The sequence below is a fragment of the Rattus rattus genome, chromosome 1, assembly GCF_011064425.1.
Source record: "Rattus rattus isolate New Zealand chromosome 1, Rrattus_CSIRO_v1, whole genome shotgun sequence".
In the NCBI taxonomy this organism is placed as follows: domain Eukaryota; kingdom Metazoa; phylum Chordata; class Mammalia; order Rodentia; family Muridae; genus Rattus; species Rattus rattus.
The window spans coordinates 237054913-237199091 of NC_046154.1; the positions used below are offsets into that span (position 1 = coordinate 237054913).

The 144179-nt window shown below is 38.7% G+C and overlaps 1 long non-coding RNA gene across 1 annotated transcript; it reads right to left on the minus strand.

Annotated features, from left to right (window-relative positions):
* Positions 1-247: 247 nt before the first annotated feature.
* Positions 248-63468, minus strand: LOC116890115. Its single transcript, XR_004386529.1, has 6 exons — positions 63329-63468; positions 59889-59942; positions 20940-21049; positions 13992-14083; positions 6299-6414; positions 248-4816 (listed from the first exon to the last, which is right to left on the minus strand). It is a non-coding gene; the product is annotated as an uncharacterized LOC116890115 (long non-coding RNA).
* Between the last annotated feature and the right edge of the window lie 80711 nt (positions 63469-144179).

Genomic DNA, 144179 nt, shown 5'->3' on the forward strand with positions numbered 1-144179 from the left:
AGTAAACATACGAATGCGAATATATTAAATGAGTTACCCCAAAGAATTTTTCTGATACTGAGAATGTCTCTCCCTCCCTCCCTCCCTCCCCCCACCTCTCTCTCTCTCTCTCTCTCTCTCTCTCTCTCTCTTTTGTGTGTGTGTGTGTGTGTGTGTGTGTGTGTGTGTGTGTGTGTTTCCTTCATTTTCCAGAACACTGATTCTATATCCTTAGAAGGGTTGGCATATTTAGACAGTCAAACCTTGAGGAAGCACCAGTACTTTAAGCTAGGGAACAGCAGAGATTGAATCTGAAGTCAGCATCAGAGAGAGAGAAAGAACAGATTACAAAAGATGGGCAAGGTGCCTGGAACTTCATACCTGTGTCATCTCCTTTGTGTAAAAGGGGAAATCCAAAAATCCATGCCTACCTCTGATACACCAGTGCATCCTTGGCTTATTGGAGTAATACTAAGAGAACAATGACTGCATTATTTCACAAGCCACCCTTTGATCCAGTTTGGAACTAGTTGCCTACAGTTGTATTTGTTTTATTCCACTTTGTACTGCCTTAATGGAATGCCTGCAACTGGGCAATTGTAAGTGACAGAGAGTCACTTCTTATACTCCTGGAAGTAGGGAAGTCCAAGGTCAAGGAGCCATATCATATGGTGAGGGTCTGCTTGCTGTATCCTACCATGGCAGAAAATAGAAGCCTATGCAGAGGTACAAACATGTTAGGGAAGGAAAGGATCCAACCTCAGGCTTTCCATAGGAACCCCTCCCTGAATGACTAAGGCTCTCTTGCAATAAGGGCATTAATCCATTCACAAGGCAGGGTCCAATCACCTGTACACAAAGCCATTCTATCTCAACACAGAGGGAATGAACTTCTCACATACAAATCACCCAAGCTCAAGCAGTGCTTTTATTCTCTTGTATCTCTAGATAGTATCTTATGTCCTTAGAGCTTCTTTCGAATGCACAGGTCAGTGGTCAACAATACAGAAGAATCCTGGGGTTCTGGTCTGGAAGTGCTGTAAATAGCAATCAGGACAACATTTTTTCCACACCCAACATTGTATTCTTGGGGCAAGGACATAGATAGCTTAGAGGGCAGGAAGGAAGAGCACTAGAATGGGGTATTGTCTACTGTGTAGGAGCTGGTATGCTGGAGCTTTGCAGTGGATATCGCATTATACAGTTTTATAACTCTGCAGGGTGTGTGAAATGACTGCTACTTTATGACTGCACAGCAAAGCTTAGGGCCTAAATCAACTAAGAAAGGAAGAATTAAAAAATCCAAAGCATCTAGTCAGAGCCTGTTATGTAGCATAAAGGTAAACAATTTATTAAGACATGTCAGAGGGTTTTCTGCTCCCAAAAGAAGACCATCCATTCTTTCCATGTAAGGAAAATCTATATAGATACCCAAATCAGAATGTCACAGAAGAATCGGCAAAAGAATTTTAAGGGATGTTGTTAATGTGAGTGATTTAAAGAAGCGTCCCTGAGATTGTGGAGACAGTTCAGTGGTTAAGGCAGGTTTCAGAAACTGAATTCAAATCCTCCGAAACCATGTGGAGCTGAGAATGGAAACATGCTTTGTATAAAACTATTGATCCCACAATGAAATAAGAGATGGGGACAGCAAAATCACCATAGGATTGCAGGCTTCTAGTCTGGCAGGCCAGGGGTGAAATACAGGCAAACTGTCTCAAACCAAAAGGAAGAGAAGGGATAACATTTGAGGTTGTCCTCTAATCTCCAAAAGTATCCTGTAGCATGTGCAGCCACATGTCCACAAACATGAGTTTGTATGTACCCATACGTGCATATTAACATGCACACATAAACATACATCTACACAATAGACAAAATAATACATTTTTAAATATGTGAGAAGCATTTGGATAGATGATATTATTCCCTTTCATCCAACAGACAGCTGTAAATCCTAGTATTTGGTCACAAAGCACAGCCAAAACAGCCCCATGAAGAATTCTCCTAGGTGAAAATTTTTAATGTTATTATTTTCTGTAAACCCAGAAAACTAGGCATCCGATAAATTAAGGTAGCAGGGTTTTTTTAAGTTAAGTATTGGAAAAATGGAGCAATAATAAGTTAAAAATAGAAATTAAATTTTGGAATTAGTGGAAAGACAATTGTTATCACAATCTATTGGGTCCAAATGTATAACCAGAGAGAAACATATTGTGTGAATTTTCTATTGCTTTTTCTATGAATAAATATTGTTTGGATTTTTAATATTATAATACAATTTAACATTTCTCCTTTTTCCTCCTTCCATATCTCCCAAGTCTTTAAATTCACGACTTTTTTCATTAATTGTTGCATGCATATATACATGCATATATACACATACTTTTATTATGTACAGACATATACATATACAGACATAAACATACATATACACTCACATATATACAGAAATATTCCTAAATATACCCTGTTCAATATGTACAATATTACTTTTATATATGTTTTTAGGGTTGATCAGTTGGTGTCAGATAACCAATCAGTGTGCTCCTCCCTGGGGAAGAGCATCTCTTTCACTCCTAGTGTTCCTCACGTATCAATAGTTCCTTGTTTAGGGTAGAGACCTCATGGACTCCATCCACTTCGGAAGTTCATTGCTATCATCCTTGTTCATCCTTGTTCATTTCACATCAGACAGTCAGGTTGGTTAGACCTTTTGAATGTAGGTGCTGATGTCACTAGGAAAAACTGTCTCACAGCAACAAAGTGAGTGGTTCCAGTTAAGATGTGGGGAAGCAAACTCAGAAGCAAAGCAGGAGGGAACACAGAGGACAGATACACACAAAAGGTAAATATCCTGAATCAGAAAGTGGCATAAGAGAAATAACAGGAAGGTCCAACATATCTCTTCAAAAAGACTGTTAAATAAGTTAACTGTGGCACTCTTGCTGGAATTAGACAATGCTGTTCAACAGGAGCAGAGTGGAACACCTTTCATATGAGCACCATTTGTCTATGTCTCACATTCCATCCAGCACACAGCCAGTGTGAAATGGCAACCACCAAATCTATCCAGGACATTGATAGGTTAATGGATTAATATAAGCTATCTCAGATAGTACAGAAAACCTTTCCACATTCTGAGATACAGAAAAATTATAAGGAGGGGGATGTGCATACTTCCCTTCTCTGGCCACACAGTAGTTAATGTGTGGTTTGCTCTGAGGTCTCAGGTGTGAGCTCTGGGTGAGACAAGCTCATCTCTCCTGGTTCTAGAACAGTCCTGTGAGTTCTTCTCCAGTCTCAAATACCAGGGCAAAACGAAAACAAAACAAAGCAACAAACAGCAACAACAAAACCAAAAACCAAAACAAAGAAAATCAGTTTCTAGTCTTGCAGGAGAAGACTGAACTGGAGTCTATAGGGTTCGGTGAATCTGTGTATCAGACACAGTTAAAGATAAATTATATATTACTTTTTGTTATTTTCCTGATTTTGTCAATGGTGCGATAACTCCCAGCCATACTTCCCTATATTGCCAGAGTCACACAGCCAATAAACATCAGATCAGAAAAGGATATAACCCCAGCTCATCTAACTGAGCTGCCTACACATTTAAAGAGACTACCTCATCATTTCCTAGCACTGGACAAGTATGCTGCCTCTCTTGTGTGCCCCCTTTCTATGTCCTACCTTCACATTCTGGGTTGGCCCAGGAATTGTTGTATCGCATTATGAACAGCGAAGGCCAGGAAGGGTCATAGATCAGCGAAGAGCAACCCCCCACCTACTGCTTCCTACAGCTGCACTGTTTCTTTCCTCAGATGAAGTTCTTGCTGTTATGTAAAAGGAATGTTACACAAATGCCTCCAGCATGAGTTTCCTTTTAAAGAAGAAATAGAAGAATGAGGCGTTTGGGTTTCCTTTGTTTGCCTGTAGCACCTATGTTAAGAATTTGTGTTTAAACCATGACTCACTAATTCTTGGAGCAAAGTACAAGGAAGTGAACAGATATAATACTTCTATGAGATGTGGGCAGGAGCTTGTGTGGGAAAGATTGAACTGGAACCGTTAAGGCAAAGTTTCATTCAAAACCTAACAATCTACCCCGCCCTGCCCCTTCCCCAACAGTTCCCAACATGACTGGTGTTCCAGAAGCCCCATTTTCTGTCTTGCATGACTATCAAATATTCAGACATGTGATATCTAGTTTCTTTGTATGCGGTTACTTGTTGAATTGTTAAGGTTTATAATTATTAACTGAATCACTGGCTTGTTATTCAGTAGGCAGTTGGATTGGGAACAGTTATTTACAGAACAAAAACAGATGGTAGGGCAGGTAGTTTAGATTATAGTACAGGGCAAATAAGCTTGAAAAGTACTGAATTTTTGCAGACTGCCTGACATTAACACTTTCACCTAAAACCACTGCATTTTAATTCCCTTGCTCTATAAGCACATAAGCTACTGGTAGAAAAGATCCTGCTAGAATACTGACATACTAGTTCTCAGTATATCAAGAAACATTCTTAGAACTAGCTTTCTAGAAAGTTACCATTTGGGTAACCCTCTACTTCCCCACCTTTTCATCCCCAGCAATGTGGCTGCCTAGAATATTCTCAGTGTAATTCACTGGCCCCAGGGAGTTGCATGAATATAAGTGAGTCAGCCTGCTGGCTACTGTGATCCACAAGTGGGATGCCTAGGTGCTCAGGATGTTTGCTTTGGAAGGATCTCACCCAAAGAATGTCTTTCCTTTGCATGAGACAATGAAGAGTGGGAAGTCACTCTGGGTGTGATTGTTTATCTCTCTTCTTTCATATCCATTGCTTAATTCCTGTGAAAACATAAGTCCTGAAGCAAAGATAGCTTAAGAATAGCAGCTAGAAGGACGCTATAGACGAGGACAAAAATTACAGATGCCTCTGCTTATCCACTCATAAAGATGTAATGTTTATTTAAAAAAAGACTTTCTACAAACTCTTGTCTTGCATGGACTGGAAATCAGAAATCTGAGTTTTTACCCAGTAGTCCTTGGGTTATCAAAATGATACAACCCACAAATACTTCAGTACCTTTCCAATTCTGACTCAAGACTCAACAGTACCATTTCCAAAAGCACCACCATCAAGACCTCAGGATCACCATCAGTACTACCACCACCAAAACCTACCACCAAGGTCACATGTAAGTACTAAGTAACACAATAGCCAAAGGAAAGAAGTTAAGACAAAATCGTTTTATGTAGCAAGATGATTGGTGTGTCTTTCTCTGTGGCTCAAGACTATCAGGGCAGTAAGCCAACACTGATGTAATTCTCCTTCCTTTCATTGATGGCAACAGAATGGCCAATCTCCCATGGCCAACTGAACTCAAGCTCAGGAAACAAAGAGAGGCCCATGTAGACTGCATGCTCCTTTTACTCCTATCCATTTGACATGTAAAAAAAAAACATTCCCTTAAGGACTCTTAAAAATGGCCCTTCATAGTCTTGTCTGGAACTGAGTAAGACGGCTTTTTTCCATGGTTGAGGAAGGCTGCAGAATGAGAATCCAGAATCTGCAGAACTTTCTATGTAACATTGAGAAGGGCAGAAAGGCACAGTTGTAACCTGCCAGCTATTATGACAGCAAAGCTGCTTCTTAGCAGAGATGCAGAGTTGTCTCCAACCAACCAACCAACCAACCAACCAACCAACCAACCAACCAACCACACCTTAGGATGAGTTTTCCATTGCCTTCATAATACGCCATTGTCACTGTTCAACAAATTTTATGAGAAATCAAACAAAGGTTATGAAAAGCAAAACCTTGACTTTTTTTTTCTGAATACCTGTCTGCCACTGGATTTAAAGATGTAGAAGAATAGGGATAATGACTGTCATGTTCACTGTGGCACTTGGGCATCCAGCACAAGGTTGACATGAAGTATGTAATTCACCTCAATTAGATGTAGCAATATATGAGCAAAAACCATCTTTGAGGTTAACTAGAGTTTAAGAATGTTAGTCGCTGCCATGGAGAGGAGAGGGAGTTACTTTTTTTTTTTATATTTGTTTTGTTTTATGAGTGTATGTAAACACATATGAATTGGTTGTGCACAGCATATAAATGATTATCTTTTACAGTACTATTCGAGGCATGATTAAAGTTTCTCTGTTCTTTCCATTGCACTGCATCATTATACTTCAATGTTACATTTGTGCTTCTCATGTTCTGCTTTTGCAGATTGCATTTGAAGTGTTAGAGAGTGGAAAACTCCACAGTGCTTCAAGGTTTTCTTTCTCAATAAAAGTTTGAGAGGATGGTGAGAGCCATACCGTATTACTTCTAAGTGATCTCCTGTGCTTTCAATAATCTTCTTGCTCCTGCTGTTCCTCTTCTTCCTTCCCTCGTCCTTCCTACTTTTCCTCCTTTTCGTCCATCCGCTGTAATCCTAAAAAGTGCAGGATTTGTCTTTTGTCTCCATTTCAAGAATTATAAAATTATACTGTATTTTAATATGTAAATCCAAAATGCATAGCAAATTGCCAGCACTGTGTGGAATTTGGTTACACTGAAAAAAGTCTAGATTAACGGATGATCATCTGTTATTTTCTGTTTTAGGAGGAAAGGAGAAGAAAACAACAGAGAGAGAGAGAGAGAGAGAGAGAGAGAGAGAGAGAGAGAGAGAGAGAGAGACAGACAGACAGACAGACAGACAGACAGACTAGGGGCATCTGTGTGACTTTACTGAAGCTGCCTTAGATTATATGAGTGGGTATGCATATCTCAATAGGGTGGTTTTTAGGAAGCCTGAGATAGATTTTATTTTCCACAGATTGGTGTTGACAGTATCCCCCATTTCATAGACATTTTCCACTTTATCTCTGCTACATTCAACATATCTGATCCATGGATTTTGTTCTTGAATCTCAGCAATATGTAACTATATTCTGTGACCACGGAAATTACATTTTCCTTTATTTCTAAGACTAGGACAAAAATTATGTCATATCCTTCCTCCTTCTTGTTGTCTCAGAGAGCATGCTTATAAAATCTAGTCCTAAATTGTAAGACAGTTCACATCTCCCCTCCAGGGGACATAACTGACAGCAACAACTAGGATTATCCTGACCATTATCTGAATAATTTTCTTGGATGTGGATTGTCTAGTCCTGGTCCCTCCACCCACCACTCCAGCTGATGCCACATTATGTAAACATTCCTTGTGAAGCCTGCTTAAGTTGAAGTCTTATGAATAAAATATAAAATAAATAATTCTTGTTTTAAGTTACCAATTTTTGAATGGCTGTCATACAGTAGTAGGTAATTGGAACAAGTCCGTTGCCATGAGATACCTGTATCATGTCTTCTCAACCATGTATGTGTTTAATAGTGAAGTAGATATTTGTACTTTCAAATGCATTTTTAAAGTTCTTGTTTCATAAATCAGTCATTGTCAACCTCAACTCCAAGTGTAAAATATGGCTTGTACATGCACTGTAGACTGTTGGAATGGTGACTGGAAGCTCTTGTAGACGTCATTAGAGGAACAAAGTTGAAGTCTTGTAATAATGGTGATTCTTTTTCATTAAAGTAGACTTCAAAAGGGAAGCAAAGATCATTTGCAAGTATCTAGATAACATTATCATCAGTTTTGAAAGGATTTTTAATTCATGACTTACTCATCTCTCTGTCATTCATCTACCCTACCATACATCCATCTATCTGTTCTTAGCTCATTTATCTAAGAGTCAATTTGACTAATGATATTTTCATGCAAAGGAGGGAGGAGAAAATTTTTATTTTTAGAATTTTGACTAAGAGTTGACAATTGATCCACACCATACATTATCATTAAGAAAGGTCAAAGGTTCGGTAATGGGGGAAGGATGGGGAGGGGAACACCCATATAGAAGGGGAAGGGAAGGGGTTATGGGCATGTTGGCTTGGAAACCAGGAAAGGGAATAACAGTTGAAATGTAAATAAGAAATACCCAAGCTAATAAAGATGGAGAAAAAAAAAGAAAGGTCAAAGGTTTCTCAATTGAGGAGGCTGACAGAGAAGACTTTAAGAAGAGGATGAGACTATGGACATAAAGCCTAGTGAGTCAACATCCATGAAATAAATAAAAGAGGATCATGTAGTCAGATTGATAGCTGGAATATTACTCTAGGCTAATTAAATTACTAATTCTGCAATAATTTAGCATGTGCACAAGCATTAAGTTCTAACACTGTATTATAAACAGAGTGTTTCATAGGGCAAGAACCTGATTCCTTACCTTAGCAGAGTTTACATTCCATGGGGGAAACAGAAAATGTACCTATAAATTCATAAAAATTCATTTAAAAATGGAATAAGTGCTCTGAAGATAATAAGTCTAGGTTATAGATGAAATCTGTTTTTATCTTTATAGACAGTATTAAGGGTTGACCAGTGAGAATACATTTTGAAGAAAGGTTCACAAGGCAAGGAGACTGAGGGAGGTAGTGAATGGCGAATGGCATGCTTTGCAGGCACAGATGCCTGAGGTAAATTCCAGTGTTGCGCGAGCAGTACAGATTTATGAAAAAAGAGCAGAAGGAGCCAGCTTAGGGAGTTAATTGTTTTTCTATCCATTGCTCCTCTGATCCACCATCCAGAATTCCATCCACACATCCATTCATCTATCACTAGGGTTGATAGCTCCCTCATAACCAGACCTGTCCTAAAGATAAGAGTTACAAAAATGAAAAAAAAAAAAAAAAAAAAAACAACAACTCAGCAATCTCTGTACTGTGGGAGTCATTGTCAATTCTCCCAGACACTGTCTGTCTGTCATGTGATTAAACACTTACATTATCGGTAAGGAAGACGCAGCACAGAGTTTAAAGACCCAGCCTGACATCACCTGCACGCTCAGTCGCAGAGGCCCAGCACTTTATCTTCTCTCTTTAATCAGGAAAGCATTATGTATGACCCAGTTTTTCACACTCATTTCCTCAGTGGAGCAACAATTACAGTTTATCTATAGCAAATGCTCACAATTTTAGATTTCTTTAATTAGAGTATTTGAAATCGGTGTTATTTTAGTTGTAGTTATCTCGGGAGCTGTTACTTCTAGAGAATGAACACCAAATGAAATAATGCCCAAGAAAGCACTTCATACTGCATGCACTGCCACACAGATGTGAGTTATATATAGTCTTCTATTAGAGGGCATTGCTTCATGTGTTAACGGGAATTCAGAGCAACTTCTGGATTGATGCTTTAAAGACATTTTACATTGTCTTTAGAAATGGAATTAACCCATAGTTGTCAGTTAAGAATCATTCAAAGACTGAGATGGAATATGTAAGAGACCAAGACATACTCTAGTAATTTCTGAGTAGCAACAAATTGTGATGGCTCACGAACAGTTGGCCACCCTAAGGGAATTCTCTCAGTAATTTAAACATACTCAGAGAGAATTATTATTTTCCACCTTAGGAATGAGAAGCATATGGTTTAAGGAAAGAAGACTATTCTTTTGGGAAAAAGATGCAATATTATCTGAGGGTAGGTTATGTGATGAGTTTAAAGTATCATTGGCTATTTTTTAATGTAGTCTTTGGACATTTATGTTTAATGTCACTTGTTCACACAATGTCTTTAATTTTGTTCCTCCTGCTGAGCGGTTGACTCCAAATTGAAAAGCACAAATATCTGTGTTAGACTAGAGTCTATGAATGATAATTTGTACCTTGGAGCCAGGATAATCCATGTTAGAACTCTTAGACTATGGCTCTGTGATGACCTGTCTGTCTATGTATGTATGTATGTATGTATGTATGTATGTATGTATGTATGTATGTATGTACGTACGTACGTACCTATCTATCTATCTATCTATCTATCTATCTATCTATCTATCTATCTATCTATCTTCAAAGCAAATAATCAGTAGTGTCTAAATACAAGCAGATTGTTGGGACAAGTAAGCAAATTTCTCCATGTGAAGAACTTAGAAGAACACCTGACAAAGGTTCAGAATATGTAAGCTAATATATGTCTTCTTGTTTCAATCTATCACTGGCATGAAAAAGCAGGAGAAAGAAGGCTCTGACCTATTTAATTGCTGTTTCTCTTGTGCTGGCATCGTGGGTAGACTGAGTGAGTAACCTGTCTGGATACAGAACAGGAAAAGGGAGGTAAAAGATATAAAATGAAAGAAAAGGAAACAAACAAACCAAGACCAAACCAGGATAAGTAGTATGATCATAGGATATTTTAAAGGTTCAAAACTAGGGCAAATATTTCACGTCAAATATATGGTGTGCAATAAATAAAGGATCTGCAACCTAAGCTTCATTAATCATTGTATAAAATCATCACTTGCTAAAGACATATCATCAAGCATGATAATCCCTCTAATTTGTTCATCAGCAAAACCTGGAAATTATAGTGATAGTAAATTCAGATTGGAATACACATTAAATATTTAAAGGTAAGATAATGTTCATTTTTGTCAACTATATTTAGACTTCAACATTTTCCAGAGATTTTAGTATTCTGGGAAAATGTTAACTATTAAAATGTATACTAAAACATGTATATGGGGTACACACATTTATCATAGTATCTGGCTCCAACACAACTTAGTCTGACTTTAATATCTGTAGCTATTGAAATGAGACCTGGTGCACAGAGGGTCTTTGCTTCATTTGTGTGGAAGGGAATGTGAACCCTAGGAATCTAGAACCATTGTGCTTCTGCCTTCTGAACTCTGTCTCTTTACTATTTAATCAATAACCACATCCTAGATTTGGATTAGAAAATATTAGGACATTTAATAAATAAATAAAAAAATGTTAACCTCAATTGGAATCACATCTTAATTTATAGCATGCTACTAAGTTACTGAAGTGTTTGTGGAGGATTTTGGTGACAAGCTCCACAATATTGTAGTACGGCATCCACTAATATTGATGGGAATCATTGTGATGAATCTCTTCCATTTGAGAAACATGCTAATGAGAACCTCACCCATCCCAAAATAATAATTACAAAGCCAAGTCAACAAGAAGAGTGCCACGGACATCTCTGTCTGGTGCTTGCACACTTACTAAACAGATGGCTTGCAGAAGTTTCTCTCTTTGAACTTCATTGCTTATAGTTTGTACACCATGATACAATATATACCAATATTGCATATTATGTCATTGAAACAAGAGTGATCGATGCTTTACTCATACAGAATATATTACTTTGTATTTACTTTCTCTGTATTACTAAAAATACATTCATGAACTTCTGAGGGACATGGACCATATATAAACTTTGCATTATAGTAAGTTTTGTGAAGGAAAATCTTTGTATCTTTTCTGCCATCATAGCTCTTGTGGCTGGTGGTTCAACAACAGTTTATAGTAGTCTGTTTCCTTCAGGTTTTGATCAAAGTGTGTACGTTTAGAAGTAAATAATGGGTTTGAATCTCTGTTTTTTTTATTAAGTAGTCAGATGATTTGGGACAAGTGACTTTAAACCAAGAGACTATTCTTTATTTGTGACAGAAAGATGACAATAGTAACAGCCCAAAGTAAACCATGTTAAAGCTAACAGTGCTTGGAATGTGACCCAAGGATGTTGGTTATCTCATGGGGTCAGTATAAAAATACCTGTCATGTACGAATAGTTTAGGCATTACTTTGAGGGATGATCTGGGCCACGATTCTCACTGGGAATCCCAAGTGAGTTGCTTCCTCTTCTGGGTATCTGGCATGGTTGGATCTGGGGACGATCCAAGCCTTTGAAGGACTCAGTGAGAATGCCTCACCAACTGCATTCTCAAACACTCTTCTTCTGGCCCACTTGTAGCCCTTTGGTCTGCAGCGATAGCATTTGGGTCCAACTGGCCCCCATCCACATTCTAGCCTTTCTGTAGAGGACAGTGGTCTCATTGTTGAAGCTGGAGGCCCATGGGACACAGAGCTCCTGTCCTCAGGCTACCTGTGGTATTTCGTTCTCAGAATATTTTCCTGTTCTCCTTAATGCTCTCACCGACAAGCAGGACCAAAGGGAAGGGAGTATTGGCAAAGTGCCACAGGAGACAGATGAACTGTGTGAACCAATCCTCTTGGATGAGTTATTCCTTTTTTTTTTTTTTTTGTACAGAAGGAAGCATATGAAAAGTGGTTCTTTCCTTTCATCTACACTGGTCCTCCTAACTCATGTTGACTCAAGAATGTCACAGTCTTAGCATGTAACAAGACTTTTTTCTTGTTGGTGGTGCTTAGGAAAGAATGTAAAATAATATCAGTTCTAATGGAAATCCTTTCTGGATATGTCTATCATCCTTTAATTATACATAGTTGCCAATCACTAAAAATATATCTGATTTCACTTGCTTCTCAGTTTGTTTCAAATCTTTATAAGAACATTTTGAACAATGAGTTAACATTCCTGGCTTGCAATGTAAAAAACAAAAAACCAACAACATAGTATTAAGAGGAGTTAAGCAATTTCACTCAAAGCATCTAGCTCATAATGGTGGCTTTTCAATCAGGGCTTAAGTTTGTCTGTGTCTGAAGCCACGTTCTTTGTGTTTCCCACATTACCTGTTCACAAACCATGTCCTCATTAGTAATTATAGTGCATATTTCCCTTCCAGAATGTTTACTTTATCTTGCATTGTAAACACTCCACTTGTTGCGAGTATCACTTATGTGCAATTATATATGAGGAAGGCATATTGCTATTTCATTTTCTTACGTGCACTTAATGCATGTAAAGCGACTATATGAAGACAATATATTGCTGTCCTGTTTTCTGGAAGAGGATACTGGAAAACAGCTACTCTTTTCAAGGCTGTATACATTACCTTGTGGACTTGGTACTGGAGTCAAGGGATGCTGTTTCCTTTCCTAGTTACCTATGCTCTTTAAATTTCATTGCTTCTGAAATCAGTATCACTCATAAAATAGAAGAAGCACCATTACCACTGTATAACATTGTGTCTATTCACCTGCATTATGATGCCTATGTGTAGAATGAGATCTGGAACTGTGTATAGTAGATAGCAGCTCAGTGTTTGATATACTCTTTTAGGGCATGTGATGGAGACATGCGAGCTATGTTTTTCTCGTTCTGTACTTAGCACATGTGTGTATAACAGAGGCCAGAGGTGAAGAGATCATATGTCTTCATCTATATTCTGCTTTTGTTGTCATTGTGGCTTCTGTCTTGAATATATAGTTTAGCTCTCTGACTCGTCTTGATCTTCAGTGTTCACTTGGCTTCTCCTTTTGTCTCCTTGTTGTCCATCATGGATTCTCAAACATTTCTTGTGCTTTGGACATCTTTTCATTTATGTTCTAACATATCCTGATAAACTAGATACCTTACATCCAGTTCTTGCTGGTCATATTATATTAGTTTAAAATTTAGAGATAAATCAACAGCAGTTTAAAAATCCCCATCTTCTCTTTCTATTCTCTGCATGTAAAGTATGAAGAGTATAAGGAACATTCGTTCACATTCTCTTTTTGGAAGCACTGTGATCTACATTTCAGAACTTTTGGTCCCTTCAACAAAATCGTCCCTGAAATCAGGTCCAGTTTGTCTATTTATTCTGACTGGCACAAGGGGAACAGCATGTGGGTAGGTATATACCCTTAATAGAAGCAAGAAAAGCTGTGGAAGTGAAAAGCCTTAACTGTAAGACCTTGATTGTCAAGCACTTGATGGTATATCATCTTGCTTAATTCTGACTCCTTAAGATGTCACAGTCAAAATCATGTCCGTGTTTGGAAAAAAAAATGAAGCCACAGCTGACCTGTATGCAGCTAAACTGTATTCTACTCACAGTGGCGGAACCCATCAGAGTATATGTCTTCAAAATCAAAGACTGTAGCATAAAATCTCCATCTTTGGCAGTTCCAGATATTTATACATACATGTTTTGTCACACAACACTTCTTTCCAAAGGCTTAATGGCATAATTTTTCTTGACTGAGAAGTTTGTTGAAGGTCATCCAGTTATTTCTCATAATTATACTGTGCAAACTTACCAAATGGCCACATTTCCCATGTTGGTTGTGTCCCAAATGTCAGATAACTTCATTCTTTTCAAATATATGTACTTGGAACATGACAAAATGAACTGAGCCAAAAGAAAGGTAAGAGCAAAGAACGTCACACATGAACAGAAACTTCTATGACTGCTTGGCTTAGGATCCAGCTTGGGAGGTGGAGCTGAACTGTATACATGTATACACTAAGTGCTGTGAATCTCGAACACATTTCACATGACTAGCCACAGAGTTGCAGCTTTTCACAAAGTCAGTTACTTTTAATTACCACCATAAGGAAGTGTGCATTGATCATAAAGGAACAATATAAGAAGAGTCTGTATTTTTTCCCCAAAGCAAGTAGAGAATTGCTTGCTTCTTTGTCTTTTAACTTAATATATGGTACAGCTACTACATCTTCTTTTACCTTGTTTATAACCAAAGAAGAATATCAAATTGATAATGGTTTGGCTCCATGTACCCAATGTCATTTACACATTCTGTACTCCATTCAGTCGTCATAAAATTACACAAAGACACAGATATTTCTTTAGCTTAGCCTCAGATAACCTAATTACTAACTCAGACTCTGTATGCATACACTATATACTTAAAGAATAAAACCCATGTTTGAAATCTCCAATATTTCAATTAAAAAGATGACAAAGTAATAGCTCCCAGAATTAACATCTTTAAATTAAAAATAAAAGTTTCAATGATTTTCTATTTTATCTGAAAGTACAATACGTGTACCCTATCACCCAGAGTCCTCGAGTATTCTACGGGAAGAAATACTTACTACACATCTAGCCCCTTTCTGTGTTTTTAAAGTGCTCACTTTAGATTTATCCACCATAAAACAAAGATTATGTATCTTTTGTAGGCACTGCATCCCAAGGAGTTCTGTGGGGTACTTGGTAACTATAGAAAAAAGAATCCTCAACTTGAAATTCTTAGTTGGCTATACTGGGGAAGACATGATTTCACATAGATCAACTGACGAATATCGAATGACTGAGAAGCACCTAAAGAAATGTTCAACATCCTTAGTCATCAGGGAAATGTGAATCAAAACAACCCTGAGATTCCACCTCACACCAGTCAGAATGGCTAAGATCAAAAACTCAGGTGACAACAGATGCTGTCAAAGATGTGGAGAATGAGGAACACTCCTCCATTGTTGGTGAGATTGCAAGCTGGTATAACCAGTCTGGAAATCAGTCTAGAGTTTCCTCAGAAAATTGGACATAGTACTACCTAAGGACCCAACTATACCACTCCTGGGCATATACCTAAAAGATGCTCCAACATATAACAAGGACACATGCTCCATTATGTTCATAGTAGCCTTATTTATAATAGCCAGAAGCTAGAAAGAACCCACATGTCTCTCAATAGAGAAATCAATACAGAAAATGTGTTACATCTATATAATGGAGTACTACTCAGCCATTAAAAAGAATGACTTAATGAAATTCATAGGCAAATGGATGAAACTAGAAAATATTATCCTGAGGAGGTAACCCAATCTCTCTCTCACACACACACACACACACACACACACACACACACACACACACACACACACAAACCAACCAAAAAGCCATATGGTATGCACTCACTGATAAGTAGATATTAGCCCAAAAGCTCGGATTGCCCAAGATCAATCCATAGACCATATGAAGCTCAAGAAGAAGGATGAACAAAGTGCAGATGCTTCAGTCTTTCTTAGAAGGAGGATCAAAAATATTCATAGGAGGCAATGCAGAGATAAGTTTAGAGCAGAGACCGAAGGAAAGGCCATCCAGACACTGCCCCACCTGGGGATCCAGCCCATATACATACAGACACCAAACCCAGACAATATTGCTGATACCAAGAAGTGCATACTGACAGGAGCCTGATATATCTATCTCCTGAGAGGCTCTGCCAGAACATGACAAATACAGAGACAAATCCTAGCAGCAAACCATTGAACTGAGAACAGGGTCCTCAATTAAGAAGTTTGAGTCGAGATTGAAGGAGCTGAAAGAGTTTGCAACAATACCAACCAACTAGAGCTCCCAGGGACTAAACCACCATCCAAAGAGTACACATGGACAGACCCATGGCTCCATCTGCATTTGTAGCAGAGGATGGGTTTGTTGTGCACCAATTGGAGGAGAAGCCCTTGGTCCTGCCAAGGCTCATCGCCCCAGTATAGGGGAATGTCAGGGCGGTGAGGCAGGAAGGTGGGTGTGTGGATGGAGGAACACCCTCATAGGAGGAGGGGTATGGGGAATGGGATAGGGGGTTTTGGGACAGGCAACCAGAAAAGGGGATAACATTTGAAATGTAAATAAAAATATCCAATAAAAAAATTGGTTTAAACTCAGAATTCTAGAAGCAAGGATCCCAGAGTAATCACTTTCCTTTAAAAAAAAAAGTGGTCATCACAATTTCCAGAAAGTTACATGTTCTGGGAATTTGAAACTGGTACTTGATGGACAGAACATTAGAGAAGAGACAGACAGTGTTGGGTGACATGTGCCTCAGGAGATCTATGACTATGGCACAATGTAAAATCATAAATTTCAGATATCATGAGATCTTAAAGTATAAATACAACTGTGGTTCTCAAATGTAAAGCGGTAGGTGACAATGCCATGCTGCAGCGTTAAAAGGTTGGACACAGGTGCATGAGCAGTGGGAAGTGCTGAAAGATGGATTTATTTACATAAGTTTCAGGACATCAGGAAGGATCCTCTCATACAAGGATGAGGAAGTTGAAGTGGTCCACGCCTTCTTAATCAACCCCCTACATCATGGATCTGCTCCTTTATATATGAGGGCAGGTAAGTTGAATCACTCCCTTTAGCTTAGCGAGTGAAATCTATAAAATTTGGAGAATTATATTATGTCCATTTTAGTATTGTTGTGAGTGATTACATGGGACAATTAAACATTGATTCATCAGTTTGGCTGCTCAAATATTAGATTACTTTGGCAAACAATGCAGTATGATAATTGGAAGTCCTTGGGATTAGGAATCTACTGCTTACCATTTTACGCTTGAAAGGAATGCTTTTGATAAAAACAAGGTTTTTTTTTTTCATAAACATTTGTTAGTAATCAGGTCCCTGTCACAGTGCCTATGTATTCCCATAAGGCAAAAGCCACCCCATTTATACATTTATTTCTTCTTAAAACCCCTTGTACACACTCCTTAGTTTGATATGCATTTAATTTCAGTGAATCCTGCAGTGTGACAAGGTGACTGAGCCCTCTTTTGAGTTGGGAGTGGAGAGAGGACTGAGTAGATTTACAGACACAGCTAGACATGTCAAACATGTTAGGATTCTGGGTTTGTAACAGTTTTATGCCTTATTCATGAATGTGCAGTGTTACACTCTTGTTATCAGCCACACATCTTGAATATTATTCACTGCATCAATGAAACATTTCTGATATCATTTAAGCTGGGATCATTTTACCTGAGCTCTATGTATGCCTGGCCCCTCTGGTGTTTGTGGGGTTGGTGCTACAAAAATCTTGAAGTAAGTACAACATTTAGAGAATAGACTTCTAAATGATTTCCTTTCAATATGAACCAATTACGCTGTGAAGTTGCTTCCTAATTTTGTTTCCCAACTAAAATGTCTAGCCTATGATGTCATTTTCAATTTGTTTTATATTCTCCAGTTTTCAAAACTGAAAGAGCAAAGTCATGCACACGATGGGTATTATGAAAATACACTGTGATGAATAGACTTGGTGAACGAATTAACTTATCACCTTCAAGGTATAGATTAAGTTTAACACAATGTATTTATATGTGTGTAGTTGCTGATACTCTCTAGAGTAAACTCCAGGTAGTAGAGAACAGGAAGCACCTGAAATGCTCTATGCCTTTCTTTCTTTCAATATAAACTCATTAAACTTACTCTCAGCAAGTCTAGCAAAGGTCTGAACAAATCAGATGTCAGCTATTTTAAGTTAGATTCAATAAACAATTCTACACATTCATCTCTGCCATGAATAAATTGGAGATGATCTCTCCATCCTGTGTACTTTATGGAGCCAGGGGGACAACAAAATTTCAGTGACTAGAATGAAAATATTAAAAAGAGAAGTAATACTAGACAATGTTTGCAAAATGGGAGCCACCCAAAGCTCACATGAGAAGCATCTAGGTTGTCTTGAGATTAGTGAGTCCTGGGATTCACTCTATGATTTTTCCAATTCAGAACTGAGCGAATTTGACATTCACATTTGAACAAACTCTTTGGGTGAATCATTGTTATTCTTTTTAAACACCTGTGCATTTTTGTCATTGATGATGTTGTTGTTTGTTTTTTATCATTATTATTATTATTATTATTATTATTATTATTATTATTATTATTATTATTATTATTATTTCCAGGTTCCTTACCACCAAAGCTAAAATGTTTCCTGAAGAGATGTGGCAAGGAATAGTCATGGTGTGAAAAGGGCAGTGGCAAAGTAGACCCCAGCAATGACCGGACAAGAACTCCCACAAGAAGGTAAAAGCCATTGACTTTCTGCTTAGCACTGTACTGAGGCACCCAATGTAGTAACTATCCTTTTACCAATCATCAGAAAATGGCTTTTGAATGAATGATGTTGGTGAGGGCGATGATGTCTTTTGAACTCTCTGTGACATTCAGCCCAGAGGAAATGACCCTTCCTCCTTGAGTCAACAGTTACAGGTCAAGCCATGAATTTCTCTCTGAGTCTTGCCAAAAGGAAGAGGATTTCCTTCCTGTGCTTTCTTCCCCTCCCATTCAGTGTCCACAAACTGGGAGAAGGCACATAAACATATACATTGTGTTTGTATGCCAGGCGCTGGGTTAATGGCCACATTTCCTGCCCTATGAAACTGTCAGACTCTCTGCTATTAAATGTTTCTCTGCCACCGGAGTACAATTCCTTCACTGTCCCTAGAGAGGAGGGTGCTCTCAGGTCTCGTCTTGTTTGTTAGCCTTTAGTTATCTCCTTTCAACCTTTTCCCATCATAGTTCATCAGAAGCAATTCCATGATCTTGGAAAGATACAAAAAGCCTGAAGAGGTAGTTGGTGGCATAACTACAATATAGTTTTTTGTTTTGTTTTGTTTTGTTTTGTTTTGTTTTGTTTTGTTACCTCTCCTGTTGTGACAGAATCTAGGAAAATCTTAGCATGGTTTAGAAAAACACACAGAAACCTTTTTGAATAAATAGATTGTTACAACAGTTCAGGACCCACCTTAACATATGGTTACTTAGACACAGCTGTCAACTTCCAGTACTGAGCAGCTGAACACATCCTTGGGCTTGGCTTTAGGTAGAGTTTCATTCTAACTCACTACTCAAAGCTGTGATGCAACCTGCTGTCTTTTTTTAAATGCCTCCAATAATCTTCATTGGACCAGAGGGCAGAAAGGGATGGTAGAGAACGAACAGTATACATAGATAGAATTATTACATATTAGCCAGAAATTGTTTCCAAAGTGATATACATTTGGGGCTCTGAAGCTACTAATGGACTTGTTAGTTGTGGTTACTTAACCTGCTAACCTCACTGGTTTCTTATTAGTTCAGATTCTCTGCATCTGTTTTTCTTTTTATGACTTTGTCTGGGCAAAGCGGATGTCAATGTGCTTCAAATCAAAGGGAAGGTATATAGAGCATCCCTCAAATGAATGTCAGATATTCCTATCTCTTCTAGGAAATGAGTAGGCTTGGTCTCATGGGCTGGAAAGTCCAGTGCCATTTCTTGATTCTATTAATTTTGAGGTATGCATTATCTCTTTGTTACCTTTAATCTGACATTTCTCAATATTTTATCCTAAGTTAAAATGGCTTTAAGAGCTAGTCTTTATGCAAGTTTTAGTAAGATATGCCCCGAAAAATACATATATATATATGTGTGTGTATGTGTGTATGTGTGTGTCTATATATATATGTATATATATTATATATATATGTATATATATATTTAATTCAGTGAAGGTCACTGAACTTCCTGCCTGCCTTCTCTCACTCATTTGTCTCCCTGTTTCTTCTCTCCTGCCCAATCTACATTGCTTTCCATCCTTCTGCAACATCGAGTCTCATTGAGCCTCAACTGTCCATGGCTCCTACCACTGGAAAGGATATGGATCTCCAGGGCAGAGAGATTTGATTGTGAAGTCAGGAAGCTTCCTTTATCAATCACAATGTTATCATCATCACTATGATGCTTTTGTTTTCCAGCCTTTGTGTGTAGGGTAAATCCAAAGTGAGCTGAAGAAACAGAACCACAGAGGTGGAATTGTTTTTATTGATAAGTGGAAGAAACAGAACTGGAATCTGTGCCTGTGACACTGAAACCTATTTTCTTTATGTTCTTTCACAACACAGCCAGGCACAGTGCTGAGAAGGCTGGGGAGATTATTGAAATGGTTTTATCAATAGTAAAATCAGTGGATCTCATTCTTGGCAAAGCTCAGCACCATTGACTATAGATCCAGGAATGTGATCTGATCCCTGCAGAGAGGTGATGCCGGAGACAGCTCTACCCCCAGCATTTATGCTTAGTTTCACATTAATGCTATAATAAATGACCACAAGCTTAGTGAGTTGCAAAACCCAAAGTATTTTATCTTATAACTCTAAAGGTTAAACTTTCAAAATTGACTCAACTGGGCTAAAACGAAGACATTAGAAAGAACAAGAAAAAATTTATAACTCATAAAATAAAAAAGAATTATACTGAGTCTAATATATAATCATATTGAGAACAATTTAATTTTTACATCTTTGTCAGTTTCCATTATGGACTACAAGCCTGCTTTGAACATCTGTTATACATTGGCCACTGAAGGTACTAAGGGGACAAAGATAAGAAAATATTATCACTGTTTCCACAGATGTCATAAACCAGCATCAACAATCCTACAACAAGGTTATGCACGAGCATACAAACCTCTTTGATAAAGCTGTGTATGGATCCTTGATACAAGGTGACATGTTGGTGGTATCTGTGCGCTCTGGCCACTGGTTTGTTTGTCATACTTTCATACATTTGTCCAAGTCCTGTAAATGTAGACATGAGAAAAACAAAGTCTTCATCCTTTTAATGGTTCCTTTCACACAGCATCAAGCAAGCTGAGAATAGAGTTAACAGGCCACTACTGTACAAGACATAAATGGCGGTGTTAAAGCAACTTCAAGAGGAGGAGGAAAAGGAAGGTTGAGTGATTAGGGGTGATTCTATGCTTTCAATCAAAATGAAACCTAGCACTTGATAAGATTTTATTGAAAGAATTTTCCAGTAACTGTACTAAAACCTCAGAAACCTATAACCTGCCCACAGGAGACAGGTCCACACAAATAGTCATTGTCTGTGGATCCAACATTCCTTGAGTCATGTTCACCTTACAGGTGCACACAAGCAATACAATAGTGCTCTCCCCAGGGATTCGTTTCTCTAATGACAAGTAGGTGAGTAGCAAATTTAGATACTTAACAAGACATTAGGTTACTATTGTCTTATAGCAACCACACAAATGTGTTTGACACATGAGCTTTTTTTTTTTTTTTTTTTTTTTTTCCTTCAGTACTCCAGGTTGGGAGCTCTCAAAAAACTAACTAGATTCTGTGTTCAGTGGGTCCCAAAAGTTAAGTTGAGTATCACCTGGTCTACAATCTCCTCTGGGGACAGAATATTTTCTCAATAAGGAATGTAGTTACTTGCCAAGGAAGGATTGGGCCCCCATCCTGTTGCTGGCTGCAGGCCAGATTTACGCTCTATTTCTATATATTACTTCAGTTCCCTGCCAAGTGGCTTCCTCTGAAGGCTGTTCTCATGCTCAAATGTTCTGCTTATAGTCAGTGGGAAGCAATACTTAGAAGTCTGAACAGAAGATGGTAGAGTCATTGTATCTTAGAATTCTTCCCACTACAATCTCCCGCAAAAGGCATGACTATTAGACAGATGGCTTGCACGCGCATGTGTGTGTGTGTGTGTGTGTGTGTGTGTGTGTGTGTTCATTTTCTTTTAATAAAACCTTTCGTGATACGGAATGCCTAATTACATCAGTTCACTAGATGTGTTCATAAAGACTCTTGCTGAGTGTTTGTCCTAAGCCGGTAGTCATACTAAGAAATTTTAACATCTTCTTCATTTTTCTGGACATCAAATTCAAGACTGTACACACACACATACATGTTAAACATATGGTCTACCATGAAGTTTCACCCCCTCTCCTCTCTAATGTCTACAAAAATGCTGTGAAGGATCAAACTATCCCTCATTCACAGATGCTGAAATTAAGTCACCAGAGGAAAGATGTGCAATTGGTCCAACATTCTTAACTAATCAATGGCAGGGTGAGGCAGCAGCTCAGGCATGCCATCCTGGATGGGGAATCCAGAAGTATCTCTTTTCAGTCTCAGAAAAGTGATATTATTTCCCATTTTACCTAAATACACTCATTTCTCAAAGCTCTTGACTGCAGCATCAATGGCACCATCACCAACTTGAGATTGCCAAAACAAGAAGGCAATGCTTCAATGAAAAAAATTACACTTTCCACATGTGAAAAAAAGATATAATTTCTCATATTTATCAAAATACAACCATTGTGATTTCATAAAACAGACTCAGCTTTCAAAGTATTTTGCAAACATTTCAGGAACTTCATTTGGCATCAACAGCAAATGAAGTCCTTTTTCAGTGATATTTATTTATGTTGTGTTTATGCGAACACGTTTGTGCATGTGTGTGTACGCACATGTGGAAGCCAGAGGACAACGTTCAGAGTCAGTTTTCTCCTTCTACCACCTGAGTCCTTAGTACCAACCCAGGCTGTCAGGTTTGGTTGCAAGAAGCTTTTCTTGCTAATGCTCAATTTCAGCAGCTACAAGTAAGGTTCTCAAAGACCATCTTTTGTTCAAGAGTTTTAGTTGAAAGCAAAAACAAACAAAAAAACAACAAATACAAACCACTCAACACACATTCCTTTTGTGTGACCTATCACAAATATCGCTTCAATTCTATTAAACAGAAGAATGAATATGGGTCTTCATTGAGCTGCGTTTCAAGTTGTTAATCATATAGGTTCTTATAAAATGCTTCTTAAACTCTCAAAAGAACTCACACCATATGATTAATTTTTAGGTAAAATGGAAGAAAATAATATTCTTTCCTGTTTTTATTTCAATTCTGTTTATATAACCACCAGAGTGATCTGTTTGTTCAAGAAAGACAAGGAACACAGTTGGTTATTTGAAGATAACTATATTCAAACTAAGGCGACATGACTCACTTTGTGGTTTTCTAAAAACATGTGCATCCTACTTTCCCTTCTCAGCTAGCTATGGTCTTAAGGCCGTTTCCTATGGCACAATGGTCTATCATAGGCCTTTCATATACAGCCACCAAATCTTGATCCGAATAGTGAATTTTACTTTGTCACATGAGTAGAGCTTTGTCTTCATGAGTAAAGTAATGTCTGTCAAGGAGAAAACAGAGATTGTTCTGTAAGATGTCACAGCATAATGGGCTGTGTATCTACTGAAATAAAAGGTAACATGAATGTCATCATAAAAAGCCAACTTTCAAATAAAAGTGGCCCTTGACCAGAATGTGCCAGAAATTTCCTTGGTAAGTTTATAAACATAGCCCCGGTTATAAACAGGCTCACCCAAATCATAACACAGTTTTGAAGCGTAGCTATCTTCCTGTCCTTAGAACAATGGCAGCTCATGCTTTTTATAGGCATTTTGAGACGCTGCATGGAGGATTTCATCTGAGTCAAATTTTGCACAACTCTGGTTCCTTTATATACAAGTATTTCTACGTTTTTAGTTAGGAACTACTCGCTTAATCTAATTTTATGGAAATTGTTTTTTAACAATCAAACCTTGCTTTACTTTCTTCATATCTGTTGTTAATATTTTGGTATTGTGCTTTGGAATATGGTTTACTCTCTTGTAAAGTACAGGGATTATATGAGAGTGTCTTTCATATTGTGGACATTTAAAGAGTTCAGATTCCAGGCTTTACATTTGTGTACTGAGTTTAGTTTTTATCTATCTTATATATTAAGGTCTTGGACTCATCCAAAATTGCTTTAACTTTTTAAAATTTATTTATTTTTTGCTTACTCACTTAACATCGTGCTCATAGCACCCCTATTGGTAACCTCCACAATTTTCCCCACCCCTCCCCTTATCCTCTGGAGGGTCCCCCCTTCCACACCCCCCACTCCCGTATCCTCCCTACCCCTAGCACTTCTCATGAGGGGCTATGTACATGTTCTCCTCTACTGAGGCCAGACAAGGCAGCCCAGGTAGAAGAACATATTTCAAAATTGCTTTAATTTTAAAGAAAATGAAAATCCTACTCAAGTAGGGCTGGGCATAAAAGATTATTATTTATTTACATGACTAAGAACTCCAGAGACAATGGCTTTGGGTACAAGCTGAACCAGCAGGTTAATTATATTTACGTTAGAAGTTATTTCTTTACATTTCTCATGAATTCGTTCCATGTTCCAATATTGGCCTCAGGCTAGACCTGCTAACGACTTCGGCTCCAGGCCCACATCTCCTCCACTAAAAAGGTCAGTGTTAGCAGCCAACGCTTCCATTCTGGTTTCCAAAGATCAGTCTGATTGAGAGTGACAATTTGTTCACTCTAAACCAATCATGATGCCAGAAAAATATCACCCTCAAAATAATCAAACACACTTAGGGGACCAACACAAGGGCCCATCTCACACAATGTACCTGGAACAGGCATTTCCTCAGAGAACATTTGAGTATCAAGGAAGAGAATTGATGGAAGTAGCTGATGCCTATTTAAGAGTCAACTCAGGAGGACATGGTGACCAATCTTGATTTGGGCTCATTTAGGAAACATGTCTATGAGAATGTTTCTCGGGACATCCTGAGGAAGAAAGATATCACCCCCGAACTGTGGACTTGTTGCACCATCCCACAGGCTAGGAACCCATAGCAAATATCAAGGAGGAAAGTTCAATTTGGCTGACCACCAGCCTCAACTTGCCTTCTGTTTCTTGGATTAGAACACAATGAGTAGAGCTGCCCAGCAACGCTGTTTCTGAAGTTCAGTCTGCTCTGATCATCGAGCCTTCCCTGTCACAGTGGACTGAGACCAGTCAAAAGGAAACCCTCCATCCTGAAATTTTTTTCTCTTGTATTTTGTCACAACAAGGAGAAAGGTAAATAATGATACAGATGCTACTAGTAAAATATATCCTCATCATTAAACAAACAAACAAACAAAACCAAGCCTGAAAACACTAAAGGCGTGTCATCCTTAAAACTGTTCCACCTCTCCTTTAAAAAATATGATTTACCTTCCTTTTATTTGACTCAGGGTCAAACTCTCAGAAGGACTTAGGGCCATAGTTGATCTCCTTAAGGCTAAGAATGGGTTAATGACTGAAGGCACTGCATTTACTATAAATAATGTCTCATGTGTTCCCAGTAAAGTCATGGTAGTGCATTCCCTCAATTTGCATCCACCCAGAGGCCAATGTGTAATTATTTAAATGAGAATATTCTTTAAGAGGCCTGATTCCCCAAGGATTGACTCACAACCTATTGTCTTGTGGAGCCAGTAATAGCCTTAAGGGAAAGAAAATCTTCCACTTACTGTGGAAGACTTTACTAAGTGAAAAGAGAGTCTTCTGTCTCAAACAAAAGGGCTCTGTGAGGTTCCAGTGTGGTCCATCTGTGTAAGCCTCACTCATGAAATGAACTCCTTGCCTATAAGCTGAGAAGCATCCCTGTTACCATGGCATCGAGGGGGAATTCAGAGCTAACCTGGCATTTGGCATCTGGGAGACCCGCGAACAGGTGCAAACACTGTAAAGTCAAACACATAAATGGCAAACACAACCTGTAAGTATACACAGGGACCATCTCTGAGCAAGCACCTAGAAGGGGTCTTGGCCTAAGTGCCAGGAGGGCTACCATTAAAACTGGTGCCAAATTCCAGTGTTCTTTTCAGGCCGTGTGATTTCATGCTCTTTCTTGCTTCTGAAAATGTGTCTTCTTTTTTATTCATCTTCCAGTCCAAGTTCACATGCCATCCCTTCCATCAGGTAGAAGAGTTCACCCTACCTTCTGGAGATTTCCTACCTAATTCTCCCAGTATGCACCTAACATACACTCTTTTTTTTTTCTTCTTTTTTTTTAAAGTCATCTCCTTTCATCACAGGAGAACTGTTAAGCCTCACTTTTTTCACTTAAAAAAATATAAATATAATAACCCCTTTTTAGAGTACCTGTAAAGATAGGCATTTAGCACTTAACAAATATGCCTCAAATGAAATTCGAGTCCAAAAGGTTAAACTTGAAAGTTTAAAGTTAAATCTTTGTAACATCAACAAAAGGGAGGGCCATGTGCAGCCTTGGAAGGGACCACATATACAACATTTAATGAAGAAATAAATTTTTTAGCCCTCAGTAGACTGTGATCATGTCCCAGATGAGATTAGTGCTACTTTACAGAAAGATTCCAGTGGTCCAATGCCTGCCAAACATTTCTTTTGCTCATGTGGTATATTTTCTTTAAAATACAGATTCCCAATAAGAGGACAATATCTTGTCACCCTTGGATTTGTCCAAGAGCATCTAAGTGGTAATTCCCTGAGGGGGTTTTAGAGAGGTCCCCTGTGCTAACAGCAGCATTTGATGGAACATCTATCTAGCTCTTTGAGATCTACAACCAAGTTTTGCTCCTTAGGTGAGTTTCTTATATTATTCTTTTTTTTCATTCTATGTTTTTTACTACTTGAGACTAATTTTTTATTCATTTTTCTTCTGTGGGTAGAAAAGGTGAATTAGTGTCAACATTTTGTTTTTCCATTAAAAGATGATGGCACATGAATTAATGAGAAAATGTTTATGTTTTAAAATAGGTGGAAGCAAAATTGAAAATAATTCTTAGGCTTTTACCTTAGGATCTGAATGATTCATGTGTCTAAGCAACCCAAATATTCTGTGTGCCTTTGAGCCTCTCTCCCCCAAATATGGTATCCTCATATTGGATCATTTCAGCCTTTGGTGCAACAGAATTACAATTCAACACACTGAAAGGTGAAAAACATCTAAAATATCTTTTCCTTTCCTCTTTTTTGCAATGAAGGTGGAAGCTAGTAATTAGAAGGATATTTACGTAACACACTGGATGGTGTCTCTGGTACTCAGCTGTGCTGGATCCTCTCCAGCAGAAGCTCAGCTCTAAACAAGTTCCCACCTGCTCACTGAAGGGCTTATTTTACCTGTTTGAGCACCTTCGCTTTCCCTTGTTTCTAACCATGGTACCAAAGAGAAACACAGACTAATGACTCTGCTTGTTTCTTGGCAGCTTTATGGATGGGATTTAAAGGTAATAGGTTGTCTTCTTTTCTGGTTGGTCTGGAAAGCCAGAGTGCTAAAGCTGGTAATGCTTGGCTTCTGGGGAGAAAAACCTGTCTAGACCCTCTCTCATTATTGACAGGAGGGATGGTTATAACTGAGGGGTGAAGAAAGGCGTCCCTCTGTGAGCGCAAGCTGTGCGGACCATGCTTGTGTCTTCATTTTCCTTTTTGTAGATAGCAAATAATACAGACGTATAAGAGCATTAGTGAGCCTCAAGTAAGATGTTTGCTTAAGTGATTCTCATTCACTAGGTACTCAATGAGCACTGGCTTCCTTCCCTGATTATATGTTCATTCTAGGGAAAAGGATCAGCCTCAGCTGAATGCGAAAGATCGACTTTCCTATAGCATCGTAAGTGCAGAATCAACAATGGGAATGACTGGGGAGCCAAGACACTTTCAGATTGACCACAGGCATCTGTGTAGCCTCTACTCCCCTAATGCTATTTATTTACCAAGTATATGCAGACTTCCATTTTCAGAGCTGGTTGTTAGCATATGGAAGGCATGATTGAGTGAGACTTAATCACTTTTCTCAAAGGTCTCCTAGTATTGTGCGACACAGCTGTGTAAATACAATGACAAAAGCCAACAGTCACAGAACACTCACTATGTGCCAGGCACTGTCCTATGTGCTTTGCATACACTAATTCATTTACTCTGTTCAACAGCTATGTAACTTGGTTGTGTGCACCAAAATGTGCCATGAAACATTCATGAACCCCAAAAAGACCACCAAGAAGCCAAATCCAATGCAATCACAATAGGGTCTCTTTACTCAAGCTCAAGTTTGGGCTCCTTGCCAAGCCTGACACAGCAGGAACGTGGAGCCCTGAGCCTAGTTTTAGGCAAGCATTTATAGAAGCAAGAAGGGGGTATATAGCCTGGTACACATCTGATGGGGGGGCATCACAGCCTTTAACATAATTGGCTGATGCTGAGAGGCAAACTATAAACCTAACTACTGCTTTTTTCCTGATTGGTGGTTGTTAGGAAGTGAAGGGTCAGGGTTGGCCTTGTAACCTGGGAGTGTACATTTGTTTAGTGAATAACCTGGAAACTGGTACACACGGGTCTTAATGGGGGGCAGCCTGGAAACTGGTGCTAGGTCAGTTAATGAATTAGTTAGGTTAGAACTGTTAGTTAATTTGAGTTCAACCTCAGATCAGGTTCTCTAAGATGGAGTCTGAATCCAAAAGATTTGGCCTCTTAATATCAGCGACTGTATTGAGTCAATAATGGGCTCAGAGAGTGCTACCCAGTGGTCACATAGCTAGCCAATGAGATCTGGATCTACAACATTTTTCTCTTTACCACTATGCTTTATTACCATGCTACATACAAGATAGCATAAAGTCTTCTTGAAGATCCCAGTGTCAAGGACTGTGGACAGATTGCTTGACAAAACTAAAAGAATAGGAGACTTTAGATGTATCTTTCAATATTAGAATATTTACATTAAGTTGATTTTAGCTTCCTCAAGCATTGTCTTCTGTGATATGTCATTTTGATCCAAGGGCTTTGCTAGTCTCCAAAAAGTTTCAAGAATTGGGAGCCAACCCATCCTGCTGGCTACAGGTCTTTCTCTTTAATTCCTCCAAGTCCCATTTGAAAACTTGAGCAGCCAAGGAGCAAGTTCTCTTACTCCAAGATATAGTGCAAGAAAATCTTCCTTGTGAGCAAGGAAAAATCAGTACCTTTGGGCTTGCTGTTTGCCATCCATGGACCAAAAACTTTCTAGATCATCACAGTGCTAGAAGAGGAAAGGTCTCACTTAGGGCAAATGATGATAGTTACTGAGGATAGCTTATGGCTACCACTAATGTATCTCTTGGCAAAGAGAAGGGACTCTATTGGTCATTGTGTTTTCCATTTGCACAACTATCAGAAAGCAACTTAGAGACTAGATCCAGATCAGTCCACATGACCTCAGCTCCACTGTGCTTTGACTCGCTACTCCCTAGCCTGGGTTCCCAATTGCGTCTGTGTTCTGTGGCTGTTTTTCCTACCTGGAAGCTATAGCCTTTTGTTGGAGAAAACTGCATCCACTTCTGCCACTCCTTCAACTATCAGGAATTCACGATGGCATCTACATCAAAGGCGTAGGGAGTGTGCTCCAGAGAGTGTTTGCTTACATGCTGTTTCAGACTGTACCTGGGAGGGTAATCTTTTCATCCTCGCTGTGCCTTCCTTAGAAGCCTATCAAACCACTCCTGGCCTTTTCCTACTCCCTTTTATCACCCTCTGGAACAAAGTTGGGACTTGTGCAATGACGGGGTGCTTTTCTGTGGGAACAATAATCTCATTTCAATATGTGTGGGTGGGTAGATTATATATTACGGGCTTGGAGCTCAGTTGTAGGACGAGGGAGGGACTCGGTTAAATAGTTGTATGATTAACAAGCTGCGGGATTTTTATGGTTGCGGGGAAAAAAAGGCTACTGTGGGAATAACCGGATCAGATGGAGAATGATTCAGCCCAAGGCATTCTGTAGGTTATAAGGTGGGAGTGGAGCCAGGCAAGGAAGTGGGTCCCCCACGTGTTAGAAAACAAGTGAAGATTATCTCTTCAGAAGCACTTGAATACGCACTCTCCTTTCCTCTCCTCGTTTCTTCTTCCTCCCCTTCCTTCTTGTCTTTTTTAAACTTCTCTACCTCCTTGGGGGAAAAATAAATCTGGATTACAAAGGAAAAACGCCCTGCAGTAGGTGCTGCTTCCCTGTATCAGAGCATGCTGTTAATAGCCAGCTATTAGTTACACAGAATGGCTAGACAAGGAAGTGGACATTTGCTGCCTAGCTAGCATACTTTTTTTCATTAATCAGATCACCTGTCTTGATTTGACTCACCATGTTTGCAAGTGTAAACTGGACTCAGTAACTTTCCATGTTTCCTCTGAGCTGTCTACTCACTGACAGTTTGTGGGGACCTGACAAGTGTAGGGCTGCAGATATAGCAACAAACTCTTGGTCCCTGCCTGGGTATTAAGCCAAGGGAGAAAGGACACCAAAGTCAGGCAGATGGAGACAAGATTGTCACCACCTCTCTAGAAAAATACTGCTAAGGGTCAAGATCCCAGGGAACAGAAGTAATAACTTTCCAGAGGCCCCAAACGTCAAATAACAAGCAATTTGTTGACCCATTCTCCAATGCAGGTCAAACAAATGTGTTTTCCACCTGCTAATGGCGGTGGGGTCTTCTTCTCTGGGAGGCTTTCAGCACGGAAGCACAACTCATGAAATGTCTTTTGCTTTCAGAGCTACTCGAAAGACTCCCAAATGAACAGATTGTGTGATTACTGCTTCCAAATTCATTAGCAGCTAAGTCATCCCCTTCCCAATGAGAGGCTGTGCCACAGGGCAGAAACAAGGCATGTTGAGAGTAATTGCACTAAAGCCAATAGCCATCTTTCTAACAACTGTTGCCCATGCAAACATCTCAGTCTAGTTGGTTATTAGATCAAGACCATAAGGACTAATCTGGCCAATAGTCTTCCACGGAAGCCACATGCATGATTAATTAAAATTTTCTTCTGTCCCTCTCTAACTGCCATGGTGACTCTGAAGGATATATGTTGCAGATGGCATAATTACAAGACAGTGGAAGCATGTTGAAGCTGGAAAAAAATGTACTGTGTGAATGATAAATCAAATGTATGTCTTTAAACCATTGAAATTCAAAGTTTCTATTGTTGTTCTGGAAAAAGAACTTCTTCTCTCCTGACTAAAAATATTTGTCCTTCCTCAAATCAAGGACTTGGTCGACTATGAAAAGGACAATAGTTTTTGTGTTCAAGAACACTTAATTTAATGGGGAAGACAGAAAACACACAGAGAAGGATAATTATTATCTGTGTTAGGAACACTGAAGTGCAGAAAGCAGTTCTTAGAGGAATACCTTGAAATGTGTGTACAGAGTAAACACCACTTATGAAAGACATTGGAGCAAATGTAAAATGATGTGTTTAAGTAAATGGTAATAGATCTTTCACACAATGAAGAGAGAGTCTTCTCATGGGAGAGCTTTCCTCCTACGGGGTACATGTATAAGATCTAATTCATAAAGTGTTTCTTCTACGCTTTGCCATTAGCTAAGAAAGTTTATGGCTTTTCTCTTCCTGTTGTGGTTTCTTATAAAAAGTAAAGCTTTGATTTGGATTTGACAAATGGGTACCTACAATATTAAGTGTGAGATCCAGACTGCATGAAACCCCATCATCATTTAAATGTGTTCTCCCTCATCCCCACCCTGATTGACATGTCCTGCCTGGTTAAACATCATTGATTTGGAATGAACCTTTGAGCTCTCAGAATTGTAACCCCGTGACCAGTATTGATAGAGAATCAATAGTTCCATTCTTTAATCAGAAGAATGTGGATATTCCTTTTAAAGCAAATATATAGGGTTTTTTTTTTGTGATCTACATAGTACTGCGCTAATCAATTATTTGGGGGGGGATCTGTGAATGATCCATTGTCCTTTATTTTGGTGACATTATCTTGTTTTCCATTAGGTCATCTTCACATCCCTACTCTCCATCTTCCTGTAAGTTGTACATGAGTCACAGATCCATACTCTGGAGACAGTATTGCTCTCTTGACAATGAGTGATTCAAAACTGGGGCTGTGACCCAACCTAGTTCATTGAAGGTTAGGCTTTAATCCTTTAGGAGAATCTGGTGGCTTTAATTTTGAATGGAGAGGAAATAAAGTGTCTTTTCCATTGCCTATCAATCTAGGAGAACACAGACCTGCAGCTACTAGCTTCCGCGTGACTTGTCTGGGAATCCTAACATTAAAGAGAGCAGTGCTGCTTCAAGCCTTGATGAATCCATCACTCATGCCAACTTCCTTCTGGCCTCATGCCAACATGAGTTGGCTTTTCTATGGTTTGGAATGAAACGAAATCTAATTAATGTTGAGACAAAAATTCTCATGAGGAAAAGAAAAAAGCCAATGTACCTACCATCAATTATTTCACTGATTTGAAGCCATTCTCTACTTTCCTCAACTACCTGAGTGCTTCAGAGCAGTTGTAGAAATTGTCTTGCGAAGGAAATCATGATCTAATCTTTTTTTCTTAATGCAGAGCATATTTATTGAATGTAAGGAATAATTATTTTTATGTAATTAAATACTTCTAGTCAAAGTATGAAATGGGTAATGATAGAAACAATTTTTTTAAAACATATCTAAAAACCATATAAAGGCCAGGTAAATACAAAACTACACTGCAAATTTTTCTATTTGAAAGTCCTTTTCTCAATAAGAACTTATGCAAATGTTAACTGTTTTGTTCTTTGGGTAAACTTAATTTAGTCAACATGCATAGCTAATTTATTTGTTCTCTTCCTATGGTAATGCCATCTTGGGGAGTAGTTATGACTTTAGAAGGCCCAAGGGAGATTAAACAATCCAAAATGGAGAAATAGGTCAAGTTTACCTCAAATGGTTCATAGGTTTCTGTTAATATTTTCTCTCATCTCTAGAAAAAAGTGAAGAAGGAGGCAGGATAAAAAAGAGAAGGAAGGAAATGTGGGAGCAATAGAGAAATAAAAGAAGGATGGAAAAGAAGCAGAGAGGGAGAGAAAACAAGAAGAAAGGGAGAGAAAATGATTAAATGCATTATTAAAACCTAATTGTCACTATAATTAAGCTCCTGAGGTAAATGTTATTTCAAGTTTATGAATGGAACCAGAGGCCACAAGAGAGTGGTAATTAATCTTAATTTCAAATATTGAGGTACTTTCTATATGCCTGTTATGAATTGCTTGTTTCTCACAGCAACCCAGTGAAGTAGACAACCTGATCTTCCGTTCATAGGTGAGAAAATAGGAACCAAAAGCGGTAGAATAATGCATCTAAGCTCACACATTTGGGTAACCCTCCTCTTAAACCTATGTCCTAGACCATTAAACATTCTTGGCTCCATGGCCAATGGACTTATGCAGTTCATTTGCTTGAGCTTTCAAAACTCATTAGTAGTTATAACTGTCATGTTTCTCCACTGCAGATAATGTAATTACATTGTTATTTCCAGAAGAAAGGGATCCAGTGAAGAATGAAGACAATACTCCAAGCTGAAAAAGAGGTCTGATAGTATGTTAATAAACGTTTGCAAATGATTCCCAGAGCCATGCCTTGAAACTAATCTACCCAGAAAAGGGATGACCCTTGCATGGCCAGTGTAGTATTGAAACAGGGGAAATCATAGTTTCTGCTCAGGGCTCTTAGTCTATTAGAAGATAATTTAAGAACAGACCTAAAAGAAAATTAAAATACAACTTTATTATATTTTATTAAAAAAAAACCCACCTATAAATCTCGGCAGCTGCTGAAAGGAGAACAGGGGTGAAAAGGGGGGGAAAGGCTATGTTGTTTAAGCAGCCATGGAACCCAGATACACAGTAGGCAAGCAGTCAAGTGGTGTTCTTGGTGGGGGTGAATTGAGAAAAATAAAAGAGCAAAGAAGCATAATGTATCAGAAAAAGAACATGTGGATTCTGGCAGGCATCCAAAAGAAAGAGAATAAAGGAAAGGGAAGGGAGGTTTGGAAGACCCATTCCGACCTCATGGCTTCACAGCTCATGGACCTACAAATCTGGGTGTATTCCACCCAAAAATAAAAGAAAGACAAGAATAGAAAAAGCAATAGTCAGTATTTGAGCAAAAGAATAGTTATTCCACCCATCTCTTTAGCTTGGCCTAAGGTCAACTCGCCTTCCTAGAGGCAATCCCTTGGCCAGCTGAGGCTCAACTGAATTGTTCATTGCCCCTCCACCCACAATATATACCTCCTTGTGTAGACCTGATGAATTATTATAAGCCAAATGTTCTACTGAAACAAGAGAAATGGATTCTAAGGTAGCCAGATGTTCTACTGAAAATAGATTCTACATTAGAATGCAATGGTGAGATTCACAGTGTGGAGAATATTCAAAATGTAGACATGAAATTCACGAAGAATACACAGCTGATACCCCATGGTAGAACTGAAAATTAGTCTTAGATTAAACCAACACTGGGCTACTTGGAACTCAACATGTTATTCCATGCTACGACATGCCCAAGTTTTACAAAGAGGATAGGATCCCTAAAGTTATATAATATGTCACATGCTTCATTCAGTATTCAGGAAGGAAGAGCTCATTCTATACCCAAATTCATCATCCAGCAAATTATATTTGACTCTCGTGCACAGAATAATTTCAACCTGAACAATTGGAATGAATATTTGAGGTGGATCCTGAAAGACCCTTCTACCTATTCCTTTTAGGTTCTGAGCTGATCCGAGACTCAGTTTCTGGATTTGTTGTTGTAAGCCTTTGTATTTAAATTGAGAGCTTCAAGACTTGAGCTCTCCATCTTTTCATCTAAGGTAGGGCCTGGCTCATTGTACATACTCAATGGCAGATGAAAGTGTTCTTTTGATTCTACCTTGCTACTAAAGAGCTACATTCTTAGTCAGCTCTAGTGGGTAGTGTGTAGAATTATAAAGAAACCCAACAACCCAGTGAACCCCAATCCATCCCCAAACAGCCACTCTATATCCTATAGTAAAATTTCACCTCTTTCCTGCCACTATTGAAGTCATTACTCTGACCCAATCTCTACTTTGTTTTCCTCAGCAAGGCACTCAAGACCAACCCATAGTCCACAAATAACCACAATGCCCCCTCCTTCTGGAAATTCTCTAAGCTCTCCTCCTTGTAATACTTTATACCTTGTAGTAAAATTGTGACCAGCACAACCACTGGACGTTTTATGGTGATCTCAGTTGTCTATTTCTGCATCTCCTTATATTTCAAGAAACCCCACAGTTCTTCAACAACTACTCCACAAATCACAATAAATCCCAAACTACTGCTCTACAATTCCTGTTAGTTTGGAATAATTCAGTTGTCTCATCATGGCATTTACCTCATGTTCCTCAGTGTGTATACTATTTCCCTATCTGCCCCATATTCCATGAAAAATGCAGAAAAGTCCTTGACTATGCCACACTCCACAAAGTGCACCAATGCTTTCCCTCAGAGATGTTATTTTCATTTTCATAAAAAACTCCCAACCTCTCTCAATTGTAGATCCTCTTGCCACTTCAGATTCAACATCAACCAACAATCACTCTCCACAAAGCTTTCTCAGACTACCCAGGACACTACAATCTTCTTTCCTACCTTCCACAATCCACATTCCTTCTCTCCCTTACCATAACCACATCTTACTCCCCAGTAATTTCAAGTCTTTCCTCCAAAGGTGTCTTAGCCTCCACAGACAGTACCGTCCTTGGCTCCTCCATCTTCTTTGAATTCCATTTTATGCCTGCCTCTTCTCTCCAAGCCATTAACATTCCCAGGAGAACCTCAATTGAGTCATCTTCATCTTCCTTTTAGTAATCCTTCCACAGCAAGTGTAATTTTCCTTGGAGTCTCACAGTTACTCATTCCCTTTAAAAAGACATTCCATTCTACAAGAAGCCTCTGACCATAATGTGCACCATATACATTGTGTTTTTCCCTTTTGTGTCTCTGTGATAGAATACTATGCCCATAACAATGTGTGGAAGAGCAATCCTTTGGGCTGATGGTTCCAGACAAGTAAAAGTTCACTATGGTAGGGAGACATGGGAACAATCAGCAAGTATGGTGGTTACAGTAGAAAGGTAAGAGCTCAGTTCTTGAACCCAAAAACATAAAGCAGAGGGATGGCCCTGAGAATGGAGTGAAAGCCTTCAAACTTCAAAGCCTACCCCTCAATGCTTCCACTGGTATACTTGCTTCAGCAAGACCTCTCAAACGGCCTGACCAAAAGCAATCTAAGTGGTCAATTACATAAGTCTATGAAATACAGTATCATTCAAATAACAACAATACACTATACTCTAGAGTACAACCAATCTGCATGACAAATCATACCATCCTCCTCTTACAACCTAATACACTGAGCAGTAACAGCTAATCACAATTTCGGCAAGGCCTTACTATGCCACAGTAATTCTGCTAATTCAAAAGAAAAATCATCATCTTTACAGCTAATTCACATGTCATTGAAACTTCCAAGGAACCTGTCACCAAGCACATTCCAAACACATAATCATCTCTCACTCCACAATATTCTCCAATAATCCTCTAAATTCTCCAAAGAATGCTTGTATCTCAGATGATAGTTTGCAGTTAGTGCCAGAGAAGGATCACTAAAATCCAGACTGTAGTCCTAAGGACCTCTTTGTCAATTTACATGAGAAGAGACATCCGTTAGGGTGTACAAAAATACATTTTATCATGATGTGCACACTGCTGAATGCTGAACACAGCAGATGTCTATACCTTCAAAACAGGCCTTGAATAGTGTGCTACAGCAAGACAAAAATGTGCTCTGTAACATGGAATTTGTTCATCCCATTCACACTCAGAGTGCTAACACCATGCAGATTCTAGCTTTTCCAATGTCATTTGTTATTGTGAAGGAAGAAGAGGACATGGACAATGACATTGAGAGGGAATACTGAGTTAGAGATGGATTTCATGAAGATTTGTGTATACTAGAAATTATTAAGGAAATACAGTGGCTACTTCCAGTTTCCAGTCACCATCCTTACTGTCCTGAAACCTCCTATGAATCATGACAGAGAAGCTACATTAGAAGCTCAGAGAAGGGAAATAAACTGCATGACCCTAGTCTAGCAGGTTAACTGTGTGTTTAAGATGTTTACCTAAAGCCCATAGCTTTTAACTCACTTGCTACTTGCTTATGTTGATTTGGAGAAGAGTTGAAAAGTCATTGCTTTCAGCTCTTGACTCTAGTTCTTGTGCAATGAGCCACACTTCTTTTTTTGTCTTTGTGTTTTTCTAATTTTGATCCAAAGACCTCCTTGTCTCTCTTATTTATCAGAATAGCTCCATAGCCCCAGGGGCTCATGAAATTTCTCTCTCTCTCTCTCTCTCTCTCTCTCTCTCTCTCTCTCTCTCTCTCTTTCTTTGTGTGTGTGTGTTCCAAAATTCATCATTCACCCTTATATTAAATGGACTGAAAAATAGTTGTAAATGGTAGGAAAGTAAGTATACACAAAATAAATTAGAATCTCTGTAAGGATGTTTGAAATCTCAGGAGCAATATCAAAAATGTAAAAAATTAAGATCTTATTTCATTTTCTTTAAACTAAAGAAAGTATGGAAAATTAAATTAGGAGCTATGATCCAAAAGAATTTTATCATTATTGATAATATCTTTAGGCTAGAAATTTTCTATCTCATGACATCAGATAGGTAAGTGGGAACACCTGACATCGAGTGACTTTTGGGCCAAAAAGAGGCCATTCATGTAATTACCAATTAAAAGCTTCTTGTAGTCAGGCATTCAGTCCAGGTATCCAGGTTTGGCTATTTGGTGCTAGTTTCCTTTGAAATAAAAAGGGTAAGTGTGGATGCTGAAACGGTTATTGGTAAAACCAAACAGGTATATATCCTTTGTTTGAAGATATAGCCCATTCTAGAAAGATATTTTTCACATTGTAATAATTTTAGTTTAAAATTACTCTGTGGTAATGTGAATGAGCTTCATTACATCATAAACTGCTGGATTTACCACGCAGGAAAAAACCAAATTTCTGGTAAGAGGCAATGGTTATTTCTTGATTAGCTCATTTTTACTGGCTCTTGAAAACTTCCTCAGATCAGTTAAGGTACAGCAATGAAAACAGTTCAAATGCAGGATTCTAAATCTAAGTATCCTCTAAGACCAAAATAGCTAGCTTAAATGTGAAAATGTCCACAAATTCTGCTTTCACAAATTCTATACCTGGAGGAACTGAAGTAAAGGTTACACTGAACCTTGGTGAGACTAGGCTTGGGGATTTTCTCCATATTTGAAAGAATCTGAGAGAAACAGTGCCTAGATTTCTGTGAATACTTTATAAATACCCTCAATGCCAAGCAACTTCAAGCTACAGTTACTATCTTATTCTGTCAGTTGATCAGAAGTTTCAAATAGTAATTAGTATATAGTCAATTAAAATGGGGCTATCTAGGGCTAGAAAAATGGTCATCATTAATTTATGGATTACTTCTTGTAGAACACAGAAATATATTCTTGAGGAACAAACACAAAAATATTCTCTTTTAAAAGGACTGAATGGTAGCACCATTCTCTCTTGATCTCTTTAGGAAGTAAATGCTAAGGTAAAAACCAATGAATATCAAAATTGTAAGGATGGGAGGAGGGAGGAGGAAAGACAGCTCAAGTCCTAAAGTGCTTGTTATGCAAGCATGCGGATTTGAATTCAATTACTGGAACACACACAGCTGAGTGTGCTTCTCTGTACCTGAACCCAAGAGCTGGTCATGTGAAGATAGATAGATCAATATCTGGAGCTCGCTGGTCAGCTAACCCAGCCTAATTGAGGAGTCTCAGGCCAGTAAGAGACCTGTCTCAAAGCCAAGGTATAAGGTGCCCAAGGAACAAAAATCCAAGATGGATTTCTAGCATTCCTATCTACACACACCTTCACACATGTGTACTTGACACATGCATGTATGTACACACACCTCAGAATTTACAATTACTTCAGATCTATATATAAAATGCATACCATTCACATCCTGTGTATGTAAAGCCTCTTGTAACATTTAAATGATCTCTAGATCAAGTCTCATACCTAGGGCAACGCAATTGCTATGTAAATATCTATTGCATTACATTGTTGAAAACAATGCCAAGAAGAAGTATGTACATGTTCACAATAGGCCTTTATAAGAAACTTGTTGATCAGGGATGTTGATTGAATGCACAGACACGCAGGCCACAGACACATAAGAGCTAGTTTTGCCCGGGACCCTTTATCTATAAGTCACAAATACAGGAAGTTTATCCTCCAATTTGATAATTGGGCTGGTCCACTGCCTTGTCATTCCATGTGAATTCAGAAACAGAGCAGTCATCCTTCACTGTGCCTCAACCACAACCCCAACCCCTGCCCAGGGACTATTTAATGAATTTCATTGACTAGCATCTGATTCAACCTACTGTCCCCGGTAGCAATTTTTCCACTCTGTAAATATTAGTGTATCTGTATTTCTTGGCAATTTAAATCAACATAGACTAGTAGATGGAGGCATTTACTGACTGTAAGCCTATAACCTAACCAGAGCCTGGTCACTGGCCCCTAATGCCTCAGCAACAGCAATAGAAGCAGAAACACACAAAAGTGTAGCTTCCCATCCTATAGCATCAGGGAACTGTTGAAAACTTGTAGATGTGAAGTTTCAGAAGAATCCCTTTGGAAGCCTAGCAACATAAAGCTATCTTCAATCTGGGGAGTTCTGGTCAAAGGCGATAAAATATGACCCTATTGGGACATCACAGCGGCAATTCTCCAGTAGGGGTAGAAGAAACAAAAGCTGAGTCCCACAGTGGTGAGGTTCCCAAGGCTTATTGGAAGATAAGGGCGATGTCTACAAGTGATGAGCTCCGGGTATTTGTACTTTACTGGAAAGCCATGCAAATGAACAGAAACTTCCTGGCAAGATACCTCCACTTGTAGCCACTCTCTATCATATGAGGGTGGCGATCTGGAGGAGATTTGCTCCTATCCTACTCTTTTAGAGCCTAGAGGCAAGTTTTCTTTTTTACTTTGGAGGAGCTGAAGTTCATGATTGGAAGCAAGAGAGGTGGAGGGAGGCACAGAGAAAACAAGAGCGTCTCCTAAGCTACCTCCTAACATCTCCTAGTCACTCTTACAACTTTATTTCCTGGCTAGGCATTTTATTTTCTTTTTTCTTCTAGTTAATTTATTATTCACATTACATCCCAATAGAACACCCCCTTCCCTCTTCTCTTCCCAGTTCCACCCTCACAAACACCTCCTACACTTTTCTTCAGAGAAGAGGAAGCCCCCAGTGGGTACCAACCTGCCCTGGCACATCAAATCACAGCAGGAATAAGTGCATTCTTTCCCACTGAGGCAAGTCAGGGCAGCCCAACTGGGAGAAGGGGATCCAAAGGCAAGCAACAGAGACAGAGATAGTGCCTGCTCTAATCGTTAGGTGACCCACGTGAGGACCAAGCTATACATCTGCTACAAATATGTAGGGGGCTTAAGTCCATCCTAGCACACCATTTGGTTAGGGATTCAGTCTCTGTGAGAACTCAAGTAAGTTGAGTCTGTAGGTCTTTTTGTGGTATCCTTTACCCCTACTTCTCCCTCAATCTTAACCTTCAACTCTGCCAAAAGATTCCTGAACTCTGCCTGATGTTTGACTGTGAGGTCTCTGCATTGGTTTCCACCTGCTGTTGGGTGGATCCTCTCAGAGGACAGTTACGTTAGGCTCTGGTCTGCAAGCATAGCAGAAGACCATCAGGCATAGGCAGTTTCACCAGGAGTGTTACTCACAACCCCTGAAGCATCAAAATTCAGATAAGGTCAGTGTCCAATGATAAAATCACCTGCGTGCCCACTGTTGTTCTTGATGTTTTTATACTAATTTGTGAAACCATATTTAAAATTAATAGATTAAATAAAATAGCATCTGAAAGTTTCTGACACAAAGCAGAGTCTGAGTAAATTAGATTTGAATAACTATTGAGAGCCAATTATATGCTAGGAACTCTAATAGACCATTGTAGAGACTCATTGAGTAGGGCCTAGGTCTTGTCCTCAGTGGGGTCCTGGTGTGGTGAAGAAAAAGAAACAAAATATAGCAGGGTGATATGGTTTTTGGGAGTCCCTTCACTGCCTTCCGTGACTAAGATAAAGATTACTTAGAGGTCATAAAGCAGGGAAGAGGGAGTAGGAAAGATCTGGATCTATACAGCACCTTAAAATTGAAAAGCCAAACCTACTCCATCTTGGGACAGGCCTCCATTTTAAAGAAAATAAACAAAGCCTGAGAATTTGTCCTGCAGCAGAACCCAAGCTGCATCCACATACCAGGAAGGACCTAGCCACTTCCTAGCAACAGTTAGTCAAGGATTAGTCTTACTTGTTTCAGTTGTACTTTTGGATCATTCATGATGTATATAATCTTGCTTCAGAGCACCCACCTATCAGTGTACAATAGTTATTTAATTAGATACTTGACAGATGAAACTCCGCACCCTGTTTCTATAAAACTTTGTCCCTCTAAGAGCTCTGGGCTGCACCCTCCCATTCTGCTCTCAGAGATGGCAATGTGCCCCAAGCTTGAGCTTCTAAATAAAGACCCTAATGCAATTACATCAGAATCAGCTCCTTTGTGGTCTTTTGTGGTTCAAGAATGCTTCCTGACCCAACAGAATGTCCTATATAGTCATGTTTTTTACATGCAGTAAATACCCTGTAAACAATGTTGACAAAATTCAAGGTAAAAAAGGGTGGCTATTCATGACTTAAAGAGCCACTTACTGTTTGAAAGAAGGAGACAGACAAAGAGAAGGCATCAGTAGGATATTTGCTGCATATATGTAACACAGCGTATAATAAAAACCATAAAAGAGCTGGTTGAGGTGTTTTTTATGAGAAAAGTCAGAGGTTAGCATTTCAGAATATTCAGGCAGGATAGAGTGGATTGGGGTAGTAGGTGGGACCAAAACATGATACCAGTAACAAAATGTCCAATGACCCTGTGATCCTGAATAAACTTTCAACTGATAAAACAACCATGAAAGCTCAGAATTGTGATGATGTATAGACACTAACTGCTTTGGCTTGCTCAAATTTATACACTAAGGGGAGAAATAGAAAGCCATACCTAGGGTTACTTGGGGCCAAGGATTATGTTTCTCACTACATTACTATTTGTTAATTTGACATTTATTTATTTATTTATTTATTTATTTATTTATTTATTTATTTATTAATGTGTGTATATCACCTACCATAGTTTATGTGTGCAGGTCAGAAGACAATCTTACAGAGTCTGTGAGTGGACATGAGTGAGCAGGATGAATGTGGGAGATGAGCCAGAAACCCCTCATCCTGGGATAGACAGAGAAATGCAAACTTGCGAATTAATTGCTCTAACACCTTTAGTGTCACTCCGTGGAGTCCAACAAGAGTCTGATGTAAATGGAAAAGCTGCCAAAGGTGAGAAGTGTGGACTGACCACCCTACTGAAGTTTGAAGATAGGCTGCACAAATGAAAATCTCAGCAGACAGTTTGCCAGACACGTAATGTTGAAGACAGGAAGTGTCAAAGGTAGAGACAAACCATATAGCAAAAAACAGGCATTGAATTTACCTGCTCTACTTCCTCAGAAGGAAGAGTCATGGGCCACTTAACATCAAAGACTTTGTTCTCGGAAGCATGTTTTAGCTTATGCAAAACTTGTATTTGAACAGACAGGGAACATAGAACAAAGAACTAACTGTGAGGAACTTGATTAGTGAATTAAGTGCATTGCTAAGATTGGAGGAGAACAAGAGAACACCACATCAACAGTAGAGCTTGCAGCTTGTAGAACAAGAGGGATGCAAATAAACCCATGCGTTGGGTCAGTTCTAAACTGTCTTCTGCAGAGCACCAACCACATAGTTTTATAGAAATCTGTGTTCAGAATCTACTTCTGCTGAGGGACACAGATGTGCTGGTTCTTGAATAAAAGGGCTAGAATTCACCCCAGTTGCTGATGACGTTTTATAAGATATTAACAACATAAAATTTTTGTCTTCCTGTGCTAAATGCAATAATTATATACCAATTTTTATATAGAATCAAAAACCTTGGTACACAGGGCTCATGATGGCCTGCCGGATATTATGGTGTGATACACTGAATGAGAGTTGACATATATCATAACAACCTGAGCCCAAGCAAGAGAATTTCTTGGGTTCTTTTTGCATACCCAGCCACTAGCGTGGTCAGGAAATAGAAAGGAATATCTTGTCTGTTATCTCTTTTTCTTACGTTGGAGTTGGAGATCCCCAGTGTCTGGGGGAGACAAGAAGGTTTCTTCAGGTATGGTCTGAGATCAGGAATGTCAGGATCAATATTACCTAGGAAATTGTTTAAAATGTAATTGTGGGGCCACACCCTCCAGATACTGAATCAGAGATGCTGAGTTGGAAACAGCATCTGTTTTAACATGTTTCGTAACCACTGACCTAGAAAAAATGTGATAATCTGGCAGAAAACATGACCGAACAGTTATGCTACATAATAACAAATATTCTTGATGTAAAGAAAATGTCACTTTTTTGAAAAGCTCCAGTTAAGTAAGAGCTAAACCATATAGACAGTATGTGGTTTTAATGTGGATGAAAAATGATTTTGTTACAATTTCATCTTTTCAACACTTTGATGGATTGACTACTATCTTCCCTAAAGCAACATCCACCCTGAACCTGTGAATATGATTCTTTTTTTTTTCTTTTGCAAAAAGGGGTCTCTGCAGATATGATCTAGTTAATGTGTGGTCATGCTGCAGGACCAATGCCATCAGAAGAAGGCAGATTTTTTTTGACACAAAGAAATGAGGAAGAATGTCATGAAGATTAATGTAGAACTTTGGATGAAGCTTCTATAAGCCTAAGGTAGCCAGCCAGTCTGACAACTGGACAAGACATGAAGCAGATAAGCTCCCAGTTCTCTTAAAAAACTTGACTCTACGCACACTTGACATCACACTCTGGCTTCCCCATCTTTGGGAGAACATATACTATCTTTTAAGCTTCTTCACAACAACCATAGAAACGTAAGATGCATTTCATCAGGTGTGGTGATTTCAATGCTATTGGCCTCAGTAGGCTCTTATATTTCAGATGCTTGGTCTGAATTTGCTCGGACTGTTTAGGAAGGTTTTGGAAGTATATCGTTGTTGGGAGGAGGTATGTTACTAGGGGTGGCATTTGAAGTTTCCACAGGCCATGCTGTTCCCAGTTAGCGTTCTCTGTCTCTTGTATTTATACCAGAGACAAGTTCTCAGCTACTAACCCAGCACCATGTTTGTCTGCCTGATGCTCTATGGGTCTTGGACTTCCCCACTGAAACGGTAAGCAAGCCTCCAATAAAATGTTTTATTTTATAAGTTGGGCACCATGTCACTTCACAGCAAGAGCAAGTAACACAGCAAGGAACTAAGGCAGTAGGCAAACTTTTCTTGACATTCAGGACACACCCCTATTTCTCCCATTTCTCAGATTCTTGTTATATCTTCTTTCCATATGTTTCTTCTCTTTAGCCATCTTGCTTATGATTATGTCCCATGGATTTCAGATCTTTTCTCTAGTTTTAGATATTTACATTAAGGCAATCAAACTTCTCTTAGATGGAACATGTATTCCTTACTCCTCTGTTCCTATGACCTAAAGACCCCTTTGAAAGAAAACAGAGCTTATTTGCATCACTATTGCAGAGGTTAAAAGTTTGCATTGGGGGCATGGCAACCAGAACAGGAAGCTAAGAGCTCACAACCTCGAGTGCTAGCGTGAAATAGAGGAGGTGTACTAGAAGTAGAGTGCTGCTATATGATCTCAACGCCTATCCCCAGCAACATAATTCATCCCCCTAAACCTTCCTAAACAGCACCACCAACTGCAAACATACTCTAGTCCAGTGGTTTTCAATCTGTGGGTTATCACCTCTTTGGGGGTCAAATGACCCTTTCAAAGGGGTTGCGTAAGACCATTGGAAAACACAGCTTTTACAGTATGATTCATTAATAGTAGCAAAATTACAGTTATAAAGTAGGAACAAAAATAATTTTGTGGTTGGGGGTCACCGCAACCTGAGCAATTGTATTAACGGACTGCAGCATGCCTTTCTGTCTATACTAGGTCTTCCTTAGTGTGCACATTATCATTGGCATATCATGTATGTACACATCAGGTGGGGAGGGAGGGCAGGAGAGAGAGAGAGGCTGAGAGAGACCGAGAGGAGCCCTAGAGCCTCAGAGACCATGTATCCTAGCACCACAGCATTCTATCTCTATCCCTAATGCACCTTGATCCTCACCCCATCAGATATCGTGAGCCTTACATAGGCAATCATTTTTTTCTCCAGATTTCCATTCAGTCCAACTCCATATGCTACTTAACTGACATCATCCCCTTCTCCTCCTACGTGTGAAACCCTTCTTTTGAGTTTTGTGCACTTAAGGCAAATTTTGACAAAATTTCGTCTATTATAACTTTCCCTCTTATATAAATTTCTTCACACATTTTTGCTCTAACCCAGACTACACACTCTATTTCCCCATGAAGGCCTTGTAAGTTATATTTTCTTTCCCTCCTTCTACTATTTGCCTGGAGATGTGATAAATGGGCCCTGCCTCATCCTTATAGTGCCCAACCTATTCTTCCTTCTTCCTTAATCAAAATCCACTTTGAAGCTTATATCATTAATATATATCAACAAGTCTTCCTAATTCAGGCATTTATGAGTTCATGATTCATACCCCATTCTTCTTTACACCTTTTGCTCTTGTATTCCTCTTTTAATTATAATTACTATTCATATCATAAAGTGGTGACTTCTATCTTACTTAGGGTTTCTATTGCTCTGACAAAACACCATTACCAAAAGCAACTTGAGGAGAAAAAGTTCTATTCCATCTAAAGGCTCCCAGTTTACAACCCAAACCTGAGAGACTCCAGGACAGGAACTTAAGGTTGGAACTTGGAAATAGAATCTGAAGCAGAAGCCAGGAAGGAAGCCAGGAAGGAATTTTTCTTTAGTGTCGCTCTCTATGGTTTGATCAGCATGCCTTCTTATACATTATAGATTCTAGAACATGCTGCCCAAGGGTTGCACTATCCCCATGATAGGTAGGGCCTTCCCACATTAATCATTAATCAAGAAAGAGCCTTAGAGACCATGTATTCTACCAGCACAGCACTCTGTTGGCTGATGTTTTCTCAGTTAAGGTTCCATCTTCCCACATGACTCTAGTTGAGTCACCTTTACCACAAACTAATCAGTACCCACTTTCAAGGTGGCCAGTCCTATGGATAGCCTGGTCTCCTAGGCCATTTAACCCTTTTCTCTCCTTTCCGGACCCTCAATGAAAGCAACTATTTATCTGTTGCATGCATGCTACCTACTCTCTAACCACCATGCTACTCTTCCAAACTAATCTTGTTAATTGGTTATTAAATATCAGACTGCAGAGCAATCTGAAATCTCACTGTACTGCTCCACATTTTGCTTAGGGTGAAGAAAGGAGAAAGCAGAATATAATTTTCTGTTACTTCCTATGCCAATTCCACTTTACATGTATTTGTTCCATTCCATACACTCAACTTTCCCTCAGTTAGGATCAATCAAGCTCCATGTCTGTGGATAAGGCCCAACCTCTGCATATTTGCACCAGAGCCCAATCCTCTTGCCTACTAAAAGATGTTGCACCAGAAAGCAACCCTTATCTCCAACACAAATGTTTGTATTAGCAAATGGAGTGGGCACGTGATCCTTCTCATCTCCAAAACCACTTGCTTCGATGCCAATTATCTTTCCATCTGCCACCACCTTTTTGAGGTTCCCTGTTTAGAAGAACTTTTCCAAGGATATGCTTATTATTATTGTCATCATATGTCTTCTTCTTTCTCCTTCTGGAACTCACTTCAGTCTTCTTAGAAAGGTCTTTCCTAAGTCTCCAAAGAATTACATATTATAAATCTTGTTCCATATCTTAATTGACTAAAGGGCATCCCTTCTTCATGGAAAGATGTTCTCATTTCTTCCAGGATACCATCCCTGTACTCTATCTCAATTACTTCTTAACTCTGAACAGTAAATGTTGGCATGCTGAAGGATTTAGGACTAGAATTGATGACTTATAAATGGGCATGCCAAGTCTGTGTCTCCCTTGCAAATGCCACAGGGTTATATACAGCATTAGTTTGGCATTTCCTCCTGAATGTTTAAGATCCATTGTCACAGTCTTTCCCACCTTAACAAGCAATAACTTCACTTCTCTAATTGTCTAAAGCCTACAGATCTCTCATTTACTCATATCTAATTCACTGGAAAATTCTGTTGGTTTTACAGACAGACTATGTCCAGGACATTTTGTCTTCTAGAACTCCATCTCTATCATTGACACTGTAGTCTAAACACCGCTCTTTCTTATTGGGTTTCTTTATGTATCCTGGACATACAGATTCTGCATTTGGCTTTCTTACAGTCTGAGACTGCTGTGTCAAGATATTTTTACCTTCATGATTCTTCTGCTTAGAATATTCTCCCTTCAGATGTCTCTCATGTTCTCGAAGTCCCTGTCTAAATGTGACTAGTTGGTGATGCATTCCATCCTTTATTTTATTTTGTATACTTCAGCCCAAGATGAGCCTTTATCTCTTACCTGCTGCTATGTCTTAAATGTGTTCCTAAAGTTAATGTGTTAGAAACCAAATCCCCAATGTACCAGTGTTGAGAAGTGAGACCTATGTGAAATGAGGTGACTGAATGTACAGTTGAATGGCTTGATGTCATCATCCCAGGAATAATTTTATCATTTAGGAGGTCTGATTTGTTACAAATATGATTTTACCACTGTTTCTTCTTTTATGCTCTCTTGGGCCCCAACCTCTGCCTTAGAGTGATGCAGTTAAAAATTCCTCCCCAGAAGAACCATCTTGTTCTTGCATTTCAGAATTCTCATTGGTAAGCCCCCTCCTCTTTAGAAATTACCCATTCTGACTCTGTTATAGCAGCACAAAGTGGAGTAGGATGCCATTTTTAATTATGTCTATAGGCGATATCATTATCAAAACACTAGGTTGTTCTTTCATTTGGAAGAAATGCCATTTGGGCAGGGAAATTTGTCTGTCTGGGTTCTGAGTACATTCTAACTCTGTTGAAAAGTGTACATCACATGCTATCTGCCACGTTATCAGGTGAATGAATCTACAGGGTATTTTTACACGCTATGTCAGGGAACACACACAGAAAGAGAGTGAAGATCTCATTCAAATACAAGATGCTGTTTTGTTCTCTCTGCCACTCGTCTATTGGTTCTACCCGAGCTGCTCACAGACCTGCTCCAACCAAATGAGAGGGCATGGTGTTCTACTATTGACTCTCTGATCCTTCTTGTCTCTCAGATGCACTATATGTCACTCTACACATCTACAGTGAGAAGGGTTTTTATGATTTTTCTACACCAAATACTCAATTTAGTACTTAATGTTAGAGGCTTAATGTTCCAGATACTGATTATTGGTCCATTGTGGGTCTTACTTTTTCTTGTCTGTTCTTTTTCCTCTCCTCCCCTCTCCTCTCACTTTTACTACCATCAATTCTCTTCCTTTCTTTTGTCACTGAACTGAAGCATAAAAAACATCTCTTTTGTTACAAGAATTTTGATGATACAGAGAAAACAATCCAATACTATTAAGTGTTTCCACTCATGTCTCACCATGGTTGTCATGATGCTACTTGGCTCTTCTGTCATTTGACATGATGAGGGCCTTGAGAAATTTATTTAGCAACTGAAGTTTCAGTAATGTTTTACTACAGAATTTGAAATATTTTATATATAATGATCACATATCATGTTGAGTATACATTGCATATGTAGTAATACAGAAATCAAATCAATTCATGCATATGTTCCTCCTATACCTATTTTCTCTATTCCAAAGTCTATCAAGGATAGACAAAGAAAGGGATGTGGTTCTGTGGAAGTGGTGAGCATCTGACTCCTGTACTAGCTTATTCTTTAACATGTGGATGCTACGATTAGGTCTCCGCTGTTCAACTGTCAATATATGTGTTGGAAAAAGGATTCACTACCGTTGACTCATCTGGAAGCCATGATTCCTGAATTTCTTTTTTTACTTACCTGCCTCTCAAAAACAAAACCATGTCCATTTTCTTTAGTTATGAAGATAGCCAGTCTGGTGACAGAAAGATGAGTGATTTTAGTTCTAGAAAACATATTCCTTTTAAAATATACTGAGACAATGATGTGAAAGCGAATGCTTTTGATATGCTGAAAACGGACAGAGAGAAACCAGAATTCACTAAAAGGAGGCCATATGACTTCAATCAAAGTGGAACTGGTTGTTCACAGAGCTGATTATAGATAAGTGAGGACACTGGATCTGATAATGGGCAGCTTAGACATGGCTTTTAGAGTCAAGAGAATGCTGGGGAAGAACCAAAACTGCAGGCATCATGAGCATTATTGGTCTCTTACCCATTGGTGTTGAATGTTTTCTTACAAGGTCAGAGTCTAATTTGATTCAGAGAATTTAAGAATCAGAACGTGGCTGCCTGCATCCTTGGACAAAGCTTGGTCTATAAGTTTGTTTTACTCAAGCCCAAGGAGAATGAGTATAGACAGCTCCAAGGGAGAGAATTCACTGTGTAGCAAGAAACAGCATGGCACAAATGTGGCTAAGTCAGTCTTTTACCCACTGCTACCTACCTAGAGCATAGACAACTGTGTTGTGTTGTTACTGGCTCAGGAGAACAGGGAGATCTAGCAAAAGCTTAGAGGAAAGTTGCGTCCTCAGAAAAATGAAGAACTAAGGATTGGAGGTGAAAGCAGCAAGTGGATAAAGATATTGAGGTCTGAATAACATATCTGCATGTCAAGAAAATATGCAATAAACCATGGCATGGAAGCTAGATGCCCCTTGACTTTAAAGTGCTAAAGATGCTTTTCCCCCCTCAGTGCCAGAGAGCCTCCTGGATACCAGGGTATAGGGGAAAACTGATGAAAACCAAAGGTTACCTAAAAGAGACTGCTCTATCCCACAGCATCATCTAGAAGCCTACAGAATCTTCAAACTCAAAAGTTGGAGGGAGGTAATGTATATTTGTACCTGATTCAGATTCACAGTGCCTAGTCCTAAAAAAATGTCTCGGTAGAGGATCTTGAGATGATGAATAAGTATGCTAAATTACAGAATATTTACAGCCACATTCTATAAAGATAGGACCACACTTATAAGGGAAATGATAGAAGAACAAAGGCAGACACATAAGTGTTTTTTGTTGTTGTTTTTGGTTTTTTTTTAAAATTTGTTTTCTTTCTTTTTTGTCCCCTAAAACAAACATACTATTATGGACACGAATGCCATCCAAGTCCTTTACTGTGCACGACAAGCCAAGTTCAATCTAATGCAGTCATAAGGAAGTACAATTTCAAAGGGAAGAAGCAGAAACAAGACAGGCTTGGCTGTATTAACCGAAGCACAACATCTAGGTCACTGTAGCTACAGGAACGTTGACATTCACACTAGTGAGGCAGGTTTCCCAGTACACAAATGGCTTTGGATTGCAGTGATGGGAGGAACACTCACACTGTGTACACATACAATAAAGTGACCTTATATTGCTATCATCTGAGGAACACTTGGTTTAGAAAATAATACAAAATTCAAGACATTAACAAGTAATATGGGTTATAAAATGATTGGCACATAAAAGAAATTTTTTTCTATATTAGTTTGCTTCACAGCACATGAGAAATAACTGGGGGTGGATTTTGATCAGTAATAATCAGTAATAGAAAAACGATGTATCAGGCTGCCTCATAAAGGGGTTCTATGCCTGAACCTATGTGATATCTGGATGCTAACCTCTAGGGAACCTGGAAAAGTGGTCTTTGGGTTGGAGTTAATTTATTGTTTACTACAAATGCCCTTCATACTTGAAAGCTTGCCTACAGGCCTTTTGGGACTTGGTGTAACTTTCAGATCGTAGGTATAATGGAAGCAAGTTATGTTATATAAGTAACATATTTAAATAAGTAAGTAAGTAAATTATGGAGGTGTGCCCTTCTAAGGAATATCAGCACTTTAGTCTCTCTTCCTTCCCCTATTCTCTCCCTACTCCTCTTCCTCTCTCTTCTCTATTATGATGGGAGAAAATCTGTTTGCTTCCTGCAATGATGTATTGCCACCCAGAGGCCCAACGTACCAGAGCATGCTAACCATGGCCCCACACCGCTGAAACTGTGAGCTACACAATAAACATTTTCTCCTTGGATGGTATTTTGTCACAGTGTTGGAAAGATGAGTAACACTACTTGGAGGGCTGGAGAACGTCTCTTAGAATTGTTGGTACATGTATTCTGTCTCCAATCCATTGGTTGGGGAAAACAAAATCAAAGAGGACCTGCAGATCTTCTTTAAAGGGCAAGTGTTAGGATGAAAAAAAACATGTATAGAAATAAAAACATCCACAGTGGATTGATTGACATTCTGTACCTTTGCCAGGTGCATGTGTCATTTTAAATTCATTTATAAAATGAATTTATATAGTTCCTACATCAGGACACAGGACCCTGCCTGCCTCTAAAGTTCAAAGTGGACAGATAACTTCCTTTAGCCAATATATTGACATAGACAAATCAGTGGGGCTTAGCCTTCAAGTGACAGTTTTTCCTTCTTTCTTGAAAACATATCACTGCTGCAGAAACAAGCCTGGACTGGCTACCAATAGAATGAGACCAGTTGATTCACCCTAGGACAGCATAGGCCAACCAGTTGTCACATGGCCCTAAAATGTGAGTGAGTACAAAGAAGATTGACAGTGCTGTCTAGCCAATCTGGGACCGCCTACATATGCATTCATGAGCTCAGCCGATACCTGCAAAACTGCTGAAGTGCTCTACGGGCGAGCGAGAAACAGTGGTCCACTGTCCGTTGAGTTTTGGTGCATTTGTATCCAGTTGTTGCTCCCCACTGGAGCCAGAGAAGCTGCCTCTCAGAGTGATGTGAGGGCCGCTGAGCCTATTTACCCTCTTTTAGCTTGAATTACTTGATTCATAAAAATCTATGTGTACTGCTGTGATCACGTGATAACTGTGTGGGATACTACAGATCTTTCACCTGTTATTTTGACAACATACATGGGACCTGTTATATTTCTAGGGATAAGTCAATGCAATTATTTAAATGAAGTAGTTTGCACAGAACAGATCACATAATTAGTGCTTTACAAATTTTGTCCCTTTTGACTATTTTTCTGTGTGAGATGGGAGAAAAGAACCTAAGGGGACATAAAGACACTGCATGAGAACACATTCCACATGACATGCTTTCTTTCACACATCAAAGGATGAAATACTTACTTTCTTTATCTTTCTTGAGTGATGTGTTTATTTTGAGAGAAATCACTTCCTTTACACTTCTGTGTACTGGGCATGCGTCCAAACCGACACAAAGAACTTCAGATGACAGCACCCTCTCACCTACTTCTTCAGGGCAGCCATGTGCTGCTTTGCTTTATTAGGCTCTCTTGTGAAGGCTCTTTTTCTGCCTGGGTGGAGGGTAAGTGTTGACATTTACCCAGGTCCAAGGAGATAATACGCTTTTGTGACCTTGAGTCCTTCCCAAGCAGAGGAAGAACGGAACCAAAGGATTTCAATTTATATGATTGTATTACATCAAAAGCAAAGGTGAACAGTCACACATTCAAGGGCTAGAAAAATACCTTCTACAGAGAACTGTATTGTCTCTATATATTTCAGAATCTCAAGAAAGGGCCTAAAATTTCCCCCTTTTTACAGGGTACGTAGTTTTAAACTCAAACATGATAATTTGACTTAGAAATCAAAAAAATTCCAGGTTACACATGGATTCTTCAGTCTAGTCATCTTATTCCCAAAACTCCTCCAAAATTGTCCTTGCATTTTTAATTAAGTCTTCTAAAGACAGTGCAGCCTATTTCTCTTACTTTCCCTTCCTTGTTTCCTTCTTTCATTCCACCTCCCTCCTTCCCTCCTTCCTTCCTTCCTTCCCTCCTTCCCTCCTTCCTTCCTTCTTTCCTTCCTTCCTTCCTTCCTTCCTTCCTTCCTTCCTTCCTCCACTTTCCTTTCCTCCTTTCCTCCTTCCTTCTTCCTTTTTCTCCTTTCTCCTTTTTCCTTCCCTTCTGTCTGTTTCTGGTGTATGAAATAAAAGTTAAAGGCTTTCTAGTATATGAGATAGACACCCATAGAATTGTCACAGAGGATGAAAGGAAATAGATCCAGGCTCTATTTTTAAGTCAAATTATTGATTCAAATAACTGGAACCCAACTCTGCTGAAAACCAAAGTTCTTAGCACATAAACCTCAGAATTAACAAATTCAGGGTGTGTGTGAAGGACTTGAAATATGTATCCCCCAGCATATATAACCCAGGTTAAATCTGCTAACCGAGAAGAGTTTGTTCCCATACTAGAGGCAGGAAGGAATTGTTGACCTGAATTGTATGGGTAAACACATCGCAACTTTCTGGGAAAGGACTATGGTGCTAGGGGTTAGGCTTGAATCACAGGTATAACAACAGCCCAGGGGCATGTGTCCGGCTCCAAAAAAAAAAAATGTGCTCACAATATGAGAATCTATTATTTAATGAAAAAGATCGCCTGTCACTTTGCCCTTCTGGAATCCCTCTGCTTTTAATTAATCTTTTCAGGGAGGTAGCAGGGGTGGGGGAGGATTTTCTCTTTGTCTCCATATATACAGTTTGCAAGAAACTGGTTTGAATTGTGTGTAGCTTTCAATAAACACGTTACACAGTCCCGGTCAATACTACAAAACATCGTGTAGTGACTGGCTTGGAGGTGGGTCTATGATCAAAGTCAGTTCGCTCAGTTGCATTTCTGTTTTTTTTTTTTTAAACTATAACAAAAGAACAAATGTTTTCTCTGTTGGGATTGCTAAACTGACTCTTTGTAAGCCTAGGCTTCCTTGTTAGTGTCTTGCCATCTTTTTCAAACTCTCAGACTGAAGTCAGGAGAAGAAAATATTCCACCAATTTATGCTTCTGCCTCCAGCTTTCCTTGTACTTTCAACTTTGATTAGCTTGAATTTGCATTGTGTAGGGCACTTAGTTTAAGTCTCTATCAACTGTTTCGCAATATCCTCTAATCTAATCTAAGCCTACTCAATATAGATATATAGATCAAACGTTATCTCCTTCCGAATGCCATCCTATTAGTAGCATAGAAAGTTATGTAACACAGGCTACATATATTAGTGTGGTGAATTATAATGAGCAAGTAACTTATCTCTCCAAGAAGACATACATATGACCAAAGGGTATATTGCGAAGATTATCAAGGAAGTTAAAATAACAACCATGGTGAACTTATACTAGTAATGAGCTACAACACTGGTAGGAGAAACACAAAATAGTACAACACAGTGAGAAGCAGAGTGGGAAAGACCCAAAAATTGAGAATAAGGTCACCCACATCCACTCAAAAGAATTGAAATAAGGAATCCTGAAGACATATTAGCATTGCATTATTAACTACACACTGTTCTCACAAGCTAAGATGTAGATGTCTGTTGAAAGATGAATACATGAAGGATATGAGCAGCACATGCACACACATGAAAACATGGATACATGCACACACACACGCATCCAATGGTCTACAATGTAGCCATAATATTCAAGAAATTCTGTAATATGTGAGAGCATAGAGAAACCTTGAGGTCATTTCACTAAGGAAGATAATGGAACTAGAGAGTGACAATCATTATATTAGTTTGTTTATGGAGTTGTCTAAATCTTTAAAACCCTAGCATCAATCAAACATAGTGGTGGTAGATTTTAGTTTTTCAGGGACTGAGTTGGCAGAAAAAAGAGAACTAAAAATTGAGTTTATAACTATTTGTTCAAAATTATTGTGAGGATAGTGAGCTCCAAGTTCTGTGTGAGACCCTCAAGAGAATAAGGAGGAAAGTAGTAAAAGAGAAACCTAATGTATTTCTCTGGCTTCCACGTGTACATATATGCATGACCGAGCACACTTTCATACACATGTGCATACACATATATACCTGGTACATATAAATAAAATAATCTTTATAAAGTGGCAATAAAATTGTCCAAAGTAAACATCCATAATAAAATGAAAGTAAAAAATTAAATGAAGCCTATAGAACATTTTCAAATTATAAGAGACTGGCATTTGAAAATTTCTAAAATATTTATTTGCTGTGTGGGCAACAGTAAGGCACTTAAACATTGCAAACCGTAGATGCAGAGAAGGGGAATCTACTGAGCATGGCTTTTCAGGGTTAGACATTATGACTACAGGATAATCAATTGGTTAAATTTAAAGGAAAAACTGAGGGAAAGTGTGGTTCTGGTACATTGTTGACGGCTGACTACTCCATATCTTATAAACCATGATGAGTCTTCACATGTGTATACATTAAAGGAGTCATCATTATATTCAAGGAGGCACAATTTTGTATAAACTCCTCCATATATTCCTGGTAGAATCTGACTGTGTTGGTCATAAACTTCTTGTAGATTCTAATTATTTGTATTGTTCATAAGAACTCTCAATATGAATGAGGGGACATAAGAAGGTCTGCAACAAATGGAAACGGAGAGGGTGGGAGATAGAAAAAGTAAGAAGGAAAATAGTGTATATTTTAATTAAATTTTAATTACATATTTTATTTATATATTATTAAAATGTAATTATATCTTAATTAAAATAGATATTTAAAAATTCTCAAACTATGGTCTAGTCTCTAAAATTATGGTAACACACTACACATGTTCAGAGCTGTATGTACTATGTATTCCAGTGTCTCTAGAACTTGTTTCCATTCATGTTGGAAGTTGAATATCCCTTAGGCAACATAGGCTCACTCTGGAAGTATTTTTCAGGCCCAGTCTAACAGGTCCATAAAAGGAAATCACAATAAAACAAATCCTTTTTGTGATTTCGTTGCTACAGGAAAAGCATCTGTCTCAAAACCACTTCTACTTTAATATAATACCACCATGACTATAAAGATAAGGTTTGGCATTTGAAATGCCTTTACCAGAATAAAACTGGATGTATGTTGGATTTGTGCCTGTAGCATGATTTGAGTTTGGTCAAGTCATTGACTGCTAACATCTGAGAACCATTCAACTGGAATATACACTTAACTTAAATCTTATCCTCTATGCCAGTGTTTTACTCCATTGAGAAAGTGATCTTCATTTGTCTTAAAGTAGAAATTTCTACTAAGACCCCAATCTCATTAAAAGGGATAATTGGATTTATATGGATTCTGTGATTTATAGGGCTCTGCTTTCCTGACTCTGGGATGAACCTGAAAAGTTTGCCTGATGATACAATGAAGTACATGCAGAATTGAGGCTTAGGAAAGCTACAAATCCAGACCAAGTTACAGTGGACATATATAATGATGAAGCAAAAGATATGACTGGTCATCTCAAAGCAGATTACATTTCTAATCACATGACCTGTATTATTCATCAGAGAGATCCCATAAAGAAACTTACATCCCTTTAAAAACTATGTGTATTGTCATTAACTATGTGAAGTGGATACTTGCAAATTTGTATTTATTTAGTAATTTAGAGGCCAGTGTATGTATATTCTCTGATGCGTGATTGGGTTTCCTAAGGAAATCACTTAGTGGTAGAGATTTGCATGCAGGAGATCTATTTAACAGTTTTCTTATAAACAATGGCTACATGGGAAACAAGATTAGGCAGAGAAGAAGTTGAATTACCTGCAGTGCAGGTGTAGTTGAGGCTCAGTTCATCTCAAGGGGATTTCTAGAAAATAATTTCCTAAAGAACTTTCCTGATTTTAAGCACAGATGTCATTTTTCTATTTGTGTACTGACTCCTGCTTAGTTCACAGACCTGAAGCTGGGTCTACTATATCTTTGGGTACATAGCTGCCTTCTGAATAGGAGAAAGCTTATTAGCAGCCAAAGCTCTAGGCGACTTAGAAAATTAGTGCTCTGACTGTGAAAGGGGATGTGCTGTTTACTATAGTATCTTCACATCTTTGATCAAGGAAATTGGAAAACATATTTGGCGCTTGGTAGATTTAACTGTGAAAAGAAATCCAAAAACATGAGACAAGCTAGTCCTATGACCTAAAGCTGAGCAATGTAGCAAATGACAGGAAATGAGTTTTGGTGTCAGAGGAATGGGTGATTGGAATATCCCAGTTTCAACATGATATTGGAATTGTTTCTCTAGTTTCTTAGAGTATCACCTTTTGTACTTAAAAGTTATGATGTTGATAATAGTACTGTTTTGAGTATGATGAGGAAAGTTACTTTATTGGGCCAGCAAAGGACTATTAGAGTATATTGAAAACATTTATCCACTAGCGTGTGTCTAGCACTTCAAAGGTACTGAACACCTTGTACTTATGTCATTGCTGGTGGACTAGAGCAGAATATACCACAGTGTTTGAAGAGAATTGGTAGAATTTAAAGGTCTATAGGCAAGAAATGGGATACAGAGACAGAAGAACAGGGACAGTTAGAGGAACCAGGGAAAACTCACCAGGAGAGAGAGAGAGAGAGAGAGAGAGAGAGAGAGAGAGAGAGAGAGAGAGAGAGAGAGAGAGAGAGAATCTGACCTGTGCTCTAAAGCACAGGAAGGTAAGAGAACATTGAGGAGGAAAAATGAAAGAGGAAACTCTCATCTTCAAAAGTATGGGTGAAACACAGGATATTTGGGTATATGGGAAAGGAAAAGGCCTCCTAATTATTTTTCCATTTCTTTGAAGAGACATCATGACCAAGCAAAGCTATAAAAGAAAGCATTTAATTGGGAGTCTTGTTACAGTTACAAGTTATAACCATCATGGTGGGGAGTATGGCAAGCAGGCAGGCAGGTAGGCAGGCGGGCAGGCAGGCAGGCAGGCAGGCAGGCAGGCAGGCAGGCAGGCAGGCAGGCAGGCAGGCAGGCAGGCAGGCAGGCAAGCATGTTATCGGAGAAGTAACTGAATACTTAAATCTTACCCACAAGATATAAGAGCACAGACTTTGGAACTTCAAAACTCATTGCAAGTAACCTCAACCAAGGTCACACTTAATCCTTACCAAGATATTTCTACAACTAGGGACCAAGCAAAGCATTCAAATATATGAGCCTATATAAGCCATTCTCATTCAAACCACCACAGACAGCTTCCTAATAAAATGCTTGGAATTGAGGCTCCTAATCCATACCATGACTTCAGGCGCTTGTTTCAAATTTATGCAGAGCACTGAAAGGAAAAGATAGTAAAACGAGTTCACAGTGTGTTCAAATGGAATGTACCTGGGGTGGAGAATTAGCTGGCACATGGCCCACTTGCCCCACATTGTTAACAGCTCTGGACTTTAGGTTTGATGGTTCAGCTAATTAGAACAATTTTCTGAAGTAGCCCATGTTTCAGATAGTTGGAAAAATTTTCCATTCACTCTTTGCCATCAAATGTTACTAAGATTCTAGTCTTCTATACAGGACAGATCTCAGTATAGTAAGCAGGGACCCTCAGGGAAAGTGAGGTCATTCTACCTAAGCAGGCTGTTCTCCATGGCCACGTCCAACACTCCTCGAACTCTAGTATGCAGAATAGGAAGCAATGAGACTCCTTCCCTCTCCTGACATGTGGCTTCTGAAAGCTTTGCTTTGGATCTGCATAAAGGAGTACTTTATGCTCTAAACTTGGTAGAAGTAAAAAAAAAATTAGATGAATATTTTTAAATTTGTATTCAGCCCAAGAAAGATTAAAAATTGATCAGTGGAAATAAAATGTCGCACAAGATTTTAGAATTCACAGCACTCACTAAAAAAGTAAAATTATAACTTCATATGGTTCTTGGCTGTAAGATTCAATGAAGACACTGAATATGCTCACACTTACTGGTTGGGATCCATTTTTCATGTCTCTTGAGAATAATAATGATAACAAACATAACCACTATCATCACCATGTGGACATATAGATGAAATAATGCTTTTAAATTTCTTCTTGATTAATCCACACTTTTATGAAAGTATCACTGTGCCATAAGGCTAATCAAGAAATGAAGAAATTAAGCCATGAAGAGTTAAATTGACCTCTGTGGTTTACTGTGAATGCTAAGCATATAGTGTTTGGGTGCAAGGCACACATAAGAGTTCATGTATGGGGCAGCTATGCATAGCACATTTTATTATTTACAAATTCTGAGCCTTCATTTATTCAGTCATATAATCGAATTAAATAAAAGACCATTATACTGAGTACTATGCAGAGCAAACAAGATGTTAGTAAAACAGTCTCTATAAGTTAGGCTCTTCCTTAAATGCTATATATTATATACATGGAATAAAGACACCCAGTTAAGAATATAAATGTGGATTCTTTCTATCTGAGTCCTGAGTCAGCATGACTATTGCAAACAATCAATATTAAACTTAAGTCACTATTGACAAGGAACTAATAAGTCTAGTACATCTTCTCTATATAATGGGAATTTGAAAATCTATGTGGGAGTTCCTGAAGATCCCCTCAGCTACTTTTGCCCCACACTATATGAGCTTGAAAATGACTGATGTGAAGTGTGCCATTTTCTCTTCATACTGACTACCTTTGCTTCCTGTATGATGGGTTCTTATATAAGTTTGAGTGACACTGTTGAATGTTCATGAATTGTACTGTGATTAGTTGAAGAACATGACCTACAGAAAGACACCATCCCAGCCCTGAAGGCCTCTCTGTTCTCAAAGACATCAAAAGCCAGGCACGCCTACCACTCTAAGCATCTGCCAAATCATGTATGCTATAAAAACTCTAACAAATGTAAAACCAACCAAATATCGAAGACGTGACAATGCCCAAAAGATTCACGAGTTTCCAGATACTCCCTGTCAAGGAACAGAGTACATAAATACCATGAGCACTCTCCTATAAATATATTTTAATTATTTTTCATCGGCCTCCATTGCACATATTTATAAAATGAAGTGCTACATTGTGTGACAATATTTCCTATTTTACACATAAGCCATGGAAACTTGGACAGTGCCATAGTATGGTTATATCCCCCAAATGCTTGGGTGACATGAAAGAATGTATTTATTGGGAACTGATTGGTGTTAGGATTTATATAAGATTCTTTACAATAAAATGTTATTTATTCTTTAGATAATCTTTCAATGATAGGTCTTAGCTTCTCTTTCCATTAACAGGTTTGAAATGGATAAAATAACTTGGTGGTGGAAACACATTTGTTGGTAGACACACAATTCTTATTAATGTATACTATTAAACTGTTAAATATATTATGTTCATGACCAATAACTAATTGGTGGCGATGTTTCTCAAGAAAAGGCTGAAAATAATAACCTACTAGCATGAATAAGAGAATATAGGAGTAACAACACACTTATTCCATATTTCCTATACTCATGTGCACATACAAAAAGAAGCACAGATCTCAGATTAGTGTGAGAGAGAGCTAAAGGTCACATACACTGGAGTTTTCACTGAAATGTCCAGACCCAAGCATTTGTATTCCATCACCAGAAACCCTTCTCCTCTGTCTATGAGAGACATGATGGTTGGTTACTTTAAGCATATTACAATGCTGCCATTCTCTCAAAGGCAAATGCCAGAAACCTTATGTATCAGTTACTTTCTGCTGTGAAAAAAGGCCATGACCAAAATCATTTAATAGAAGAAAGGGTTCATCTTGGCTTATGATTGTTACCAATATGTAGCTCGAATGAAAAATAAATATCAGGTGTGATGGCAGAATTAATCTGCACAACCTGCATAGAGATATATGAAGCATTCTTTTATGCCATCTCATTTCCATCAACATCAGGAGCACAAAAAGCATTTGTTGATTAATTTATACCAAATATCATATGGTTTAGCGGGACTTGCAGAGGAATGATTTGCACTAGCACGCATTCTTTTACTACACTTACTCTGTTCTTGCCATTTCTCGCTTTCCCCTTCTCTTCTTCTGAGAGTAGAACTTGTCTTTTATGGCCTAGGTTTAAAACTTTGTGCTTTGGGGAGCCTTGCAAATCACAGAGACCTCTGTCAGATTAAAACAAGAGACCCCATTTACATTACCTCCCTCCATCTTGTGCATCCCTCCAGTTTTGTTACAGCCATTTGAACATTGAGCTCCCAAGGGCCTTGGTGTGGGATCTTGCCCTCTTCAGTCATCTACATTTGTTCCTTCATACAGCTGGCATGTAGGCTTGTCCTCAAGAGACTACTCACATATCTGGGTGTGGAAATATCAAATCAACCCTTCTCCACAAAGCCCCTCTCCTCCTTTTCTTCTCAACCTGGCTGCTACTACCGTCTACTGACAGCTTCTATCGTCTCTTAAATCATCACTGACCTTGAATACTCAGTACGTTTTTCCTCATTGTTCCAAATGCTGAGAATGCAAGACTGAGTAGCCACACCAGCCACCTTTTAGATGGCTGTATATTTTTTCAATCCTTTACTTCTCAGATTAGAAGCTTGCTCTTGAGACATCCAGAACCATCTTCTAAGATAAGACACTCTATACCCTATATATTTTTTTGTGTTGCGTTATTGTACTGTTTTTTTTTTTACTTCTTATTCTGTGATGTTCACAGTACATCCATAATGGCTGGTAACATTTGTGGAATGTGTTGGCCAATGGGTGACTGTGTTCTCCACTAGACATGGGCTCCATGATGATAAGGAAAAAGACAGGCTTGTGCTTTTACTGTTTCATTGGGTCTTTGTTATTAGAACACTGAATCCTCAAGGCTAAGCACACAGGAAACTTGTGAGAAATGGACTCAGAGAAAAATACAAGAGGATACAGACACGTTTGTATGGTGGGGACCCAGGATATACTTGATCAAAGGTCCTCATTTCACATGAGAGAAAACCAGTATCTAGGACTTGTAAGGAAGTCTCCTAATGTCCCATAGTGAACACCTGCCATTAACATTCCAATGTTGATTATATGGTTCTATTGTCAAAGATATCTAAAAACTGTTCTATCAAATATTACTGAGATGACATGTCAGGAAAACAAAATGCACCAATTTTCACTGAGAAATGAAAACAAAGCTTAAGGAAATGTCATCTGACTAATTTCTAACCAGCACATACATTCTCTCTTCATCACCCGTGAGAGAAGCAAGGTGTCAGTTGTCTACAAGTATGGTCACAGCTGCCAAGGCCAGGGCAGCTGCCTACATTGTGTCAATGAAAAGAGGTTTTAGATGCATTATATAATGGGGAAACCCAGGCTTGTACTTATTTCTTGGCAAGCCCCCTAAACAAGTTCCCCATTATTCTATGGGATGAAGGTTCTGTTACCAGTATATCTGTAGCTGTTCATACATTTGCTGCCTTTGTTCACATTTGCCTTCTTGGTTTTCATCTTTTTTTTCATTTCTAAAATAAAATGATATCAAACATCTACCAGTCAATCATCTGAGGTAGTGACTCGCAGATATAGCTTTTATTCTGAGATTTCCATGACAGTTATTCAATGAGCTTGGAGCTAAGCATGGTACTGAGTACTATGTAGAGAAATAGATTATGCTGAGGACAGTGATATTCTAGAGACTGCAGTCTTCCCACCTTCTGATACTCTTATAGCTAGACTCCTGGCTTGCCTCCAGGAATGTGTGGTTGATTCTCAGTGGCCATTCGTCTCTGACAGTATCTGTTTTCTTCATTAGTCACTTAGAGAAGACTATACCTGCCTTTGCATTTGGTTCCATCAGTGCCTAGAGTAATTTGGCTCCACTCCCAAAAAACAGGCTAAACACAGCTGTTCTCTACCATGTAACAACACATGCAAAGAATCAGAGCAGGGTAAAATTTGGGCTCCTGGAAGATTGGTTACAGTTGTAGCTAAAGTCATGAAATTCTCTCTTCCCTAGGTTGGCAGCTTATAGGAAGGCCCTGACTCAGCATAAGTGGTTCCTAAAGTTCTCACTTGTCTACCCTTGTCTTTGATGATTGATTTCCCTGTTGGCTTCTTTTCACTACTTGAATGTGGGATCTTTGGAGCGCCTAATTTCTTACAAGTTCCACTGCGGGGTGGAAGAGGTGGAACATGCACTGACTGGTAGGCAGGCTAATGACTCAGAAGCTTAAGTATTTAACTAATACTAAAGAAAAATTATGTGTCCTAGATTTGCACTTAAGACTGAAGGAAGAGTCACTTGGGCCTGAATTATGCAAGGTTCTATTTCCTTTTTGGACTTCATCAGAACTTCAAGAGAAGAAAGCTTACCTTTTACCTTTGAGGAATTTCTTCAAAGCATTCTTTCTGTCGGTGCCGGTGTGTATGGACAAAGAGACTAGTTTCAACATTCAGGAAAAAAAAAATGCCTCATCATTTCCTCTTGTGTAATCTCAGTAAGGACTGTAGATCTTCATCAATGAAGGTCAATGTCCAATTTCATTTGTGACCAAAGGCTGCTACCAAGTGGTGTGTCAGTGAAGAAAGAGCAGAGAACATGCTTTTCCCAGGTAGTGCGTGACTGATGTGAGTCCTGAGAAGGTAGGACCATGTGGTAATTAACAGGCTAGCTTTTGGTGAGTTTACAGAAAGTTACTCTTCAAGCTTTGATGTTCTTGTTTCTAAGGTGGGGCTAATATGAAAGACAGAGAGAGAGAGAGAGAGAGAGAGAGAGAGAGAGAGAGAGAGAGAGAGAGGAAAGGGAGGGAGGGAGGGAGGGAGACAGACAGACAGAGACAGAGACAGAGACAGACAGAGACAGAGAAACAGAGACAGAAACAGAGACAGAGAGACAGAACCCCCAAGCAAGTGAAAATGAAGTATGAGCCTATTCCTCCTTTATGAGATAGTTCTCACTTTAAAGACCTGATCTCAAACTTGTGATCTTCCTGCATTAACTTCAACAGTCCAAGTACTAGAACTATAGGCATGTATCATAAAGTCTGGAAGACCTCATGGATTTCTACATTAATATTCCAAGACATAGGAGAGCCCTAGATACTTGCCAAAATTCTAATCTTTTCACCCAGCAAAATGTTATACAGACTTACAGGTAAACCAACAGCTAGTATTTGTTCTCGATGATGAATGCTTTTCCCCCTTCCTATTTATCATCTCTTTTCTGGGCAATGTTAAATTAATGACTGGGTATGTGCTGACCTCTCTCATCTATCAGGGGAGGCTTAAAAGTCAAGTGTAAGGACCTTTCCCTATGTTAAAGAAGTTTGAACCAAATCTATCTGCAGATTTAGCTTTCCTCCTTTGTTCTCCTTTTCTTTCCTTTTCTTTCTTTTCCTCTTTCCACTATTTTATGTCTGTCCTAAAAATAAATACTAGGAAGCCATCTATAGAAGGCACAGTCTCTACATGCTTCTACTCTAGCTTTTCACAACACCTGACTTGTCCCTGAAATGGGAAAAATGATATTAAAAGCCAACTACCTCCTAAGCAAATATGAGATTGGAAGTATGACTACCTACTGCCCAAGCTCACATACTTGAATTTCATACTTCTTCATGTACATAGTAGAGAAGTTACTAATGCATTTGCTGTGTGCATACACCAACATATATATGTCAGGTGGTATTTTTGTGTCCTTGAAAAATTCCAAATATTCCACTGTCTGCAGAAACAATAGACTAACTTTTTGGCTATGATTATATTTTTTTGTTCCAAACACTATCATAATCAAAGTTCTTTCATTTGGAAATACTAAAGAACCTTTAATATCTATTATGTTTTACTTTTATGCCCTTGTACCTATGATTTGGGAATAACATTTATATCCTTCCTATAGTTATTACCTTGTAATCTACTTGGATCACAGACATCTTTCTGATTCTTTACCAAGTATGAACCCCAACACTATTTCTGATGACTCACACATGTGTTATGATGAATTAATGACGGAGTTGTCATCAGGTATCTATATCTTGACTTTTGTTTCTCTTTCAGGATTTGTGATATTTGCATGTTACCCAAATTGCAATCCCTAAATTTTAATCTCTTGGTTTGCTAATTTTCACTGAGGAGAAGGATTGACTTAGGCATTTAAATTTTAGGATGCTACTTGGTTCCAGAGATGTAGAGCCATGAGGATTTAGCTAGTTCTTTTTGGGTAAATATGTATATTACCTTCAAAATAGTCCCATGGTCAGACAGAAGCTTAGGTATAAAGAAAGATTGCTGCTCATTTAGAGTATTTGAATTCTCAACACCTATGTCTCATGTCTTGCCCTACCTGTAATTTAGCTCCACAGAATCTATTACCCTCTTCTTCTGATATTGCCTTCTGGTCTTTAAGAGCAATCACTTCTCTGGGGAGTAAAAGAAATTTCAACTGGTAGTCATGTCTGTTTTACTGGAGTTCTAAAAGAGAGATTGGTGTCAAGAATTCAAATGATCTCCTCTATTCTTTGGCACATGACAAGAAGATGTTTCATTTTCCTGTCTGAGAATCCCAGCAATCTGTAATAGCTTCCAAATCCCAATAACCCTCAAGAGGGACCTCTTTTTTAAATGAATTCCTTAATTTTCTATGTGGTCATTTTGGGATATTTAGGACAACCACCCCTATAAACAAAATCCTAATATTGTCTATGATGAGATGGCACTATGATTTCATCTTTCAGGTTTCATGGAGGAAGCATTAAGGCACTGATCCTATTGACTGGATGGTTTTGTTTTCAAAATTGGTTTATTAATAAATAATCTTTATCTTGACTGCCTTCTTAGAAGGGAATCTTAGTTTCCAGTATATTTATTATTAAATATTTGCACAGACACCTTGGCCTGAAGAACATTCTAACTAGAGAACTCAGGTCGTCTTCTTCATGCTTTCCTTGTGTAGTTCCTGGAAATTGATGATTAACCGAATAAATTTAGTATAGACTTAAAACTGAATCCCTTGCTTTATAAATCTATCACCCACCCCAAAAGAAAGAAATACAGTGTAGAACTATTTTTCTAGTACATAGATAAAAGTCTTGGTTGTAGAAGGAATCATTTACATAGTAGATTCTCTGTAATTTTTGTTTTCTTTTAGTTGACAATTTTAGTTCCTCACCTTTGAGTAAGTGAAAAAAGTGAATTCCCATTCTGCTCATGTTACCTGGATGAGTGAAAGTCTATCTAGACTAAAGTATACATTCTAAATGCCAAGGGAAAAAAACCTATTCAACATGATGTCTAGCCTATTTTGAGAGCAGCTTCAATCTGTGGTCATCAGTGTTCTGGTAAACAGTTTTATATTCTTATAGGAGCTAAAAAATCCTATTCAGAATGGCTCCCATCACCTAAATATCTTGTAACAATAGCACTGCTGATTCAGCCATTAATCTTAAATCTCTAGGGACCACTAAAGGATTGTAACCCACTAAGACCATGGTAATAGCTGTGTAAATCCCCTCTATAATCTGGCCCATTTTATGGCCAGCCATCCAAGACTTGCTTTTAAATCATCTCAACTGAACAGAACCATGTAGAAGCACTATCACGTATACATACCCCAGATTCTTTGTAAGGCCCGCTCTCTGTTTTACAAATGGAGTTACTAATCTGTCCCCTTCTAGATTAGCAATGTCCTGTTAAGTAAACAAGTAGGGCATTTCAAAGGGAAAAAAAAACCAGGAATCATAATCATTACCAGCTGCCGTGTTAAGTGCTGTTCACAGAGAACGCCCTTTTCTGTACTTTGAAGGCATTGATGCCTTTATAGCTGGATAAATGTATAACTCCCTGGCCAGACACCACCCTGCCCTAACAATAAGACCTGCACTGGGCAAAGTGCTGAGAGATGGACTTTGGCCTTGTCCACAATTTATCTGGAGCAGGCACTGACTTTGAAGTTAGACTTACCAGGCTGACTCTACTTCTTGTTTTGGGTAAATTATTCATTTATTTTTCCACTTATTTTCCTTACAACTATTTTGTGGCATAAATAGCTATACACTGTGTATAAAAATGTAGTGGGAACTCAGAGAAAACATCATTAGGGAGGGCCAGAGAGGACATCTTAAGCAAACAAAGATGGGATATCAGGCCTAAGATTTTCCTTTCTTTAGAAATGGTCATGATGGTTCCTGTCTTCAAAAATGATTGCTGTGTTAAATGAGATGCTATTTCCTAAGTGGGTAAGTGTATCAGACTGAGATTTGGAATTGATACATCTTCCCATGCTTTTGTCTGATTACTAGAGTTATGTTTTTTATGTAATATAATTACATAATGGCATAATGTAAAGAAAGGAGAAAAGTGACTTATGTTTTATATGTGAAAGATGTTTACATTCTGTTAAGAATCTTATCATGTCTTCCTAAGCTTGTAGATTGTTTCAGAAATTTATATTTTGTAGTCATCATATATTAGTCCATGCATTTAGTTCCTTGCATAATGCTATGTATCAGAAGCTTCATTTATCTTATAGTGATCACTGTAAATATTATCTTCAGTGACCTCATATTGGATAATATGGAATTAGTACAGTTTGATATGACAGTCAACCATTTCTAGTCCTTTGGAATGATTTCTATTCATAGTCATTATAACCCAATTTTGACCATTGTAAATCAAGTTAAAATGAACATCTCTGCACCTATTTTTTTTTATTATTATTACTATTGTTTCCTTAGGCTAGCTGCTCAGAGTTGGAATGACTGGGTTCTAGGCTATGAATATTTTTAAGGCTCTGTGGTTGTACTGCCAAATTGTCTTCTGAAGGGGTCATAACAATTTACATTCTGCCTGGGAGTGAGTGAGGAAGTGTGTCTCCCCTTATGCTTGCCAGCTAAACAGAAGTTTCCACTACTGTTCTTATTACCATGTGCCCTTCAATCCTTAAGAGCATGAGGTTTTAAAAATTCAACTTAGATTCATTTTCTGCTTCTGAATATAAAAGTGCTGCCTATACATTGAAATTGCTGGGCAAATAAAGAAAAAAAAATTAAACACATAAAGCAAACCAAAAGTAAATGCACTGACCTTCTAACTACTCATATATTCAGGCAATTCCAATTCATATATGTATTCTTTTTCATAATCATTTAGTACTGCATGTCTCTAAGTTTATATTTCTACAGGCCATTAATAATCATTTTATTCTCTTTTAAAAATATTTAGGTTGACTCACAAGATAAATTATTTTATTTTGGGATTTTCATTCATAGCTAACATTAATTTTTTAGCCTTCATTTCTTCTTCCCCAACCCCAAATCCTATTGCTGCTATCTTTCTTTGAAACTCTTATGTGAAATACAACTGCTTATTCAATTCTTATTCGGCTAGGTCAATTTCAAATTTTCCCCATGGCTCTGAATATGTGCAGAATTAAACATTTTTATCAAAGTCTTCAGAATTTCTCAACTTTGACATATTTTGTCCTGAATAGTAATTCGTTAGTGAAAAAAAATGTCGTATGTGTCATAGTAGTTCTTAGATCTCTGGTCTCTGAGAACTGTGAAAACCAAAAATACTTGCAGACATTACCAGATGTCCTCTGGGTAACACAAGTCCCAGGATGACACCCACCACGTTGTGCTGCTTGAGTCACTTGTCAGCTTGTAGACAAGCATCCTGCCAAGGGCATGTCTCACCAGCTGGTAAGGCCCATTCAAACGTTCTACAGTACTGTCTATAAAGGCCATTCGTACACAGAGTTGAGAATTCCCAATCCAGGAATTTTCCCGACTCTCACCACTACTATGGCTTTCACCTAAACATATACAAAATATTTTATCTTTGTCACTTACAGTTTAAATATCAAAGACACTCATCATTTCTAAGGTAAAGAGTCCCTTTACCTTTTCTCTATTAGTCATAAACCTTTTCCTACTTTGGTATCTGTATACATAGTGAGTATGTGGACATCTCTTTACTCTTTAATTTTTCAGATAGGGAACAACAAATTGAACAATTGATTAAAAATATAAGGTGAACTGAGTTTAGCATAGCAAAACAGAGAATAGCCTAGTCTATTTCTCTTTCAATAACAGATCTTATTAAACTGCCTTTATTTAACTCTCTCTCTCTCCCTCTCTGTCTCTCTCCTCTTCTCTCTCTGTCTCTCTCTGTCTCTCTGTCTCTGTCTCTCTCTCTCTCTCTCTCTCTCTCTCTCTCTCTCTCTCTGTCTCTCTCTCTCTCTGTGGTGTCTTTTATGAAGGTACATATATACGCATGTGCTTGCCTGTGGAGATAAGAGGTTTCTTCTCTATAAATCTTTACTTTCTTTTCTGATATGACCTCTTCTTGAACCTGTTTTGCTTAGACTGCCTGGCCAGTAAGCCCTCGAAGCCTCTTCTCTCCATCTCTCCCAAGCCCCTTAGCCAGTTTAGAGATGCATGCTTCTATGACCAGCTTCCTATGGGTGCAGGGTATCCAATCTCATGTCCTCATCCTTGTGTAACAAGTACATTATCCTCAGAACTATTTTGCTAGCTCCACAATGATGTTTGATTCATGAGAATAAAGGCTTCACATTTCTATAACCTGATGTAATATTATGCATTCGAACCCCAACTTTAGTCCTTCGGAAACTACGTTGCATCAAGGATTCTTATTTCATCTTCTCTCAACTAAAGAGTCTTAAAACTTTGTTCACATTACCCCTAATTTAGGCTTATCATATTGGCAGGGGAGCTGTCTTGGCCATTAGTTATGACAGCATACCCTATAGAAGCTAAATAGAGTACTGATTAAATGTAGAATGATGGATAGCATAGAACCACAGACAACAGTTGTTTTAAGTTCTCTTTTTATAAGTGCAAAATCAGAAGCACAGAGGAAAAGTATTTATCCAATTATAATAGCTACCTTCTCACCAGGAACCACAATTAGAAGCCTGTTCTCCAGAAAAATATGAGGAGGAATAAGGACACAGCTTAAGAAACACACAGCCACACACAGACATACAGATACAGACACACAGACAGACACACACACACACACACACACACACACACACACACACACACACACATACACACATGCACCCCTGTTAACTGTTATAACAGGTATCTAGAGAAAGGAAATGATTTGAATCTCAGGCACAACTTATAACAAGGCCATCTGTAAAGACCCAGAATTAGTGAAATCTTCAGGCAATTAGTTCTGTCTTGATGACAATGATGGAAGATAAAGTGTATTTGCTTGGCTGAATGTGAATAAGGAAAGAAATGAACCATACACATTGATACAGTTGAGGGCTTGGCTTCTCCTTTTTAAGACTGTCACTCTCATCTCAGGAACTGACTGTCTTGGTAGGACGTCAGTTAATTCTACTCCAGATCTCTGAGCAAATGAACTCTACCCAGTAGAGTTTCCTTTAGTTTTCTACCTCTCTTACTTCTGTCTACATCTGAGAACTAGACAAAGCTCTTCTCTACGAGGCAGAGGGAAAAAAAACTAATTGCTAAAATGAGCAGTTCATGAATTAAATCAAAATGTTCCAGCATCACATTTTAAAAGTAATGATGTGAATTTTGTTTAATCCTCACTATTTGGGCTAGTTTCAGTTTCTCGAGCGAGCACCCAGTCCTCAATAAATGAACAATGTAAACAATGCCTCTATTTCGCAAGACACCAGTGATTACCCAGGGGACCTTATCTTTCCCTCGTTGCAGCCTTTTCCCTGTCAACTCATAAACTTCTTATTTGCTCTGTGACTCAGCATACCTGTGACAATAACTATATAGCAATTCATAGATATCAACAGGATGTTTGGTTTGGGTTAGCCATGAATAAATACTGATATCCCTAATCCTAAAAATCACCAGTACGATAAAAATAAATATTCTGACCTTGCGGCGAGTGAGTAATTGGACATGAATTACATTTGTCTTTCTGATAATGATGCAAAGCAGAATGGGGGAGCAAAGGGACATCCTGTATTTATGTGCTTCTACTACAATGGGTAATTAAGTGGAGTTGAATAGTTTAAGGTCATACTGTGCTCCTTGCCCTTGCCTTGTGCAGTTGAAGTCAAGGTGGTAAACATCAATGCCCTCTAATAGTAAGGGCCAGGAACACAGTGTTAGTTACTACACTGGGCTGTGCTCTGACTAGTGTAGCTGCTTATCTTGAGCTCAAATGAGGTGAATTATGGGCATGTCACAAATAGTAAGAGACTTGTAATAGATACGTTAATATTATTGCTTCTCTATAAATAATTTATGTTCCTAATCCCATTTCAAGCCAATGGCTCTTAACCCTGTGTACAGTGATGAACTTCTTAACAATAAATGCTACAGGGTCTTTTGTCAGAGGAGGAATACAGCCCTAAACACACTTATGCACATACATAGAATGCTGTCTTTATTAAATTCCAGAGGGTTCTTAGAACTTGAGCAAACAGATTTTCAGGGCCCCGTGTGGCCTAGATCACAATCTCTTGATTCAAAGTATTTTCATGTGTGTGAACAAACAAACAAACAAACAAACAAACAAACCAAACACTCCTTAACAAGCATTTCTGAGTTCCTTTCCACTTGAAAACTGAGGCAGAGTTAAAATGTTAAATAACTTGTTCAAGATCAGAACTGGCCTCCAGAACAAAAGACTTCTGTTGAATCACAAGGCCTCACTACTGAAAGAAATCTTGATTTGCTGAGTTCTCTGTTATGGTCAACTCAGAAGTTTGATCCTGCATGTTTGTCTCAATGGAGTCACTAAGCAGACTCAGTGCTTTTAAAAAACAGTACAAGAAGATAGAGGTAAGTGATGGGAAGGTATTGGGAGGGGTAGGGAGTGGCTCTCATAGAAGCACATGATATTCAGGCATTAAATTCTCAAATAATATAAGAGGACATTATGTACAGATATGAAAAATTTCAAAGAATACATAATGAAATATAGTGAACAAATGACCAGATATTTTGTTGTGGCATATACCTTAATGCCAGCAGCAGAGAGTTGGAAGCAAGTAGATGCTGTGGTCCAGGACAGTCTAGGCTATCAACTCGGTCTCAGACCAAAATATCAACAAGTCATCATTTTTTCATTGTCTCTCACAAGTAATAATCTTGCCTATGACCACACAGTTTGTTCTCTAAAGGATGTATGTGATCCTTTACCATCCCTTCTCAGCCTGCTCCTTCTCCACCATGTCCCTCTACTACCTTTACATTCATTCATGTAGCACTTGCTTATCTTTATCCTTCAGTAGGACCCCAATTCCATGAAGGCAGGGACTTGATCCCTAACATATCCCTTCTTTGATATAATGCTTGATATGTGACCAGTCTACATAAATATTGGTCAATGAAAAAAAGTCTCACACAGGTGCTGTTAACATCTTTAAGTATCATCTCCCAGTCCCTCATTATTGCAGAAGATTGGACACAGAAATGTCAGAATTCTTGGAGGTAATCCAATAGTTATGCCACTCTTGACATAAGGAACTATTTTAACTGGAAGGAAAGTAGACACTGGAATTAAAGAAGAAGGCCACTGTTGCTATCCCACTAGATTCTTGGGAGAATTATGGAACAAGAAGATCTTCTTTTCCATCCCTAATTAAGTACTATGGTCTTGGTACTAACATATACTTTACCTCACTTAATTTAGCTGTCCCTCAACACTAAGTGTGGCTTTCTTCTCTCTTCTACTGGAAAGGAAACTGAGATTTAGAGGTGGTCACTGTCCTGACCAAGGCTTCCTTACCGAACAGGTATTGAATATGTGAATAGGGTATCTGGATTGGTGGTTATTATTAATTATGGTTTAAAAGCCAATTTTAGTGACTTGTGACCTCAGTTCTTTCAGAAAATAGAAGAGAATATTCCTCATTCATGGTGATATTCAAGTTGTTTGAGAAGAATGGCAGGTTTTGTTTGCTCCAGGTTGTTCTCAAGTGTCTAAGACAGCTCCTAATTCAAGTAAGCCAACCCATTAAGCATTTACCAAGGAGTTAAGCCAGTCAGCTTTCTTTAGTGTGAAATATATCAAAGAAAACTGTTTTGCCAAAAGGAATCATGTATTTTAGTTCACAATCTCAGAGGGTTCTGTTCATGGTTTTTGGCCTGCCTGCTTGGAGTGGAACAGTACATCATGGTGGTTTCAGTGTGACTTGAAGGAAAGCTGCTCTTTTGCTTTTGGTTTTTTTTTTTTTTTTTACTGAGAAATGAAATATAGAGCGGAAGGAATGAGAGCACAATGTCCACATTAAGGACTGCCTCTATGATCTAGTGTTTTCTACTAGACTCCACCTCTCAAAGGTGATGCCATCTCATTAGCTGTATGCACTGTCCACCAGGCGTTGGTGAGATTCTTGAGATGTAAATTGTTCTGAGAACCGATGAACCCCAAGGGAATGACAGGGAAATGTGTGTTCACAGGACAGTGTTAGAATGGTATTGGTAGAAAGGCAAGGTTGCAGAGAGGATTCTGGGACCCTCATGATTAGAAATATAGGAGAGAAAAGGACAACTGAGAAACATCTGAAGACCTTGGTAAGAACTAGAAGCGATGGGATGCCTGTATAGGCAACCAGATTAGAAGACACAGGAGGGGAATGACCCTCACAGTTGGCAGAGGGAGGAAGCAGTGAAGATTTTGAAAGACATGCTGTGAAGTCCTGGGGTATCTGTCAGCAGAGGTCTGCACCAATAGACTTGCAATAAAATAGTTTCAGTCAGAGCTAAGTCTGTGGCAGTGACAGGGGAAGAGAAAGGGAAGTGGCATTTATAATCAGCATTCAGAGTCCTATTTCTCAGATCTCAGTCCAATTTCCCATGATTAGTTCCATTTTACAGAGGAGATTGAGGTTTATAGGGGACAATGACTTTCCTAGGTCTTATACTTAATCAGGTACATGGCTATAGGTTGTACCTATTCTGTCTGATCCTATATCTTGGAAAATAAAAATAACACACTGGGATGAAGAAATAAGTTAACTAAATGCAGAATTGCAATGGAAAGATACTAAGTAATTTCTATGGACCTGTTACTACACTTCTTTGGCTAATACGTTGTTGGAAATCTGTGCATTTGCTTGTCTGCACCATAGTCTCCATTGGTCCCTATCACACACAAGGTTCCTGTCTTTGTTATATATTCCTGCAAACTGCTTGCCTCTGACCAGGTAATTTGATAGAGAGCCCAGGATGAGAAGTCTTAAGTAAGCAGAGCTCATTACAACTCATGTTTACCTAATAAAATGTTATCAGTCAAAGGTTTGAAATAAAAGTGAGGGGGGGGAAAAAAAAGCAAAGTGAGGGTTAAGCTGAAACTGACACTAAGGACCTTCTGAGAGCAGAGAAACAGGAAATCAGAGGATTCACATTCCATCCAGATGAGAGGAGCACAGGAAGTGGAAACAGGCAGTGGGAAAGATAATGGGTTCCACTTCAGCCTTCTGCTTGGAGCTGGGCCTGAACTGGGAATGGTGAGAAGAGCCATTTGTCCTGAGTAAGTGAAGGATAAGAGGGCACAGAGCCTTGAGCATCCTGTGCTCAGCTTCCCAAACCCTAAAACATCCCCATCCTTATCAAATTAACCCTGTAGATCAAAGTGGAGGCAATTCAGTGTCCTTGTTTGGATGGAGAAAAGAACATTTTCCCATATGGGAGCCAGGAATAAACTGGTAAAGAACAGATATGTATAACGTGAAGGTAAAAGAGGCATAGTGTACTATTGCACATCTGATATTATATATATAGAAAATAATTTTAATTCTTTCTGTTGGTTAATGGAATAGTGGCTCACAGGCCAGCTTCACTTTTGTCATCTGCTTCTGTAGACTCAGACAGTCTCTCTCTCTTTCATGTACCAGTTATGGAGCCTTTCTTGCTGGAAGAACAGGATTGAAAAATATCATGGGAGACAACAGATCTCAGAGACTAAGACATTTGTCGTCTGGCTTATTAGAGACCAAGAAAATCTGCTGATCTGGCTGTAATGGCAAAATACTGATGATGATTTTTCTAATTGCAGAATCATATTTTTAAAATGTTATCTTTATCATTTATTTTCTTCCTAGCTATGTCTCATTTTAGTTTCGGGTCAAGAGGAGGGTATTTAAAAATATCTGGCCACAGATGAAAATGGGTGCAGTGTTCTGTTCTGGGTTCAGCTATGCAAAGTGAGTCGTTTTTGCAAGCAGTTCTCTGAATTAGGAAGTCCCAAAGTGAAGTCACGGGGGTAATGATCTGCTGCAGCTTTGTTGTAGGCTCTTTGAAGGTGGCTGTGTAGCTGGGGAATCCCTGTGATTTCCATAGCTTCTGGGGGGCTTGGCCAAAGTACACATGACATGTCCTTTACACATGAGTGGAGGGGACATGTGAGACAATGGAAAAAAATACTCATTTTCATAGGCGGTGATCTGAAGTTTACCACTAGAAGTACCTTTTGAGTGCTGGGAGGGTGCATAATCCATTGGAACCATAGTTTCCTAGCCAGGGCTATCTCAGATTTCCTCCTGACTTTCATTCCAGCTCCCTATTCTGTAATCTGATAGTTTATGCATGAGGAACCTTGCTCAGTTCCTCACTGCCTGAAAGACCGTGCGTGGTTCTCATAAAATCAGCCCTGCAGTTCACGGTTACCTGTGTTTTTTCCAAACTCACTTCTAGACCTTACAAGCCATGGAGAAGGGGGCTCCTCTCTCCTTCATGGGCTTCTTAGGCCGCCTGATAACCCATGAGAACTCTATCTCCAACGGAGATGCTACACCTGCCTCTCCCATCCCAGCAACTGTTATTCCCTGTAGTGGTTTTAATGTTTTGCAGTACATGCCCTGTAACATGCACCATTTCACAGGTTGTTCGAAGACATTTGGTCTCTATGGGAAAGAAACACAAAATCTGTTTGCTACGCTTCAGCTACCGAGAAAATGTCCTAAAATAGCTGAAAAAAAATCAGTTCACCAGAAGAAAAATTCAAATAGATATTTTTCTTTTTAGTTCAGTTTTCTAGTTTCTGTTTTCAGTGGGGATTTTATGGTGGGAAATATTGAACCCCCAAGAGCTGAACATCTCGAGACAACAGACGTAGGGACACCTACAGATCTTTTCATGTAATAATTTTCCAGCCAGGTACAGACAGCATCCTCTGTATGATTAACATTGTTTTTCCATGTCATGGAACAAGTCATTTCTCTAGAAGAACACAATGTGGCAGGTAAGAAAGCTGAAGCTACATAACCTTCAGAGAGAAAATGAAAAAGAAAATAATCTCAAATTGACTTAAATCTCAAATGACTGCATTTTTTCTTCAAACATGTTTGGTATCCATAAGCTGACTTCCTGAAACTTGCTTCTGAAGACCCTTTGACACCTGGAACCCAAAGACATTTTGTTAGGAGGGTCTAAGAAGCTGACCCTTGTGATATGAGCACTTGAGAGGCCGAGGCCAGTTCATTACCCAGAATTCAAAGCCACCTTGGGATGCGTAGTGTTCCAGGACACCAGAGGTTGACCTTGTTTTAAAACCCACAAAAATAAAACAAAGCAAAACAAAACAAGATGTTATCTCCATCTTCACTCCACAGATTATGACAAGTTGGTGAAGATGACTGCATTTCCTGTGAAGTATCAGGAGCCCAGCAAAGGTTATCTGTATGTTCCTGTCCTTGCTTCCTTACATTCGCACTTCCCTGAATCCCCTGGTATCATAGGAGTTCTGGCCAACTCTGATGCTCTGGCTGAAAACACACCAGACTGACTGGAGTTGTAAAGTTGTAGTGCAGCTCAACAGGGAAACCCTTTGAGGTACTCTGGGGACACTGAGCTGATAGAATCTTGTTATGGCATTTGGAGTTTTGCTTTAAAGTCAGTAGCTGGTTTGAAATTGAAAACATACGTGAAGACTGCATCTGTCTTTACTATCAAAGAGAATCAAACAAGCAGAGCGAGGTGCTCATGCCTGCTGTCCTAGTACTTGGGAGATGGAGGCAGCAAGATCAGAAGTTTCTGGTTACCCTCAGATGTGTAGAGTCTGAGGCTTACAAATCGGCGACCCTATTTCAAAACACCTGTATTAAACAAACAGTTTCAAATTCATCACACGTTTAGCAATTGAGGTCTTATGGCTACCAAATCTGGGATGAGAGGATAAGACGACCTTGCCTCACTAGTAGTCTGGTTTTCTCACAACAATGTCATCAAGGTGATAGGAGGGGTACCCCCTGTTTGTTACTAAAGGGACTACTGTTTGCCATAGGTCATAAAAATAGAGGTAGGGTGGGGCCGAGATGCAGAAAATGTAGTGGTGTAGTTGTCCTCTACAACAATTGTTCTCTGTCTTGCTTCTGGCCTCCCAACTCCCACCCACTCCATCCGGTGGCTTTTCTTCACCCTTCCTCAGAATCTGTATGGAATGCACATGAAAGAAATATCTCCTGATCTATTTCCCTTTTATCACCAAATAGTTTATATTACCATTTAAAATATTTACTTTGAAGTTTCCTCCTTTTTTATGTGTTTGTTCACTAAACAATATTTTGGGCAGCAAGCATGCTGTGTCACATAAAGGAAAAGCCACAATTAAGGGGTCTTTCCTATTTCCACACAACTCAGAGCTTTTTCATGTCCTGTCAGCTCATGGCCATTGGACATTCATAGCTGCTTTAGGAGAGCAGTCAGTATACCCATTCGACAGAAGAGGCAATTGACTTTATGAGGAGAAATGGACAAGGGCCAGGATTAAAGGTTACTTCTTTCTGGTGAACCAAGCACTGGGCCACACTAAAGGAGAAGGCACAAAAGAAACAAGAGTAAAGTGGTCAGAGAGTGAAACACGGTAGAAATCCGTAAGCTTCCTGCAAAGACCAGTGAGCATCTCGAACTTGGATGGTGGAGGGAACAGACCAGAGGAGGAGAAAAGCAAATGGATTGATGCCCTTGACTCTACCCCTGCCCTCACTCTCTTCTTAATGCTTGCTCATTTTTTTGGCCTGCTTTCAAACTCTAGGAAACACTCTGGAATTTTAGAGCTAGGAGGGGTTTCCTTTGCAGGTTGGGCTATTGTAACTTTACGAGAAATTGTTCAAAACTTCCTCTCACCAGTTACAAACCAGTCTTTTGAATGAATTCTTTATTCATAAAGTGGTTAACCCTCCCCTTTCTGACTCATCCTTTGATACTACTTAGCTCTTAGAGTAATATATAGCCCAAGATACCTTCATATATAAACACATATACATATCTGCAGTCTTATGTGTCAAACACATTCATGCATTCAGAAACACATCTATGCATCAACCTATATGCATAAAATGAAATAGAAACCTATGTAACTACACACACTCACTGTCATGATCTTTCTCTTGTGGATGGGGAATAGATTCAAATACCCAGACTTCCATATATTCATAAGGAGATTTTTCTTTCCTTTTTAAAAACAAACAGGAAGTCTTGCTGACTGTAGCTGTTGTGGCCTCTTTTTTTAAAATCTCTTTTTATTACCAGGGTATGGATATGCTTCGTCCATCAAGTGAGTGGCAATGTGGAAATGCACTTGCATTCCTATACTTGGTATAGCATAGGTGGTTTCCAGAAAGAATGATCTATATGAAAGAATGAAGGAAGACTCATTGGATGGCATTAGGAGAGGACAAAGTGACTATAAGAACACTCCCCAGCTATTTCTTGTCTCTGTCAAGGCTCAGAGATCCCCAGAGCGAGAGGCTCAACCTAGAATCTGGTCTAAGCAGAATGAAACCACAACTGTAGCCTAGATGCTTCGAAGCCATCACTGTTGTCATATTCTTTCCTGCTGCAGCTCTCTCTCACATTCAAACCCAAACCAGCAAGGCAACCTGTTTAAACAGGCCAAGAGTATTTGTCCTTTTCAAGTTTATAAATATTTGAATGGCTTTCAGTTAAGATTTTTCTAAATAAAGCTAGTCATGAATATTTTGTTCACGACCTTGGCTACATTTATTATCAATATATGCCTAGAAATGGAGTTTCAAAGTCATAACATGGGCAAATATTTAACTTCAATAGGCCTTTGTAGGTGTTTTTAAAGGAATGAAATTAATTCATACACAATGCACAATTAGTTATGAGTCCTAGGTACCATCATATTTATCAGTACTTGTTTTACCAACTACTTTAAAATTTTAGCCAATCTAATAAATACATAGTAAAAAGAAAACTACTTCTTTTACTTTTAGAAATTTTATTATAAGTACATCATTTGTTCCTTTCCCCTCCAAACCCTTTTATATACTCCTCCTTGCTCTTTTCAAAACTAATGTCCTGTTTTTTATTAACTGTTTTCATATAAAATATTTTTTCCTAAATACATGAGTACAACCTTCTCAGTCTGTATAATGTTACTTGTATGTAGGTTTTCAGGGTACTTTTTTTCTGACCATTTGGTATTGGACAACATCTGGCATGCTCTTCGCAGATGAAGAGCACTGTCTACATCTGCCTGTAGTTCTTTGTGTAGAGCTGAAGTCTCATGGTCCTTTCCTTGTCCGCTTGAGGCATGTTTATTGTTCAACTCATGATTATGTAATCATGGTGGTGGGACTTTAAGAATGTGGCTCCTGACAGTACTGGGAATGAAAGCCTCATTATAAGCATCATGGTCCTCTGGCTCCCTGAATCCTACCTTCTCATCTGAAGTGTTTATTGGGCCTTGATGCAAGACTGCAGTGTGAGAATTGTGTTATCAAGGTATCCATTGAGACCAGGCTCCACAACTCTGCCTTTTGCATGTATTTTATTGCTGTGGTTTCAGTCTGTTGCAAAGGGAAATTTCCTTGAAACAGGGACAGGGCTACACATATATGGACTAATATTCAGACTGTACTTAGGGATTATTCTCATTTAGTAAAGTGATGGCTATAGGATCTCCTCTAAGACCCATGACTTCATTAGCCCTGGGTAGTTGGCTATATTTCTGACACCAGGCATGGTTTTAATTTAGTTTTTGAGGCAAGACTTCACTCTGAAATCTTGGCTGGCCTTTACCTCAAAGCAATCTTAAAGCTTGAGCCTCCTGAGTGCTGGGATTATAGGAGCAAGCTACCACACCCAGCAATCACTACAGTTTTATAACCCATTTTCAGGAGCAGAGATGTACATATAATGTCAACTTTTGTTGCCATATTTAAAGTGGTTGTTTATCCTTTTGTTATTAATTTGTAAGAGTTCTTAATGCATTCTTGGTATGAATCTTTTATCCAACAAGTGCATGCAGGATTGCAAAAGCCTCCTCTAGAGCTATGACTTGCCTTTTTATTGTTTGTTTCTTGTTTAGGAAATACCTTGTGTCTTCAGGCAGGACAGACAGCTCAGCAGTTGAGTGCATGGATTACTCTTAGAAAAGACCAGAGCTTGATTCTGAGCACATACAACAGGTAGCTCATAATTGCTTGCAAACACAGGGGGAATCTCTCACTTCTGGCCTGTACTGAGACCTCCACTTACATTATCAGACTCTCTCCCACATACATATATATTATCAGAACAAAAATAGATTTTAAACAAAAAGAAAAGGAGCGTCATATCTCAATGTATGGAAATGTCATCTTTATTTTCCCTAGAAGCTATTTTTTTAACCACACATACTTTCTATATTTTCACCTATGCTTATTTTCTATATAGTGTATGAAATAAAGTTGAGGGTTATTTTTTCTCATTCAGCTAACCAATTTCAGTAAGCAAGAAGAAGATTAATATCCCATTATGAATTATTTTGGTCTTATTGTAGTAAATAAAATGACATTGTATATGTGATTTTGTTTCTGCATTCTTCAGTTCTCTTAGATTGTTTATTCTTGTACCATTGTACACTACATTAATGATTATATTATTCATTACTTTTTAATAAAAACTTACATGCAATGAGTTTGCTAAACTTGCTTTTGTTTTCTGATACTTTATAAATTCTTTGGTTTTTTAAAAATATGATAATATAATAGCTGAATAAGAGAATTTTACCACTTTAAAACTACCTGACTTTTATTTTGCTTATCTTACTGCATTAGCAGAATTTGTATAAAATTCTTGACAAATGATGATGAGGAAAAAATAGAGCTTATATGAAAGGTAAGTGTAATTCAAAATCTAAAAAGTGAAGGGATTAAACTCACTTTCTGATTTTATAATTGAGCTAAAGAGAAAGGAATCTTTCTCTGGGAAGGACATTTCCTTTGTTTTCAGATTCTGTGGTGGCATTAACAAGTCTCCATTAACCTGGGGCTGAGTGAGTTATTCTGTCAAGGTTTTTCCCAGTGCCCTAGAATTCATGGTCAGACCATCAGGTATCTTTTTCTGATACTTTTCTGCAAATAACGCAGTTCCATCAGCTATGGTTCCCTTACTGTGTGACCATGTATGATAGTCTTCCAGAGGACCAGGGTTCATTCTGCAGCCCTCAGATCCAGTGGTCACAACCTCCTGTACCTGCATCTCTAGAGGAATCAGGGGCCTCTGGGCTTTGAAGAAACCTGCACTCCTCTGTACATACCCACATATACACACTCTTACATGCACATATATACATAATTTTTTAAAGTGTATATGTTTCTTATTTAAGTAGGAGTGTGTAGATATTTATTATGAATTGGCAGCAGAAAACGTCATTGAAGACCTGTTTTTCTATCTTTCTTGTCAATCACTCTCAGGATATTGACTGCTGCTCATCTTAACACCCTTGCTATGCTTACAAACATTGTAAGTCCCCTCCCTCAAAGCATATTTCAGAATGTAAGCACAATAGCATTCTATCCACCTCTTTTAATATAAAAATCATTCCTTGAGATCCCCCTGAATACTTTCTCTACCAATTTGTGACAAGAATTGCACCATCCAGTTGTATGACTCTGTCCTAGAAAATTCTATCTGTCTGGAATGCACCTTATGCCTATCTTATGTGATAAATTCCATCACAAATTTAAATTCCACTTTAATATTTCCACCTCCTCCCAAGGACACAGAGCTTATCACATTTTCTCTGATGTCACTCCACATGTTCCAAATATATGTGCATGTATATATATATATATATATACATATATATTAACTTACATGTATTTTTTACATTTTGCTAAATTTATTAATCATGCACACAATTTTCTCTTTCACAAGACTATTATTTGATGGTATGACTTCATAGCAATCTTTTTCTGTTCTCATATTCTCATGTCTTGAGTAGCCCATGATCTATTTGGCGGGTATTTGTTGTCAGCTGTTCAACGAATGTAACAGATAGGTGACACATGGTGACCTTTTGGCACACAAGAACACTGAACCTTAAAGAGCAAGCAATTGGTCTGAAGACACGTCAGGATCTGCCTGATTCTAGGTACCGTCTGAAGAACCTAACTATTCTTTTAGAATGTCCCTTAGCAATGCTCTGTAGCACTTACTCCTAAGGAAAACATGGCTATTCTGCAAAGGAGTAGTGCCTCCCTAAGGTACCCACATTAGCAATATTTGCCATCTCCCCTAGATGTGTATCTGTGTACAGCAATCTGCTGGTTCATCTTCTAAACTGTGTGGGTGTCGTCTGCTGATAGTACTTCAACAGCACTGAAGTCAGCCTTGGAGCGGAAGAGGGCATCTTCTAGTTCTGAGTATTTATACGCATCAGTATCTTTCCCTGTCTCACAGTAGTGACCCCAAAGTTCCAGTACAGGAGATAAAAGAACAAAGCACATGTGAAAAGTTAGAATAAATAAACCTTGCTCTTCTCAGGACCTTGTTTCCCTCATGTGGAAACTCAGGCTTCTAATCAGACATTCATTAACATGTTTCATTCCTTCGCTCTTAGATACTGGATTACCTCAGATGCTCAGGCAGCTTTAGACCTTTCCCCTTCCCACTACTAACACCAGTTTCCAAAGTCAGAAATGGCCTTCTATGGGTTAGAAATGTAGAAATCATTTCAGATTGTCGCCATGCTAACATAGCAATGGTGTCTGGTTATTTAAAGAGTGCTTTGACATCATTTTCCCTTTTTTGACATAATTACTTTATCCTATCCCTTTGTCCACTTGGATATCTGGGATTGAGAATTTTAAAATACATATGTGATTTCATAGGCAAACATCTGTTATTTAATATTCACTTTCAATGTACATGTTATTTATTATGTACTGATTCATAATAAGTGTTATTGTGAATGAAAATTCAGTGGTCTGGGAGGCCTGAAAGGCATCACTGAGAAAGGCCTGGGGTTGGCAGTGCTATACACATAGTATGTGGCTAAGTTCAGACTAGAACTCAAGCCAAATTGAGAAAAACTAATGATTTTTTAAAAATAACTTTATTTATTTATATTTCAAATGTCATCCCTCTTTCCCATCTCCCTTCCATGAACCGCTACACCCTTCCCGCTCCACTTTGTCTCTCAGAGGGTGCTTCCCCAACCCCTCACCCACTCCCACCTCACCCCTCTTCCATCCCCTTTCTCTGGGGCATCAAACCTCCATAGGAACAAGCACCTCCCCTCCCACAGATGGCAGATGAGCCGGTCCTCTGTTACATATGTAGCCGTGGACAGAGCCATACATATTCTTCAGTTGGTGGTTAATTGATAGTGTTAGTCTTCCTATGGGGTTACAATTCCCTTCAGCTCCTCCAGCCCTTCCCCTAACTCATGCATTGGGGACCCCAGGTTCAATCCAATGGTTGGTTATAAGTGTCTGTATCTGTCTCAGTAAGGTGCTGGCAGAGTCTCTCAGAGAACAGCCATACCAGCCTCCTGACTGCAAGTATACCTTGGCACCAGCCATAATATTAGGGTTTGATGTCTGTGGATTGGATAGATTTCAGGGTGGGGCAGACTCTAGATGGCCTTTCCTTCAGCCTCTACTCCATTTTTGTCCCTGCATTTCCTTTAGACAGGGATAATTCTGGGTTAAAAAGTTTTAAATGGGTGCGTGGCGCCATCCCTCCACTCGGGGCCATATCTATCCACGGAAGGTGGTCTCTTCAGTTCTTTCTCCCCACTGTTGGGGTTTTGGCTGATGTCATCCCCATTGGGTCCTGAGAGCCTCTTGCATCCCGAGCATCTGGGACTTTTTGGTAGATCCCTACGTTCCCTACCCAACACTGCTACTTATTTCTATTTGTTCTCCTGGACCTCTGGACTTCTCTCTTGTCTCTTCCCATACCTGGTCCTGTGGCCACACACATTTTTCCTCTCCTTCCCCTCTCCCACTCAGGGCCCTCCCTCTTTGTGCTTCCTGGCATTATTTTGTTTCCCCTTCTAAGTTGGTTTGAAGCATTCACACTTTGCCATACTTTGGCTTTCCTTCTTGTTAAGCCTCATATGATCATATGAGTTGTACTATGGGTATTCTGAGCTTTTGGGCTAATAGTCACTTATCTATGAGGACATACCATGTATGTTCTTTTGGGTGTGGGTTTCCTCACTGAGGATGATATTTTTAGTTCCTCTCATTTGCCTTCCCAGTTTATGAAGTCGTCTTTTTTAATATGTTTCTTCCTTTGGTCCCAGATCATTAAAGTTATACTTTATCCAGACCCAACTGCAATTGACATAGTATAACGAAGGGGTCCTTGGCTTCAGATGCCCAGTGCATCTGATAGTGGAAGACAGTGGCCAATTGCCAGAACCTTCTTGATACATCTGGTAGATGATGTAAAGTAAAGCAACCCAGACTGTTACAAGCAGTAGGTTCAATACAACATAAGTACAAGATAATTTGTTTCCTTAGAACAGAGTAAATGATTTATACACCAAAAGCCTATGATGCAAACGAGTGGAGGAAGCAGGTAAGGCTTCAGTGTTGAAGCCTCCTGTATCCAGGGATGCAGTTGCTGAAACTCAGAGAAATATGTGTCACTGATACACATCAGTGACATTCAGATGATCAAATCAGAATTGGAAACGGGTTTTCCTGACTCATATTTCAGGGAGGAAACACAAAAGAGTCCCCAAGCAGGCTGAGGATTTGACCAGGCACTAGGCTTATAATGTTCCATTCACTACTGTGTGATCTTAAGCTTCAGAGACTAGAAGAAATCTTTCTGAGATTTCTGTCCTGTCCCTAGGACTTTCTCCTCTTGTTCTTTGATTTTGTATCACATGTTCATTTGAAAATGCTCCAAAATGTTTTACTTATTGCTTTTATGTCCTGGGCACACAGTTTTTGCCAGCGAATTAAGAGAAAAATATTGACATGTCTTAATATGCATTTCACTCACTTGTACTTCCTGTTAGACATCAGGACAATCCAGTGTTTCTCCATCTCCAGCCTCTTACAGCCTTCTCTGGCCAGTAGAAATTAAGGAAACAAAGACCAGAAACTGAGCTATATGATGATAAGCTCTAAAGAACTCCCAGATACCTCACACATCACTTTCTTCTACACTCCCAAGGTGATAGAAAACACAAGGCAAAACAAAACAGTAGAGGTGTCTTAGCTTCATTCAGCCTTTTAAGCAGGGCAGTTTTGATATAGTTTTATTTGACTTAAAATTATTTATTCTTCCTGACCGCTCCTTGATGACAGTGGTGTTCTACAGACACTGAGGTGGGCCAAGTACTACCTAAAATCTGCAAATATTTTGGGTATTTCTCAAGTCACTAGATTTCGCAAAGATAGTACAATAACGCATAGGAGAGCATTCTCCTTCTGGTTTCAAAGCTTAACTGACTTATGACAGAGCAGAGTGATCAGAGGCCACCCGTCTCAGCATTTCTGTGCTCCAGTTTCCTCCTCACCATGTGTAGGCATAACATTGCCTTTGTTCCAGGGTTGTAAATATTAAATTAAATGATTGGTGTGAGTTTTAGAACTCAAGCTATATTAGTTGAAAATGTATGGTCTTGGTTTCAGTTTGATTTTTAAACCCTTAAACCCATGGATTCAGTAAAGACAGGTTGGACAGTGTCATGCATCAATAACTCTATTAATGGTGACGAGGGCTAAGAGAGTTTGAGTAGTCTGACTGTGACCTGAACAATAGACTTACTGTTTAAAATGGAAAGGAACATTGAAGAACTAAAAATCAACAAGTGCTAATGAGAGGTCTCCAATGTGGAGTATCAAGGAGATCTCAATCCTTAACTGTTGTGTGAAAATATAATAAAGGTTCCTTCATAAGAATATGTGGGGGGAATTGACATCATTTTCCCTTATTCACCATTCCTTGGGTGTTGAGAATAATCACCTTTCTTTTTTTTTTCTTTTTTTCGGAACTGGGGACCGAACCCAGGGCCTTGCGCTTGCTAGGCAAGCGCCCTACCACTGAGCTAAATCCCCAACCCCAATAATCACCTTTCTAGACAAGACCAATTACTTCTATGTCCAAGACAGTAAGCTACTACTTATTGTTCAGTAGTCAAGATAATTCCTCATCACTCTACTACGTTCTTGTTTTACTATTTCCATGAAAGAGTCCATTTACACTTTGAGTAGTATCATACATTTGCTCAGATCCTTCCAGTGGCTTCTGTCTCTTTCAGGGAAACTCCAAGTGCCCACTGACTTAAAATTCACCCATACTTTACTATTCCCTAAACTTAATTCCTATCATTCTTTTCTTGGATGATGATTCTTGTCCAGCTGCACTGTCCTTCTGGACTCTCTTAAATATGCCTCACTCCTCTCATTTGCACAGACTGGTCCCTGAGTCTGGAATGCTTTTCTGTTGAACCAACTCCCATCTCTCCTTCAAAAGTCTATTTAAGCATTATACTCTAAACAAAATCTTTGGGAATATACAATGAATGTCTCAATCACTTCAAATGCCTCTGCTCTGGTATATTGCTGCATGGTACAGCATGCTGAGCTAAAATATTATTCACCTATTTTCTTCATTAATATCCAAAGGGGAGTTCTTTGTTTAATGATAGATACTTGACATCTAAGAAAGAGGACATAGTAGTTACTCAATAAATATATTACATAAATGTATCAATTTGATTGATTCATTTGACTTAGTTATATTTTATTAAGGTCAATATGATATCAGATACTGCTTACAAATGCAGGCACTTCATCAAGTGTTTTCAGAGTTGTACAAAGTCTAGAAAGTAAAAAATTTTCTATTTTCTTACCTATATTTTTTGTTTTTATTTTTTTTAAATTTTCATTAGATATATTTCTTTACTTACATTTCAAATGTTATTCTCCTTCTGGTTTCCTGTCCATAAGCCCCCATCCCCCCTCCCCGATACAGGTATTCTCCCCCATATCCCCCCATTACTGTCCCCTATATATTTTTAATATGCTGTTTGAAATCAGTTTATTTGTGACTCTGAGTAAGGCAATCCTATATACTTCATTGTTTTCACTTCTGTACTCTCTATCTAATGTTTTGTTATTCAATAATTTTGCCAACTGTAATTTTCCTATGTCTCTAGCTTACTCCATGTTGCTTTGTCATTTTTTTTCATACTTTCTCTTTTCTATGACATACTGTCCTACTTTTCTTTATGCTGTACATTTCTTATACTTCTAACTCAAAGATGTCCATAGATAGCTTCAATTGGTCCTCTTGTGTTTTAATAACCCTTGTTCTTGTTTCTTCACAATCATTCATGTATCACTACGACTTTCTATTGACCATCTGGAATAAGCAACATTTTGTTGAATTGCCAATTCTGCTCATAGGCTTTAAATTTCTAAAGAAACCAAAAATGAACTGGAACAACAAAAACCAAACCTCTGCATATAAAGGAGAGAGCCATGATGGGTAGTCCAAGAACCAACTTTCTACCATCCATATTATTTACTTACAAAAGATCAGGGATGTAGACTCAAGCTGACATAGTTTTGATTTCTGGCTTCTGGCTTACTAAACATTAATTCTTGAGTAAGTCTTAAGGCCTGGTGTCCCCATCTGCCTATTGGGAATAACATCATTGCACAATACATTCAAGGCAACCAGTGTGTGACATTGTATAATATATCCAATGATTTCATCCTTGGGAAAGAACAGGAAACAATTTCCTGTTGTTGCCCATTCATCCGCTTTCAGTTAGAACATGTAAGAGCCAAGAGTGGAACTGTTAGGGGGAGGGCTGAGAGCAGTAGGTCAGGGAGAGCTCTAAGCAGGAGGTGTTGTTAAGATGTGGTGGGAGATAGTTAACTTCCTCCTAAGGGGCCCAGTTAGCAACTGCCATAGTCCATGATACTTGACTTCAGCTTTCAATTCTAAAACTCAGAGAGTTGACAAAAAGTTCAGCACAGATTCTTTTAGAACACATCTTTCCCACATTCCTTCCTATTCACTCAGGGAAACATTCAGTCATCTACTTGTGCCCTTGTTCCTCTCGCTGCATCTGTGATAGGCAAGGAAACACAGAACTACAATAATGCATGCTGCTGTGGGCCAGAAGCTTTGCCAAAGACTTCAGTGAAATGGAATTTGGTGCAATCATAATGACAATCCCATGAAAATTATGATATACGTCATGAGGAGGCTCTGTGGCTCAAGTCAGCTCTCATCTCGGTCCTTCCAATAAAGTTCATAGATGCACTATGCATCTTACAGGGGTTCGCTGTCATGGCTTCACGTGCAGGAACAAGTTTCTTCAAACTTTTCTGTTTGTTCTTTATTTTCTTAACAATTCAGTTTCCTTATGAATGTTGCCACAATAAACTGATGAGGAGAGTATTATAGAATGGACTTGGCCAATTCAATTCTAGTGACCCAGAGTGAACTGTTCATTTTCCTCCTAAGGTTAGAGAGGCAAGGTATTATTGTACACATTTGTACACTCTAGAGTCAACTTTTCTGCATTCATTTTCCTTGCTTCCACATGTTGATTTCTGTGAAATACATTAGCATGGTACATCTCAGCATCTTTTCCCAGAAATTGCAACTACTCAAGAATACATATCTGCATTTGTGATTTCTTTGTGTTTCTTAATTCATTATGGTACCTTCCATTGAATATATCCTTAGTATAGTTTCATAATGGAACACCAATGCTTAATTTGTTTTTATTCATCCCATAGCTTCGTGCTACAGTAATACTGAATTGTTGCTGCTTGGAAACTTTAGTCTCCAGTATGCCAGAATAGCATATATTTTATCTTTCCTTTTATTCCATGTCTTCCCACAAATCTTCTATTCCTCTTATATTTCTTTAACTATTAAAATCTCATAGAAATATCTTTCCAACTCATATCTCCTATGACTATATGTATATTTCCTGGTTCAATCCTTCACATTTTGCCTATGTAGAGACTGTGTAGTTTATATTTCTTGTTCTATCTTTATCTCCACTCTCAGACCAAAATATTCAAATGCCTCAGTGCCTTCTGTTCCTCTCATGTACTTCTTATATATTACATATACACTGGCTTTTCCTGTGTTCCAAATGAAAATTTAGGGTCATTTTGTATTCTATATTTGATTATTCCTCTGTGCTCAATTTTCTTGCCCTATGACTTCTTTTAATCAAATGTGTGTGGGAGCCCTTCCTCTTATAAATTTCCTTTTTGTCTATGTATCTGTGACCATTATCATCTTTTGTAAGGTCTTTGGGAATAACTTATCAGTCAACTCAACTCATAACACTCTATTTTCCATAAGAAAGTGATTCTATATCAGACATGTTGATGCAGACACTCATACTGGTCATACATATCTAACTTGATATATACAGGTAGTTAACGAATTGCATGGCATTAGTTCTGGCAATATAATTTGGAACATGTTAGAGGCACACAATGATTCACACACAGGAATTTCAGAATTAGTGGTATTAGTAACAGCAAAAACATAAAAGCAACACAAAAATTCATCTGTAGTGTCGTTCAAATGTATGATGTCATGCTCATTAAAGGCAAAACAATGTTCCAAACAAAATGAGTGATACAAATATTATAAAAAAACTTGAATACTGATTTGAAAAATGCAAGCTTCAGAAAAAGAGTTATTTGATATCATTTAATGTAAGGTTAAAACCGTGAACATTACTAACATTTACTTAAATTCAGAAATAGTATTAAAGCATGAATGCATGGGAGGGATAATTGTACAATGTGAGAAAGAGGCCACATTTGGAAAGAGTAGAGTATGTGAAACATAGAACACACAGGGTATTTCATCCATATCTATATAATTTTCTTACTTTGAAGAAAACTTGAATTGTGCATGACATTAGATTAAGCATGGTAGGGAGTAGATGTCTGTTATTTTACTATTCTCTATAACTTTCTCTATGTGCAAACATTTTATAGTTGAAAAAAGTATGACAGAGTTACTCTCTTGCTTAAAATATGCCAGCAACCTTCAATTTGCCTATAAAATATCATCCAAATTCCTTGATACAATGTTCTTTCTGACTCAGAGCTTGCCAATGGTGTGGACGTCTGCAGTTGCCATTCTAAGACCTATTTTTCTCTTCCATGACAACAGTGCTTGGTGTCTGCATGGTTACCTGTGTGGTTGTAGGGAAGCAGAACACCAAGAGCAGCATAGATTTTATAGCACGTTCTTCTTTTACTGCAATAAACTCTAGGGTTTAATTTTGAACACAAGAAGAAGCATATATGTAGTGAGACTGAAGGGAAGTCTTCACCTTTTAACACATTCTCTTCACTTTTGACAAGTAAGGGAAGCCAGAAGGTACAATTGATTTCCTCATTTTCTAGAATGAACTATGCTAGTTTAAATGGACCAAATCCCAAAGCCTGCTATGCATTAATTTGGTACAACATTTTTTTTTTATTAACTTGAGTATTTCTTATTTACATTTCGAATGTTATTCCCTTTCCCAGTTTCTGGGCCAACATCCCCTAACCCTTCCCCCCCCTTCTTTATGGGTGTTCCCTTCCCATCCTCCCCCATTGCCGCCTCCCCCAACAGTCTAGTTCACTGGGGGTTCAGTCTTAGCAGGACCCAGGGCTTCCCTTCCACTGGTGATCTTACTAGGCTATTCATTGCTACCTATGAGGTTGGAGCCCAGGGTCAGTCCATGTATAGTCTTTAGGTAGTGGCTTAGTCCCTGGAAGATCTGGTTGCTTGGCATTATTGTTCATAAGGGGTCTTGAGCCCCTTCGAGCTCTTCCAGTTCTTTCTCTGATTCCTTCAACGGGGGTCCTGTTCTCAGTTCAGTGGTTTACTGCTGGCATTTGCCTCTGTATTTGCTGTATTCTGGCTGTGTCTCTCAGGAGAGATCTACATCCGGCTCCTGTCTGCCTGCACTTCTTTGCTTCATCCATCTTGTCTAATTGGGTGGCTGTATATGTATGGGCCACATGTGGGGCAGGCTCTGAATGGGTGTTCCTTCTGTCTCTGTTTTAATCTTTTGCCTCTCTATTCCCTGCCAAGGGTATTCTTGTTCCCCTTTTAAAGAAGGAGTGAAGCATTCACATTTTGATCATCCGTCTTGAGTTTCATGTGTTCTATGCATCTAGGGTAATTCAAGCATTTGGGCTAATAGCCACTTATCAATGAGTGCATACCATGTGTGTTTTTCTGTGATTGGGTTACCTCACTCAGGATGATATTTTCCAGTTCCAACCATTTTCCTATGAATTTCATGAAGTCATTGTTTTTAATAGCTGAGTAATATTCTATTGTGTAGATGTACCACATTTTCTGTATCCATTCCTCTGTTGAAGGGCATCTGGGTTCTTTCCAGCTTCTGGCTATTATAAATAAGGCTGCTATGAACATAGTGGAGCACGTGTCTTTTTTATATTTTGGGGCATCTTTTGGGCATATGCCCAAGAGGGGTATAGCTGGGTCCTTGGGTAGTTCAATGTCCAATTTTCTGAGGAAACTCCAGACTGATTTCCAGAATGGTTGATGGTACAACATTTCTAATATATAAGTTTCCATCCGATTTCTGAGTTTCTACTGCTATCTTTTTAGTAGATAGGATAAAGTAAGTTGCCACTTCAGTAGAAACAATGACAACAAACCCAACAAAACCACAACATTCCCAGTAACACAAATGCAGAACTTCTGCTAAGAGAAAGCATTAGCTACCAAGAATGCTGCATTCACTGGTATCAAGTCGTTCAAGGGAAAAGCATAGGGAATATGTGAAAGCCCTCGTGTGCCAGGTATGTAGGATATCACTATTGTGCATATCTACAAGCTATAATGCAGTGCACAGCTACCTAATCGTAAGAGACTGGAAATACAGATTTTCTCAGCGCCATTGAGAAATCCAAAAGTGGTTTAGAGAAAAGATAGCTAGTCTCACAGTTGCGAGAAAGAAAATGTTTAGTTAAACAAAAACTAATAACTAAACTAATAACAAAACTAATAGTCATTCTATACCCCTGAGAAAAGTCAGAGTAATGAACTGGAAACCCAAAGGGAACCAGTTACAAAGTATCTTGAAGATCGTCTACATTTTATATGGATTTAATTCTGACATACCCAAATGTATGCAGGTGTTAAGCATCAAGAGAACAGGATTAACAAATGGACATTGCTATGTCTACTTGGAGCTCTTGCAATGGAGGTGCTAAGGCCACTAGTTCAAGCCTAATCAGAACTATTCCGTGCCTCTGGGCATTTTAGGAAAGTTAAGTTTAGCTCCTTTATCATTGTGTTTGTCCTACTCCTTGTTGCTTTAAGCAAACAGCATCCCTACCTACACTCTTTTCTCTCCTCATCTTTAGAAAAATAATGAGGATGATAATGGTGATGGTAGTGTTGGTGATGATGATGATCATGATAATGATGATAAAACCTTGTTCCATGCACGTATTTCTTATGAGTTCTTCCAGATATTTGCCATCTTTGAGAGGCCTTCTGATACATGCTCAGGGTCACACAAATAGACATTTTTGCTACTCAAATAGTTGGAGAAGTATCTCTCCAATGATGTCTCTGAAAGCATACTTTCCCTTTTTTCTTTTGGAGTGTATTTTCTTTCTCGTTATTTGAATCAATATATATATATATATATATATATATATGTATGTATATATATATATGTAATTGTGAAACAACTTCCAAGCATCCATAAATATTATAAAAAAGCTAGAGTTCTAGAAGACCATTTAAAATTTTTTGAGATACTATTCAAATACAATTTTTAAACCTGAATCATCAGATACACTGGTGGTTTGTTTAAACTAAAAGTTTTTAGATTATTTCTAAGCTATTCTGAATCACTTTCTGAGATGGAGCTCAAACAATTTGTATTTTAGCAACTTTCGCTGATGTTTATTTTTCTTCAAGTTTGAGAACAACTCTTTACTAAGACCTTACTTAACCCTTAAACACAAAATGCCTTCTGGTTTTTATTTTTTATGTTTTTTTGTTTCCTGAGACTCTGTAACTTAGGCTGGCCTTAAATTTACCATTCTCCTGCTCTTGCCCTGTTCTAAATTGCAGGGACTATTGGTGTGTACCATTTGATGTCAGGATATTCTTTACAAACTTCCACGATGAAATATGAAAGAGACCAGATCCTCAAAACTATAACACTTGGGGGTTTTGCAATAATTTTAGACGGGATGAAGTATTATATGGTGTGGCTTCTGAACAAGGGATGGTGCTGTCTGTATAGAATTCCTTCCTACCACAGAGCACTCTTCTTCCAACTTGTACAGATAAAGTAGCCACACACCCAGAAGTACTAAGAAAGTAGCTGAAATGTTAGAAAATGTTGAACTAAATTAGTCATGACTAATTTCCATATACTATTATTTTATCATTAGATTCATGTTCACCACTTTAACTTTATTATATTTTTTATCCCTATAATTAGAGGCAAGGCTTTATATTTCACATCTAATTCTGGCTTAATGTCTGGTTTCACAATGTGCCCAATATATATTTTTGATCAGACACTTTGTTTTATAAATAGATGAGCCTAGCCATAAATCTTTTTTTTTTTTTTATTATTAACTTGAGTATTTCTTATATACATTTCAATGTTATTCCTTTCCCGGTTTCGGGCAAACATCCCCTCCCCCCCCCCCTTCCTTATGGGTGTTTCCTCCCAACCCTCCCCCATTGCTGCCCTCTCCCCAACAGTCTAGTTCACTAGGGGTTCAGTCTTAGCAGGACCCAGGGCTTCCCCTTCCACTGGTGCTCTTACTAGGATATTCACTGCAACCTACGAGGTCAGAGTCCAGGGTCAGTCCATGTATAGTCTTTGGGTAGTGGCTTAGTCCCTGGAAGCTCTGGTTGGTTGGCATTGCTGTACATATGGGGTCTCGAGCTCCTTCAAGCTCTTCCAGTTCTTTCTCTGATTCCTTCAACAGGGGTCCCGTTCTAAGTTCAGTGGTTTCCTGCTGGCATACGCCTCTGTATTTGCTGTATTCTGGCTGTGTCTCTCATGAGCGATCTGCACTCACATTTTGATCATCCGTCTTGAGTTTCATTTGTTCTAGGCATCTAGGGTAACTCAAGCATTTGGGCTAATAGCCACTTATCAATGAGTACATACCATGTATGTCTTTCTGTGATTGGGTTAGCTCACTCAGGATGATATTTTCCAGTTCCAACCATTTGCCTACGAATTTCACAAAGTCATTGTTTTTTGATAGCTGAGTAATATTCCATTGTGTAGATGTACCACATTTTCTGTATCCATTCCTCTGTTGAAGGGCATCTGGGTTCTTTCCAGCTTCTGGCTATTATAAATAAGGCTGTGATGAACATAGTGGAGCACGTGTCTTTTTTTATATGTTGGGGCATCTTTTGGGTATATGCCCAGGAGAGGTATAGCTGGATCCTCAGGCAGTTCAATGTCCAATTTTCTGAGGAACCTCCAGACTGATTTCCAGAATGGTTGTACCAGTCTGCAACCCCACCAACAATGGAGGAGTGTTCCTCTTTCTCCACATCCTCGCCAGCATTTGCTGTCACCTGAGTTTTTGATCTTAGCCATTCTCACTGGTGTGAGGTGAAATCTCAGGGTTGTTTTGATTTGCATTTCCCTTATGACTAACGATGTTGAACATTTCTTTAGGTGTTTCTCAGCCATTCGGCATTCCTCAGCTGTGAATTCTCTGTTTAGCTCTGAACCCCATTTTTTAATAGGGTTATTTGTCTCCTTGCTGTCTAACTTCTTCAGTTCTTTGTATATTTTGGATATAAGCCCTCTATCTGTTGTAGGATTGGTAAAGATCTTTTCCCAATCTGTTGGTTGCCATTTTGTCCTAACCACAGTGTCCTTTGCCTTACAGAAGCTTTGTAGTTTTATGAGATCCCATTTGTCCATTCTTGATCTTAGAGCATAAGCCATTGGTGTTTTGTTCAGGAAATTTTTCCAGTGCCCATGTGTTCCAGATGCTTCCCTAGTTTTTTCTTCTATTAGTTTGAGTGTGTCTGGTTTGATGTGGAGGTCCTTGATCCACTTGGACTTAAGCTTTGTACAGGGTGATAAGCATGGATCGATCTGCATTCTTCTACATGTTGACCTCCAGTTGAACCAGCACCATTTGCTGAAAATGCTATCTTTTTTTTCCATTGGATGGATTTGGCTCCTTTGTCATAAATCAAGTGCCCATAGGTGTGTGGATTCATTTCTGGGTCTTCAATTCTGTTCCATTGGTCTATCTGTCTGTCTCTGTACCAATACCATGCAGTTTTTATCACTATTGCTCTGTAATACTGCTTGAGTTCAGGGATAGTGATTCCCCCTGAAGTCCTTTTATTGTTGAGGATAGTTTTAGCTATCCTGGGTTTTTGTTATTCCAGATGAATTTGCAAATTGTTCTGTCTAACTCTTTTTGAAGAATTGGATTGGTATTTTGATGGGGATTGCATTGAATCTGTAGATCGCTTTTGGTAAAATGGCCATTTTTACTATATTAATCCTGCCAATCCATGAGCATGGGAGATCTTTCCACCTTCTGAGGTCTTCTTCAATTTCTTTCTTCAGTGTCTTGAAGTTCTTATTGTACAGATCTTTTACTTGCTTGGTTAAAGTCACACCGAGGTATTTTATATTATTTGGGTCTATTATGAAGGGTGTCGTTTCCCTAATTTCTTTCTCGGCTTGTTTCTCTTTTGTGTAGAGGAAGGCTACTGATTTATTTGAGTTAATTTTATACCCAGCCACTTTGCTGAAGTTGTTTATCAGCTTTAGTAGTTCTCTGGTGGAACTTTGGGCATCACTTAAATATACTATCATATCATCTGCAAATAGTGATATTTTGACTTCATCTTTTCCGATCTGTATCCCCTTGATCTCCTTTTGTTGTCTGATTGCTCTGGCTAGAACTTCAAGAACTATATTGAATAAGTAGGGAGAGAGTGGGCAGCCTTGTCTAGTCCCTGATTTTAGTAGGATTGCTTCAAGTTTCTTCCATTTAGTTTAATGTTAGCCACTGGTTTGCTGTATATGGCTTTTACTATGTTTAGGTATGGGCCTTGGATTCCTATTCTTTCCAGGACTTTTTTATCATGAAGGATGTTGAATTTTGTCAAATGCTTTTCAGCATCTAATGAAATGATCATGTGGTTTTGTTCTTTCAGTTTGTTTATATAATGGATCCCATTGATGGTTTTCCGTATATTAAACCATCCCTGCATGCCTGGGATGAAGCCTACTTGATCATGGTGGATGACTGTTTTGATGTGCTCTTGGATTCGGTTTGCCAGAATTTTGTTGAGTATTTTTGCGTCAATGTTCATAAGGGAAATTGGTCTGAAGTTTCTTTCTTTGTTGGGTCTTTTGTGGTTTAGGTATAAGAGTAATTGTGGCTTCCATAGAAGGAATTCGGGTAGTGCTCCATCTGTTTCAATTTTGTGGAATAGTTTGGATAATATTGGTATGAGGTCTTCTATGAAGGTCTGATAGAATTCTGCACTAAACCCGTCTGGACCTGGGCTCTTTTTGGTTGGGAGACCTTTAATGACTGCTTCTATTTCCTTAGAGTTATGGGGTTGTTTAACTGGTTTATCTGTTCCTGATTTAACTTCAGTACCTGGTATCTGTCTAGGAAATTGTCCATTTCCTGAAGATTTTCAAGTTTTGTTGAATATAGGCTTTTATAGTAAGATCTGATGATTTTTTGAATTTCCTCTGAATCTGTAGTTATGTCTCCCTTTTCATTTCTGATTTTGTTAATTTGGACACACTCTCTGTGTCCTCTCGTTAGTCTGGCTAGGGGTTTATCTATCTTGTTGATTTTCTCAAAGAACCAACTTTTGGTTCTGTTGATTCTTTCTATGGTCCTTTTTGTTTCTACATGGTTGATTTCAGCTCTGAGTTTGATTATTTCCTGCCTTCTACCTCCTGGGTGTATTTGCTTCTTTTTTGTTCTAGAGCTTTTAGGTGTGCTGTCAAGCTGCTGACATATGCTCTTTTCCTGTTTCTTTCTGCAGGCACTCAGCGCTTATGAGTTTTCCTCTTAGCACAGCTTTCATTGTGTCCCATAAGTTTGGGTATGTTGTACCTTCATTTTCATTAAATTCTAAAAAGTTTTTAATTTCTTTCTTTATTTCTTCCTTGACCAGGTTATCATTGAGTGGAGCATTGTTCAGTTTCCACGATATGTGGGCATTCTTCCCTTTATTGTTATTGAAGACCAGCTTTAGGCCGTGGTGGTCCGATAGCACGATGGGATTATTTCTATCTTTCTGTATCTGTTGAGGCCTGTTTTTTTGACCAATTATATGGTCAATTTTGGAGAAAGTACCATGAGGAGCTGAGAAGAAGTATATCCTTTTTTGCTTTAGGGTAGAACGCTCTATAAATATCCATTAAGTCCATTTGGCTCATGACTTTCTTAGTCTGTTCACGCCTCTGTTTAATTTCTGTTTCCATGATCTGTCCATTGATGAGAGTGGGGTGTTGAAATCTCCTACTATTATTGTGTGAGGTGCAATGTGTTTTGAGCTTTAGTAAGGTTTCTTTTTTATGTATGTAGGTGCCCTTGTATTTGGGGCATAGATATTTAGGATTGAGAGTTCATCTTGGTGGATTTTTTCCTTTGATAAATATAAAGTGTCCTTCCTTATCTTTTTTTGATGACTTTAGTTGGAAATTGATTTTATTTGATATTAGAATGGCTACTCCAGCTTGCTTTTTCTGACCATTTGCTTGGAAAGTTGTTTTCCAGCCTTTCACTCTGAGGTAGTGTCTGTCTTTGTCTCTGAGGTGTGTTTCCTGTAGGCAGCAGAATGCAGGGTCCTCATTGTGTATCTAGTTTGTTAATCTATGTCTTTTATTGGGGAGTTGAGGCCATTGATGTTGAGAGATATTAAGGAATAGTGATTATTGCTTCCTGTTATATTCATATTTGGATGAGGTTGTGTTTGTGTGCTTTTCTTCTCTTTGTTTTGTTGCCAAGACGATTAGTTTCTTGCCTCTTCTTGGGTATAGCTTGCCTCCTTATGTTGGGCTTTACCATTTATTATCCTTTGTAGTGCTGGATTTGTAGAAAGATATTGTGTAAATTTGGTTTTGTCATGGAATATCTTGGTTTCTCCATCTATGTTAATTGAGAGTTTTGCAGGATACAGTAGCCTGGGCTGGCATTCGTGTTCTCTTAGGGTCTGTATGACATCAGTCCAGGATCTTCTGGCCTTCATAGTTTCTGGCGAGAAGTCTGGTGTGATTCTGATAGGTCTGCCTTTATATGTTACTTGACCTTTTTCCCTTACTGCTTTTAATATTCTTTCTTTATTTTGAGCGTTTAGTGTTTTGACTATTATGTGACGGGAGGTGTTTCTTTTCTGGTCCAATCTATTTGGAGTTCTGTAGGCTTCTTGTATGCCTATGGGTATTCTCTTTTTTAGGTTAGGGAAGTTTTCTTCTATGATTTTGTTGAAGATATTTACTGGTCCTTTGAGCTGGGAGTCTTCACTCTCTTCTATACCTATTATCCTTAGGTTTGATCTTCTCATTGAGTCCTGGATTTCCTGTATGTTTTGGACCAGTAGCTTTTTACGCTTTACATTATCTTTGACAGTTGAGTCAATGATTTCTATGGAATCTTCTGCTCCTGAGATTCTCTCTTCCATCTCTTGTATTCTGTTGTTGAAGCTTGTATCTACAGCTCCTTGTCTCTTCTTTTGGTTTTCTATATCCAGGGTTATTTCCATGTGTTCTTTCTTGATTGCTTCTATTTCCATTTTTAATTCCTTCAACTGTTTGTTTGTGTTTTCCTGGAATTCTTTAAGGGATTTTTGCGATTCCTCTCTGTAGGCTTCTACTTGTTCTCTAAGGGAGTTCTTCATGTCTTTCTTGAAGTCCTCCAGCATCATGATCAAATCTGATTTTGAAACTAGATCTTGCTTTTCTGGTGTGTTTGGATATTCCATGTTTGTTTTGGTGGGAGAATTGGGCTCCGATGATGCCATGTAGTCTTGGTTTCTGTTGCTTGTGTTCCTGCGCTTGCCTCTCGCCATCAGATTATCTCTAGTGTTACTTTGTTCTGCTAATTCTGACAGTGGCTAGACTGTCCTATAAGCCTGTGTGTCAGGAGTGTTGTAGACCTGTTTTACTGTTTTCTTTCAGCCAGTTATGGGGACAGAGTGTTCTGCTTTGCAGTGTGTAGTTTTGTCCTCTACAGGTCTTCAGCTGTTCCTGTGGGCCTGTGTCTTGAGTTCACCAGGCAGGTCACTTGCAGCAGAAAAGTTGGTCTTACCTGTGGTCCCGAGGCTCAAGTTCGTCAAGGGGTGCTGCCCACGGGATCTCTGCGGTGGCAGCAACCGGGAAGATCTGGCGCGCTGCCTCTTCCGGGAGCCTCCGGCACCAGGGTTCCAGATGGCCTCCCGTGTTTTCCTCTGAATCAGCAATGTGTGTAGAGAGCAGTCTCTTCTGGTTTCGCAGGGCAGTGTCTGCCTCTCTGAAGGTTTAGCCTCCTTCCCACGGGGATTTGGGGTGCAGAGAACTGTTTATCCGGTCTGTTTCCTTCAGGTTCCGGGTGTCTCAGGCAGGGCTCCTGCCTCACCTGGGCCCTCTCCCAAGGGAGCCCAGAGGCCTTTTACAGTTTCCTCTTGGGCCAGGGATGTGGGCAGGGGTGGGCAGTGTTGGTGGTCTCTTCTGCTCTGCAGCCTCAGGAGTGCCCACCTGACCAGGAGGTAAGGTATCTCTCCCACGGGTTCTGGGAGCAGAGAGCTGCTGCGGGCCGGGATCCGTGGGTGTGGGACCTCCGGCAAACACCGCCATAAATCTTTAGACTTCATATGTGGACATTAATTTCTCTATTGGTAAGCTATAATTAATCTTTTTGCATTATCTCTTATTTAACATTTTTGTAATTAACATTAAATGCACTTTATGTACTAATGTCTATTTAAAAATTGGAGATGTTAAAGGTGTAGAAGGAAGATGGCATCGCTTCTTATTTTCAGTCAATCTCTGAGGTTGAGTGGAGCAACGGCATCAGTTAGTCCACAAACCCAACCATAATCTGAGAGTTTTCCTCCAGCAGCTAATGTGAAGAGATGCAGAGATCCACAGCCAAACATTAGGTGGACCTCAGGAAGGCCTGGGGAAGAGGAGCAAAGATTGTAGGATCCAGAGGTTTGCAGGACAGCAGGAGGATACAACCCACAGAATCAACTAAGCAGGGCTCATATGGACTCCCAGAGATGGAGGTGGCACTCATGGAACCTGGGTATTCATGATGTCCTCGGCATATATGTTGTGCTTGTTTAGCTTGTGATTTCAAGAGACTCCTGATGATGGGAGTAAAAATGATCTGCAACTTTTTGCCTGCTCTGCAGTCCCTTTTCCTCCTACTGGGTAGCCTCATCCAGCCTTGGTAGGAGGGTTTGTGCCTAGTCTCACTGCATCATATTCTGCTGTATTTGGTCGATGTTCCTAGAATGTCTGTTCCTTTCTGAAAGGCGACGGAGGAGCAGTGGATCTGGGGGAGAGGGAATGGGGAGGTTGGGAGGAGTGGAAAAAGAGAAGGTTGTGGTAGGAATATATTGTATAAGAGAGGAATAAATAAATTAATAAATAAATAAACAAATAATAAATAAATAATAAATATAAGGAAGGAGAAATAAAAAGAAATCTGTGTGCTTCATCTGAGGACTCTCCCACTTGCTTACCTTATCTTCTCTGCTCATTGCTATACTGCAAACCTTTGTGGCACTTAATGTTGAGAGGGAAATAAATCTGAATGAAGAATCACAGCAGAGCCTTTGATGAATTAGCTTGGAGGAGCTCTTCAAGGTGTAGTTTTTAAAGCTTCTTGAGTGATTGCTTTTCAATGATTCCTTCTAAGAATTTTAATTTTGAGTGCTGCACAGACAAATGTGAGCACACACACAAATCACTTGGCACTTACCTCTGAGGAAGAAGAAAAGTGCTTATGAAGTGAAACTTCACTTTTCAACTTCCCCAGTTTCCTGTTTGAACTGAGGGTTTCTTTCATCCTTCCTTCAAAGTCTAGCAAAGTCTAATATTCTAGACTTTGTATGGGCCTACGTCTGAAGAAAGTGGGCCGGAACCATTTTCTCACCATATGTGAGTATGTAATATGCTTTTAGCTCAAGAATTATTCATGATTTCTTTCCAGTAATGGAAAAACAGAAAAATCACCACTTTAATTGGAGGGACACACATGCGTGTGTGCACACAGACACACATTTTGTAATAATAAGTGTTTGTTAGAACCACAAACAGGTAAATGTTTATGCACTAATTTCATTCGATGGTCTATATAATCCTTTTAGGCTCAACATTTTGTAGATGAAGATATGGGCCTTGAAAGGTTTAGTAGGTGAAGCAACCTCATCCCCCACCCCCCACACACATCCAGAAGCCACTTAAGGAGCAGGCATGACTCCTGAGTCTCACACTCACGGATTGACGTTAGTCAACATGTTTGGGCTATCACCATCTGTTTCTTCAACAATGAAGGAGTGATTCAGCTTCATTCAAAGGGGAGACAGTGCATGTGAAAGAAACAGCATCTACTGTAAGAGCTTTCAGTGTTTGCACTTTTACGTTTCCTTCAGGCTGCTCATATATATATATATATATCTGCCATTTTGGATGATGAGTGTGGGCCTAGATCAGAATTCCTGAGTTAAAGTCTTCGCAATCCCAACTGCTTTATTTCTCGTTTTGGTCAAAGCACTTCATTCTCTGTGCTTCACTTCTACCATTTATATTTTATTCTTCTCACTTCTCAATTAGATCCATACCTTCCCAATCAGCAAATCCCAATAATTCTAGTCATGAAGGCAATTATGAATTGGTGGAGTCCTGGCAATGTTTATTATTGAAGTTTTAAAGTAGAAATTATTGCATCATTGGCTATTAGCATCTCCCTTCCAGCTACAGAAAGAGTAGTCCTGAGAAACCTACACAGAATACCATCTTGTGCATTTACTTCTGCATACCTTCTGAAATTGCTGCCCGTGGGTATGCTGTGGAACATCTCAGGACAATCTCAAATCCTTTATTGTCTTAAATTTGCATTTTTCCTGAGTTTGCATATTTCAGTCACATCCCCTTTGTCACTAATGTACCAAATCCTTCTGCATTGGCTGCAGTTTGGAATGGTTTCTTAGATAAGTGACATTAAAATTCAAGGTGGGATAGGTGATATAAGGCAAGCTTCCTCCTTCATTTCTTCAGGCATGTTGAGCATTAGTCTACAAAATCACCTCCCCATCCCCACGTTTTTCAGTTACTGGCTTTAAAGGATTTGATAGTTATGTGTAATCATTCATAAAAAGTAGTGATTTGACTGTTAGAAATCCAAGCTGGTAGTGAGGAAAGACCTAAAATGATCTACTCTGTAGAAATGACTATGTGAATGTTTTACTGAATGCCATCTGTATACCAGATATGGCATCAAATATTTTCTATCTCTTGTAGCATATGATTTAGTTTAAGGTGATACATTAATGTAATCCTTATAACAATTTTGTCCAGTGGTAATTGTCAGTATTTTATAAATAAGAATTCTAAGAAAGTACAGAGGTTAATTAAGACATGAGCTTCCCCAAGTCTTGCATCTCTCTCTCTCTCTCTCTCTCTCTCTCTCTCTCTCTCTCTCTCTCTCTTCTCTCTCTCCTCTCCCTTGAGTGCTTCAGTCTGTGCTTTGACTAAGTCTTTTGTCTAAAATGAATCCTAGTTCATTCTTTCTGTGTCTGTCTCTGTCTGTCTGTCTGTCTGTCTGTTTCTATCTATCTATCTATCTATCTATCTATCTATCTATCTATCTATCTATCTATCTCTTCCTCTCTCTCTCTTTTCTCTTCTCTTCTCTCTCTCTCCCTCCCTCCCTCTCTCCCTCTCTTTCTCCCTCTCCCTCTCCCTCTCCCTCCCGCCTCTGTAACAACTTAAATGGCTTAAGGTAATACATACAGGTTCTGGCACATAAGACTTGCTTTTTACATGGCTGTTTACCTTGTGGATGCTTCTACTGTTTTTGGCACTATGGAGCTGAACAAAGATGCATCTTGTAGAGTCATAGATGATAAGTTTTCAGAAACACAACACTCCAGATGAGTGTTTTCTAAGTGCTTTACATCTACAAACTGCCCTAAATTTCACATCTTAATGAAATAGATATTAGTATTATCATTGTATAAATAAGAGAAAAATTGAAAGGTATTTAATTCTTTCTCCATTTAGATGATCAGTAACTGAAAAACAAAAACAAAAGTTCTAACCCAGGCTCTCTGATTGTAGAGCTACCTAAGATCTACTTCATAGAGCATGAGGATTGGAAGGAGTTTATACATTGGCTGTCATACTGCTTTACTGGAGGATTAACATAGTGATTCAAGAATGTCAATAGAATTGTTCTGGCCATCACACAACCAAATATGAAACATATGGCAGAGAGTAGAGTCAGGAAGAGCAGAAGACAGTGAGAGAATGGTCTTAGAAGGAAGGTGAAACCTACACTACAAATGACAGACTATAATCTGGAAGAATGATGCTCTCTTATGGAAATCTGTGCTCTCCTGACTTTAGAACTTCTTTATTTCTTTTCATCTTTATCTTCTTCCTTTCTTACAGACATGGCACGTCCCAGATCTTCTTCCTATTAACTGTGGCCATGAGACTGGACCAATAGGCTGTTATGGTTGTGCTGAGCCACTCCCACATGGACTTCTCTACATCATTCTCCCTTCAATGGGACTGATGCCATTTCCAACATGGTACAGAAACTACTTGTTTCAGATGATGCCACCATTATCAGCTCAGATCCCATAGTTCCTATACAGCACCCCTCCACCCAGTCCAACACAAACATTATTGTCAGTCTCCTTGGGATAATGCATAGTGATACAATGAAACTTTTGTGTTGACTATTCATAAATTTGAGTGTAGTTTATTTCTAATCATGCTGAAATTAAGAATATTTACACCAGAGCTATTATAAAACCTTTATTGTGTAATATTCTCTTTGATATAACACTCATAATCTTTGAAGCATTTTTTTGGCCATACAGGGTATTTTGAGAAGTTCTTTTGGCCATACCTTGGCATGAAGTAATTATGAAGGGGGACAGATCAGGAGAGGGGGGTGAGAGAGAGAGAGAGAGAGAGAGAGAGAGAGAGAGAGAACACAAGAGGAAAAAAGGTGGTTATTATCTCAGGATTTTCGTTTCTTTCCTATTGGGAATACATGATCTTCAGTCATATTTAACAGTACACTGAATTTATAAACTTCTAGTAGTTTGCATTTATGAAGGCAAACTCTGCTTATGAGGTTAGCCTGATGAGTAACTCACATATGTAAAAAATTGTATGTCAAACACAACAGCAGGAAATGGGTAGGTATATTTTTGACTCCCAAAGAGTACAAAGTAAAGAGGGCCCCAGGAGATGGCAAGAAACAAGTTTGATTCTTTTTTTAACAGAGACGTTGACCAAAAAAGGGTTAGACAATGCTTTGTTTTGTATCAGTTTACCCCAATGGTTTGGTTTCTTATAGTCTAGAAAACATGAGCCCCTTATAGTCATATTGACCAAAAGGTCATTTTGACTGATTTTTTCCAGTACTAAAAATGTCTGGGACTTAACTGATAAATCATGAGTGTCTTTGAAGAGATAGAAAGTTAGTCTTGGGAAATTCTCTACTTGATGTAAAAAAAAAAGACCATTTTTATTGAAGAGTTTGCCAGTGATTCTTCTGGTCTCATCTTCTTAGTCAAATGTAGATGACATAAGATTATAGAAGTGTTTTTAAATGTATTCATGTTAATCAACGAAGAGTTTCCTTTGAAAGGAAAATTACTGGCTCAGAAAACCCCTAGACCAAATTCTTAGCACAAAGGAGACTTATTTATCCCAGAGGGACAAAGGACAGGGAATAAGACATAGACAGAAGATAGGGTAAAAAGAAGAGGATGGGAAGAGCAGAGAGGGGACAGGACATTTGTCTAGGAGGAAAATGAACTGCCTCTGGATAGAGAGGAGACAGATTTGGCACATAGGAAAACATGTTTATGAAAGTACAAAGGAAAATGCCATGTTTAGATGAGGCATTTAGTTGATATGTTAATTAGAGTAGCCAAAAAGACTTTTGTTATTTATTTATTTATTTATTTATTTATTTACTTACTTATTTATTTATTTATTTATTTATCTATTCGCTTTACATCCTGGTGTCAGCTCCGCTCCCTCCTCTTCTCCCAGTACTCCCCACACAAATTCCCTTCTCTATTACTTCCCCACCTTCTTATTTGAGAAAGGGAAGCTCCACTTGGATACCATCCTGCCCTGCTGAAGCATCTACTTGGATACCATCAGGCCTCTCCCACTGAGGCCCAACTAGGCAGTCCAGCTAGAGGAAGGGGATACAACAGCAGGAAATAAAATTAGAGAACCCCAAAGGGGGCTTTTGGTTGCTAGACCTCAATACTTTGACAGATGAACCATGTTATCAACCTCAGGGGGAAGAAGTGGCCAAATACATGAATAGGCCTTGGTGACTAGCTTTAGGAATAAAATCTTACAGTATTTAGTAAGGCATAGTATCTTAGGTTTTACCTGTGAACAGACACCATGACCAAGACAAGTCTTATAAAAGACAACATTTAATTCATGCTGGCTTACAGGTTCAGAGGTTCAGTCCATTATCATCAAGGTGGGATCAGGACAACATCTAGCCAGGCATGGTGCAGGCAGAGCTGAGAGTTTTACATGAAGGCTGTTAGTGGAAGAGTAGCTTCCAGGCAGCTAGGATGAGGGTCTTAAAGCCCACACCCACAGGGACACGCTTACTCAATAAGGCCACAACTTTGAATATTGCTACTCCCTGGAACAAGCATATACAAACCATGACACAGAGGGAGTGAGGGGTAGGCAGGTAGGTGTGCCAGAGCCATGCTTGCTATGTGCTCAAGCTTGCCAGAGTTTCTTCAACCTTTTTACATTCTTGTGATTATTTTTCCTCCACACTAAAAAGTATGAGGAAGAAATGTATGTAGTATAAATATGTATTGCTTTGGAGAACATTTATTGGCATCTATAATATATGTACAACCAGTTTTCTATTGTGGAAATTTGATGTAGGGAAAGCGATGATATAGCTTGATGTCTGTCTCAGAGCAAGAAAGTGATCTGGAAGGTCCAATTTGTAAACCATTCTTTTGCTGTCATTTTCACAAGAAAATGCCCAGTATATTAAATGGTGCTCTTGGTCAAGCTGTATAACAATCACCAAATACAGAAAGCTATAGACTAGGTCCCTGCTTCCTGGAACTCATAGTTCAGAAAGAAGGACACCCCCCAGCCCCTTGTTAGAGTTTCACTGTATAGCCTAGAAAAGTCTTGAACTTGAAATCCTTTCACTTTAACCTTCCTGGTATGGGACTAGAGATGTGTCCCACCATATCCTCTGAAAGCCATGGTTAATGACATACCAACATGAACAAACACTTGCTTATAAAACAGGATCAGTTCTGCAAAAACTGATCAAGTGTTGTGGTAAGAAGACAGCATGAGAACCAACATTAGGAATGGGATTATCAATCAGCTAGGTACAGAAGATAAAGCACCACCCGTTGAAACAGTAAGAAAGAAGTCAGTTTCTCCATTCATTGAGTCTGGCCCCTCTTTGAGTCCAATGTAGAATGCTTGAGCAGGAAAGGCTTCTGTATTACTCAAAGAATGTTTTACTTTCAGGCAAAGAAGTGTAGTCAATGCTTCCCAGCAGATGAGAGATTAATGCTCTTGAAAGGGCAATTCTAGATGTTCCGCTGAGTCCCACCAGTTGAGAGATCATACCAATGAAGAGCAGGCCCATTGTCACTTTGGTATATCCAGTCCAGAAGTCAGATCCCTGGCACTATGAAAGTGACCACAAATGCTAACAAAATACCCACTTGGATGATTATAACTGATACTGCTCACCACAGAATCTGGACATAATGAGTACTCTAATGGAAAGAGTCTACTAGTGACCTATTACATAAAAAGTATTTGTTGATAGGTCAAGGGATATATAGGAGCTAAGACTGACAATGAGGAACTCATTAGAATATAAGAACGTAAGGAAGATAATGGGGTGCAATCGTTAAGAGACAGCCCTGAAGCAGGTGAGATCTAAGGACTCTAATTTCTAATCTGAAAAAGTTAGAAACATTGGTGGAAAACTAGCCTGGAAAGTGACTTGGCTTAACTTTTCTGTATGCATAGATGCTTTTGACTTAAACTCTCTGTTGTGCATGCAGTACAATGCAATGCGAGAATTTACACACACATGGCAGAAAGTCAGCAAATTCTGTTTTATAGTTTTCTTTGATCGGATCATCAAGATTATCCCAAAGAAAGCAAATCAGCCAAGGTATAGGCATGAAGTCCAAAAGCAGAGGTTGCAGGGGACCCAATAAGCAGAGCACACTTCAGTCTGAAACTTTTGACGGAGTCTATTTATAGTTGAAAAACTCACTCTTCCTACCAAATTTTTCCATTGAAAAAATCTGTCTTTGACACATTTAATTGTAAATCAGCTGACAGCTTCTGCTGTCTTGGCTCTTGAAGTAGAGTTCCTTGAATAGGCTCGCTGGCAAGTGAGGAGGCAGACACAGGCAATGGCAGATGTATCTTTGAACTGTCTTTCATCTGGAATCCTGTAAATGCCTAGGAAAAACATCCTTGTTACCGAATCATTTCTATCCACAGGCATGGAACCTGGTGAGGGCACAAGTCTTCAGCCAGGTGTTTCTTAAGGCTCAAACATGGTTCGTGATGAATTTTAAAAGACCCCTGAAAGTCTGATAGTTGTTCTATTTTGAAACTTGAGTTTCAAGCTGTGTCAAAGAAACATCCCTAGGTTTGGAAGTCAGACATACTTTGGTTTAAATCATGCTCTGCTGCTTATAACTCATATGGTGTTAAAGAATAACCTTTTTTTGGCTAAGTGTCTAAAAGTGTAAGTAGTATAAAGACAATAGAGTCATTTAGCACATGAGTGTAGGTTTAATAAAATGTGTCCAGGAAGGAATAAGTTACAGGTACTGCATTTCTTTGGAAATTGTGAAGTATTTAATGATACCATCTGCATCTTTTTATTCCATATATTCAGGATGATTGAAATTTTTATGTCAATTGACTGTGGATTTGACCGATTTTAAATGGGAAAAGCATTTTTCTTTTCATTGCATAAGCTTTAACTTTCTCTTCGCTCCAGTTCAGTGATTTTTAATATTGGCTGCACACTATAGACCCAGGGAAACTTGGAACAAAAATATCAATGATATTTCTGTCCTCAGAGATGCTAATGAATTTAGCCTGAATTTTAGTTCTGCTGATGAGATAAACTTCATGAAATACTTCATGAATCAATTGAGCTAAGAGAATTTTGGGAGACAACATTGCTGGTGTACATCAGAAGTCATCATTGCTCCTGCTACACTATATGCACAGAAAGGATACAACACAGAACCTTTCCTCACCTTTTCAGTCCATTTCCTAATTGGATATGGTCCTACTACCTTAGAAGCAAAATGTTGGGGCTGGAGAGATGGCTCAGCCATTAAAGGCTAGGCTCACAACCAAAAATATAAGAAGCAAAATGCCTCTATGGCTAACTAACTTGGTACCTTTAGATCTATCCTGTAGGAAGTAAGTTGTGAACCAAACTATGCTTCATGGTGAAGCACAAGGTTGTACTTCTCTTCTTTCTTTGACTGGGGTAGTGAAAAAAATCCAAATGTTTTCTTCAAATCTCAGAGGTTTGAGACCATTTATTATCTCCTGTTGTATATTCCCCAATGTGGTTTCTGTTATTTTTTATAACTGTAGGTTTCTTTGTGTCACTCAAATCCTAAATCTTCAATTAGGGTACACTGCCACCAGGTGGCAATAAGGGCACCACTTGTACTTAACACCAGTGGATGACAATTTGAGCAGTCACACATACATCATGGATATCTGTGAATGTCAACATATGTAGCTTTTAAACTTTGAATTCTAAAATGTAAATTTTAATTTTACAACTGAACTTTCGTATTTTAATAATTATAAAACTTCTAAATTTAGTTATACACAAATTCCATACATGCGTGTGAAATTCTTCATTTCATCAGAAATAAGAGTTAAAGGAAATTAAGGTGAAGATAAAATTAATATCTTATTATCTCCAAATAATTACTGGACACAGTCTAATCAAGAATTGTCTCTCATATTCTTTTATAGTCAGTTTTTACTATTAATACCATTAGGTGCTACTGTGGAAAGTTAGACCAATATATTGTAAAAATTTTATTCAGAAAGATCAAGAAACATTCTAGCTGTTAAAGACTTGATAATATTCATCCCACTAATGGTTTAATTTTGGTCAATGATACTCTTATTGAGTACAAGTCATTTTTTCACTCTTCCATAAAGAACTCCTTTCCATACTGATTCCTCCTGACCAACTGAGGCAGGTTAGAAGACAGAAACTTGTTCAAGGGCTAAATGTAAGAAGATTAGCTAGGTGTGGCATGACTGTTATATAAAATCATCTTCTACCAAAATGAGTTTGAACTCAATATCACCTAAATCTTTGACACAATGACTTTACTACAAAAAACAAAAACAAAAACACAAACAAAAAACCCAATTAGTCAACCAACCAAACAAAAACCTCAGGAATTCTTTTCAAAACATGTTCTTTACACAAAGAATTGGTGATGCATTTCCATCTGTTCTGTATGTAGACACTGTGTTGAGAAAAGGAATCTCAGTAAATTTCTGCCATCTTCAATTAATATCACTGATGACAGGAGACATTGTATAGACATACATCAGACTATAAGTGTGTTTTTGGAAGTGGGGGACAAAGCTCCATGTCTGAAGTCCATGAGACATAGGCTCAGTCTCTACAGAGATTCATTAGAATTCTGACCAACCTTTCTGTTAGTGATTGCCTATGAATACACATCACTAACCTCACCCACTAATTAGCTTTAACTGTCATTTTTATGCAATGTCGAGTTTCCTGAGAAAGTGGTCTCACTTGAGAGATTACTCAAAAAGATTGACCTGTGGGAATTTCATTGAAGGAGTGTCATGCTTGTTAATTAATGTAGGAGGACCCAGCCCACTATGGACAGCAATATTCCCTAGGCAGATAGACTTGGGTTGAAAGCTAGCTAAGAAGGAATCTGTTGAGTGAGTTAGCAAGCAGCATTTCTTCATGATTTCTGCTTGAGTTCTTGTCCTGACTTTCTTCAGTGATGAAGTATGATGTGTAAGTGTAAATGTACCCTTTCCTTCCCCAAGCTGACTTCAATCAGGAATGTTTTATCAAGTTAACAGAAAGAAAACTACATGGAAAAAAATCATGAGAGGAACATGAAGGTAATACACTGTGGAGCAAAGGTGAGAAACTTTTCAGCAAACTTCAGCAGCCTGCACAAACAGAACTAGAAACCTATTTCTTATGTGATGCTGCTCTTATTGATAAATAACATTTGCATTTAAACATTAAGCTAGCATTAGCACAGTCATCAGATAATAAATATTTGTGTTTTTAATTTCATGATTTTGAAAAAGATTCTAAACATTCCAGAACAAACTAAAATCAAGATTAAATTCATTAAAACTCATGTTATATACATACCTGTCTACACAACTTTCATTTTGTATGTTACTCAGTGAAACTCACACATACACAAGCAAAGGAGATGCATGCATAGCAGAGTTGCCTCAAATATTGGATTTGCTTTTGAGTCCACTATGACATTATGATTATAATGACCTCTTGAAGGGTAGCATGGTTGGGGATAGAAGGAAAATAAGTTGGAATGAAACTTTTTTGTAATAAAATATTATCTTGGGTTCTGGAGGCTTAGATCCCCTCAATATTTCTATCAAAATCCACAGGACTGTGATTGTTTTTCTTCTTTAGGATTTTGTGTTTGTATTTCCAAAGACCTCTACAGATTTTACACTCTATGAAAAATTTTCTTGTCCTTAAGATGTGCTCAATGGAGTGCAGATCTGAGTTCATTACTATGCCATATCATTTGGACATGAGGACCACTATTTCTAGGCCCCACTGTTCATTGTGATAAATGGATCAGTACCCATCAATAGCATCACGGAGCATTTTTTTTTGTTGTTTTCTTTTTTTTTCGGAGCTGGGGACCGAACCCAGGGCCTTGCGCTTGCTAGGCAAGTGCTCTACCACTGAACTAAATCCCCAACCCATCACGGAGCATGTTAGAAATTCTGAATCATAGTCTCCACTCCTCACCTGCCTGGATCTATAAGAGAAAGAACTTGCCAACCTAATTTGTTTGACTTTAGGACAGGGACTAAGTTCCCAGAATGAGGAAAAGAGTGTGCCTCGTGAGTTGAAGTTTCCCAGCAATGATAATTCATCCTGTCTTTACATGGACCTGAGAATCCATGATTCTATGACTTCTTCACCATAGTGACCCTTACCTTGCTTGGTCCTGCCGAGTTGAGTATTTAGCTGAACATTAGAAGGGATAACCCACGTCTTTTTCCTCTAGTACTTATTATTTCTTGGTAAACATCTATATCCATGCAGAAGTGAGTTTTTGTATTTGTGTGTAAATATCTCCTCCACTCTTTCCATTTACCTTCTGTGGTTTGATGGTAAAATTTGGGAAGAGGATTGATGAGGTCCTCCAGTCTATTAGGTAGGCCCTGTGACCTCACCTACTTTACTCATTTAATAGCAGCAATACAGTTCAAGAAAATATAGACACTGTTTTTTCCTTAATTATTGCTGCATGTTCATACGGAGCCACATAGCTGTAGTAGGAGTCAGTCCTGCCATCTGCATTTCTTACTAGAGTCCCACGTTGAAAGATATTTTGGGGGCCTTTGGGTATTTATAGAATGTTGACTTATTTTCCATACAGATTATGCTCCCTGGAGCATGGCCCCTTGTGTAAGAGAACTCTAAAGGAGAGCGTTGCTAGGTCACCACAATACCACAGACACTTCCTCAGGTGTGTGAACTGAAGAGGCTCCTGCACTTAAGAGTTTCTGTTTCCCTCCTTTACCAAATCAGAATAATATCTTGCTTTCCATAGAATTAATGAGAAGGCTGGATTAACAAATATGTAGGCAACGTACTTTCTGAAATACTAGTACAGATGTTTCTGTTGTTAAACTTTTTGTTGAATTTTAAGAAGAATATAGAAAATAATAAAACAATTTGAACAAAAAAAGGCTCAGAAGTCTTAAGTGACTTCTCAAAAATGCCACAGTCTATCAGTGCTGGATCTTGGGTTGGAACCACAGGGCCCTTTCCCCCCTTTTCATCTTCCTTTCTTGCATATATAGCAGAACACCATTTTTTATGTTCTCCGACATTTGAATGATATCCTATCCATCCTCCATTTATTTTTCAGCTCAATATCAATCTATCTGAGATTCAATCTCTTGGAACCTAATGGCTTACCTCACATCACTACGGATCGGCTTCTTGCAGAGACGGAGGTGAGGCAGCATCCAGAGGGAAGCAGTTGCTCCATTTTGCATTTCAGTTGGATCAGCAAAATGTGACATGACAGTTGAACCAAAGACATACTAAACTATCCCGAGGTACACAAACACCCTGTAATAGATTCATGCAGCTCCCCCATGCACCAACAGAAACCTTGACTACTTCAGTCAAATCTTCTGATAAAACAAAGCCCAACTTAGAAACATTGATATAGCTAATGGGCATGGCTGTTTCTGGACAAAAGCGCTCCAGTACGAGGAGCTGCTTGACTGCACTGAAGGCTGTATAAAGCTGACTCTTAACAGAGGGAGGGTAAAATCAGAAGCTCAACCATTCTGGAATGAATTATACCTGACCTATCTTAAAGCTCTATCTGCAGCTCTCTTTTAAACTAAGGAAAGGTCTCTCTACCCTTTCAGATATTCCTACCAAATCCACTCTTAGGCTACTGAAAACCGGAGTGTTAACTTCTTCTTCCAAAATGATCGGCCTGTGTAGCAAATAACCTTGCCTCATATTTGCAGATTTTTTCACCATGCCTTTAAACACTTCTATCCAATGGTCAGTGTGCTACCCAGTCCTGCATTTATTCATTCTTCCAGTAATTTTTTAATTTAAAATGTTTCTTTAGTATCTTATACTATCTTTTATAAACTAGATTCCAGTATTCAGAGTGAGCGCAATGTTGAACAGCACTTCTCTCTGAATCTATAGCTTTCTAAGAGTTGATAGACATTTACTCACAAGTAGTACATATTTCTTAAGTATCCTTTGTGTCAAATGGAAGGATATATAAGGGAAAAATAAAGAAAAAGAATTGTAAAAAAAATAATGCATAGCTAAACCATTTGATAGCATGATTAGGGGTGCTTGGCATTTGAGCCAAGGCCTAAATGAAGCTATAAAGCTATAAATATGTGGGTAATTGGAAAAGAGCATTCTAAGAAAGGATCACGTTGATGAAGACCTGAAGGTCAGAGTATGTTTAACTGTTTAAGAAGCCAAAAGGAAGTCAATTTGCTGGAGTGAAAAGAAAAGGTGAGTTCAGATAAATTCACTCTGACAAACTTATGGGGACCAGAATCGAGGAAACAAAGGCTATGAGGGAGAAGCAATATTGAGTAGTTCTCTATGATGCTTTTTTTAAGTAAGAAGATAAATTTGGTTAGGCTTCTGGCAGTAATATTGAGTAATCTATTTGGAAGATCAAAAAGTCAATGCTTAGAAGGTCAAGTCAAAGTTGGTTACAGTTCTTAGATGACTCCATGAGTTTCATTAGGAACCATGAGTAGAACATCTGTAGAACATGAAGAGAATGAGTAGAACTCACATTTACCAACATGGGTCACTATATAGTCAAATAGTGTTAGTCATTCGACTTACATACATGCATGCACACACACACACACAGACAAACATACATAGGTCCTGTCAACTCTCAATCCTCTGCTGGTTTCCCCTATTTATAATTTCATGCTTTGTAACTCATCATACTCTCTCTTATCACAGAGAGATTAAAGGTTCTTCTTTTTAAATATTTGGATTTTCAATAAAAGTAATAGAACTAGGATATTATATAATGGAAAGAGTCAAGCAGAATAAGTTTGCAAAGCTCCTCTCTGGCCATAGGATGGAGTATGGATTGGGAAAGGACTAGAATTAATGGAGGAAAACACCCTTAGAAATGTCTGCAGATACCAAGAGTGAGAAAGTGGTGGCTCAGACCACAGTGACATGAAAATGGAATAAGCCTGATGTGGCAAAGCATTTTGGAAGCAATGGATTCTCAGGGTCAAAGAAATAACCTACTTGGTTACAGTTATTAGGCCCCCAAAGAACTCCATCATGGCCTACAGGAGAATGAGAAGTGTCAAATTGCGTGTATAGAAGCTTTTACAGGAGGAAGTTAAATGTGGTCTTTAGGGTGGGGCCCGCAGAAGATGATGAGCTATTTCCAGGAAGAGGTGATACATCTTTTTGATGTCTGGGTGGTGGTTTTTAACTTTTTCTTTATGAAGTCCACAGTCTTCTCTCTAAGTATTCCTTTCTATAGTCTTCCTTCTAGAAAAATCTTCTAGACTTCTAAAGTGTGAAAAGAGGGTCAGTTTTCCTAATGTTCAAGAGCACTGCCTTAATTTAGACTGACTTGAACTGTAGACATGTGGCTATCGCTACATTTCTTGGAATCCCAGTTTTCATACCTGTGACAGTTGCATTTGCTTAATAGACGTTTATTAGGTTTTTGAAGGCAACATTGGGGAACTTGTAGTTTCTGGTTATATGTACAAAACTTAGAGGTTACCCCTGCAATCCACCTACACTGAATATGAACAAAATAATATTGTTACATACTTTTAAATCCACAAGAAAAGGCCATACTAGGGTTATGGTCTCTCATACTGGAAACAACTGGTGGAAAGACACAAATGGCAGAAACAGAGACCCTTGAGCTTCAGCATCCATGGAAACCAGTGCCAGCCTAGGAGAAGCTGAATTTAGAACTGACAAAGTGACAGAAGTGTCTGAGGGAAATGCCTTAAAACAAGTGAGACATGTAGTCTGTGAGTTGTTTCCTATAGCTGTAACAAGGTCTGATAGGGAAGGTCAGAGGAAGTTTTCCCTATGCATCTGGTGAGGGAGGAGACAAGAATGCTTTTTAATTACAGACCATTTGTTCTGAAAAAAGGGTCTGCACCTAGGAGGAAATGTTTAACCAGAGCTCAGCTTGATAGACTTTATTAGAATGCAACTCACTTGGGGAAAAATAAATGAAAAGATAAAAAATATTGACCCCAGACCACTTTAGTCTTCTTGAACTACTGAATACTAGCAATGATAAGACAAGTGTTAAGTTCTCCTAAATGTCCTAGCTAGCACAGGAAAAAAACAACAACAACAGTAAAACATGTACTGTCTTGGAGGGAAGGAATCAAAGCCTCTTTGCAAATGTTATGATTGTCTATGAAAACTATGTATTATGAACAATAAATAAAAGAACCTTGGACCAATACATGATTATAATAAGCCTTTATGATTCATGGTTAGTATGCAAATGTCAAGTACTTTGTTATATGCCCGTGATAAAAAAAAATAGACATTAAAATCAAAACCAATCCCTTTTACATTAGTATTCAGGGAAATTAATCCATATGCATAGAAGTTATAAAATATGTATACTATCTATACGAGGACAACCACAAAACTACAATGAAAGAAATCAAGATTCCTTCCTTTTTTGATGAATAGAAGCTGACCTCAGTTGTGCTGGCCTATGTCCTAGCTAGTCAGGAGGCTAAGAGAAAAAGAAAACAAAGTCATGTTTGTATGACTGCACTGAAGATTGAGTTCAAACAAGTTAGTGAGGAACATAGTGAGACCCTGCCTAAAGAAGAATAAGGAAGGCCTGGAATGTAGCTCAGTTGTAATGTGGCTTTTTAGAATGTATGAAGCTCTAAGTCAATTGACTGCACTAGAAAAAGAAAGAAGAAAAGAAGGGTGAAAAGGGATGGAGGTAGGAAGGAAAGAAGAGAGAAGCTATATTTTGTTCATGGATAGAACAGTATTACTGTCAAGGTGTCTTTTTAACCTCACGTATTCAACTCAATTATAGTAAAATATCAGCCATTTTGTGGATATCAACTAACAGCTTTAATGCTTTTTGTGACCACATATATAGAGTAGCAAAGATACAATAGATTAAAATCAATATTGAAGATCATAAAGTTGGAAGTCAGACATATTCAACTTCAAACTTTAACTTAAACGGATAATAAATCAAGAGAGTATGTATTAAAAGACACCTAAGTCAATAGAAGAGGATGGAAGTCCTCGACCAGACAGACAACAGATGGCTGATGAGGGAAAATCATCCAATAGAGCGAAGATTATGTTCTCAACAAAGGACAGAATGGTTGGACAGTCACATGCAGACAAGTATAAAATAACCAAGACCCATACTATAAGTCTTCCCCCAAATTTTAAGTCTTAAGTCCATCTTAGACTTAAATTAGACAATTAAAATACAAAGCAATAAAGCAGCGAGATGATCACACAGGGAAACTTACATGATGTTAGGTATGAGCATAGTTTTTTGAAACACAATACCAAAATACAATTATGAAATACAGTTATGAAAGAAGCAGCTAGTAAGTGGGAATGCCTTAACTCTAAGAGCATCTGTAGAAAAGGCAATGGCAGGAAAATGAGAAAAACAAACATACACTGGAAGAAAATGTTTACAAAAGACACACCTGCAAAGAGATAATTAACCAAAAAGCCAAACAACTCAAGGGTGAGAAGGCTGAGAGCTGGATTTTAAATCCACTGAAGTCCATAGCAGAACCTCCTGTTCTCAAAGAAGATACATATGGCAGCAAATGAGGCGATTATACCACATACCACAAAAATACAAATAACTATATTTAGATAGATTATAAACCTATTATATTGGCCCAAATCTGCAATCCGAATACCAAATGGTGGCAGGGATATGGAACGACTGGAAACCTCATTCTCAGCTAGTGAGTGGGGTTGCAAAATGATGCAGCTTCTTTAAAACGCTCATAGTAATCTCTTACAAATATACTCTCAACATATGTGATTCTTGATGTTTATTCAAAGAAGATGAAATTTGCAATTGCAAGCATCTGCTCACAGGTGTGCAAACCAGCCTAAGCCATAAATGCCAAAACTTGGAAGCAAACAAGGTATTCTTTGCTAGGCAAATAGTGACATAACTATCATGTGTGAGACATTAGAATTCTACTCAGTGTTGAAAAAGGAATAAGGTACAAGTCTATTTGCACGAAAAACTTCTTTCTATTGCTAAGTGAAAGGGGAAAATCTAAAAGTTTATATTCCACATGCTTCCAACTATAGTACTTACGATCAAACTATGAAGATAGTGAAAAGATTAATATTTTCCAAGGGTTGGGGAGCTGATAATAAGGTTGGCATGAATAGATTGAGGGCAGAGGCATTTTAGCATACGTAGTATTTCGATACCATTAACGTGGATATGTGTCATAGATTTGTTCAAACCTGTAGAAGGCACAATACTAGGAGTGAAATACAATGAAAACTATTCAGGATAATGTCATGTCAATATAATTTTATCACTTTTAACAAATATATTGCTTAGGTAAGGGATGTTGATAATGGACAATTTATATATATATATATATATATATATATATATATATATATATATATATAAAGTTTTCTCTAATTTTAAAATGTTCTAAAGTTGACAGTCCATTTTGAAAAAGAGTACATAGTATGCTATGTAAAGACAGCATTGAATGAACACATTATACAGGCCTAATGTAAAAATAATAGTTGGTATTAAATTCATAGTCTATATCAAGCTGGGTTCTAAGTGTTTCATACATACTAATATGTTTAGACAATCCTTTTACCTCTATTTAGTCAATGAGTAAATTAAGGTTCAAAGAACAATAGTAGTTCCTACAAGGTGACAAATCTATTGAATGACAGTCAGGATTTGAGCACAGTACTTCCTCTCAATTAGACTGTCTCTTAAGTAGTCATTTCTCACAAGGGTAAACCACAGTATTCTCACTGGATATTCTCAGCAAAGGATATAGCAGGACTTCAGTAAGAGAGGTGTTTCTAGTTGCCTATTCAATATTAGACGTCCCTCCTTGAATTGTCTTCTTCCCTCAGTTGCTGACAGTCTATTGGGAGTAACTAAATCTATTCACTTAGAAACCTGAGACAAGTAAAATGCATGCTTAAAAATTTTGAATGATGTATGAGTCCCCCCACCCCCAACACATATACAGCAGAGAACTCCCTGTTCTGGCCTCAGTGAGAGAAAATGCACCTAACCCTCAAAAGACTTGAGGTCCCAGGGAGTGGGGAGGTCTGGTCGGTAGGGCTAGGGGTGTGTGGGGACATTCTTTTGGATATGGTGGGGAGGTATGGGATGAGGAACAGTTAGAGGGTGGACTGAGAGAGGGAGATAATGACTGGACTTTAAAAAAAGATTAAAGAATTTTTAAAAAGAGAAAAAATTTGAATGATGGGATTCTCTGCACTTTCTGAAGTCCTCTAAGCAATACCTGTTATGCAAATGAACATTAGAGACGAGGAGGGGCTAATGGGTTCAGGCAATGAGATCTAGTTTTGGCTGGAAAGGATGAATGGTTTTATGTTTAGTAGGACCGAAGAGCTGGCAACCTCGGAAACCTTGCTACATTTTGTTACGTCTACTTCATACCAGGGTCTGTTTACAGGGTTGTTGATTAACACAAACCATAATATTTCATCTTGAAATGTAATGGGTTAGGAGCACTTGGCATGGTAAGAAGCACTATGTGTGGCAGTCTCAGAACTAGAAACTGAAGCTAAACTTCATATTTTGACCATTAATCTCCAGTTCCTATTATGACCTTGGACAATGACATTATCCTTACTGCTTCCGTTTTCATGTATATAAAATGGGTGCCAGGATACCACAACATTCGATATATGTGGAAGTTAAATGAAATGATACTTTCAAGCTGTAAATAAGCTGACAATTTCCCAAGTCCACTGATTACTTTCATTCTAATTTAACATACGAGCTCTCTATAGCTAGAAACACTTAATAAAAAATTCTTTTGATTCTATTGAATTTTATATTCAATTTCACATTTTTACAAAACAATCTGTGTCTTGAAGTAAACTCCATTTAATTCACTCTGTGTCCTGTAGTATACTCCATACCATGTCTTACTCCAAGGCCATCCCATCCAATCCCATCCCATCCCATCCCATCCTATCCCATCCCCATCCATCCCATCCCATCCTATCCCCATCCATCCCATCCCACCCCATCCCCATCCATCCTATTCCATCTCATTCCATCCCATCCCATCCCATCCCCATCCATCCCATCCCATCCCATCCCATGCCATCCCATCCCTATCCATCCCATCCTACTCTACCTCATCCCAACCCATGCATCCCAGCCCATCCTATCTAATCACATTCCATCTTTCCTGTTCTATCCTGTGTAATTCATGTCTTCTAGACTATATTGACATAGAAATTAGAAAATATAAATAATATACTACATTCCCATATTCAATTCTTCTTAACTAGGGAGTTCTCAAAAATCTCTGGCCTAAGCTAGAAATAAGATCCATTTGGTTGTCCACAAAATCTTTTATTTCTTTTCCAATTTGTTATGGTGACACCTCTATCTTGAGTCAGTTATAATAGCAGCAGCTGGTTGGTGAGTGTGCAGTGCATGACTTACATTTTCTTATTCAAACTATGATCTTCCCCTCTCTGAATAATGTCTTCCTGCAACTTTGCCAGACGTTTCCTGCAAATGGAAAAGGTGATCATTTCTTCCTCCTATCTACTTCCTGTTTGTATACCATCTGGATTCTGGTTATGTCTCATGTCTCATATTTAAAAGCTTAAAGAAAGGGGTGTGTGTGTGTGTGTGTGTGTGTGTGTGTGTGAGAGAGAGAGAGAGAGAGAGAGAGAGAGAGAGAGACAGAGACAGAGACAGAGAGAGAGAGACAGAGAGAGAGACAGAGATAGAGAGACAGAGAGAGAACCAGAGACAACAGGGATAGAAAGAGTAATATCTTGGAAGAATTTAAGGCAAGTAGTATAGTTATTATAGAGTTAACTTAGTTGACGATATCAAGACTGACCAGTGACTGTTCCTATGACCAACCAGGATTTTAGTACCAAAAATATAGGGTGATGGGGACATATTTGTATTGCTCAACAGTGACACCTATTGACTCAGAAAGCACAGTCATCTTCCAAGTGAAGGAAGGAAGGAAGGTGTTAGGATTAAAAACAGCAAGACACAAGCAGACATCAAAGCAAATAATACATGGGAAAACAATCTACTCCCATGTGAACTGGTTTCCCTGCTGCCAGACTTGTTAACTTTAGCTGGAATAAAATCAATGTCAGCAGAATCAATGAATGCAAAGGTCTGCAGAATATTTAATCAACACTTAGAAACTAACAAGAGACTGATAAGTTTAGGGAAACTGAGGCTTATGTTATAGCAATGATCTTTATGAGGTATCATCCAGATCATCCAGTGACTGAGCCTGGACTCAGAGCCAAGTTTGCAGATCAAAATCCTGTGAATCACTTCAAGGAATGGATTCTTATTAAATTTTCTTTTACTTATAAAAATAGGATCATTATGGAAAGCTGCCTCCTTTCTTCTATTCTCACCATCTTTCCTTCTTGAGCGCAAGCATGTGTGTGTGTGTGTGTGTGTGTGTGTGTGTGTGTGTGTGTATGTGTGTGTGTGTGTGTGATTTGTTAACATAGGCAGTGGACTGGGTATTAGTGAGTAAAATGTAGCCTGCACATGGAAAAGTCCATCAATGTTCAGAGAATCATTTCTGTGGGTTATTTACCTTGTTCACTGATTCAACTAATCCACAAGAGTTTGCTAGGGGATCATGGGAGAAGGTAAGATGCTTTTGACCCAGAGAATTGATAGAGACAGTAGTAGGTGAGTGAAATTCTCACTAAGTTTTGAATTAGTTCTTGAAAGGTCAGTAGAAAAATTCCAGTAGACTTTTATAAACTCAACAAAGTGAATATTTTGGAGAACAGTAGATGGTCTTACATATCTTTGTTTCTAACTGCATTCTGGGTTTAGTAAATGAACTTACAGAGCTGGAAGGTTGGTAACATATCCAGAAGTATGTTTCTACGGAATGTTGTTTATAGTATGAGCAATGGAACATCTATTGAGATTTTTGTCTTTCAACAATTAAGTATTCAGGAAGAAACTTGGGCTGAGGTTATACTTCTTTTACTAGAGTGCTTGTCTGGTGTGTATGAATCTGTGGGTCCTGTTCTCCAGAACTACACAGACTGGGCACAGTGGTATGAGCTTGTAGTTCCAGCACTTGAGTGGTGGAAGGAGGAGGACTAGACTTCTATACTAGAGAGCAAATTCAAGGTCTATGATAAGTGAGCTTTCATCTCAAAAATGACCAAGGACAAGTATACTTAAGAGAGAAAACATCCTGGCTATGATGTGAGGATGGATTGAAGAGGCAAGACTTGGTAGATAAGAAACCATTTGGCAAGTTTTTATCTGGAGACTATAAAACTAAAATTACTTGTCAATCATAGAATTATTTTGGAAGAAGCATGGGACAGAGAAAGAGCAGAAGCTTTTAAGATACCAGAAATGAGGTTGCACAATTGTATTAGCAGTTAGCAGCCCTTTCTCCTTTTGTAGAGGACCCAAGTTTCATTCCCATCACCCATGCCTAGTGGTTCACAATCACTTGTAATTCTAGCTCCCAAGGACCTAGCAGCATCTTCTGTCTTCAATGGGCACTCACAAATGTAGCATGCTTCCAACCTTCATGCCAGACACCCATACCATCTTTCTATATACTGTCTGAGTCCGAAATAAGAATTGCACGGGCATGGTTGTACATACTTTTAAACTGAACACTTAGGATTAAGAGGAAAGAAAATCAGGCGTCCAAGACTACTGACACTTTGGGCCACTTCAGTTCTCTCTCTCTCTCTCTCTCTCTCTCTCTCTCTCTCTCTCTCTCAATATAAATCCAAAATTAAAACAGAACTATGGGAAGATGGGAAGACCTACTCATAAAAAGTGTCCAGAAATGCCAATCAGAACATTCTAAATGACTGAAAATAGGAATTACATGTCTTTCTTCGCTAGTTGTCAGACTTATAAGCAACCCCTTTCCTTTCTCTGATTTCAATTCAGATGTCCACATCATCTTCCAACTGGGCCATGGTATTAATGGATAGCCAGCACTTTTCTCTAGCTTTAGCCTTCCTCTAACCTGTTCTCTGTCCTGATAGCTCTCATTCATTTCTTGTGGAGTGTGTACCACCTACCCTGCTTCTTTTTTTTTTCAATTCGTGGAAATGAATCAGATCTGTGATGGCGTCATTCAAAAGAGAAAGCTAATTAAAAAGGTCCCCTTTCCTTCCTTTTAGAGACCTTGCAGTAGTTTCCCCTTTTCGGAGACACAAGCCAGGAAGGAAGTTCTTCAGCACATCTGTGAATAGTGGTGCTGGCTCCAGTCTGGAGGAAGTTGAGTGATGAGCATTCCTGGTTAAGACTGTAGGTCCCAGGAGATAATGTTTCCAGCTGCTTTGTCTTTCCCAAGGTCAGGATGAACCAAATAATCCCAGGGTACTCCAAGCAGAAGTGCTGAGATAAACAGGAACATTAACAGGAGAGTCAGTGTGAGTGAGTTGCTACCTGGATGGAAGGATAATCATGATAGTAAGCACAAGTACTTGTGGAAATGTTATTTTCAGGAGCCTCTGTAAGTATTCTACATGAGTCCACTCCTTTTCACATTCATGGCCCCAAAAGAACTCCCATTTCAAAGATAGTGGAGCTAAGGTATAAAAGACCAACCCAGTAGCTCAAGGTTATTGAATCAGTCACTGTCTGCACTAGAATCCAAACTTGCTTCCTTTGGTTGTGACAAATGTCCTTCACTCACTTATGGCTGATCTACTCTTGTCCATCAGGACATGGATATGCAAATAACTATAATTCAGCTTGAATTGGCAAGCAGGAAGTAAACTTCGGCCAAACAGGAGTACGAATATAGTGGGGATCCAAAGAAAACAGAAGAAAATTTGAATTACTAGCATTTTAAAGTTGGAGCAATTTGCATAAAAGTACATCCTATTTTCATTTATTTTTAAGGAGGCTTGGGAAAGTCTATACTTGATATTAGAAAGCAATAATTGGATGAAGGCGACTCAAAATTACATTCTTATGACTGAACCTTGCTGTCTTCACTTGGCATCTGGTTTTACCCCACTCGGTTCCCTCCCCAACTGAATCAGTTGACTTTGTGTTCCTCCTTATATAATTCACTTACCTCATCACCTGATAAGCTATAGAAAGGTTTGTGAGTTTGAGAGTCTTGTTTTGTAGTTAGATGATGCAGCTTTCAGTCTATAGTGAAGCTGTACTATATTGTCTTTGAGCAGAAACTCCTAAATGTGTCAAAGCTCGATAATCCTTTTTGAAAAAATGGCCAAGAGTAGGTGTTGTGGGGTGATGGCTCCATGGTAAGAGGGTAAGAGTTCAAGGCCTGACTTCAGGTGCTAGGTTCACACACTAGCCAATAATGGCCACAAATTTCTGGAAGCCCAGAGCTGAGAATAGGACAAGATGGGATTGCTGGAGTTCACTGGCCAGTCATTCTAGCTAAAAAACATAATGTGTTTCAGCTCAGAGTTCAAAGACACACCTGTCTCATGGGTACAAGGCAAAAAATGATTCTACAATGGGACATTCACCATCCTTCTCTAGCCTTTGTGTATGTCCATAGGAACACACACACACACACACACACACACACACACACACACATATACACATGTGCGCGTGCGCGCATGCATGCAAACACACCACAAATAAAAGGACTAACATTGTAGCTAATTTGTCTATGTATTGGGTAGAATGAATGCCTCTCCCTCTCCTGTCTGTCTATGGCTGTTGATAGCCATGTTAAGGAAAGTTGGTTGGTGATCTTGAAAGCAAAAGACCACCATGAACTCTTGACAATCAAATGATGATAGTTTGTAAAGCACTTTATGTTTCAAAGTTGCATTTACCTCTAATGCCCTACTAACTGCTCAGAAAAGCTGTCAATGATGGTACACAGTACTGGATGTATGCGTGGACCACTGCTTTCTATAAAATTGGAAACTTATATCAAACTTAAAAATTTATCTACTATTACCCAATCATGTAACTTCTGACTTACTATGAGACTCTAAATTTGAATCACCTTGGGCAGTCTTTTCTTCCAAATCATTGTGATGTTTTGTTCTAAGTAGTTTCAGCTGTAGATGCCAAAGTTCTCTATTGAGTCATCATTTGACATTGGGTTTTCAGAGTCTCAGAAGGAAACTTGAACATCATTGCAGTGGACTCAGAAATGCTCTAGGCAATGAACCGCAGTCTCTGGCCCTTATACTATCTTCTGCCATTGACTCCAGGTAAAAGCCTTAATTTCTTTACTCCTACAATAGAGATAAAGTTACCTGCTAAGCCCACTTCACTAGGTTGCTATGAAATGACTGAGAAATCATAGATACCATAATGTCACTAAGTTAATGTCAGGGTATGGGTATCTTAGCCTCTTAATTAAATACTAAACTTCCTTCCTGTTTAAATGAAAAGTTCTTATGTATTTCAGGCTGGCTTCAAACTTATTCCAGAGGTGAGATTGACCTCTACTTCTAATCTTTTCTATCTCCACTTCCCGAGGGCTGAGATTATGGATACATACCAGCATGTCTGTTTTTATGTGCTGTTAGGTATGGGACCCAGGGTTTCATACATGTTATATGAACACTCTACCGACTACTTTACATATCTAGCAAGATTACATTTTCTAAGTAAGTGTTGGGAAGTTTTTCTCTATTCATGCAGAGGTATATAAACTATTTTTATCAGGCCATATTGATCACCAGGAAGTTTCACATAGGGTAACAGAAAAAGGGAATTGATTGTGTTAAAGAATTGCTGGGAAAAACAAATTAAGAATGTTGTTAAAATTGAATCTTCTTTTTTCGTATGGGTATGCATGCATGAGATTTCATGGACTGCATATCAATAACAAGTTAGAAGTCCAGACTGTCATGGCAAAAAATTAATGATGAGATAAAGGATCCCTGGGTTTGGAGGAAGAAGATGTGGCCCTAAATTTTGAACAGGTCTTTAGAAACTCTATCTGAAATGGGTGACTTTTCTTTTCTGGTCTTCATTGTATTGTAAGGATGAGAACAGGTTTTGGAGGTAATGTCTCTAGTAGAGGCTGAGCCTCTCATGACCTCTCCTACTCAAAAGTTTTTATGAGAGGTTTAAACCAACACTGCCTTTCTCCCTCTTTCTCTCTCCATTCTTCTGCCCTTTTAATGATTCATGTAAGCTGAGTTTATTCTTCCCCTCAGCCTAAGTCATCCTGACCACATGAGGACATTTCTTCCCTTTATGCTGAAAATTCCCAATAAGTAAATGTAGGGTCTTAACAGCAAGATTTACATAGTGTTACTTGGTTTCTGCCTTGGGAGTTAATGTGACAGGAAGTGTTTGAATGAGCTGGGCTGTCCTTACAGAGAGGCTCAGACTGGATCCAAGAAGGAAAAAAAAAAAAGATGTGGTCAAACTAAACAAACAAACGGCTCACTGAAGAATGGGAAAGAAAAAAAAAACCTGGCTGCTTGTTCTTTTTCTAGCTAATGAATTGAATTGATACAGGAACTTCATCGTGTTCTCAGGGAAATCCTGTTGGCTGGGTCTCACTCCTCAGAACTACTAAATTTAGGTCACAGCTCAGTGGAGAACAATTACAGATCCTTAATAAAAGATAATTTACCCAGTGACAGCCAGCAAGACAGCTGGGCAGGCGTTCTTATTTTCTTGTTAATGTTGTGGGGGCTGGGGACCCTGAGTAGGGATGCGTGTTGACAGAAGGTTATGTTCTGACCTTGCACATCCGTTGGCTGATCTGCACTGTGGTGTGTGCTGCCCCGAGCGATCATAGTGACTGAAAGCTACACGCCATGGTTTTTCTCTTCTCTTAGCCTCCCCCCTTTAGTTATTAATTTAGTTTTATAGTTTATAGCCAGAGTTTCATGTAGACCAGGCTGGCATAAAATTTTCTCCATATCCTTGAAATTCTGATCTTACTTCTACTCCCAAAGTTCTGAGATTTTAGGCATGTACCTCCACATCCAGTTTATGCAGTGCTAGAGATCAAGCCAGAGTTTCCTGCCTGTCACACATAGTTTTCTGCATCAAATTCTAATGACAAGAAGCTGAGAAAGGACAGGGATAGTACAGGAAGATGAAAGTCAGGAGGCAAATTGTGCCTGCTTTTGAGCTCCGGACACTTACCTGCCTAACTTCTTCGGTGCACTGCCTTTGCTCTTAAACCATGCTGAATCTCCCTAACGCGGTCACATATTTCACTGTCTCTGTCCTTTTCGACTCTTCTCCCTAGTTTCTCTTTCCTTTGAATAGTCCATTGCTGATTTGAAGTTTAGGCTATTTGTCATCTTCTTTTGAAACTTTTCTATCACCCTTTTAAGACATGTGTTATCTTCATGCGTCTTGACTTGATGGTTTTCATTAGAACGCTACTGATCAAGAAGAGCCTATGCCATTATGTTCTTGGTGTCTCGGCATAACTTAACTGTGTTGAAGTGTTAGTCCTAATGACTTTTTTTCTGAACAAAATAGGCTTTTCCCACATGATATTCTTTAAATGTTACCTGACTATTTCTCATTTTTGATAGTGCTCTGGGAATTTTGTGCAATGGATTTTTATCATTGTCATGTCTGTACTACAAACTCTTCTCAGATCTACTTTCCACTCCTTACCCACCCAACGTTGTATCTGTCTTTTGAAAAACCAAAGTATATACACTGTGCTGCTCATGTACTCTTGGATATGTGGCCTTCCACTGGAGCTATACCCTTAAAAACATGACTTTTCCTCTCCCAGTAGCTTTCAGTCACCGAGAACTCTTTAGGTAGGGAGGACTCCATGCTTACCTCCCCTCTCCATACTGTGATTTTGTCGGACATGTGCTTGTGTGGACCTTGCATGTGCTATCATAGTTACTGTGTGTTTTATATGGTCATCTACTCTGCTGTAGCCAGAAAACACTTTACTCACAGTTCCCTCATCCACCAGCTGTATCACTTATGGTTTACCACCTCTGCCCATCCAATGGTCCCTGGACCTCAGGAAGAGGGATGTAACATAGATGTTTTATTTTGGGCTGAACATAGCAACCTTCTCTCTTTTGATGAGTTATTGTCTTTGTAATATACCTATGAGGGTTTCGAGTGAATTGTCCCTCTGAAAGAGATATGAAGCTCTCATTCCTCCTTCTACAATCCTGGAATTTCTTGCCATTTGTTTCCTAAAAGCCTAAGGAAAACTCCATCTTTAGTTTGGGATCCAAACTTTTCACTACTGTGTGCATCCTCTCGAGGAAGCCTGGATGTGCTATTCTACTCACAATCACACCATTGTAGTCTTTCTCGTGAGAGTCCGATTTGGATGTGCATAGGTTTTCAGACTTACTCTTCTTTTTTCATGTTTACAGACAGTTTTGGGTAGTATTTGTAAATATTAATCCTTTTTTAAAAAATCTCATTTCCTTGCTTATTCTACATGCAATGAAGCAATGAAGCTACCTCTGTCCTCCTTTTCAGAGAACTCAGTGGCTGCTTCTAACAAGGTCCTGACTCTCCAGTGTTTTCAAGAATTGTCACTTTTGACTCTGAGCACTTTAAAAGTAGGAACTAGAGAGTCCCGGACCAGCGGAGGATCCCTGCCTTCAGCAGCTCTCTGCTCCCAGGCCCCCCGGAGGGGAGTTCTGGCCCCCTGGTCGGGCGGGCACTCCTGAGGCAGCAGAGCGGAGGAGACCACCAACGCCGCCCACCTCTGCCCACATCCCTGGCCCAGGAGGATACTGTATACGCCCCCTGGGTTCCCGAAGAGGAGGGCCCAGGAGCAGCAGATCCACTGCGTCTGAGACACCGCACCTGAAGGGACCGACGGATAAACAGTTCTCTGCACCCAAATCCCGTGGGAGGAGGCTAAACCTTCAGAGAGGCGGACACGCCTGGGAAACCAGAAGAGACTGCACACTGCACACAGTACTGACCCCAGAGGAAAACAAAAGCTATCTGGAACCCTGGTGCACGGAACCTCCCGGAAGGGGCGGCGCAGATCTTCCTGGCTGCTGAGGCCGTGGAGAGCTCATAGGCAACACCCCACTAGCAAACTTGAGCCTGGGGACCACAGGTAAGACAAACTTTTCTGGTACAAACGACTTGCCTGGTGAACTCAAGACACAGGCTCACAGGAACAGCTGAAGACCTGTAGAGAAGAAAAACTATGCGCCCGAAAGCAGAACACTCTGTCCCCATAACTGGCTGAAAGAAAACAGGAAAACAGGTCTACAGCACTCCTGAAACACAGGCTTATAAGACAGTCTAGCCACTGTCAGAAATAGCAGAACAAAAGTAACACTAGAGATAATCTGATGGCGAGAGGCAAGCGCAGGAACCCAAGCAACAGAAACCAAGACTACATGGCATCATGGAGCCCAATTCTCCCACCAAAGCAAAACGGAATATCCAAACACACCAGAAAAGCAAGATCTAGTTTCAAAATCATATTTGATCATGATGTTGGAGGACTTCAAGAAAGACATGAAGAACTCCTTAGAGAAACACAGGAAAACATAAATAAACAAGTAGAAGCCTACAGAGAGGAATCATAAAAATTCTAAAAAGAATTCCAGGAAAATATAAATAAACAAGTAGAAGCCCATAGAGAGGAGTCACAAAAATCCCTAAAAGAATTCCAGGAAAACATAAATAAACAAGTAGAAGCCCATAGAGAGGAGTCACAAAAATCCCTGAAAGAATTCCAGGAAAACACAATCAAACAGTTGAAGGAATTAAAAATGGAAATAGAAGCAATCAAGAAAAGAACACATGGAAACAACCCTGGATATAGAAAACCAAAAGAAGAGACAAGGAGCTGTAGATACAAGCTTCACCAACAGAATACAAGAGATGGAAGAGAGAATCTCAGGGCAGAAGATTCCATAGAAATCATTGACTCAACTGTCAAAGATAATGTAAAGCGGAAAAAGCTACTGGTCCAAAACATACAGAAATCCAGGACTCAATGAGAAGATCAAACCTAAGGATAATAGGTATAGAAGAGAGTGAAGACTCAGCTCAAAGGACCAGTAAATATCTTCAACAAAATCATAGAAGAAAACTTCCTAACCTAAAAAAAGAGATACCCATAGGCATACAAGAAGCCTACAGAACTCCAAATAGATTGGACCAGAAAAGAAACACCTCCGTCACATAATAGTCAAAACACCAAACGCACAAAATAAAAAGAAAGAATATTAAAAGCAGTAAGGAAAAAGGTCAAGTAACATATAAAGGCAGACCTATCAGAATCACACCAGACTTTTTAAGCCAGAAACTATGAAGGCCAGAAGATCCTGGACTGATGTCATACAGACCCTAAGAGAACACAAATGCCAGCCCAGGTTACTGTATCCTGCAAAACTCTCAATCAACATAGATGGAGAAACCAAGATATTCCATGACAAAACCAAATTTACACAATATCTTTCTACAAATCCAGCACTACAAAGGATAATAAATGGTAAAGCCCAACATAAGGAGGCAAGCTATACCCTAGAAGAAGCAAGAAACTAATCGTCTTGGCAACAAAACAAAGAGAAGAAAAGCACACAAACATAACCTCACATCCAAATATGAATACAACCGGAAGCAATAATCACTATTCCTTAATATCTCTCAACATCAATGGCCTCAACTCCCCAATAAAAAGACATAGATTAACAAACTGGATACGCAACGAGGACCCTGCATTCTGCTGCCTACAGGAAACACACCTCAGAGACAAAGACAGACACTACCTCAGAGTGAAAGGCTGGAAAACGACTTTCCAAGCAAATGGTCAGAAGAAGCAAGCTGGAGTAGCCATTCTGATATCAGATAAAATCAATTTTCAACTAAAAGTCATCAAAAAGATAAGGAAGGACACTTCATATTCATCAAAGGAAAAAATCCACCAAGATGAACTCTCAATCCTAAATATCTATGCCCCAAATACAAGGGCACCTACATACGTAAAAAGAAACCTTACTAAAGCTCAAAACACACATTGCACCTCACACAATAATAGTAGGAGATTTCAACACCCCACTCTCATCAATGGACAGATCATGGAAACAGAAATTAAACAGAGACGTAGACAGACTAAGAGAACTCATGAGCCAAATGGACTTAACGGATATTTATAGAACGTTCTACCCTAAAGCAAAAGGATATACGTTCTTCTCAGCTCCTCATGGTACTTTCTCCAAAATTGACCATATAATTGGTCAAAAAACGGGCCTCAACAGGTACAGAAAGATAGAAATAATCCCATGCGTGCTATCGGACCACCACGGCCTAAAACTGGTCTTCAATAACAATAAGGGAAGAATGCCCACATATACGTGGAAATTGAACAATGCTCTACTCAATGATAACCTGGTCAAGGAAGAAATAAAGAAAGAAATTAAAGACTTTTTAGAATTTAATGAAAATGAAGATACAACATACCCAAACTTATGGGACACAATGAAAGCTGCGCTAAGAGGAAAACTCATAGCGCTGAGTGCCTGCAGAAGGAAACAGGAAAGAGCATATGTCAGCAGCTTGACAGCACACCTAAAAGCTCTAGAACAAAAAGAAGCAAATACACCCAGGAGGAGTAGAAGGCAGGAAATAATCAAACTCAGAACCGAAATCAACCAAGTAGAAACAAAAAGGACCATAGAAAGAATCAACAGAACCAAAAGTTGGTTCTTTGAGAAAATCAACAAGATAGATAAACCCTTGGCCAGACTAACGAGAGGACACAGAGAGTGTGTCCAAATTAACAAAATCAGAAATGAAAAGGGAGACATAACTACAGATTCAGAGGAAATTCAAAAAATCATCAGATCTTACTATAAAAGCCTATATTCAACAAAACTTGACAATCTGCAGGAAATGGACAATTTCCTAGACAGATACCAGGTACCGAAGTTAAATCAGGAACAGATAAACCAGTTAAACAACCCCATAACTCCTAAGGAAATAGAAGAAGTCATTAAAGGTCTCCCAACCAAAAAGAGCCCAGGTCCAGACGGGTTTAGTGCAGAATTCTATCAGACCTTCATAGAAGACCTCGTACCAATATTATCCAAACTATTCCACAAAATTGAAACAGATGGAGCACTACCGAATTCCTTCTATGAAGCCACAATTACTCTTATACCTAAACCACACAAAGACCCAACAAAGAAAGAGAACCTCAGACCAATTTCCCTTATGAATATCGATGCAAAAATACTCAATAAAATTCTGTCAAACCGAATCCAAGAGCACATCAAAACAATCATCCACCATGATCAAGTAGGCTTCATCCCAGGCATGCAGGGATGGTTCAATATCTAATGGAAAACCATCAACGTGATCCATTATATAAACAAACTGAAAGAACAAAACCACATGATCATTTCATTAGATGCTGAGAAAGCATTTGACAAAATTCAACACCCCTTCATGATAAAAGTCCTGGAAAGAATAGGAATTCAAGGCCCATACCTAAACATAGTAAAAGCCATATACAGCAAACCAGTTGCTAACATTAAACTAAATGGAGAGAAACTTGAAGCAATCCCACTAAAATCAGGGACTAGACAAGGCTGCCCACTCTCTCCCTACTTATTCAATATAGTTCTTGAAGTTCTAGCCAGAGCAATAAGACAACAAAAGGAGGTCAAGGGGATACAGATCGGAAAAGAAGAAGTCAAAATATCACTATTTGCAGATGATATGATAGTATATTTAAGTCATCCCAAAAATTCCACCAGAGAACTACTAAAGCTGATAAACAACTTCAGCAAAGTGGCTGGGTATAAAATTAACTCAAATAAATCAGTAGCCTTCCTCTACACAAAAGAGAAACAGGCCGAGAAAGAAATTAGGGAAATGACACCCTTCATAATAGATCCAAATAATATAAAGTACCTCGGTGTGACTTTAACCAAGCAAGGGAAAGATCTGTACAATAAGAACTTCAAGACTCTGAAGAAAGAAATTGAAGAAGATCTCAGAAGATGGAAAGATCTCCCATGCTCATGGATTGGCAGGATTAATATAGTAAAAATGGCCATTCTACCAAAAGCGATCTACAGATTCAATGCAATCCCCATCAAAATACCAATCCAATTCTTCAAAGAGTTAGACAGAACAATTTGCAAATTCATCTGGAATAACAAAAAACCCAGCATAGCTAAAACTATCCTCAACAATAAAAGGACTTCAGGGGGAATCACTATCCCAGATCTCGAGCAGCATTACAGAGCAATAGTGATAAAAACTGCATGGTATTGGTACAGAGACAGACAGATAGACCAATGGAACAGAATTGAAGACCCAGAAATGAACCCACACACCTATGGGCACTTGATTTTTGATAAAGGCCAAAAACCATCCAATGGAAAAAAAAGATAGCATTTTCAGCAAATGGTGCTGGTTCAACTGGAGGTCAACATGTAGAAGAATGCAGATCGATCCATGCTTATCACCCTGTACAAAGCTTAAGTCCAAGTGGATCAAGGACCTCCACATCAAACCAGATACACTCAAACTAATAGAAGAAAAACTAGGGAAGCATTTGGAACACATGGGCACTGGAAAAAATTTCCTGAACAAAACACCCATGGCTTATGCTCTAAGATCAAGAATCGACAAATGGGATCTCATAAAACTGCAAAGCTTCTGTAAGGCAAAGGACACTGTGGTTAGGACAAAACGGCAACCAACAGATTGGGAAAAGATCTTTACCAATCCTATAACAGATAGAGGGCTTATATCCAAAATATACAAAGAACTGAAGAAGTTAGACAGCAGGGAGGCAAATAACCCTATTAGAAAATGGGGTTCAGAGCTAAACAGAGAATTCACAGCTGAGGAATGCCGAATGGCTGAGAAACACCTAAAGAAATGTTCAACATCGTTAGTCATAAGGGAAATGCAAATCAAAACAACCCTGAGATTTCACCTCACACCAGTGAGAATGGCTAAGATCAAAAACTCAGGTGACAGCAAATGCTGGCGAGGATGTGGAGAAAGGGGAACACTCCTCCATTGTTGGTGGGGTTGCAGACTGCTGCAACCATTCTGGAAATCAGTCTGGAGGTTCCTCAGAAAATTGGACATTGAACTGCCTGAGGATCCAGCTATACCTCTCCTGGGCATATACCCAAAAGATGCCCCAACATATAAAAAAGACACGTGCTCCACTATGTTCATCATAGCCTTATTTATAATAGCCAGAAGCTGGAAAGAACCCAGATGCCCTTCAACAGAGGAATGGATACAGAAAATGTGGTACATCTACACAATGGAATATTACTCAGCTATCAAAACAATGACTTTGTGAAATTCAGGCAAATGGTTGGAACTGGAAACTATCATCCTGAGTGAGCTAACCCAATCACAGAAAGACATACATGGTATGTACTCATTGATAAGTGGCTATTAGCCCAAATGCTTGAATTACCCTAGATGCCTAGAACAAATGAAACTCAAGACGGATGATCAAAATGTGAATGCAGATCGCTCATGAGAGACACAGCCAGAATACAGCAAATACAGAGGCGTATGCCAGCAGGAAACCACTGAACTGAGAACAGGACCCCTGTTGAAGGAATCAGAGAAAGAACTGGAAGAGCTTGAAGGAGCTCGAGACCCCATATGTACAGCAATGCCAACCAACCAGAGTTTCCAGGGACTAAGCCACTACCCAAAGACTATACATGGACTGACCCTGGACTCTGACCTCGTAGGGTTGCAATGAATATCCTAGTAAGAGCACCAGTGGAAGGGGAAGCCCTGGGTCCTGCTAAGACTGAACCCCTAGTGAACTAGACTGTTGGGGAGAGGGGCAGCAATGGGGGAGGGGTGGGAGGAACACCCATAAGGAAGGGGAGGGGGGGGGGGGGTGTGTGCCCGGAAACCGGGTAAGGGAATAACACTCGAAATGAAGATAAGAAATATTCAAATAAATAAAAAAAAAAGAAATTTACTTTAAAAGAAAAAAAAACAAACAAACAAACAAAAAAAAAAAGTAGGAACTAAGGATTACTGAGTAGCCTATCCAGGGGCTCTAGACAAACATTTACAACTAATATATTTTTAATGAACTAATAAATGTAAATGAGTGAGCTATGAAAATATAAGCAGAGGTAGTAAGACAAGTGAAATTAACTTTACAGTTTTCACCTTATCCCAGTCACAATGCCCAAGATTAAAAACATAACTGACAACAAATGGAGAAGTTGATGTGTGGAAAAGGAACCTTTATCCTCTGTTTATAGCACTGCAAACAGGAGTGATCATGCTAAAACTTAATGTCTAGAGTCCCCCAAATGCTAAACATATATACTGTATGACCTACACATACCCCTCCTTGTTATATCAAAGGACTTGATATTCTACTACAAAGATACTTCCTCAACCATACTCACAGCTGCTTTATTTACAGAGATAGGAATGAAAGCAGCCTAGAGGTCAATCAACCAATAGATGAAAATGAAAATGTGTTACATATAAAAATGGAATTACATTCAAGTAAAAATAAAAATTAAAATTATATGCAATGGATAGAAGCTGGAAATATTATACTGAGTGAGCAACCCAGATCTCAAAAAGACAAATGTCACATGTTCTTTCCAATCTGTGGAACCTAGCTTCGAGTCTTCAGGTTTCAGTGTATAACCTGGGATAACTGCATAAGACAACAAAATCTAAAGGGACCACTTTAAAAGGAGGGGGACTAAAGAGGGAGACAGCAGGACACAGGTGCTATAAAGGAGGGAGGTAAAAATGGGGCAGGGGCTTAATTAGGAAAGGTAATGCAGAGTGAGAGAGTCAGATAGATAATAGTAAGGGTGCTGGGAAAAGCTATAAGCAAACTTATTGCGTTGCCCACAGAGTGGGATAACCCCGCCACACACAAGAATCCATAGACTAACTAACAAATGCCCCAATGCCAAATAGTCAATAATTACCTTCAAGCTGTTGAGCAGATGAACCCAACAGATACCCAAAACAATATAGGGTGCCACAATTGTTCTTGGTTAAATGCCAGAGCATGAAGGTAAGATCATATGCTAAAGATACTTACCATAAGCTTTAGTCACAGGACTTCAAGAAATCAAGCTAGTATTGACCTGGAAGTGTCCTTCCTCAGGCTTAACTACCAAACTGTTGGAAGGTAATATAAAATAGTATGTAGGGTGACAAATGATTACATTTATCAATAGTTCTAAGTAGTTGTAAAGATTGAGAACCACACAATGGTGATTCCAGCAAGGTATATCCATTGGTCCCACTGTGAGGGCAAGCAACAGCTGTCTATTTGAACCTAAAGTTTGATCATTGAAGAGCAGGTGTGCCTGGTACTGTAAAACTGTGTGAGGACACATGATTTGAGAAAGGGACCAATTATTTCAATATTACTAAATAAATATAGTCTCTAATTCCTTCTAAATACTCATCTTTGTACCCCAAAATAAGTCAATCACTCACATTTCATCAAAGAAGTTTCTCTTTGCAGCATACTCTTAGAGAGACTCACAATTGATCAAAATATAGAAAGAAATGACTACGGGTCCCAATAGACATTTGAAAGAAAACTGCTACAATTAGGATCAAGGAGCATCACAGTAGAGAGGGTGGAAAGATTTTAAAAGCCAGAATATTGGGACTATTGCTTAATGATTGTTTCTCATGAATGGAACAAGATGTTGCCCCCAAGTGAACTCTCAATAGTATAGTTGCTCACTAAGATCTGAAAAGACCACACCAATTGACTGGCATACATAGATAAAGGCTGACAGATAGTCAGTAGTTACTGAGGAAGAAAGGAGACATATTTTGGTGTTTTGTTTTCTTCCTTTCTTTTTTCTTTCTTTCTTTCTTTCTTTCTTTCTTTCTTTCTTTCTTTCTTTCTCTCTCTCTCTCTCTCTCTCTCTCTCTCTCTCTCTCTCTCTTTTTCTCTCTCTCTTTCTTTTTCCTTTTCTTTATTTTTGAACCATGAAACTCCAATCCTAAGGGTCAACCCTAAACATATGCAAATAAAAGCAGCACTAACTGGACTAGAAAAGTTGCAAACGTACACACACACACACACACACACACACACACACACGAGAGGGGGGAGGGGGGAGGAAGGAGGATAAAGAAGAAATTATGAAATCGAGCAGGAGTAGTGAGGGGAACATGAGAGAAGGTGTGTAGAGAAGATGGGTGTGATGTAAACAGTTTAAATATTCACATATGAAATCCTTAAGTTATGAAAATAAAAATAAGAATACATGCTCAGAAACCAAGATCACAACTCAAAACTGTTATAGAAACCATGGAGAAACACTCAGATATAAGGTTTAAAGAACCTAGAACTCTTTGTATGTTTAAGAGGTTAAAAGTGTATTATATAAGTTTAGTAAGACTGGGGAGGAAAAGTAAAAGAATATGGAATTTTATCTAGCTATGCCTTATACAATCCTGCAATACATTGGAAAATTTTCTGGAATATCATACTTAGTCCTAAATCTAGCAGTATATACTAAAATCACACTTTAGTGTAAATTCTTCTACCTCATAAGTTTTAGTATAAATTTGGTATGAGATTTCAAAGTACTCTAAGGGTTATTTTGCAGGTCAAATGAGATAAAAATATGGAAACACAAATCTCTTGGTTTATATTGAAAATATTGAGCGTATTTTCTTCTCCTTAGAACCATCCCAAGCTGGGGATGTGGGCATTAAAGAAAACTGCAGTAAATGATTAACGGTTTAGTTTATATAGAGAAATAGTTCTAGAACAAATATGGGCAGACCCCTTTGTGAGGTAGAGGCATTGCTTGAACTTGAAAAAGCCATTGAGAAACTCTTAAGGTAAAAAAAGGGAAAAAATCAATTTTAGGAAAAAATAATATTTTCAAAAAATAGCCATAACTGATCACTGGTTCCTAAATAGTTCCATGAAATCTGTCATGCAAGATCCTTTGTTCTCACTGGCATCATTCTCCAATGAAGCATATAAAGGCATGAAGTCTATTTTAGAGTTAATAGCCCTTTTAATGTGTATTTTAATACATAATTTTGTAGAAAGACTTTCTTTTCAGGTACTTAAATGACACATAATTCTAACCATACATAAAATGAAGAAAAGCCAAAATAGTTATAGTAGCCACTGGAAAAAATGGTTAAAATTTTATATGTATATTTTCAGATTTTCCCATAATTTGTTTTTCCACAATTGGAGCAAATTATAATATTGCATTGAAATGTGCCTTTGTTCCCTTAAGACAGCATGAATACTATTCTGTGCTGTAAAAATTATCTATAGACATAAGAAGAGAATAAGAAGATTATATAACAACATAGGACAACAGGAAGTAAGGACTTTGCTTCTCCTAGAGGAAGTAAACAAACGAGCTAATGCCCAAACCCTCATTCTGACTTTGTGCCTAGAGACAATATGATTGGTTAGGTCAAGGTAGAGCTCTGGTCAGCATGCTGTGTTTCTGTGTTTCTGGGGAAATATAGGTAGTCAAATTTGTAGAGGAAAACATCAGAAAGGTGAATCCTAGGAGTTGTTATGGTGTCTTATTGAACTCCACAAAGAACATTCTATCTTCAGAGGGAATAAGGTTTGCATGAAGCTGGAGGAGACACATCTTTGTGGAAAGAAGAGTGATGTGGGAACCCTGGGCTGCAAAGTAAGCAAACCTCACACATAGCTGGAAGACTGGCTGAGTCCTTGGCAGGCAGCATCAGGACCATTTTGAACAGTCAAGGATCATGTTGTGGATGGCAGAAAGATTGATTACACCTTGAAGTTAAGGAAGCTCCCCCTGGAATAATCATAATGAAGCTTAAAAAATAAGCTTAGAAAAGGACATATGGCTCCACAAGCCTCCTTGTGTGACACTGAGCATATTAATAAACTTCCCAAGGCTCCATTTCTTTATATGCAACATTGGATTAATAATCAGTTCAGCCTAGGCACACAAAATGTTGGCGCTCTCCTTCCCTCTTTGTTAAACTGGGAAAGAAGTTGTATAGACTTCTTGAAGCTACTTTTACTTTTTAGAAATTCTTGTGAAATGCTATGGGATTTGAAATGGGCTATCTGTCTTGGTGTTGCCCCAAGTCCTCTGTATGGCAGAAAGATACTGATGGATACTATAGCTGCTCATGCAAGATAATCCACAAGCCCAGATGTGCAGAATTTCATAGTTCCAACAGTAATCACATATAGCTTAAAGTCTCTAGGAAGGAGTCCAAGTGATCTACGCAGGGCCTTGACATCAAAGACCTTTTAGACTTCTTTTGCTTTAGTTGTAGAAAGCAGTAGATATTGGGGCCATGGAAGACCACTACCCAGGGAGATCATGAGTTTGCTTGTTTGATGAAAACTACATTAGAAAAACACTAAACAAAACTCCTCTGCAGAGAAAGAAAGTGATTGGGGCACTGTAGCCACAGACTGGGCAAATGCTGAACAAGAACTCAAGGTGGGGGAGAGGACAGCAGTGTTTCTGGTTCTAAGAAACAAACTCTACCTTTGATACAAGTAGTATAGTGTTAAATGTCTACATTTTATGTAAGACAGTAGAGGGGGAAGAATGCAAACCACTTGAGGATAATCCTTAGAAACATGACCTGGGAAAAGAGCAGTAAGTAAAGTCTTGCCTTGAAAACAAGAAAACCCAGAACCCACATAAAATAAGCTGGCTGTGACCAATGTTCTTGGAATCCTAGTACTGGGGAGGAGGACATAGTCTTGCTGTCCAACCAAAGAAGTCTACCTACCAAAGAGCTATTTCCTAGAGTGATCTTTCAAGATGGACACAGGAAATACCAGGGTGATGCATCTCTTACCTCCCTGTCCAATAAGTGTAGTGAAAAATGTGCCTCATGGCTGAGATAGTCCTACATTTAGCAGCGACCAATGGCTTTGTAAGACCGGCAATGTAAAGTAATATTTAGTGCCTGTTTTGTTCCCAGAAATTAATCTTCATTGTCGAGTGAAAAGTGTAAGGATGTCCACATCACTGAAAATAACCACAGCCACACCAAATAAACACAGTAGCTTCCTTTCTCATGAGTGTTTCTTAAATGAAGTAAATATCATCTTTGAAAAGAGCATTTTAGGCATGTGACAGTGAGGTTATACAGAGCTTAGGGGCTCAAAATTGAAAAGGGTCTTAAAACATTAGTGCTGAGTTGAAAAGGAGAGAGGGGGAATTTAATAGATCTATGGATATTATGAAACACATTACACACTGCCATGGAGGTGTCATGATTACACCCATTATTTTGTTCAATTCATGTATACTTAATAAAAAATGATGTATTTATAATCATTTGTCCAAATCTCTGCATAACAAGTGTGGTGGTTTGATTGATACACATAGATTCACATATATATGTGTTTAAGGCACTATTTGAAAGGATTATAAAAATTGGGAGGTCTGGTCTTATTGGAAGAAGTGTGTCACCTGTGGTTCTCTCTCTCTCTCTCTCTCTCTCTCTCTCTCTCTCTCTCTCTCTCTCTCTCTCCCCACGTGTCTTTCTGTCTCTCTCTTTCTCTCTGTGTATCTCTCTCATTCTTCTCACGCACTTGACTGAATACAGTCTTACTTCCCACCCTGATAATAATGGACTATAACTCTAAAACTGGAAACAAGTTTAAATGCTCTCTTTGATAAGAGTTGCTTTGGTTGGTCACAGTGTCCAATAGATGTGCTACTAAGATGAGTAAGAAAACCTAGATCTAGAGAACAGAGTGATTTGTTCCAGATCAGAGTAACTGAGGCTGGAATTAGAATGTACTGTTCTTTTGGTGACAAGAACATATTGGTTCCACATTAAAATAAGCAAGCATCCTATAAATTCAAAATAAAACACCTTCCTACAACCCAAAGTTTGTCCTCAGTCAAATTGAGAGACTCAAAATATGTCTTTGGAATAGGCACATATAACATCTACCTATTCATACAGTGGTTTCTGGAACTTTTTCTCCGGTGTTATGTGTTCCATTTCCTAGTGGTAGAAATAAAAAGAAGATCCTGAATTCCAAGAGCCTTGATGCAGGGTTTAGTTCTGCACTCAATATCCTGTAAGATCTTTACAAATTTATTTCATCTTTCCAGAAATTTCTTTGTAACCTATAGAAATTGTTTAGAACTGGTATGAGAAATAGAGTCATATTAACACCAGCTACAAAATATGAATCTCCATTTTAAAAACAGTACCAGAAGTTCCAGATTAAAAGATCTGTGATGCTGTCTTGGCATAAAGGGCTCTGTGTTCTGTGACAAAATGCGTGATATCTCCCCATGATCTACTGATTTCACTGGAGTAGAAATGAAGGAGTTACTAACCTTTTCTTCCATCTCCAGGAAGGTGTAGAATGTGAAGAGGATATTTTCTACTACTCAAGACAGGACAAATCTAGTGTTCTGGTTAGTGGAGACGTACCATTCTACTCAAGAGAGCATAATTTCCCACCCTTTAAAATATAGCCTGGGTTGATCACTAAAATGCTCAGAATAGAGAGCCTGTAGGAAAATCAGCATTCTATACAAATCTAGAAATGCTTTTCCTTTATTTTAAAAGGTAACAATACACTATAATATATTTTTGCAACCGTTCCAGTCTCATCTGTGTAATTAAGAATAAGGTAAGCTGGCAGCGGATGGGACAGTATCACTTTGCTTCATACACATGTACTGAGAAGCTCCTTTGCTATGATTATGAGTGACAGCAGATAAAATAAACACAACTCTATTCTAGCCTTTGTGGGATTCACCAGTGTGTTTCAGCAGCTGAGTGCCCATCAGATACATGTGCTTCCCTACAGCAGATGTCTCATTCCTGACAACTGCCTACCAGTAATGGTGAATTTACTTAACCTCTCGGATATTCACACAGAACTACAAATTATGTTATTACAATGGAATAAATGGAGGGTTGGAAGCCATTTCTGGGGTTAATAGTCTACGGAACACGATTTGTCCATGTTTTCATGTTCCTCATTTATATGATGTGTACAGTCTCCCAAAGCTTCAATTGTGACGACTTTAGTCAAATGTGAACACATAGCAGCTGAGTACTAATGTCTGCATACAATGGCTGACATTAGTAAAATATCCTCTTATATATAATATAAAATTGTGCACACAATATTCAAATGTATGTATTTATGTATCACACATATTTTTATGTATGTAGGTATATAAAACTATATTAAGCTCTGAGATTCTAGCATTCATTAGTTATTAATTTATGCTTCAATTTTTAAAAGATGTCTTCTGTCATATGAAGGGCAAATAGATAAATCAGAACACATAGTGGTACACGTTCATGGCCCATGTGTGTGGAGGTCTGAAAAGTTAGATGTGGGATCCCCTGGATGTGGATGGGCCACATGGCATAGGTGCTAGAAATCAAACTGAGTTCTTCTGGAAGGGAAATACATGCTTTTAATCACTGAAGCATCTCCCCCACTCCAAAAAGATCTATCGTATTGAAATAGTTGTAAGTAACCAAATAAATTAATAAAAACCCTATAAAACCAGTACACTATTCTTAAGTATGCACAGTAACACTCCATATACAGTGTGCTTTTTTTCAGCCTCCTCCCATGCAATAAAGGAGCCCCGTTGTTCAGAATGATCCCTACAAAGGCATGCTGCCCCTTTCAAACCCGACCCTTACCTTCCCAGTGCATCAGGAAGAAGGTAACCATTTAATTGGACAATGCTTTAAAATTAGGAAGTTATTTTGGTTTGTTCTTTACTGACTTCAGGTAACTTAAGGAGAAAAGCCAGTGCCTGTTGATAAATGAAAGCTCATAATGTCTAGAGAAAATAGCCTCCCTGAAACTTCCTATTTCGTAAAAACGACTTTGCATTGCTGAGCACTATCTCTGTCCTGGGAACTTTAAATTGCTTTTATGGATCTTAAGCCATTAAGGTAGGAAGAAAGCTTTCCTCAGGATCCAGCAACACTGGGTCGGACGCACTTTTTTCAGTTCTCCCCTGCCCAGTGTTCTTTCTCATACTCTTTGATGCAGCTCAGTCCAAGGCAGACTATGTGTCTTTAAACTAGAATGTTTCTCAATGGTCACAATGTGTTCTTCATGGGGTTGCTGAAGGGGAAGCACTGCCTTGCAGCTGCCCCTTTCCCCACAGGCTTATCTAGTGGTTCCTGGGAGGTGAAGGACACTGCTCTTGTACTTGTCATTGCCAGTTCACTAACCCTTGGTGGCTGTAATTTCTCCCCTTGGGGCCAAGGAGGGCGAGCATTGCTTAAGAACATTACAGGGGTTATTTGAGGCAAACCTCAAAGAAGGTATCTCCCCCACCCTGGTTCTTCTCTCTCAACAACTATCTTTTAATTGATATCACTTATCGTTTCTAATTTTTCATATTTCAAGTATTTTTATTGAAACTCTAATGTACACATGTTGGAGTTATCCAACATGTCTGGCTTTATACTGCTTTATACTGGACATATAAAAACAAATAAGATGTTTACCTTTTGCAGATCCAGTCATATAAACATATAAGCATAGCATGGTACATGAAATCCATTGAATTGGAGAATATAAGCCATCACTTAAGAGAAGTAATCAGCCTGTGTTGACAGCAAGGACGAGAGAATTTTTAACTATTTCTGAAAAACCAGAGAAGGTAAAGCTAGCTTTTGAAGAATAAACAAAAACACTGTGTGCTCAATTCCCATCTAAATGCTGGAATTTTGTCTAGTTTGGATTTATACAAGTTTTGTGTATGCTGTCAAAACCTCTGTATGCTAAAATTGCAGCTACTTTGTGGTGTTTAGAAGATATTGTCTTGGAGTTATCCAACATGTCTGGCTCCTGGACACATTTCACCCCTTTTCTGTTATGATCTATAAGCTTTGACGGTGAGATATATATGCAAAATGTTACCTGTAGGACTTAGAAATCTACAGTTTTGTATTCTTTGCATCAGGGCTAATTTTGGGTCTCTAGTGCGTCATTTACTGCAAATAGAAGCTTCTTAGAGGAGTGGCATGAGATGAAATGGCCTATAGATTTAATGATAAATTCTTAAAAGTCAGTTTAATATTATGTGCATTTAGTGGCATATCTATCTAGCTGTATGTTATTGGCTGTTATGTTATGGTGCCACCCAAAACACACTCTATGAAACTCAAACTCTCAAAAGAAAACAAAAAAACCAGGTAAACAAACAAAAAGCCTTAGAGCACATTATAAGGTCAGGAGTAAGAGGCAGGAAAATGGGTGTATCTGGAAATAATGTGTTCTATATTAGCAGGGTACTTTCTGGAAATTGAGAGATTTCTTATGGTTGGGCAATAGGCTGGGAGATAGGAAGAATAGGATAGGAACTGAAGAGATAAGTAGCAGAGGGGCTGAGGAGAATTCTTTGCTATCTGTTGAAGGCTTTGCAGTATCTCTTGTCCTGACAGGAATACCAACAAATGATTTGAATCAGGGCTGTGATAGCCAACAGACAATGAGTTCATATTAATCAAATGGCACTATGAGATAATGTTGTTCTAGGCGATCATTCTGCTGAGTTTGAGAATTTATGATATAATGGAGATGATTCTAGGCATACTGTTAGAAAGTCGGGCAGGAACATGAAAAATTAGAGGCTTAGATTAGATTAAGGTGAATTCAACGAAGAGGA